The sequence below is a fragment of the Nicotiana sylvestris genome, chromosome 8 (genome assembly GCF_000393655.2).
Source record: "Nicotiana sylvestris chromosome 8, ASM39365v2, whole genome shotgun sequence".
NCBI lineage: Eukaryota > Viridiplantae > Streptophyta > Magnoliopsida > Solanales > Solanaceae > Nicotiana > Nicotiana sylvestris.
In genome coordinates, this window is record NC_091064.1 from 131,430,610 (window position 1) to 131,574,788 (window position 144,179).

General features: G+C 41.3%; 1 protein-coding gene across 1 annotated transcript; it reads right to left on the reverse strand.

Annotated features, from left to right (window-relative positions):
- Positions 1–75,139: 75,139 nt before the first annotated feature.
- On the reverse strand, positions 75,140–75,610 carry LOC138875684 (uncharacterized). Its single transcript, XM_070154542.1, has one exon. It carries the CDS (start codon positions 75,608–75,610, stop codon positions 75,140–75,142), a length of 471 nt encoding a protein of 156 aa, XP_070010643.1.
- Positions 75,611–144,179: the final 68,569 nt, after the last annotated feature.

Sequence of the window (144,179 nt, forward strand, 5' to 3'; positions counted from 1 at the left end):
TCATACGATCGATGTTGGGCAGTGGGAAAGAATCTTTTGGACATGCTTTGTTCAAGTCATTATAATCTACGCACTTTCTAAGTTTGTTTCTTTTTTTTAGGAACTACAACTACGTAGGCTAGCCACTCGAGGTACTTTACCTCCTGAATAGAACCTATTTTAAGGAGTTTGGTTACCTCGTCCTTTATGAAAGCATGTTTTACCTCGGACTAAGGCCTCCTTTTTTGGTTCACCGGTTTGAACCTGGGATCGGTGCTTAGCAGATGCGTAGTGATCTCCGGTGGAATCCCTGTCTTATCTAAATGGGACCAAGCAAAGCAATTCATATTATCAATAAGAAATAAAATGAGGTTTTTCCTGAGTTCGGGAGTCAATCCCGTTCCCAGGTATACCTTTTTTTCGGGCATGTATTCGATCAAAATGACCTGCTCCAGCTCCTCGATAGTTGATTTGGTAGAATCAGATTCTTTGAGAACGACAAAGGTGCGAGGATTATGGAAATCCACATCTTTGTCTTCGATTACCTGTTGCTCCGATTCCATTGAGGTTGTAGGCGGTGATTGTTATTTGGCTGGATGTTTACCTCCGATGCTCGATTTCTTCGAGGTTAATGGCTCTGGTATCTATACCACCTCCTCGATCGCAAACACCTTCTTTGCAGCATGTTTCTCTCCGTAGACTATTTTCACTCCTTCCTCTGTTGGGAACTTCATCATCTGATGAAGAGTTGAAGGCACTGCCATCTTGTTGTGTATCCATGGTCTCCCAAGGAGAGCGTTATACCTCATATCACCATCGATGACATGGAACTTCATATCTTGTATGGTCCCGTCTATGTTTACTAGCAAGATAATTTCTCCCTTTGTTGTTTTGCTTGCCATGTTGAAACCATTCAGGACCCAGATGTAGGTGCAATCTGATCTTGTAAGCTGAGTTGTTTCACGACCCTCGATCTAATTATGCTTGCTAAGCTACCTGGATCCACTAAAACACGTTTAACTTGAATTTTATTCAAAAGGATAGAGATTACCAGGGCATCGTTGTGAGGCTGAGATATGCCTTCTGCATCCTTATCACAGAATGATAAGACATCCTCGGGCACATAACTCCGAGTCTGTTTTTCTCTAGTGATTGATAATTTGGTGCGCTTGAACACAGGTCATTGTGGGACATCGACTCCGCCAAAGATCATGTGGATTACATGTGTGGTTCTTCTTGTTCATTTTTCCTTGCATCTCTCTCTGAGGTGATTCTTAGCCCGATCACTTAGGAATTCTCGAAGGTGACCCTCGTTGAAGAAACGAGCCACTTCTTCCCTTAGTTGTCTGCAATCTTCTAATCGATGACCATGTGTGCCATGATACTTGCACATCAAATACGGGTTCCTTTGACAAGTATTGGTCAGTCTTGGCCTTGGCCACTTGGTGTCTTTGGTTCTCCCGATAGCTGAGACAATCCCTGATGCATCGATGCTTAAGTTGTACTCTAATAATCGAGGGGCCTCGGCAGGGTCGGTGTGCTTATCGAACCCGCTTTTACTCATGAGTCCCCGAGAACTTTGACTTCGATCGTTTCTCTGATCGCTCTGATGAGTGTTGCAACTCGGGCCGCCGTTCCTTCGATTGGCATATGGCTGTTACTGTTCTTTGCTGAATCTCGATTCCCGGTCTGTGTCCCTTGGGGGCTTTGCTGCAAATCTGTTAGGATGAACTGAACCCGAAGGGCTCCCAACTGGTCGTCCTCGACCCCAAGTTTTGACTGATAACGATTGTGCACATCCGACCATGTCACATCAGGATATTCGATCAAGTTCTGTTTCAACTGTCAAGACGCGATCGAGCTCCTTTCATTCAGACCCTACATAAAGGCATGTACCGCCCAGTCATCGGAGACTGGTGGTAATTCCATTCTTTCCATTTAAAACCGGGACACGAACTCCCTTAGTATCTCGTCATTCCTTTCGAACAGATGTAGTAGTTTTGGCTCATGACTTAGTGACACCCGAGGTCGAGCTTGTATTTCTTTCCACTGGATTTTGATTTCTACTTTTATCTTATTGGATTTTCTGTTAAAAATATTATTTTTCTTAAGTTTTAAATTGAAAAATGGAGTTTTTGGAAGCAAGTGACTCGCCTAGTTTCACGATAGGCGCCATCACAATCGGGTCGGTTTTTGGATCGTGACAAGAACTTTCTAATCTCAAGTTCAAATAGTCTTTTCCTTTTGTTTTCAATATGGATTTGTATTTTGAAATTTTAATTATTTTTCTTACTTTTTCTATAACGTTATCTATTATATAATATTATCACATTTTCATGTGATTTTCTATTAACTTTCCACTTTATTTGATATTAAAATAATTATTTATTTTATTTTTAAACTATTGCTTGAAAATTTTAAATTATTTAAATTTATTAATAATATTTTTATGTTTGTGTACTTACTTTAATTTATTTTTAAGGTAATTCTTAGCATAAATATCCTCACATGATCTCTCATTTACTTTTAATGTTTAATATTGTTAATTTTTTATCTATCAGACTTTAGTTATGTGGCCTTATCCACATGTATGCCATTTCTTATTATATTTAAACAAAAAAATTCTCATCTCAAATATAATATATTATTATATAATATGACATTTTTTGGATAGTGTAACTTGTAAACATTTAATATTTTATTCATAAAAATGTAATATGACAACGTCTTGGTAATATTATTGAACAGAATAGTGAAGAACTTTGTTATGGTATAGTACTAATCTTTTAGATGTTATAAACTTTTATTTTTCAATTAAAAGTTTCATATATTAATTCAAAATTCATTACAAATAGTTAAGAATTTTGTTCTAAAATTGTCAAGTAGCTATTTAATAACTTATCACTTGCCGTATCTACGTTGCAAATTACTTTCCTTATAATAATATACAGATAAGGATATAGAATATAAATATAGATTATAAATTAGATTTTCTCTCAAAATCTATTTAAATTTTGTCTTAATTGTCAAAAGTTCTTGTACTTAAAAATTCCTGCGGGTTCTTTAAAATTCTAACGAGTGTATTTTATGTAACTACCCGACCGATGATTTTGGGCTTTCGCATTTTATACAGCAGTTTGAGACCAAAGTTAAATATGGTGCATTATAACTCGCGTATATGGATGATTTTGATTTTCGAAATGTCTGGAGTTGATTTGGAAGAGTAATTTTAAATTCTGAAGCTTTAAGCTAGAAGAATTGACCAAGATTTGACTTTTGACTGAACGGTCTCGAAATCGGGATTTGGTGGTTTTAATAAGTTTGTAGGGGTAATTTTGGACTTGGGCATATGTTCGAGTTTGAATTTAGATATTCATAGAAGGTTTTAGGCTTTATTTGTCGAAAGTTGACAATTTTAAGAATTGGAGAGTTCACAAGCTTGATCGGGAGTTGACTCTAACGGTATTTGACGAGCGCAAAACAAACACATAAATATGCTCGCTATTCGAATATAGTAATTTATAATATCGTATCCTCAGGGATTGGAGTTAAACAACATTTTCATTCTTTATACTTCGATTGCTATCCAAGATGATCAACAATTGAGAATTATGTGATTTAAACTAAAATTTATTAAGAGTCTAAGCTATTGACTAATGACAAACAACGCAAGTAGAAGGCAAAGGAAGATATCAATTTTGGGAAAATAGGGTTGATAGGAGAGGCGCAAGACAAATGTTTGGGATTTGACTCTAGATAATTTACTTTTAATGTTCAAGTGAGTCTCTCGAATTCACCGAGTTATTAATTCAATTATATAGTAGAAACTCCTCTCCCGATTAAGTCTCAACTTCACAAGGTGAACTAATTTAAGATCGGTGAAGATATGCAAGAATTCGTAGTGGATTGGCCTGTATGAGAACCTCTCTCTTGATTATCCTTCTAACTAGGTTTAATCAAATATTCAACCAGCCTCTTTCGATTACTAAGACGAATTAACGAATTCAACCAAAAAAATATAATACAAATATATCACAAGTTATGCCTCTCGATCTCGATTACATGAACAAGTGAATATATATACAACGATTAAAACATCCAAAATGATTCAATACATAATACTAGAGTTATTTATCCACAAACAAGTATCAAGGCAGAAAATCCATCAAACCTAAAAGATAATTACTCCATGGATATGGAGTATTTATCATAACAATGTTTAAATAAAAGGAAAACAAAAAACGATCCAAACTCTTGTCTTGAGTGAGGATTGAATGATGAAATCCTTGTGTTTTTCCTTCTCCATCTCTTCCTTAGCATCATCAGGTCTAAGATGTGCCAAAAGTCCCCAAAATACCATTTTACATATATTTATACTAAGTAGGGTCGGGCCTAGACGAAAATACTTTTTCCTGCACGAATTAGGATTTTGGCTCTGTAAAAATTGCACTGGCATGTCGCATGGGGCGACGCGCCATGCGGGGCATTAGTGCAGAAATCCAGAGACTTGACAAAATTGACAGCAACAGAAAATGGGCAGCCTCGGCGTGCCATGCGGCGCCCCATGCGCCGCGGCTGTGGAGGCTTCTCAGACTGAATTGTTTTAGCTTGCTTTTTGAAATCAAGGCTTGATCCTTGACCCGTGAACACGATCCCGGTTTAATTCATTGGTCTTTTACTCAAACTTCAAATATCCAAATATCTCGAATTCATTCCATAACATCTACATAGCTCGGAATCACTTCTCAAGGCATAAAATACGAAATTAGTGCAATGCACTAGTGGTTAAAGCTCAAAGTCAATTAAAGTGCTGCAATTTAGAGTGCAATAAGCGACTAAAATATGATATTATAGTCGACCATCAACACTTCGCACTTAAACTATTGCTCGTCCCCTAGCAATCAAACCACACTTTATATTGACACAACCTTATTAATCAACTCCCCAAACTTATTAGAGGTCAGTCTTAGATTTGACTCAAAATTGACTCAACCTTATTATATTGACACAACCTTATTATATGTTCACCTCAAGATTTGACTCAAAATTACCATACATTATTTACAACTCACTCACTTACTCAAACATAGAGGTCAATGACATTACCTTTCCTTCATGAATCAAGTTCCCTCACAGAATAATAGAGAGTAATTCCATACACAATAAAAGTTAAGAAAAATTAGGAACTCAAGATAGAAAGAAATCACTCACTCTAAGAAACAACATTCATATTCCAGAAAAGATGAACCATAGTCTTTCCCGTAGTGTACTACTCTACTAATTGAGCACATTCAGTCAAGGATCAAGTAGGACTTTAGCTGGTTGTAATGTAGGTTGCAGGATAGGTAGGATAAATTTAGATATTAGAGTGACTACACATCAATAAAAACTTTAATACATACACTGTAATATTCAAAACCCCAAACTTATGTCAAACCATAAATCCACCTTCACCTCAATATACATCAACTCCCAAATTATTTAAGCACGATAACATCAAGAGTTACCACTTATCAACGAATATTTTGTACAACAATACAACTATTTTTTTTTATTCAATTCAAGGGCTCTTATTTTTTAATATAGTGCACCTTTATCCTTATTTCATTAGTTCCACTCAAAAGCCACAACAACCACCCCGCACTTCTTCTTTTACAAAGTTCATAATAATTAAAGTATTCAAGAGAGATGAAAAGGTTCAAATAGATGGTCAATTCATACAAATGGGCAAGTCTTGTAATGTTGTTGCCAAAGAAACATGATTACATGCTAAAAAATGGTTAACTAAGATATAAAACAATTTGGTTGTTAAACATCATATAACTGGCTCAACAACAAAATGCTTATATCACTTCCAAGATTGAACAAAACTATTATTTCGGTTTGCAAACACACAGATCACATATATTCTAGACATCAAATGCAATGCACAAAATAACACAAACTTCATAGATACATGACGCATAACTCTCAGGATTGGAATCATCAAGACACTCTAGTAAAAGCAGTTAAGCAAAGTTAAGATCATACAATTTAAGGTACTCATATAAGAGTGAGCCTAAGCGTCACAACTAAAGAACTCACTACTTTCAAGGCATAACAACTTTAAGAGTTATTGCTTCCATTTCAATTCACAACACTAGGTTTCCTACTCCTAACAAAAATAAAAACTAACTACACCCGGTTCAAACAAAACCCTTGGAAAAGAACTATGGCCCAAAGAAATACCAAGGGGGAATTAATACACTGCCTACAAAAGAAAATATTTTTGTATTTTTCTTTCGAATTTAATCCATCAAGAAACCTATCGAATGATATCCATCTTCGCGAAAATTCAAAAAAATTTAATTTTTTATAATTTTTCAAATTTCTTCTAGCTACTTAAAAGTAAAAATTAACACGTATACATACAACATACAATTATCCTCAACCCCACACTTTAAGTTGTGGCATGTTTCAGTGACATACAATTAAAAAGTATAAGTTAGAGGAAACTTCCCTGTATATCTAGTCGGGGTCTGAATCAAAGTCGGAATCCATTCCACACGCCCGAACTAGCACACACATCCATACAGACAACTTCTTCTCAGCCTTTTTGGGGTATACCTCACACTTATCTTTCTCAATCAATGCAACTTTTTCCTTCACACCCTTCACTTTCGACTCAGCACTTCCAGCTGGCTTCTCCTTTTTCACTCTAGTTACTACATTCATCTCAAAAGTCACAGTCTCCTCACCCACTCTAAGCATGAGTTTTCTATCATGTATATCTAGTATAGCTCTACCCATTGCTAAAAATGGTCTAACTAGGATGAGGAGTACCACCTTGTTTTCCTCCATATTCACCACTATGAAATCTATAGGAAATACGAACTCATCCACCCCCACCAAAACATCTTCTACTATCCCCTCGGGTATTATATTCGTTTGGTCTGCTAGCTGCAAAGATATTAGTGCAGACCTTATCTCTACAATCTCATTCTCCAGCTTCCTGTAAATACACAAAGGCATTAGATTAATTGAGGCACCAGATCACATAAGGATTTATCAAAGTTAAGAGTGCCTAAAGAGCAAGGTATGGTAAAATTTCCTAGATCTCCACACTTTTGTGGGAGTTTGTTTTGTTAGATTGCACTGCAATGCTCTGTATGCTTGACCACCCTGGTCTCTTCTATCTTTCTTTTCCTTATGATGATCTCTTTCAAGAACTTTGTGTAAGTTGGCATTTGTGAGAGAACTTCAGTAAATGCCATGTTTACATTAACCTGTCTTAGCATGTCTCTAAATCTCTCAAACTACTTGTCTAGCTTTTCTCTATAGAGCTTTTGGGGAAATGTTAGAGCAGACATGTGCTCACTCATATCATGTTCCTCCCTTCTTCAAGTCTCCTTCTTCTTCTTTTGATCAACTCCCTTCTTGCCCTTCATCTTCTCAGTCTTTTTGTCATCTTCAATTTTCAGTTGCTCCCAATGAATTACTTCCCGTTAACACATGTTATCATGGAAGGAATCCCGAATCGGCACATGATGTGGTCCTAGATAAAGCTGATGACTTTTTTTTCTCTTATCTTTTCAAAGGCCTGCTCTTCTACCCATTTTGAGAAATAGTCAGTCATAAATAAAACAAATCTAGCCTTACCTGGTGCCATTGGCAGGGGTCCGACAATATCCATCTGCCACATCATGAACGACCATGGCGATAAGACCGAGTGCATCTGTTCATCGGGTTGGAGAATCATCGGGGCAAATCTCTGGCATTTGTCGCACTTTCGGACAAATTCTTTGGTGTCCTTTTCCATGATGTCCCAATAGTAGCCTACTCTGACTACCTTTTGGATTAAGGCATCGGCTCCAGAATGATTTCCGTAGATGCCTTCGTGAATTTCTCAGAGTACATAATCTGTATCCCTTGGCCCTAGAGATACTGCCAGGGGGCCATCAAAAGTTCTTCTGTACAATGTCTTGTTTTTATGGAGCGAGAATCGGGCTGCTTTGGTTCGCAGGGCCCTCGATTCCTTTAGATCTTCGGGAAATTTTCCGTCTTTCAAATAATCAATATATTTATTTCTCTAGTCCCATGTTAGATTGGTTGAATTAATCTCCACATGACCTTCCTCGATTACTAATTTAGATAGCAGAACGACAACCCCGAGGAGTAGGTCATCTTCTTCAATAGATGATCCTAGTTTTGTGAGGGTATCGGCCTCGCTATTCTGCTCTCGAGGTATATGTACTAAAGTCCATTCTTTGAAGTGACGTAATGCGACTTGGAGTTTTTCCAAATATATCTGCATCCTGTCTTTTTGGACCTCGTAGGTCTCATTCACCTGGCTCACTACCAGGAGTGAATCGCATTTTGCTTCGATGATCTCGGCTCCCAAACTTTTGGCCAGTTCTAAACCTGCAATCATAGCCTCGTACTCGGCCTCGTTGTTAGACAATTTTGCAGTTTTTATGGATTGCCTGATTACGCCACCCGTAGGGGGTTTTAGGACTATACCTAGTCCGCAACCTCTCACGTTTGTGGCGCCGTCAGTGAACAGATCCATACCCCGAAAAACATGCCAAATTTTAGTAGAAGTTCCATTTCTACCTCGGGCATGAGGGAGGGCGAGAAATAATCCATGAAGTCTGCCAGAATCTAGGACTTAATGGCTGCTCGAGGTTGATACTCGATATCATACCTCTCGAGTTCGATGGCCCATTTGGCCAAACGACCTAATAATTCGGGTTTGTGCAATATGCTACAGAGGGGGTTTGTCGTTAGAACAAAAATATGATGGAATTGAAATAGGGTTTAAATTTTTGCGATGCACTTATTAACGCAAGAGCCAATTTTTCGAGGTGTGGATACCTAGTTTTAGCATCCCTTAGGGCCCGGCTTACGTAATAAACAAGGAATTGCGTACCATGCTCTTCTCGAACTAGCACACCACTTACTGCTATCTCAAATACGGCCAGGTATAGATATAGTGTTTCATCCACCTTTGGTGTGTGGAGCAGAGGTGTGCTAGTTAGATATTGCTTCAACTCATCTAAGGCGTGTTTGCACTCTGGAGTCCATTCGAATTGTTCTTTCTTTTGAGTACGGAGAAGAAATGATGGCTCTTGTCGGATGACATGGATATGAATCTTCCTAGAGCCGCTATCCGACCTGTTAGCCGTTGTATGGCCTCTACATTGTTTACCACCGTGATTTCTTCAATGGCCTTTATTTTATCGGGGTTAAAATCGATCCCCCTGTTTGATAACCTGAAGACTAAGAATTTGCTCGAACCTACTCTGAAGGCACATTTCTCGGGGTTAAGGTTCATGTTGTAACTTCTAAGGATATCGAATATTTCCTGCAAATGAGTTAAATGGCTCTACGTGTAGGGACTTAACTAGCATGTTGTCAATATAAACTTCCATGGATTTGCCTATTTGTCTCTCTAACATTTTGTTAACTAGACGTTGGTATGTTGCCCTTGCGTTTTTCAGTTCGAAAGGCATTACATTATAACAGTAGGTACCATACTTTGTGATGAACGAGGTCTTCTCCCTGTCTTCGGGGTTCATCTGAATTTGATTGTATCCCGAATAGGCATCGGAAAGGTGAGGGTCTCGTGGACGGCCGTAGCATCGATCAGACTATCGATGTTAGGCAATGGGAATGAATCCTTGGGACACTCCTTATTTATGTCTTTATAGTCTACGCACATTCTTAACTTATTTCCCTTTTTGGGTACCACTACAACGTTGGCTAGCCATTCAGGGTACTTTACCTCCCTAATGGACCCTATTTTAAGGAGTTTCGTTACCTCATCTTTGATAAATATGTGTTTAATCTCAAACTGGGGTCTTCTTTTTTGCTTCACCAGTTTAAACCTGGGGTCGACACTCAGTCAGTGGGAGGTTATTTCAGGCGGGATACCTGTCATGTCTAAGTGGCACCATGCGAAACAATCGATATTATCGATAAGAAATTGAATAAAATTTTTCCTGAGTTCGGGGGTTAATCCCGTTCCCCGATATACCTTATGATAGGGGAGGCACTCGATCAAAACTGCTTGGTCCAGATCTTCGATCATTGATTTTGTTTACTGTGAAAATGGTAATAACAATTAATTTTGTTGATGGGGCTCTAATAATACATGATCTATTTTTATTCTAGTTGTTAAACAATTGATGCTAGGTATGCGAAGTTCAAAGACGAAATGCAAACTAATGTAGAGTTATAATCAAACCGAGGGGTTAGCTAGTCGGGCCTCAGACTGATCGATGAGGGGCCTCGAGGTTGATGCCTTGGCTCGAGCTCGAGCTATTGGGGATAATTGGGGAAGGGCTAACAGTTAGGCTATAATTAAGGGAGACTCTTTATGTCCAATGACAAAAAATAAATGAAGAACAAGTATGAAAGTGATAAGTAAGAGCAATAATATCAAAGGAATATGTTAGAGAGGAAATAGAGAGAGAGAGAGTTGTTATTTATCTTGTGTAAAATAGTTCGAGAAACAACAGACCTTTTCAAAATGGTAAGGATCCCCTTTATATAGGAGGAGAATCCCAACATAGTACAAAATGCATTAATTATAAAGGTATGAAGATGGGACTACTAGACGTGACACCAGGCTCAGCTAGTGCTATCTACTCGCCTTGGGAACTCCCGATCCCCAGCATCATCGTTGGGTTAGGCATAAATTGATATCGAGGGAGAGAACTCGACCGCAATCTCGCAGCCTTGAGATCTCGAGATGACTTCCCGAAACACCTTAATGACGAGGAATTGGACCCTCCGATTTTACCGTATACAGATAGTCTCCGCATTTCCTGATATGAAGTAATAGGAAACGATTTTGAGCCATCGTTCTGAGGGCGTCATTGTCGTGAAGTCAACCTATAAAAGCATTAAATGTCATGCCCTAGAAAATCGTGCAAGGGTCGCCGTCAAATGTGATTATCGAGGAACCCACGAACTGCTATTGGCTCGTCCTTTCCGCTGCCCAAGAGGTTCATATAAATATATGGACTGTTTGATAATCCTTATCTTCATAGCGTCTTCAAATTCACAAGTCTATACACATATTCTTTTACACTCTTCTATCTCGCTTTCTAAGAGGAAATTTTACCATTGCTATGGCCAGGACTTCTGGAACAGTTCCTCGGTAAAATGAAGCTTCATCTTCATCTCAGTCGTCTAAGGACAATGCTAAAGCGATACCCACCTTGGAGCAGTGCAATCCCTCCAAGCTTGATATGTCAAAAGATTTACCGTCGATACCACTTCATCCATACCGGGCCGATGTGAACATGTTTCCCGATACATTAGTGTCGTGACCAACATAAAAGCGGTGAGGACAGCCTGCCGATGGAGCGAGGTAGTGGAGGTCAAAATTCCCGGCCTCGATGAAAATATAATGGACTATAAAGTCGTATTCCTTCATGTGTATACCTACCCGTTCACCTTGTCCTGCTGATTCCTCTGAATCCTTCCCCCCCCCACTCGGAAATAGATCCGGTTATCCTTGATTTTTGTGACAAATATCAAGTGACGCTCGGTCATATATATCCTTCTGTCTGGAGGATAGTATTGATGCTCCGTCATTTTACTAAACGTGTTGTGGGCGAGACTTTTACCTCAACCATTTGATTAGGTTGTACAATCCTCGTTTTATTGAGGTTTGATCAGGCTCTATAATCGATCTATAAAATCATTTTTCTCGAGCACCGACGAGGGGAATGATCGAGGGTGGATGAGTAGGTTCGTCCAGGTAAGGACCTCGGACATCATTTCGGCTTGGAGGATGCCTTTCCCATAAATGGAACATATAGTGTAAGCGGTTTTCCCTTAACCATATTTTATAACTTTCTTCCCTTTCCCCCGGAATAATGACCTCATTGTCGTTTCACGCAGCCGTCGCTTGGTACCCCGAGGCGGTTTCAGATTTGCCGGGGTGGATCAAATGGTTGGACATCGTGTTCCCGTACCATATCTGGTCTTGGACCGACCTTGCTAAGGAGCGATGGGTGGCCAAGAATTATGGAAGAGCTTCTTTGCCGTCTATATCTTAGACTTGTGTTTCTCCCCACGTGCCTTTCGCTAACAAATTATGGTTATCGCGCTTGTGTAGGCCTCGGCGCGAATATGGAGATGAGGCCGCCCTTTGGTGGTGAAACGTAGGCGTCGGAGCCCGGCAAGGGCAAGAAGAGGGAAGGTAAGGCAGCTGCTGATCCTCCAATGGCAAAGAAACCCAGGTCACTCGAGCATCATACCGCTACTAGGACCTCAGCTTCAACTTCAAGGGAAAATCCCAACGCTGAGGATGAGGATGACGATGAATACGAGTTAGCACGGAGGACGAGGTCGAGTGCGGGATCCTCGTCGGGGCCTGGAGCTTTTCAAGAGCAGGGGTTGCCTCTTTAGGAAATCGGCGACATGAATGATTTCATCTCATACTATCAGATCTCGTCGGGGGAACTGAGTGACGTTCAAGAAGCAAATGCCATTAAAGGGGGAGGCTCACTTGCCAACAACTTTGATGGTGTTAGCGATAGCGTCGGTCTTGACTTTCCTAGCACCGTCAATGTGGCGGAGATATTCATGCAGCATGTTATAGCTATCTTTTGTGTACTTCTTTTAGTCTTGGGCATCATTTTTCGTTTTTCTAACACTTCCGCTATGTCGCAGTGCAAAGATATGTATGATCATGCCCTTTTTCGGCTCTGCGAGGAGCTTTCTTACCGTGAAAAGGAGTGTAAGAAGCTTACCTCGATGTTGCGGTATTCAGAAGCTCACTCTACCTGAGGAGAGAAAGAATTAGGAGAGCTCCGAGCTGCTTTGGATAGAGCATTCCAGGAAAAGGCTGATCTCGCTGTGCAGGTATTTCGCCCATCCTGTACCCGACCTTTGCTCCAATATTCCAATATAAATTGGCTTACCTTTCTTTTGTAGGTCGGTGAAAATGGTTCGCAGATTAGTCAACTGAACGCGTAGATCCTCGGGATGAGGAAGCAAAGCGAGATAGCGACTGCTGAGTTGCCGTCATCCCATGATCTTCTCAAGAATGCTCGTAGGGAGATTGCAGCTTTGGCCGCGGCCAAGTCAGATATTGAAAGAAATGCTGCCACTTATTAGGATGATGTAGCCACGATGCATAAAATAGCTCATGACATATCGATAGCAGCTGAGCAGAAGCTGGCTCAAGCTATTAAACATGCTAAGGCGGAGGCGAGGAGAGAAACCATAGAGGATATCGGAGCCAAGGGCGTCGATCTGTCAGTTGATCTCGAAGAGGCCCGTGAATTGGAGAGAGAATTGGAGCTTTTAATTGCCCCATATGAGGGCAAAAATAGCGGTGATGAAGAGTAGTCCCCATGTCGTTTTGCATCCTTTCTTCTTTCCTTTTGTATGCAAACCCCGGGGGATAGATCTTTTAAAGATGTCTCTTGCGGATACGTTTTTGGCAATGTAAAAGAAGGGACTTTTCTTCTTCCAGTTTTTTTCGTTCCTTTGCTTTCGTGGATTTACACTTTCGACTTTTGACGTTAGCCTTTTGAAATCCGTTCTTGGAGAGATCATGACCCTCAAATTGGGCCATGCCCCGGGGTTAAATCGACAGCTTCTAATGGGCCGGTGTCGGCAATATCGAGGAGCCCCCGAGACCTCATAGTTTCTCAAATTTTGCATTTCTCAATCTGGTAAAGGGGCCCTAGAGTGATTCTGTCAATACGTTTCCCTATGAGAGGGTGATGTTAACGTGTCCAGAATTAATTATCCTTTTGGGTAGGCGGGCAATGCTGCTTTTACCCTATATATTCATTCACTTGCCTTTCCAATGGTGATCCTGCTGCTTTGAGGGACTACCTCTTCCATAGAGCCTGGCATTTTGTGCTAGTTCTTCCGTTGCTTCAACTCAAAATTTTTGCTCAAAAACACATTTCGCTCCTCCTATTCTATGATAGCCATGACTGCTACATCGATGTTCGAACACAAGGAGAGATGAGTTATTCCTACGCTCCGCATTCGGTTGGTGATAGTAACGCACCGCCGGTGCTCAGTGAGCGGGCCTTAAGGTGCCTTGCCTTGAGGGGAGACATTACACTAGGGAGGCCTCCCAATGTTCTGGGTCACGGGGTGCACGTGTCGAGGATCATCTTATTAGTGGGAGAGGAAAACCTCAAAATCATCAGAAAAGATTGTAGACGGGGAGAAGGTTCGGTATTACAAGTACCTTCGTCCGAGGAGAGCATCATGACATACGTTGAGGGGATTTTGAGCGTATACTCGCATATATTTGCATCGAGTCCCCCCGAGTGGGTCGTGCTTGATTTCTGTCGGAGATATCGAGTTACCTTGGCATAGGCTCACCCCTTCCTTTGGAAAATAGTGTAGTCTCGTGAGGTTATATCGACCACTGCATTATCGGGGTTTGATCACTCCACAACATTGACCCACCTGAGCTCCTGTCGTTGGTAGCAAAGAGGACGAGGACCGTGGATGGATGAATCGGTTCGTTCGGATTCGTAACGACCGATGTCATCCCTAGAGAATTTTTGCCATTTCCTGAGAAATGGAACTTCAAATGTAAGTGTCTCACCTGAACTATCATCGTTTTGACTGGAGGCGGGGCTCCGTAATGATATCTTTCCATTCCATATTTGTATAAACACATTGGTCGCCGAACGAGGTCCCGATTTAGCCGAGTGGTCTCGTAAGCTAGAAACTTGCTCGATTTATGATAAGAAACGGTGTCGATATCTGTACAAACGGGGATGAGAGGCGAAGCATCGTGGCAGGTGTCTGGTGTTTTGTTTCCTGAAAATGGCGCTTTTCTTTTTGGCTTATTAACTCAACTGCCGCAGGTATCAGAGATTTTTTCGAAATGAGGCCGTGTCCTTCGGGAGATAAGGGGAGATTGCTGGCCTCGAGATCGAGGTTTAATGACAAACGAAAAGGGGATCTAGGGTGTGAAGGTGCTTACAGTGGGGCGACTCCTTCTGGACGGTTAAGAAGAAGCGATTCGATCGGTCGGCTCTCTTCTGAAGGTAGTAAGCCATCGGATATTGGCTCGGCCTTTGGCGAGGCTTAGCGGCTTGGCCTCATGGTGAGTTGTTGATCTCTTTGAGATTATTCTGGTCTCGCACTCTTCTTTTTTCATTTAGTTTTCTTTCATATGCCTTCGACAGGCTCAACTTCGAGCTGCTTTGCTGTGAGTCCCCATTGCGGGAGGTTTTGGATATGGAAAAATCCCTTAAGCTTCTTTGTGCGGCAAAGGAAAGTGAGTTGGTTTCCCTGCGGCATGAGGTGGACCGAAGCCGGAGCCGTGAGAGTTGCCTAGAAAAATAGGTACCCTACATTCCATGCTGGCTTGCACTCCCCTTTTCATCTCGGCGGATTAATGTTTTGATATTTCAGTTGGAGAAAAAGGCGGAGGAACTGGGATAGCTCTAGGGCGAGGTTGGTCAAGCCAAACACGAATTCAACAAGCTGCAGGCGCATGTAAGTACCCATTTTGCGGCCAAAGAGAGTGCTTTAACAATGGTTTTTGCTCTTGAGGTGCAAATTCGGACCGTTCGTGCGAATGATTCTACACTGGCGAATATGATCACAAGGCTTTCGTCCGGGCTTTTGAAGGCGAAGATCGAAGTGGTGAATGTCCGGGTCGAGGTCGTGATGAGAAGAACCATAGCGGGATAGAAAGCGGTAGCCTATTCGAAGAGTGCTGCCATTGCTAAAGCTGAACTGAAGAGTGCCCTCGATCGTACAAGCAGTAGCAAGGAGTATGTGAAATGCAAATCTTGGAGGGAAATTCTCGAGGTGATTCACGCCAGGGGCTTTGATCTCTCGCAAGAGATCGAGCGATCCAATGGGAAGGAGTATGATGCGAAGTTCCTTCGGTCCGTTGCTGAAGATAGCAAGGAAGGGGCCACCGGGCCATAGTCACCGAGGGAGACGTTTATTTCCCGCCTTAATCTTGTTTATACAACTCTCACAGTGTGTTGTAAATGGAGCTTGTATTAATCACTTGTATATATAAGGGGGAAATCCCGCAATTTGTATCTTTTATGTTTCTGTTTGTCAAGATTTCAAATAGGTCGATTCGACCTTTAAGCTAGTAGAAATCTTTAGATTCACGTTACGACCCTGAGGGTCGTTTGGCTGGCGACAACGGCTCTTATGCTTTGCCCTTGGGCATATGCATTTTAACTATTTTGGGTTTAGTCTCCGAGTTAGGTTTTTACCCGAGCTCAATCGACCCTCAGGTTTTGTATTTGTGTGGGATGGTGACAATGGCTCTTACGCCTTGGGTCAAAGCAAACTTTTATGTGTGTGGCCTTGAGGCTCGTTAGACTGCCAGCAATTGGTCTTACGCTTTGCCCTTAGGCATATGTAGTTAACTATTTTGGGTTCTGTCTGTGAATCAGGTTACGACTCGAGTTCTTTGACCTTCAAGTTTTCATATAAGCTTGCGACAATGGCTCTTACGCATTGGGCCTATGCGGCCTTTTATGTAAGCTGACGACAATGGCTCTTACGCTTTGGGTCAAAGCAACCTTTTAATTTAGGCTTTATTTTCCTATCGTTAGGCTCTTACGCTTTGGGTCAAAGCAACCTTTTAATTTAGGCTTTATTTTCCTATCGTTAAGGACTTTTGCAATGATTTTTCCTGACCCGTCGTCAGTTCGGGAAAAACCTCAATTTCAAGTTGTTTGCGGCGATGTTCGAGCACCTTGGAAGGTTTGGGTTCATAGGCTGAGTAGCTTGAATCCTTGTGACTTGGAGCTGACATAGTCGAAGCTCTTTTGCCTTTCGAGGGTAGCCTGTTTAATTAGTGCTTTTCGAAGTAATAGCCTATGATTTTGTAATGACGGTTGGGCGTCCCCGAGTCGCGTTAATTCAGCTTGTACATCCATATGACCGTAGTCGTTTGTCTTTGGCAGAAGCCATTTTTAGTCCCAAGTGTAGTAGTTTAGGCATCTATATCGGCGTCTATGCCTTTTGGGGTCTTACAGTTTTGTTGATACTTGGTACAAGTATGATTTATGCCTTGCTTGAGGTCTTACATTTTTCATTGATACTTGGTACAAGTAAGATTCATGACTTGCTTGAGGTCTTACAGGACCGAGTCTTGCCGCTCGGGGTCTTACGACCTCGGGTTATTTAATGAATGTCGATTGGCAATAGTCTCTCAGTCATCGAGTTTGTTTAGGCTCGGGAGAGATTACTCGTAAGCTTAGAATTGCCTCGTTGAGGGCTTACAATTTTTGAGATTCTGACCCTCAGGCCATGACGCTAGTCTCCGAGTGTTCGAGTCATTTTTCTTTCTTGCAGATGTTTCATAATTTATATGCTGCCTCATTGAAGTCTTATGAGTTTGGAGTTCTGACCCTAAGGTTATGTGAGTACCGAGTTGTTGACGCCAGTCTTCGAGTATTTTGGGGCATTCTCAGTGGAAGGATCTTTATTGTGAAAATGCTGAGTTTCCTTTGGAGTACGATATGCTTTGACGAAAGATATTCTATGATTGCTTGGCATAAGTAAATGTTGTTTTTTTGCCATTTTTCCGGATTATGCGGACACGGTTTATTTGATTGTTTGGCCCGGTACATCATTTCCTATTGCAACCTTGTTTGGCGTTCCTTGGTTTTTCCGAGTTGATGTCCTTTCGAGGGAATGCCCTCTAGTGTTCGGGGTCAATTGCAAAAGAATCCTCGTACGCTTGTTGGATCTTTCTAAGGTAGCGCGTGGACATTGCCTCGTTAAAAACCTTGCCGATAAAAACCCATTTTGGGATAAAAAATCAGTTAAAGGAAAAGAGTGCAACGGACGCTTCGAAACATTGAGGTCCTCGAGCTGGATCAGCATCTCGATTACTTTGGTCAATTGCCTACACAAAATTTATCGGAAAGTAAAAAATAGAAAAGGGCGAGATGATTATACCTTAGTGGCGATGGCGCTCTTGGATTTCGACGTTTGTTTGGCGGACGCGATGTGGTCCTTTATTTGAATACAGTCGAGGGCACTTCTAAAAAGATCGCGTGGATGACATGTTGGGATTTGTGTGCTTTGTTTTTTTTGGTTGTTTATCTTTCTCGATATTGGTTCTTAGCTAGGTCGATGAGGAATTCCCAAAGGTGTCTATTATCGAGTAGCTGGGCCACTTCCTCCCGGAGTTGCCGGCAGTCCTCCGTTCTGTGTCCGTGCGAGTTGTGAAACACGCATATCAAGTTATAGTTCCTTTGTGAAGGATCCGACTATACAGGCTTGGGCCATTTGGCATCCCTGATTTTGGTGATGGCGAACACGATGTCCGATACATCAATGTTGAAGTTGTATATTGATAGGCGAGGTGCCCTTGTGTCCCCGTCAAATCTGCCTCTATTGATGAGTCCCCAAGGGTTCTCTCCTCGGTTCACCAATCGATTGTTGCGAGGCATATTGCGTGTCGGGGCATTCCTCCTATCTTCGGGGTACGGTTGATACCTCTCTCTATTCAGTTTTGACTCCTTCACCAGGAGTCTGCTCGGATATACTAAGCCCGAGGGGCTCCCAACTGGTCATCTTCGACCCTGATCTTTGACTGATACCTGTTGTGGACATCTGACCAGGTTACGACATGATACTCGATCAGATTCTCTTTCAGATGCCTTGAGACCACTGAGCTTTGTTCATTCAGGCCTTGAGTGAAGACCTACACCACCCAGTGGTCGGAGACCGGGGGTAGTTCTGTTGGTTCAGTTTGGAAGCGAGATATGAATTTTCGTAGCATTTCATTTTCCCTCTACTTAATCTTGAATACGTCGGACTTCCTTGTTGCTACTTTGATGGCATCGGCATGTGCCTTTACTAAGGAGTTTGCTAGCATGGTAAATGCGTCTATGGAGTTGGGAGCTAGGTTGTGATACCACATCATGGCCCCCTTTAAGAGTGTTTCTCCATACTTCTTTAGTAAGACGGACTCGATCTCGTTGTCTTTTATGTCGTTGCCTATTACTGTGCACGTATAGGCAGTGACGTGTTCGTTGGGATCTAAAGTCCAATTGTATTTTGGGAGTTCTGGCATTCTGAACTTCTTTGGAATGGGTTTCAGAGCCACTTCCTCTAGGAACGGCCATTGCACGAACTTCTTCGAATATACACCTTTCAGGATCGGGGGTGTGCCTGGGATTTGGTCGACCTTGAAGTTATAGGTTTCGACCTTCTTCTCATTGGCTGCTATCATTTTCTTGACCGACTCGATCCTTTTGATGAGGTCCTCGAGCATTTTAATGATGGCAGGATCGGCTACCGATCCGTTGTTGCTCGATCTCTCTGGTACCTGTTTGGCCAGGGGAGTAGCTTCCGGTGCTACTGTGCTAGAAGTCTTCAGGTTGCTTTGTAGCTGAGTGATAGCCAGCTGTTGTGCCTGCAACATTTCAAAAATAACATGAAGGCTAACTTCCCGTTCTTCCCGAGCTAGGATTTTTTGGGCTTTCTGTTGGTCACCATGTTGTATGTTCCTGTAGGTGTGTGAGGTTTTGTCGACCTACTATGCCTCTTCCGAACCTGCATCTGCAGGAATTAGTCCAGATGCGTTATCATAGTTTTGTGGTGTCGTACCAACAATTGGAACAAACACACCTTTTTCTCCGTGGTTTTCAAGGTTGTCGTTCTCAACTCTGTTCACTGAGCCAGGCATTTTGACCTGAAATCGAAGATCTTGGACAAGAAAAAATGTGAAAGATAACTTGAGTTATAGGACGAAACCAACAAAAAATAATCACTATTATTTTTAGCCCCACGGTGGGGGCCAAACTGTTTACCGTGAAAATAGTAATAACAATTAAATTTGTTAATGGGACTCTAAAATTACATGATCTATTTTTATGGTAGTTGTTAAGCAGTTGATGCTAGGTATGCGAAGTTCAAAGATAAAATGCGAACTAAAGTAGAGTTATAATCAAACCGAGGGGTTAGCTATTCGAGCCTCGGACTGACCGATGAGGGGCTTCAAGGTCGATGCCTGGGCTCGGTCTCGAGCTATCGGGGATAATCGAGAAAGGGATAACAGTTAGGATATAATTAAGGGAGGCTCTTTATAGCCAATTACAAGCAATAAATTAAGAATAAGTATGAAAGTGATAATTAAGAGCAATAATATCGAAGGAATATGTTAGAGAGGAAAGAGAGAGAGGGTTGTTATTTATCTTGTGTAGAATAGTTGGAGCAATAACAACCCTTTACAAAATGGCAAGGATCCCTTTTATATAGGAGGGGTATCCCAACATAGTACAAAATGCATTAATTATAAAGGTATGGAAATGGAACGGCTAGACGTGACACCAGGCTCTGCCAGTGCTATATGCTCTCCTTGGGAACTCCCTATCCCCGACATCATCATTGGGTCGGGCTTGAATGGACATCGAGGGAGAGAACTTGACCGCAACCTCGCAGCCTCGAGTTCTCGAGATGACTTCCCGAAACACCTTAATGATGAGGAATTGGACCCTTCGATTTCATCGTATACAAATTTCGTTGCATCCGACTCTTCAGGGGCAACAAAAGTTCGAGGAGCAAGGAAATCTTCTTCGTCATCCTCGGGGATCTGTATGTTCCCAAACACATCCGAGGTCAGAAGCACGGGGGTCGACTCATCCTGGTAAATCGCAAACATTTCTTTCACTACATGTTGTTCTCCGTATATGGTCGTTATGTCATCCTTTGTCGAAAATTTAATCATCTAGTGCAGGGTTGATGGTACTGCCCTCATGTTGTATATCCATGGCCTGCCAAGCAATGCATTATACCTTATGTTTCCATTGATGAGTTGAAACTTTGTGTTCTGAACCATGCCGGACGTGTCAACTGGGAGTGTGATTTCTCCTTTTGTTACTTCGTTGGTCATGTTGAAGCCGTGGAGGACCCTGGAGGCGGGTATGATCTGGTCGAGTAACCCAAGCTACTCTACTACCCCTAACATGATCACGTTGTCCGAGCTGCCTGGATCCACGAGCACACGTTTAACTCGAGCGCTGTTTAAAAGAAATGAGATTACCAGCTCATCGGTGTTTGGTTCTGTCAAGGTCTCGAGATCTTCTTCGCTGAATGTGAGGGTGTCTTCAGCCACACGGTCTCGGATTGGCATTTCTATTGTGGCGGATATTTTTGTCTGCATGACGATGGGCCCTTGGGGAATGTCGGTCCCTCCAATAATCATATGAACGACGTGCTGAGGTATCTCTTTTTGTGCCCAGGCTGGAACAGCCACAACACTTTCTCCCCGGCCTTCCAGGTAGTTGTTTTCACCTCTATATGATGAGTTAGGCATTTAAACCAGGAATTTGAAGATCTTGGACAAGAACATGTGTGAAAGATAACTTGCATTGTGTGATGAAACCAACAAGAAAATAATCACTATTATTTTTAGCCCCACGGTGGGCGCCAAACCGTTTACTGTGAAAATGGTAATAACAATTAAATTTGTTGATGGGGCTCTAAAAATACGTGATCTATTTTTATGCTAGTTTGTTAAGTAGTTGATGCTAATTATATGAGACTTAGAGATGAAATAAAGTTAAGGAGAGAAGTATAATCAAACCGATAGGTTGGTTACTCAGGGCCTGGAGCTTGTCGATTCTAGGCCTCGAGATCGATCAGAGAGCTCGATTATGAACTATCGAAGGCAGCAACTAGTGACTAACGGTTATAATAAAATCAATGGAGGCTCTTCATGGCCAATGATAAACAATAGATAAATAACAAGTATGAAGACAATAAATGGAAAAAATAATATTGAGAAAATGTGCTAGAGAGCAAAGAGAATGTTCTTGTATATTTCGTGTGGAGTAGTTGAAGCAACAAAGTGCCATAAAAACGATTGGGATTCCCTTTATATATGAGGGTAATCCCAACATAGTACAAAATACATTAATGATAAAGGAGTAGGGATGTGATAGCTCGACATGATGTCGTGACGCCCTAAGTTGGGTTTAGAATAGTCTGCTAGGCTCTGTCAGTCTTAGCCAAGTGCCTTGGGAACCCCCCTCATTTCTAATATAGTCGTTGGTCTGCACATCCCTTAGGTCGGGCCCTGACGGCCCTCGATAGTGAACCTCGACCTCAGTCTCGAACATCGAGAATCATGTTCACGGGGCATCATAATGATGGGGAAATTGGACCCCCTTCATTTAACCCTACACAAGGCTCTCACGGGGTCAGGACGTCGTTCCTCCCTAAAACTACTTCCTAATCCATTCGCCACCTATGATTCTGTTAATCCATCTTCTAGGCGTTGACACCTACTAGTCGTAATCTTAATAACCGGGTTCATGCTTTACTTTCAAGATAGCCTTGGTTTCCCTTAACCCTTCAGATGTAATGCCAACTCAATCTTATATAAATTATATTAATTGGACAATCTGCATTAATAAGATCGAACATTACCCATACTAACAGTACCTGACACATCATTCGGTGTAGCCCCTAGGTCCTGATGACCTGCCAAAGCATATATGCGGTTCTGAGTACTGCCGGAGTTAAATGTTCCACTCATGCCTCTACCTCTACCACCTGATGCTTGCGGGCCTCACTCTTGAGGGCGTACTAAAGAGGAGGATACTGTTATAGATCTGGTGGGCTGAACCATCCTGCTTCTATCATTTATAGAACAATTTCTCATGTAATGACTAGGGTCTACAAAGATATAGCATACATTAAATCCTTGACGACATTATCCAGAATGAGCTCAACCGTATTGACTGCACCATGGAGGGGGTGCCCTCATTTGTGCTGAATCCCTCCAATTTTGAAATCCCGAAATTCTCGAGCCCTGACCGGACTCAGAATAGACAGATCCATCATAATATGATTTCTGTAACTGCTAGACACTTTAAACAGGGTATGGTGACATAGGATCGCTCGAAAAATCCTCAGGTCGTCTAGCAGAGCTAGCCTTATTACAGTGACCCTCATCACGATTCTCGTATTGCTATCGTTTCCGATCCTCCAAATTATGAGCATGAGCCTAGATGCAGGAAATATCCATACCATCGAGCAGAGTGGCCGTAGAGCATTCATTAATCAGGTTCGGCTCAAGTCCTACCACAAACTGATGTACTAGGTCACTCATTTCAGCCACAATCGAGGGGGCATACCTTTCCAAGGAATCAAACTGGAGGCTATACTCTCGCACACTCATATCCCCTTGCTTAAGAGCCAAAAACTTGTCTACCCTTGTCGGAAGAATCTCTGCCGGCAAGTAATGACGCAAGAAAGCCCACGAGAACTCTTCCCATATCGCTGGAGATGCATTTGTACCTCTAAACAATTCCCAAGTTACATACCACTAAACCGCAATATCCCGAAATTGGTAAGAGGCCAAATCTACCGACTCAATGTCTGATACGTGCATCACCCTCAAAGCTCTCTACATCCTATCAATAAAGTTTTGCGGGTCCTCATCCTTGTTGGATCCGATAAACACTGGAGGGTCCAGGTTGATGATATCTCGAACTCTTACGCTAATAACCTTGTTAACGTGACCAACACCTGTACCTACCTGGCACTGAGCCTGAGCGGCTACCAATCTAGTCAACAACTGTACTGCAGTCCGCATATCCATATCTTTATCCTGAACAATAGGTGGAGGTATTGGGTTCCTCCCTATCTCCTCGGGTGATGGCGAAATTGGAGAACTATGCGAGGGTGTCGTATTTCCCCTCGGGACCTCACTAGACATTGGTACTCTACTCATGCCCTCATCTACCACTACTTTACCCTTCTTACTAGCCACAACTTTCCTAGTCATAGCCATTGCTGCATATATATAACAAGTCAAAGGTCAAGGCCCTATGACTTTGCTCTATTGCACGATCTAATATCAAGAAGGAAGGGTAACCGGTCCCTAAATGCCCTGTAGTTTCTTGTTTACACAACGTGGTGCACAATACATTTATAAACAAGACTCTACTAGACACGACTTGTAGACAACCCTAGGATAGAACTACACTGATACCATTTTGTCACGACCCAAATCAGAGGGCCACAACGGGCACCCAGTGCCTATTCAACCGAGCGCCATGTACCTTATCTTTTTATTTCTATAAGACTTGTCACACGCCATGATAGGCCACAACTATATATATAATTAAAAATATTAGAACATAACTCACATATTTAATCCAAAAAAATTTATATAGATATATAGGGGTCGACAAGGCCGTTGACATGTCATGCCTAAAGCTATACACAGGACACTGTCTGCAAAAACCTCTAAGAAAACATAACCATAACATATAAGATGGGACAGGGTCCCCAATATAATCCTAAAACAAAGTAACATATATAGAACGTGACTCGGCAATACTCCAGGAAGATTTGGAGCTCACCAACCAAAAGCTGATATCTGGAGGCAGCCTACAGTAGATGGTCCTCACCTCTCCTACCTACACCTACGTGGCATGAAACACAACGCCCCAGAAGAAAAAAGGGCGTCAGTACAAAGAATGTACCGAGTATGTAAGGCATCAATAAAACATAATAATAATAAAATACTATCTTGGGGAGAGATAAGAGTCAACCTATAACATCTGACTTGCCGCTGAGGGCCGTAACATATAGAATAAATCCCATCTCATATATATAAATAAAACTACAATACAATAGTTCGAGTTACCTCATTTTTATGACGTTAACTACCCAACTAATAAGTGGTAACTACTCGACCGGTCGTAACGTGGTGGTAAATACATGACAGTCCAACCGACTATAGCTCGGTGGTAAATAAATATACATGACTGCCCAATCAGTGGTAAATAATGATACATAACTGCCTAACCGATGGTAACTACTCGACTGGCCGTAGCTCGGTAGTAAATAGATAACTGTCCGACCGGCCATAGCACGGTGGTAAATGAAGATACATGATTGCCCAACTAGCTGTAGCTCGGTGGTAAATGCATGAAGATGCATGTACATGTATCACTATATTATAAAGATTAACATATTTATCAAATACATCAATAAAGAACTAGCTACGCACTTAGACATGCTTGAATATGACTTTATTGACGTCTAGGCTATACACCTGGGTGCTTTTACTAAGAAACATAGTTGAACTGACCGTAATAGTGATTTTTAAGACAACTCCTAATTTTCCAGTTTTACTTTCTCAAAAACTTGATTCACATAATCATTACTTGATAATTTTTTCCTTCTTAAAATATTAGCCAAAAGCAAGAAGAAAAATAGCCCCTTCATACGGAGCTGTCGGAAACTAATCAAGCAAAAGCATACTTACGGAATCCCCGGTAGCGTGAAGTATGCTTATCAGTTCAATTTTAATTCTCCCAAAAATAGGCAACCTCTTATTTTCAACTAACCATTCACCCTCTGTCCTATGACTTCTACAACATTCCTTATCACACAGAACCTAAGACCCATAATTATGAGGATATTTATCTATTAATTGCATTACGATAATTTATGAAGTGAACCTATTAGTACCTCTAATTAAGTAATGATGAAACTTGACGTTACTAGCACAGAAAAGATTGCAATTTGCAATAACGGCTAAAGTAGGAAGTTGAAGCACACCTGGACATGGGAGAATAAGAATATACACATCTCTAGCATTTTTACGGATAGAATATTTTATGAAAGTTGAGCATTTGCTTGTTTTGTTTTTGTCGTATAGATCATGCTAAAAAGAAATAAGGGATAGCCTTAACATACCTGAGTAGGAAAAAAATCTGAATGATATTCTTTGAAAAGATTGCACCATACTCCTTTAGAACCGCAAAATTTTACGTTGCTAAATATTGTTGGAATTGTTTAGTTGCAAGAATTTTGTTTGAAAACCTATAGGAAATTTTCTAATGTTTTTGGGTTGTAGGAACTTAGTAGGAATTGTTTAAGAATTTTTGAGACTAAGGTTCTAAATCTCTCATCTGATTGTAGAAATCCAAAATGCTAGAAATGAAATAGTGTAACGAATACATAAGCTTGCCACCTAATGAAGAATGACAAAGACTCATTGCTTTAGGGAGGGCTTGCTGCCACGTGGGGGTGGGGGAGGGATTTTCTAATCTTATCCAATAATTAATTAATTAACTAGGTAATATCCCACTACCCGGTAATTAACCAATTACCTACATAATTAAAAATTATCTCAAATTACTTAAAATTTTACTTGTTTTTAATACACTCTATATATCATACAATCGTGGTCATATGGTACCTTGCATGGTACTAGTCCATAAGTATCGGGTATTATCGCTTGACCTGTAGTTTATCGCAACTCAACAACCTTCAACGAAACTCATTTTTCTTATTTGGTGTACCTTTCTTTTATGGCACTTACTTATTGCTTGGTATAAATAGCATAAATATGCTAACATCAAGGCAATCTCATCCCCTGGTTTATGTTAATTTACTAAAGTCAAAACTTTAACGTATAAAAATACAAGTTGTATTATGAATCCCTCCTGTTTATCTTATGTTCTTGATGTTCAGTCTTTAGGAGAGTACTATATTTTGCTCAGACTTTGTATTTAGCATTCTTTAGAGCTCATGCACTTGGTGAAATAAGGTTTTGGGTGGATTTCAGTGTTAATGACATTTAAACCTCACTTGTTTATACTGTTCTGGTACTTGAGATAATTTCTTATTATTGTTGAAGTTTATTCCACATATTTGTTGTTGGCTTGCCTAGCAATCAGTGTTAGGCGTCATCACGGCTCCGATGAAATTTTGGGTCATGACATTTTAAAATTCTCACATAGGGTTATTTTTCAAAACTGTTAAATGGGGTAAAAATATAAATGGTAATTTTAAAAAGGTCTATCCAATGTAAGTTTTAGGTTATGTTTTTCACCCTTGAAAGAAAAAATAGAACTATAGAAATTAGCCACAAATAGATTACCAACAATTAAAGATTAAGTCATGCTATCAAAAATAGTCAAAGAAAATTATTAATGATATATAACATTCAAAAAATCTACAAAACAACAAAATTTGAGTAAGATTGAAGGTGAATTGAACTAGCTAGGAGTCATAATTCATAGTTAATATCGAGTTTAAAATTACATATATATAACTTTTATAAAGGATAAACAAGGGATTTGTATTTGATAAAAATGGGATACATAAATGATACACGGGGATACAAAGAAGAATACACATCTCATTTTCTTCCACGTTCATCTTATACTTCAAATTTTCAATTAAAACTACCTCATGTAACAACCTGACCTGTCATTTTACTTTTTAGTTCCTTGTTCCCCTAATAATACTCCCCATATGTGCTCTTACTATTTTATAACTTGCGGGAATGATTTATTTGGTTTTGGAAGGGTTTGCGTTGAGATCGGAACAGATAGTTCTTTAGTAGTGGCTTAAATTGTCAAGTGTGACTTGAGTCAGCATTTTGAGTAAATGACATCGGAACCAGGATTTTATTGTTCCAATATTTTTTATGATGATTTTGGGCTTGGGCATGTGTTTATATCAAGTTTCAGGTGATCCAGGAGCATTTCAGCGCTTAATGTTGAAAGTTTAGACTGTGATGTTATCAACTTCTATTTGGGATTCCGAGTCTGAAAATAGGTATGTATGGTGATTCATGACTTGTACAAATTTTTTTATGTCATTCTGAGTTTTCTAAGTATAATTCGACGTGTACGGAGCTAGTTGAACAAGATTGAAGTTCATGAGTTGATTAATTTTATTTTAGGGTGCGATTCTTAGTTCTGATGTTGTTTTATATGTTTCGAGGCTTCGAGTAGGTCTTTATTACATTTATGGACTTGTTGGTACATTTGGACGGGTCCCGGGTGGCTCGGGTGTGTTTCGGACCACCCGGAGCTAAGTCAAAAATTACAGAAATGCTAGTTCTAGTTTCCTTGTTCGCGATCACGAAGGTGAGGTCGCGTTTGTGAGGAAGGAATTGGTGGATGGTCAATTGTTTTATTTGCGTTCGCGATCACTTGGCCACGTTCGCGAAGTTTAGAGACATGTATCGTTCGTGTTTGTGACAGTACATTCGCGTTCGCGTAGAAGGGTAAGAGGGCCTGGGGTTAGTGGGTTGTTGTCCTTCGCGTTCGCGAAGGGCAGGTCACATACGTTAAGGTTGGGCTGGGCTAGCCTTTGAGATCACGAGGACCTAGTCGCATTCGTGAAGGGATTTTTATTAGCCTTGACATTTTTTTCACGATTGCGAGGCCCTTGTCGCTATCGCAAAGAAGGGACCACTGGGAAGAAACATGATTTAAATCAGGGTTGTTCTCTCATTTCACATTAGGCTAGCCGATTTTGGAGCTCTTGGAGATTTTGGTGGTCATGGGCTGGATGTTGCAGTTCATGGACTCTATTTAACTCATAATTGGTAGAAATCACTTACCACAAAGTGCTCGGTGAAAACCTCTATCAAAAAGCTCCAAAATCGCCCAAGGAGTGAGAGAAATGGGTTAGAAATTGCTTAAGCCCTGTATTAAATGAAGCCTTCTGACCAGCGACATTCACACCTGCGGTGCTTTGGCTGCATTTGCGGTACCGCACCTGCAATACATGGTCCGCTTCTGCGGAGGTTTTCAAGCCTAATGAGGGCCGCTTCTGTGGATGGGAGCTCGCTTCTGTGCCTGGGTCCGTACCTGTGCCCTTCCTCCTCGCACCTGCGCGTTCGCGGATGTGCATAAAATTGTGCGCCTGCGGTCTATGGCCAACCGCTGCAGAGCCACTTCTGTTGCCAAACCCTTGCACCTGCGGGATTGCAATTGCGTCCCGAACCTCGCAGTTGCGGTTACACCAGAACTTGTGCACCAGCAGCCCTCTTGAATTTCTAATTCAATTTGCGCACCGTCCGAACAGCATCTGGGGACCCCGAGGCCCCGTCGAAACATACGAACAAGTTTGGAATAATAACGCGGGCTTGCTCAAACTATCAGAACGCACAAAACAATATCAAAACTAAGAATCAAAACCCAAAGCAATTGAATCAAAAATACGAACTTCAAGTTCTTCAATTTACTCCCAATGCATCGAAACGTACTTAAACTGCTCGGAATGACACCAAATTTTGTGTGCATGTCTTAAATGACGCTACAAAACTATTCCCAATCTCAGAATTCCATTTGGTCCTCCATATCACCAAAACCTACTCCAAACCAAATTTAAAGAACTTCAAAAATGTTACACCCCATATTTTCGTACATGAAAATATGCCATAAATAAATTAAAGAGAGCCCGGAAGTGAGATGTCACGTCTCGCAGTACTATATTACGGTGATATTGCACCCTGTAATGTTGTACGTTGCATTTGTCGTAAGGTAATTGACTTTAGTCCAATGAAAAGATTATTTGGAGATTATAAGTATTATGCTATTTCAAACAAGTAATAAGTAAATTCGTGAAGGTGAGAGTGGAAGCAAGTCAAAGAAAACAAATTTTCGTCCAAGTTTGGTATGTTGGGATAAAATATGGCTTGAGCTGAAATACTCAGTATTTATGGACTAGTACCATACGAGGTACCACATCACCATAATAGTAAGGTGTATAAGGTATGTGAAGAGTGAGTAATATTTTATGTAAGTGGGAATAATTCTCAATTTTGCGAAGAATTGATTAATTACCGGGTAACGGAACATTACCTAATTAACTGTGATGACCGCCGGTCGTCATAAGAACTAACGCCACGATCCCCTATTAATTTCTTTCCCCGTGTTTATTTCTGCTATTTTGATTTGTCGGGATGTTCGGTTTCAAGTTTTGGACACTTAGTCCCTAAATGAGAGCTTAAGTGTTGGAAATTTGACCGTAGCAGAATAGTATGAAGATGTCCTCAGAATGGAAATCTAATATTTCCATTAGCTCCACTGGGTGATTTCGGTCTTAGGGGTGTGTTCGAATTTTGTTTGGAGGTCCGTAGCTAATTTAGGCTTTAAATGCCGAAAGGTCGAATTTTGAAATTTCCGGTTCGATAGTGAGATTTTGATCCGAGGGTCAGAATGGAATTTTGGGAGTTGGAGTAGCTCCGTAGTGTTGAATGTGACGTGTGTGCAAAATTTCAGGTCATTCAGACGTGGTCTGATAGACGTTTTCATCGAAAGTGTATTTTTAGAGTTTTTGGGATTCTTAGGCTTGAATCCGATGAAAAATAGGTGTTTTGATGTTGTTTTGAGCGTTATAAATGTTGGAACAAGTTTGAATGAAGTTATGAGATATGTTAGTAGGTTTAGTTGAGGTCCCGGGGGCCTCGGGATGATTTTGAATGGTTGACGGAAAGATTTTAGAGTTTTGAAGTTGCAGCTTCAACTGTTTTTCTATCATAACTGCACATGCGGTTTGGGTCCCGCAGGTGCGGCGCCGCAAAAGCGGATCAGTGGTCGCAGAGGCGGAAATGAGGAATGAGGGCCAGGAACCGCAGAAGCGGCATACGTACCGCACCTACTTGACCGCAGATGCGAAATGGAGTTATTAAGTGTGAATCGTAGAAGTGTTTCCCCGACCACAGAAGCGGTATCGCAGTTGCGATTATTGGACCGCAGATGCAGAATGTATGGGCAAACAATAGGAAATTTTGAGGGTTAGTTTCAAAAGTTGGAAATTCAATTTGGAGCTCTGGAGAGGGCGATTTTGAGAGGAAATTGAAGAGGAGATCTGTGGGTAACAATTCTTTAACCCTTTCTAGTTATATTCCACCAATCTATAGTTAGTTTCATCATTTAATTTCGGATTGAGATCAAAATTGGGAAAAGTTCGAAGAAAGTCCTTAGACCTAGAGTTCGACTTTTGATTGGGAATTTGACCTTAGATTTGGATAATTTTGGTTTGTATGAACTCGTGAGAGTGTGAGGATTCTGAAAATATAAATTTTATACTATTCCAAGATGTGGACCCGAGGGGCATTTTGGTCATTTTACCTTACTTCGTGTATTAGCTAATAATTTCATTGTAGAATCAGTTACTTGAAGTGTTATTTTCATTGTAGAATCAGTCTCGAGTTGATTATTGAGCCAGTTCGAGGTAAGAGGCTTGCCTAACCTTGTGTGGGGGACTTTTCCCTTAGGATTTGGCATTATTTATAATTGAAATGCCTTCTACGTGAGGTGACGAGTGCGTACTTGTGCTAATTGTTGGAAACCCGATTTTTCATCATGTAATTATTAGCATGTTTTCTTTCCTGTTTTATTTCTTGCACTATTTAGCTTGTTATTATCTTAGGAAAGCATGTCTAAGTAATTTAATTGCTTTATTTGTTCAAACTGCTTTACCTGAATTCTGTGCAGCATGCTAGGCTAGATTACTTGTTTGCCTTAATATGAAATTTGACATTTCTGAGTATTTTCCTGTTGCTGTTGTGTATTTACATTGGGGCCACGGATGTGGAATTCCGGTAGCTCACCCTTTGTCTGTTTACATTTGGGGCTACGGATGTGGGATTCCGGTAGATTCCCCTGTATAGTTATATAGAACTACGGGACTAAACACAGTAGATTCCCCCAGTACTGGTTATTTACATTTGGGACTATGGAACGGGACACCGGTAGATCCCCGCGAACTATGAGTTGGACTACTGGACGACATCCCGGGAGACTTATCAGATTTGTATATTTGGGACTACAGGACGGTATCCTGGGAGATCCCCGATTGTTATTATTGGTGCTGAGCTATATTTCCTTATGTGTTTACTTTGCCTTTGAATGGTTATTGTTGTCCTGTATATCTTTTGTTACTTTTACTGCTTTACTTATTTAAATTGCTCTGTTCTGTACTTCCAAACTTTATATTTTATTCAACCTCAGTCGTACCCTGACCTTCCTCGTCACTACCCGACCGAGGTCAGGCTTGGCACTTACTGAGTACCATTGTGGTGTACTCATGCCCTTTCTGCGCACATTTTTCATGTGCACATCCAGGTACGTCGACTTAGTCCTACCACCCTTGAGGCGAGGCGACTGCTCTAGAGACATCGAGGTACATCTGCCGCGTCCGTAGACCGAGGAGTCCCTTTCTATTCTCGCTTTTAAATATTAGCCTTTCTGTATTTCTTTTCTTTGTTAGATATTCTGGAGTTAGACACTGTTAGATATTCAAAAGCTTGTGGTTCCATGAGTTTTCGGGTTTTGGGAAAGTGTATTAGATTCTTAGATGTTGTGTTGTATATATCGAGCAACATTTTAAATACTTTTCATTTGGTTATTTTGGATTTTAACTATTTCTTCTGCAAGTTCTGTTTATTTTCTGCATTTGTTAGGCTTACCTAGTTGTAGAGACTAGATGCCGTCACGACAGTTCATGGAGGGCGAACTGGGGTCGTGACAAGTTGGTATCAGAGCTCTAGTTTCATAGGAGTCATGGATCACAAACCAGTTTATTAGAGTCTTGCTGATCGGTACAGAGATGTCTGTACTTATCTACGAGAGGCTATGTAACTGTTAGGAAAATTTCCGCTTCATTTGATTTCCTTGTCATGCGATATTTTGACAATACAATTCTAAACTTTTGTCTTCTATTTTCTCATAGACTGTAAGGACATGCGCTACCCGAGATGATCAGGCACTCACGCCCCCTACTACATCCATCAGAGGCTGGGGCCGGGGCTGGGGTAGAGGCCGAGGACGCGCACGTGGTATAACCAGGGCACATGCACGAGCTTGCGCTGAGGTACCACTAGCAGTTCTAGCCGGAGTCCAGGCACCTGATACGCCTCTTGCTACTACTACTCCAGCTTTTTAGGAGACTCTGGTATAGTTCATGAGCATGTACACAACTTTGGCTCAGGCAGGGTTGCTTCCCCTTGCTGCAGCTACGTCTCAGGCCGGCGGAGGAGCAATCCCGCACTCCTGAGCAGTGAGTACATGTTGAGATGGTCCCTAAGATTATTCCTGTACAACCTGTAGTCCAAGATCAGCCTTAGGATAGGGCAGCGGCTTCCGAGGATGAGCGGCTGAGGCTTGAGAGGTTGAAGAAGTACAAGCCTATTGTATTCAGTTGTCTAGCATCGGATGATGCTCTAGGATTTCTAGATGAGTCTTATTGCATTCTCTGTACCATGGGTATATCAGGATTGAGCGGCGTTTCCTTCACTACCTTCCAACTTCGAGGAGCTGCCTATGAGTGGTGGCTCACCTATGAGTTAGACAATCCAGACGAGGATGCTTCACTGACTTGGGCTCAGTTTTCAGATATGTTCCAGAGAGAGTATGTTCCTCAGAGACGCATGGCGTGCAAAGTTTAAGTATTTGCTCCAGGGTACTATGACCATCTTAGAGTTTGCTATTCGTTACACTAGTTTGTCTAGGCATGCACCAGCCTTGGTTTCTACTGTTTGCGAGAGGGTTCGCCAGTTTATTGAGGGGCTTATTCCCAGCATTAGGTCTAGCATGGCTCGTGAGTTGGAGATGGATATTTCTTATCAGCAGGTTGTGAGCATTACTAGGAAGATTGAGGGTATGCATGCTAGGGAGGGAGAGGAGAGGGAGGCCAAGAGGTCTCGAGAGTCGGGCCATTATTCTGGTGCCCGTGCCCCAGCTACAGGTCGTCATGGTAGGGGTTATATGAGTTGCCCTATTCATTTAGCTCTTCTAGCAGCCAGTGGTATTCTAGCTCCTCATAGGCCTTAGGATCCTTATTATGCAACTCTAGTTTCTAGAGCGCCTCCTACGCGGGTACTTTCAGAGGTCAGTCCGCAGACCTGGCCCGAGCTAGTCACAGCCTCCGCGCTCTCCCAAATCTTGTTTTGAGTGTGGTGACATACGTCATATGGTGAGGGATTGCCCCAGACTTGGGAGGGGTGCACCTCCACAGACTTCCCAGCCACAGCGTGCCCCGTAGAGTTCTCAGGCTATCATTACAGCTCCAGTTGCAAACCCACCTCCTCAGCCAGCTAGAGGTGGAGGTCGGGAAGGTAGAAGTCGCTCTAGAGGGGGAGGCTAGGCCAGATACTATGCCCTTCCTTCCCGTACCGAGGTTGTTGCCTTCGATTCTGTCATCACATGTATTATACTGGTTTATCATAAAGATGAATCGGTTCTATTCGATCCAGGCTCCACTTACTCTTAGGTGTCTTCTTATTTTGATCCGCATTTGGGTGTACCTTGGGATTCTTTGAGTTCCCTTGTTTATGTTTCAACTCCTGTGGGAGATTCTCTTATTGTGGACCGCATTTATCGGTCGTGTTTGGTTGCTCTCAACGGTTTTGAGACCAGAGCCGACTTATTGTTGCTCAGCATGGTAGATTTTGATATTATATTGGGCATGGACTGGTTGTCTCCCCATTATGCTATTCTTGATTGTCACGCCAAAATTGTGACGCTGGCTATGCAAGCTGTACCACATGTTGACTGGAGAGGTACTTTAGTTCACACTACCAGTAGAGTTATTTCTTTTCTTAAAGCTCAGCGTATGGTTGAGAAGGGGTGTGACACGTAATTAGCTTATGCGAGAGATGTCAGTATTGATACACCTTCAGTTGATTCATTCCCAGTAGTACGGGATTTTCCCGATGTGTTTCCAACTAATCTTCCAGGCATGCCTCCTTGATAGAGATATTGATTTTGGCATTGATTTGTTGCCGAGCACTCAACCCATATCTATTCCTCCGTATAGTATTGGTCTTTCTGAGTTGTTGAAGGATCAATTACGGGAATTGTTTGATAAGGGTTTATTCAGCCCAATGTTTCGCTTTGGGGTGCTCCTGTCTTGTTTGTTAAGAAAAAGGATGTTTATATGCATATGTGTATTGATTATAGCTAGTTGAACAAGGTTACAACGAAGAACCGCTATCCTCTGCCTCGTATTGATAATTTGTTTGACAAGCTTCAGGGCGCATGGGTGTTTTCTAAGATTGACTTGCGCTTAGGTTACCATCAGTTGAAGATTCGGGAGCCAGATATCCTGAAGACTGTTTTTAGGACTCGGTATGGTCATTACGAGTTCCTTGTTATGTGATTTGGGCTGACCAATGCCCCAGCAGCCTTTATGCACTTGATGCACAGTGTGTTCCGGCCGTATCTTGACTCGTTCATCATTGTCTTTATTGATGATATTCTTGTGTATTCCCGGAGTCGGGAAGATCATGAGCAGCACCTGAGGACTGTGCTTCAGACTCTAAGAGAGAAGAAGTTATATGCAAAGTTCTCGAAATGTGTGTTTTTGTTGGATTCAGTGGCATTCCTGGGCCACGTGGTATCGAGTGAGGGTATTCAGGTGGATCCGAAGAAGATAAAGGCCGTGTAGAGTTGCCCCAGACTATCCTCAGCTACAGATATCCGTTGTTTCCTTGGATTGGCGAGCTACTACCGTCATTTTGTGGAGGGGTTTTCATCGATTGCAGCCCCTATGACCAGGTTGACCCAGAAGGGTGCTCCGTTCCAGTGGACGGAGGAGTGTGAGGCGAGCTTTCAGAAGCTCAAGACAGCTTTGACCACAACCCCAATTTCGATACTGCCTATAGGTTCTGGGTCTTATACGGTTTATTGTGATGCCTCGAGGATATGCCTCGGAGCGGTGTTGATGCAGGACGGTAGGGTGATTGCCTACGCATCCAAACAGTTGATGGTACATGATAACAACTATTCGGTCCACGACCCTGAGTTACTTGCCATTCTTCATGCCCTAAAGATCTGGCTCCATTATTTATACGGTTTGCCTTGTGAGATTTATACTGACCATCGGAGCTTGCATCACTTGTTCAAGCAAAATGATCTAAACTTGTGCTAGAGGAGATGGTTAGAGTTGCTAAAGGACTATGATATCACTATTTTGTATCACCCAGGCAAGGCCAATGTGGTGGCCGATGCTTTGAGTCGTTGGGTAGAGAGTTTGGGGAGTTTGGCTTATTTACCAGCATAAAAGAGTCCTATGGCGATGGATGTTCAGGCCTTTGCTAGCCAGTTTGTGAGACTAGATCTTTCGGAGCCTAGTCGAGTTCTAGCTTGCGTGGTTTCTTGGTCTCCTTAATTGATCGCATTAGGGAACATTAGTATGATGACCCTCATTTGCTTGCCCTCAAGGACAAGGTTCTGCACGGTGATGCAAGAGATGTGACTATTTGTGATGATGGCTTAATGAGGATGCAAGGTCGGATTTGTGTACCAAATGTTGATGGGCTTCGGGAGTTGATTCTGGAGGAGGCCCACAGTTCGCGGTATTCCATTCATCCGGGTGCCGTGAAGATATATCAGGATTTGAGGCAGCACTATTGGTGGAGGCAGATGAAGAAAAATATAGTAATATTTGTGGTTCAGTGCCTCAATTGTCAGCAGGTGAAGTGTGAGCAACAGAGGCCAGGTGGATTGCTTCAGCAGATAGAGATTTCGGAGTGGAAGTGGGAGCGGATCACTAAGGACTTTGTGGTTGAGCTCCCACAAAATTTGAGAAAGTTCGATACTATTTGGGTGATTGTGGACCGGCAGACCAAGTCTGCTCACTTTATTCCTGTGTGTACTACTTATTCTTCGGAGCGGTTGGCGGAGATCTATATCCGGGAGATTTTTCGTCTGCATGGTATTCCGGTTTCCATCATTTTAGATAGAGGTACTCAGTTCACATCACGGTTCTGGAGGGCCGTTCAGCATGATTTGGGTACTCAGGTGGAGTTGAGTACAACATTTCACCCTCAGACGGATGGACAGTCCGAGTGCACTATTCAGATTCTTGAGGATATGCTTCGTGCGTGCGTGATTAATTTTGGAGGGTCTTGGAATCAATTCTTGCCATTGGCAGAGTTTGCCTACAACAACAGCTATCAGTCCAGCATTCAGATGGCACCGTATGAGGCTTTATATGGTAGGCGGTGTAGATACCCGATGGGTTGGTTTGAGTCGGGTAAGGCTAGACTAATGGTCACAAACTTGGTTTAGGATACTTTAGAGAAGGTTAAGGTGATTCAGGATAGACTCCATACAGTGCGGTCCAGACAGAAGAGTTACGCGGACCGGAAAATCCGTGATGTTTCCTATATGTTTGCAGAGTGGGTTCTACTTCGAGTTTCGTCTATGAAGGGTGTTATGAGATTTGGGAAGAAAGGGAAGCTGAGTCTGAGGTTTATTGGCCCTTTTGAGATATTGAGGCGTGTTGGGGAGGTTGCTTATGAGCTTACCTTACCTCTCAGCTTGGCAATATTTCATCCGGTATTTCATGTTTTGATTCTTCGGAGGTATCACGATGATCTGTCGCACGTGTTGGAATTTAGTTGAGTCCAGTTGGACAAGGATCTATCCTATGTTGAGGAGCCAGTGACAATATTAGACATGCAGGTTAGAAAGCTGAGGTCAAAGAACATTGCATCAGTAAAGGTTCAGTGACGAGGTTAGCCAGTCGAGGAGGCGACCTGGGAGACCAAGCAGGATATGCGCATCCATTACCCTCATCTTTTTGCTACTTCAGGTATGTCTTTATGCTTGTTCGAGGATGAACGGATGTTAAAGTATTGGAGGATGTGACGACCGAGCCGGTCATCTTATGAACTAATGCCCCAATCCCCTATTAACTACTTTCCCCGTGTTTATTTCTGCTATTTTGATTTACCGAGATGTTCGGTTTTGAGTTTCGAAGAGTTTTGGGACACTTAGTCCCTAAATGAGAGCTTAAGTGTTGGAAAGATGACCGTAGTTGGAATAGTGTGAAGAACGCCTCGGAATGGAAATCTAATGGTTCCGTTAGCTCCGTTGGGTGATTTCGGGCTTAGGGGCGTGTTCGGATTTTGTTTTTGAGGACTGTAGCTAATTTAGTCTTGAAATACCGAAATGTCGAATTTTGAAGTTTTCATTTCGATAGTGAGATTTTGATCAGAGGGTCGGAATGTAATTTCGAATGTTGGAGTAGCCTCGTAGTGTTAAATGTGGCGTGTGTGCGAAATTTCAGGTCTTTCGGACGAGGTTTGATAGACATTTTGATCGAAATCATATTTTTAGAGTTTTTGGGATTCTTAGGCTTGAATCTGATGAAAAATAGGTATTTTGATGTTGTTTTGAGCGTTCCGAAGGCTGGAACAAGTTTGAATGAAGTTATGGTATATGTTGGTAAGTTTGGTTGAGGTCACGGGGGCCTCGGGATGATTTCGGATGGTTGACAAAAGGATTTTGGAGTTTTGAGGTTGCAACTTCAGTTGTTTTTCGGTCATAACCGCGCCTTCATTTTGGGTCCTACAGGTGCGGCACTTCAAAAGCAGCTCAGTGGTCGCAGAGGTGAAAATGAGGAAGGAGGGCCAGGAACCGCAAAAGTGGCATAAGTACCGCACCTGCGTGACTGCATATACAGATTTTGGGTTGCAGGTGCGAGATGGAGTTTTTAAGTGAGAACCACAGAAGCAATTCCCCGACCGCAGATATGATTATGGGACTGCAGATACGGAATGTCTGGGCAGAAAATAGGAAATTTCGAAGGTTAGTTTCAAAAGTTTTTAATTCGATTTGGAGCTCGGGAGGGGGTGATTTTGAGAGGAAATTGAAGAGGAGATCAGTGGGTAACAATTCTTTAACCCTTTCTAGCTATATTCCATCAATTTATAGTTAGTTTCATCATTTAAATTCGGATTGGAGATAAAAATTGGGGAAAAGTTGGAAGAAAGTCCTTAGACCTAGAGTTCGACTTTTGATTGGGAATTTGACCTTAGATTTGGATAATTTTGGTATGCACGAACTCGTGAAAGTGTGAGGATTCTGAAAATATAAATTTTACTTCATTTCGAGATGTGGGCCTGAGGGGCGTTTTGGTCATTTTACCTAATTCGTGTATTAGCTTAGAATTTCTTTGTAGAATTAGTTACTTAAAAGTGTTATTACATTATAAATTGAATTGAATAGATTTGGTCAATTTGGAGTCCAGTACTCGTGGCAAGAACGTGGTCTCGGGTTGATTATTGAGCCAGTTCTAGGTAAGTGGCTTGCCTAACCTTGTGTGGGGGACTTTTCCCTTAGGATTTGGTACTATTGATAATTGAAATGCATTGTACATGAGGTGACGAGTGCGTACTTGTGCTAATTGTTGGAAATCCGGTTTTTCATTAAGTAATTATTAGCATGTTTTCTTTCCTATTTTATTTCTAGCACTATTAAGCCTGTTGTTAGCTTAGGAAAGTATGTCTAAACGATTTAATTGCTTTATTTGTTCAAACTGCTTTACTTGAATTCTGTACAGCATGCTAGGCTAGACTAGTTGTTTGCCTTAATATGACATTTGACATTTCTGAGTATTTTCCTGTTGCTATTGTGTATTTACATTGGGACTATGGATGTGGGATTCTGGTAGCTCCCCCCTTGTCTGTTTACATTTGGGACTACGGATGTGGGATTCCGATAGACCCCCCTGCACATTTATATAGAACTACGAGACTACACCTAGTAGATTCCCCCAGTACTGGGTATTTACATTTGGACTGTGGAACAAGATTCTGGTAGATCCCTCGCACAATGAGTTGGACTACGGGATGGTATCCCGGGAGACTTATCGGATATGTGTATTTGGGACTATAGGACGGTATCCTACGAGATCCCCGATTGTTATTATTGGTGCTGAGCTGTATTCCCTTCTATGTTTACTTTGCCTCTGTATAGTTGTTGATGTCATGTATATCCTGTGTTACATTTACTGTTGTACTTATTCATACTGCTTTGTTCCATATTGCCGAACTTTATATTTTCTTTAACCTCAGTAGGGCCCTAACCTTCCTCGTCACTACCCGACCGAGGTTGGGCTTGGCACTTACTGAGTACCGCTGTGGTGTACTCATGCCCTTTTTGCGCACGTTTTTCATGTGCAGATCCAGGTACGTCGACTCAGTCCTACCACCCTTGTGGTGAGGCGAATGCTCTAGAGACTTCGAGGTACATCTACCGCGTCCGCAGACCGATGAGTCCCTTTTTATTATCGCTTTTAAATATTAGCCCTTCTGTATTTCTTTTCTTCGTTAGATATTCTGGAGTTAGACACTGTTAGATATTCAAAGGCTTGTGGTTCCATGAGTTTCCGGGTTTTGGGAAAGTGTATTAGATTGTGAGAAGTTGTGTTGTATATGCCTAGCGGCATTTTAAATATTGTTCATTCGGTTATTTTGGCTTTTAATTATTTCTTCCACAAGTTTTGTTTATTTTCCGCATTTTTCAGGCTTACCTAGTCGTAGAGACTAGGTGCCGTCACGACAGTTCATGGAGGACAAACTTTGGTCGTGACATTAACTAATAAGTTGAATAAAGATTACAATTCCCACCCTACCCCCACCCCCACGTGGCAACAAGCCACAAATTATACAAATGAATCTTACACACTAGCTAAGGTGTCCATTTAAAGTGATAAGGATAAGACATTACGTGTAGGACTTAGAAGTTTGGCTTAACTAGACTCAAAATCATAAATACTCGAAGTTTCTTCAATATAAGTCATATAACCTTTCCTAAATTTAAACCTTTCAAGAGAACCTGGCGCCATACATAATCCAGCAATTTTCTAAATTCAAACCTTTCAACAATTCAAACCTGATGCTATACTTAATCCAGCAAAAGAACCTTTTCCTAATTTCAAACCTTTCAACAATTTTCTTATGAGAATTTGTAGCTCCTTAGAAATGAAGGTTTTTGCGGTTCTAAAGGAATACGATGTAATCCTTCTCAAGAATATCATACTAATTTTTCCCTACTCCAGGTATATTAAGGCTATCCCTTCTTTCTTTTTGGCATGATCCAAATAATACAAATGAAACGAGCAAAATACACAACTTTCATAAATGACTCTATTCATAGAAATACTTGGGGTGTCTATATTCTTGATTCCCCATGTAAATTATTATTATATCTGCTGTTCATGGGTCTCAGAAAAATACGTATTTGATAAAGTTTATCCGAAAGGCATATTGAGTTTTATGGGATTCCGAGAAAATCTTATTAACGTATTTCTTGTGCTTTTCATGCATTTACACATTTACATTGACCAATGACTTAAACGGCGTTACATACGCACCACCATGATCAGCTGCTATACGTTAACGATTTTGTCCATAGTGGCTGAGATGATATGATGGGATGCCCTTAGAGGCTGGATGATATTATGAACACATGTAACTTTTCACAACATGCCATTCATATGCACATGCATGACATTATAAGTAATTCATGATTTACAGAGTTATCCAGATTTGCAGGTTGAGTCATTTATGCTATATTTCTTTCATGTCTGTTATGTACTTATTTATGTGCCTTACATACTCGGTACATTATTCATACTAACGTCCCTTTTTTCTTGGGGACGCTGCATTTCATGCCCGCAGGTCCCGACAGACAGATCGAGAGCCCTCCAAGTAGGCTATCAGCTTAGCGGAAGATGTTGGTGCGCTGCATTTGCTTCAGAGTTGCTTGACTGGTTAGTATGATTTAGACATGCATTGTTTTGTGTGGCGGGACTCTGTCCCAAGCTTTATGATAAGTATGTACTCTTAGAGGATTGTAAACAGATGTCATGTATACGAATGCCTGTATGTCATTGTCGGCCTATGTTTTGAGTTTACAAATGATCATGTTGGCCTTATAGGCCCGTATGTCGAGTATATCCCCATGTTTTTTCTACTCATCTCATGATAGACTCTCTGGCTCATTTAACTATGACAGTATGATACAAAAGATACATTATGCAGGTACTCGGTTGATTAAGGTATCGGGTGCCTATTGCGGCCCATCAGTTTGGGTCGTGACAGAAGTGGTGTTAGAGCAGTTCTGTCCTTCGGAGTTTACAAGCCGTGTCTAGTAGAGTCTTGTTTATGGGTGTGTTGTGCACCACACTTATAAGCATGAGGCTACGTGACATGTAGGATTGTCACTCTTTCTTCTTAATCTGGATCATGTGGTAAAGCTCACTTATAAGAATTCAAATTCCGAAATTCTATTTTATTCGTAATAAGACAATACCTACATCTGGAAAGAAGGCATGAATCATACTTGTACCAAGTATTAACGAAAACTGTAAGACCTCAAGCAAGGCATTAATCGTACTTGTACCAAGTATCAACAAAACTGTAAGACCTCAAAAGCCATGAAAAGTTTGTAAGACCTTACTATAGGCATAAACTCAATCCCAAAGTTTAGGCTATATATCGCATTTGTAAGACTCCCGAAGGGCACACCCTCAATGGAGCCGCATAACTAATACGCTCGGGACTAAAAATGGCTCCCGCCAAACACAAATGACTACGGTCATACGGCTGTACCAGCCGAATTAACGCGACTTGGGGACGCCCGACCATCGTTACAAAATCATAGGCTATTACTTTGAAAAGAACCGGTTAAACATGCTACCCTCGACATGCAAAAGAGCTTCGACCATGTCAGCTCCAAATCACAAGGCTTTGAGCTACTCAGCCTAAGAGCCAAACCTTCTGAGGTGCTCGAACATCGCCGCAAACGACTTGAAATCGAGGTTCTTCCCTAACCGACAACGGGTCAGGCAAAATCATTGCAAAAGTCCTTAACAAGAGGAAACTAAAGTCAACATTAAAAGGTTGCTTCGACCCAAACTGTAAGAGCCATTGTCGCCATCTTACATAAAAGGTCGCATCGGCCCAATGCTTAAGAGCCATTGTCGCCAGATCATATAAAAATTTGAGGGATAATTGAGCTCAAGTCGTAACCTGATTCAGATACAAAACCCAAAATAGTTAACTATATATGCCTAAGGGCAAAGCATAAGAGCAGTTGCTGCCAGCCTAATGAGCCTCAGGGCAACACATATATGGTCGCTTCGACCCAAGGCGTAAGAGCCATTGTCACCATCCTGCACAAATACAAAACTTGACGGTCGACTGAGCTCGAGTTGAAACCCGACTTGGAGACTGAACCCAAAATAGTTAAAATGCATATGCCTAAGGGCAAAGCATAATAATCGTTCTCGCTAGCCGAACGAGCCTCAGGGACATAACGCGAATCTAAAGATTTCTATTAGCCCAAAGGTCGACTTGAACTGGTTGAAATCTTGACAAATAGAAACATAGAATATAAAAATTGCGAGGTTTCCCCCTTATACATACAAGTGATAAAATACAAGCTCTATTTACAACACACTGTGAGAGTTGTATAAACAAGAACAAGGCAGGAAATAAATGTCCCCCCTCGGTGACTATGGCCCGGTGGCCCCTTCCTCGCTATCTTCAGCATCAGACCGAAGGAACTTGGCATTATACTCCTCCCCCTTAGCTCGCTCGATCTCTTGCGAGAGGTCAAAGCCCCCGGCATGAATCTCCTAGAGAATTTCCCTCTGAGATTTACATTTCGCATACTCCTTGCTCATGCTTGTACGATCGAGGGCTCTCTTCAGTTCAGCTTTAACAACGATAACACTCTTCGAATAGGCTACCACTTTCTATCCCGCCCTGGTGCTTCTCATCACGACCTCATCCCAAACATTCACCACTTCGGCCTTCACCTTCAAAAGCTCGAACGAAAGCCTTGCGATCATATTCGCCCGTGCAGAATCATTCGCACGAACGGTCTAGATTTTCACCTCAAGAGCAGAAACCATGGCTAAAGCACTCTCTTTGGCTGCAAAATGGGTACTTACATACGCCTGTAGCTTGTTGAATTTGCATTTGGCTCGACCAACCTCGCCATAGAGCTATCCCAGCTACTCTGCCTTGTTCTCCAACTGAAATATCAAAACATTAATCCACCAAGATGAAAAAGGGAGTGCAAGCCAGCATGGAATGCAGGGTACCTATTTTTCTAGGCAGCTCTCACGGCTCCGGCTCCGGTCCACCTCACACCACAGGGGAAACTAGCTCGCTTTCCTTTGCTACACAAAGAAGCTTAAAGGATTTTTCCCTATCCAAAGCCTACCACAATGGGACTCACAGCGAAGCAGCTCAGATTTGAGCCTGTCGAAGGCCTATGAAAGAAAACTAAATGAAAAAAGAAGAGAGCGAGACCAAAATAATCTCACAGCAACCAAAAACTAACCATGAGGCTGAGCTGCTAAGCCTCACCAAAGGCCGAGCCAATATCCGATGGCTTACTACCTTCAGATGATAGCCGCTGAGAAGGATTCGCCCCACTACAAGCCCCTTCACACCCCGGAGCCCCTTTTTGTTTGTCATCAATCCTCGATCCCGAGGCTGGCAATCTCTCCTCATCTCCTGAAGGACACGGCCTCATTTCGAAAAAATCTCCGATACCTGTGGCAGTTGAGTTAATAAGCTGACAAGAAAAGCGCCATTTTCAGGAAACAAAACACCGGACACCTACCACGATGCTTCGCCTCCCATCTCCCTTTGTACAGATCTCGCCACCGACGCTTATCATAAACTGAGCAGGCTACCAGCTTATGATACCACTCGGCAAAATCGAGGACCTCGTTCGACAACCAATGAGTTTCTACAAATATGGAACACAAAGATATCATTACGAATACCGCCTCCAATCAAAACGATGATAGTTTAGGTGAGACACTTACGTGTGAAGTTCCATTTCTCAGGAAATGGCAAAAATTCTCTACGGATGACATCAGTCGTTGGAATCCAAACTAACCGATTCATCAATCCACGATCCTCGTCCTCTTCACTACTGATGATATGAGCTCGGGTGGGTTGACGTTGCAGAGCAATCAATCGCTAATAATGTAGTGGTCGATATAACCTCACGAGATAGCTGACAAAAAACTCTATCTCGGCCTTATCAGTAAAATATCTTATCGTTGGCACTATTTTCCAAAGGAAGGGGTGAGCCTATGCCAAGGTAACCCGATAACTCCGACAAAAATCAAGCACGACCCGGTCGGGGGGACATGACACAAAAATATGTGTGTATACGCTCAAAAACCCCTCAACGTATGTCATGATGCTCTCCTCGGACGAAGGTACTTGTAATACCGCACCTTCTCCCCATCAACAATTTTTTCTAATAATTTTGAGGTTTTCCTCTCCCACTGAAGAGATGATCTCTGACAAGTGCTCCCCGTGACCCGGAACATTGGGAGGCCACCCCGGTGTGATAGCTCCCCTCGAGGGAAGGCACCTCGAGGCCTACTCACCAGGCACCGGCGGTGCATCACTAGCACTAACTGAATGCGGAGCGTAGGAAGAACTCCTCTCTCCTTGGCGGTTGGAAATCGACGTAGCAGTCATGGCTATGATAGAATAGGAAGAGATATGTGGATTTGAGCAAAAAATTTGAGTTGAAGCAACGGAAGAACTAGCACAAAACGCCAGGCTTTGTGGAAGAGGTAGTCCCTCAAAGCAGCCGAATCACCATTGGAAAGGCAAGTGAATGCATATATAGGGGCAAAGCAGCAACTGCCTGCCTACCCAAAAGGCTAATTGATTCTGGACGCGTTAACATCACCCACTCATAGGGAAACGTACTGATAGAATCGCTCCGGGGCCCCTTTACCAAATTGAGAAAATGTTTTTACCCCGCAGAATTCGAGAAACTACGAGGTCTCGGGGGCTCCTCGATATCGGCGGCATTGGTCCGTTAGAAGCTATCGATTTAACCCCGGGGCATGGCCCAATTTGAGGCTCCCGATCGCTCCAAGAACTAATTTCGAAAGGCTACCATCAAAAGTCAAAAGTGTAAATCCGTGAAAGCAAAGGAATGAAAAAACTGAAAGAAGTAAAGTCCCTCTTTTTACATTGACAAAAACGTATCCACAAAGTCCATCCCCCGGGGATCGCATGCAAAAAGAAAAAACAAAGGATGCAAAATGACATGGGGACTACTCTTCATCACCGCTATTTTTGCCCTCATCTTGGGCAATTAAAAACGCCAATTCTCTCTCCAATTCACGGGCCTCCTTGAGGTCAAATGACAGATCGACGCCCGTGGCTCCGATCTCTTCCAGGGTTTCTCTCCTCGCCTCCGCCTTAGCATGTTTTATAGCCTGAGTCAACTTCTTCTCAGCTGCTATCGATACGTCACGAGCTATTTTATGCGCCGTGGATGTATCATCCTAATAAGTGGCATCATTTCTTTCAATATCTGACTTGGCCACGACCAAGGTAGCAATCTCCCTGTGAGCATTCTTGAGAAGATCATGGGATGACACCAACTCCGCAGTCGCTATCTCGCTTTTCCTCAACCCGAGGATCTCTGCGTTCATTCGATTAATTTGCGAACCATTTTGATCGACCTATAAAAGAAAGGTAAGCCAATTTGTGTCGGAATATTGGAGCAAAGTTCGGGTACAAGCAGGGCGAAATACCTGCACAATGAGATAAGCCTTTCCCCGGAATGCTCTCTCCAAAGCAGCTCAGAGCTATCCTAATTCTTTCTCTCCTCAGGCAGAGTGAGATTCCGAATACTGAAGCATCAATGTAAGCTTCTTACACTTCTTTTCACAGTAAGAAAGCTCCTCGCGGAGCCGAAATAGGGCATGATCATACATATCTTTGCACTGTGGCATAGCAAAAGAGTTAGAAAAGTGAAAAATGATGCCCAAGCCTAAGATAAATACACGAAAGATAGCTATCACCTACTGCATGAATCTCTTTGCCACTTTGTTGGCACCAGGAACGTCAAGATAGACGCTATCTCTAACACCGTCAAAGATGATGGCAAGTGAGCCTCCCCTTTGAGAGGCATCCCCTCTTTGATATCGTTCTCTTCTTGAGCTTCCCTCAGTTCCCCCAACGAGAAATGGTCCCCCCAATGGAAACTACTCCAAACCCGGTCATGCGATCCGAGGTCATGTTAACACCCTCCTCAACAGTCTTTAATCTATGGTACCAACCTGAGTCAGCCGTTCCAGACTCAGTAGCCTCCACTAGAGGCACCTACGAGGCTCCCGCACTCGACCTTGTCCTCTGTGCTAACAGGCACTCATTATCATCCTTATTCTCAACGCCGGGATTTTCCCCTGAAGTTGAAGCTGAGGTCCTAGTAGCGGTTTGATGCTCAAGTGGCCTGGGTTTCTTTGCCATAGGAGGATCAACAACCGCCTTACCTTCCCTCTTCGTGCCCTTGCCAGGCTCTGACACCTCCATTTCACCACCAAAGGGCAGTCTCATCTCCATATTCTTGCCGAGGCTTGCACAAGCGCGATAACCATAATTTGTCAGCGCAAGGGACCCGGCGAGAAACACAAATCAAAGATATAGACAACAAAGAAGCTCTATGATGATTCTTGTCCACCCATCGCTCCTTGTCCATGTCGGTCCAAGACCGGACATGGTACGGGAACACAATGTCCAACCGTTTGATCCACCCGGGCAAATCCGAAACCGCCTCTAGGTACTAAGCGACGGTTGCGTGAAACGGTAATGAGGTCATTATTCTGGGGGAAAGGGAAGAAAATTATAAAACATGGTTAAGGGAAAACCACTTACACTGTGTGTTCTATTTCTTCGGGAAAGGCATCCTCCAGGACAGAATGACGTCCGAGGTCCTTACCTAGATGAACCAGTTCATCCACCCTCGATTCTTCCCCTTGTCACTGCTCGAGGAAAATGATTTTCTGGATCGATTATAGAGCCTAATCAAACCTCGATAAAATTGAGGGCTGCACAACCTAATCAAATGGTTGAGGGTAAAAGTCTCGCCCACAACCCCTTTAGTAAAATGACAGAGAATCAATACTATCCTGTAGATAGAAGGATAGATCTGACCGAGCGTCACTTGATATTTGTCACAAATATCAAGGATAACTGGATCTATTTTCGGGGAGGAGGAGGATTCATAGGGCAGGACCCAAGGTGAACGGGTAGGTATACACATGAAGGAAGATGACCTTGTAGTCCGTTATATTTTCATCAGGGCCTGGAATTTCCACCTGCACTACCTCACTCCATCGACAGTCTGTCCTCACCGCTTTTATGTGGGTCATGAAACTAATGTATCGGGAAACATGTTCACATCGGCCAGATGATGATGAAGTGGTATCGACGGTAAATCTTTTGAAATATCAAGCTTGGAGGGAGTGCACTTTTCCAAGGTGGGTATCGCTTCAACATTCTCCTTACACGAACGAGATGAAGAAGCATCTTCATTCCGCCGAGGAATCGTTCTAGACATCCTGGTCATAGCAATGGTAATGTTTCCTCTTAGAAAGCGAGATAGAAGAGTGTAAAAGAATATGGGTATGGACTCGTGAATTTGAAGACGGTACAAAGATAAGTATTATCAAACAGTCAATATATTTAAAGGAACCTCTTGGGCAGCGGAAAGGACGAGCCAAATAGCAGTTCGTGGGTTCGTCGATAATCGCATTTGACGTTGACCCTTGCACGGTTTTCTGGGGCATGGTATTTAATGCTCTTATAGGTTGACATCATGAAAATGATTCCCTCGCAACGGCGGCTCAAAATCGTCTCCTATTACTTCGTTCCAGGAATCTTGGAGACTATCGGGATACGGTGAAATCCAAGGGTCCAATTCCTCATCATTAAGGTGTTTCGGAAAGTCATCTCAAGATCTCGAGGTTGCGGTCGAGTTCTCTCCCTCGATATCCATTTACACCTGACCCAACGACGATGTCGGGGATGGGGAGTTCCCAAGGCGAGAAGATAGCACTAGCTGAGCCTGGTGTCACATCTAGCAGTCCCATCTCCATACCTTTATAATTAATACATTTTGTACTATGTAGGGATTCCCCTCCTATATAAAAGGGAACCTTGCCATTTTGTAAAAAGGCTATTGTTGCTCAAACTATTCTACACAAGATAAATAACAACTCTCTCTCTCTCACTTTCCTCTCTAACATATTTTTTCGATATTATTGCTCTTACTTATCACTTTCATACTTGTTCTTCATTTATTGCTTGTCATTGGACATAAAGAGTATCCCTTAATTTTATCCTAACTGTTAGCCCTTTCCTGATAATCCCCGATAGCTGGAGCGCGAGCCCAGGCATCAACCTCGAGGCCCCTCATCGGTCAGTCCGAGTCCCGAATAGCTAACCCCTGGGTTCGATTATAACTCTACATTAGTTCGCATTTAATCTTTGAACTTTTCATACCTAGCATCAACTACTTAACAACTAGAATAAAAAAAGATCACGTATTATTAGAGTCCCATCAACAAAATTAATTGTTATTACCATTTTCACAATAAACAAAATTGACGATCGAAGATCTGGAGCAAGCTGTTTTGATCGAGTGCCTCCCAGATCGTAAGGTATATCTGGGAACGGGATTAACCCCCGAACTCAGGAAAAAATTTATTCAATTTCTTATCAATAATATCGATTGTTTCGCATTGTCACACTTAGACATGACCGGTATCCTGCCAGAAATAACCTTCCACCGATTGAGTGTCGACCCTAGGTTTAAACCGGTGAAGCAAAAAAGAAGAGCCCAGTCTGAGATAAAACACGCATTTATCAAAGATAAGGTACGAAAACTCCTTAAAATATGGTCCATTAGGGAGGTAAAAAACCCCGAGTGGCTGGCCAACGTAGTAGTGGTACCCAAAAAGGGAAATAAGTTAAGAATGTGCGTAGACTATAAAGACTTAAATAAGGCATGTCTCAAGTGTTCATTCCCATTCCCTAACATTGATCGTCTGATCGATGTTAAGGCCAGCCACGAGACCCTCACCTTTCTCGATGCCTATTCGATATACAATCAAATTCAGATGAACCCCGAAGACAGGGAGAAGACCTCATTCATCACAAAGTATGGCACCTACTGTTATAATGTAATGCCTTTCAGACTGAAAAACGCAAGGGCTACATACCAGTGTCTAGTTAACAAAATGTTTGAGAGCCAAATAGGCAAATCCATGTAAGTTTATATTGACGACATGCTAGTTAAGTCCTTGCGCGCAGAGGACCATTTAACTCATTTGCAGAAAACATTCGACATCCTTAAAAGTTACAACATGAAGCTCAACCCCGAGAAATGTGCCTTAAGAGTAGGTTCGGGAAAATTTTTTGGCTTCATGTTATCAAACACGGGGATCGAGATTAACCCCGATAAAATAAAGGCATTCAAAGCAATCACTGTGGTAAACAATGTAAAGGCCGTACAACGGCTAACCGATCGGATAGCGGCTCGGGGGAAATTCATATCCATGTCATCCCACATGAGCCATCATTTATTCTCCTTACTCAAAAGAAAGAACAACTTCGAATGGACTCCAGAGTTCAAATGCACCTTAAAATGGCTAAGATCCCCTTTATATAAGAGGGAAATCCCAACATAGTACAAAATGCATTAATTATTAATCTATGGAGATGGGAGGCTAGACGTGACACCAGGCTCTACCAGTGCTATCTGCTCGCCCTTGGGAACTACCCATCCCCAGCATCGTCGTTGGGTAGGGCGTGAATGGATATCGAGGGAGAGAACTAAACCGCAACCTCGCAGCCTCGAGATCTTCGGATGACTTCCCAAAACACCTTAATGACGTGGAATTGGACCCTCCGATTACATCGTATATAGATTTTGTTGCATCCGACTCTTCGGGGGGAAAGAAAGTTCGAGGAGCGAGGAAATCTTTTTCGTCATCCTCGGGGGTCTGTATGTTCCCAAACACGTCCGAGGTCGGAAGTACTAGGTTCGACTCCACCTGGTAAATCGCGAACATTTCTTTCGCTGCATGCTATTCTCCGTATATGGTCGTTATGACATCCTTTGTCGGAAATTTAATCATCTAGTGTAGGGTTGATGGTACTGCCCTCATGCTGTGTATCCACGGCCTGCCAAGCAATAAATTATACCTTATGTCTCTATTGACTACTTGAAACTTTTTGTTCTAAACCGTGCCAGACGTGTCGACTGGGAGGGTGATTTCTCCTTTTGTTACTTTCTCTATTAATGACTTGAAACTTTGTGTTCTGAACCGTGCCGGACGTGTCGACAGGGAGGGTGATTTCTCCTTTTGTTACTTCGCCAGTCATGTTGAAGCCGTGGAGGACCCTGGAGGCAGGTATGATCTGGTCGAGTAACCCAAGCTACTCTACTACCCCTGACATAATCACGTTGGGTGAGCTGCCTGGATCCACGCGCACACGTTTAACTCAGGCACTGTTTAAAAGAAATGAGATAAAAAGTGCATCGTTGTGTGGCTCTATCAAGGTCTCAAGATCTTCTTCACTGAACGCGAGGGTGTCTTCAGCCACGCCGTATTAGGTTGGCCTTTCTATTGTGGCAGATATTTTTGTCCGCTTGATCATGGGCCCTTGGGGAGTGACCGTCCCTCCAATAATCATATGAACGACGTGCTGAGGGATCTCTTTTTGTGCCCAGGCTGGAACAGCCATAAGACTTTCTCCCCGGTCTTCCAGGTTGTTGTTTTCACCTCTATATGATGAGTTAGGCATTTAAACATGAAATTTGAAGATCTTGGACAAGAACATGTGTGAAAGATAACTTGCATTGTGTGACGAAACCAACAAGAAAATAATCACTATTATTTTTAGCCCCCTTGTGGACGCCAAACTGTTTACCGTGAAAATGGTAATAACTATTAAATTTGTTGGCGGGACTTTAAAAATACGTGATCTAGTTTTATGCTAGTTTGTTAAGCAGCTGACGCTAATTATATGAGATTTAGAGACGAAATAACGTTAAGGAGAGAGTTATAATCAAACCGAAAGGTTTGTTACTCGGGGCCTCGAGCTTGTCGATTCTGGGCCTTGATATCGATCCTAGAGCTCGATTATGAACTATCAAAGGTAGAAGCTTTGTGACTAACAGTTATAACAAAATCAATGGAGGCTCTTTATGGCCAATGATAAACAATAAATTAATAACAAGTATGAAGACAATAAATGGAATCAATAATATTGAGATAATGTGCTAGAGATCAAACATAATGTTCTTGTATATTTCGTGTGGAGTAGCTAAAGCAACAGAGTGCCATAAAAATGATTGGTATCCCCTTAATAAAGGTAAGAAATGCCAACATAGTACAAAATACATTAATGATAAAAGAGTTGGGATGGGATAGCTCAACATGATGTCCTGACGCCTTGAGTTGGATTTAGAATAGTCTGCTAGGCTCTGTCAATATTAGCCAAGCACCTCGAGAACCCCCCTCATTTCTAATATAGTCATTGGTCTGCACTGCCCCAAGGTCGGGCCCTGATGTCCCTCGATAGCGAACCTAGACCTCGGTCTCAAACCTCGATAATCATATTCGCAGGGGATCACAATGATGGGGAAATTGGACCCCTCTAATTTTACCCTACACAAGGCTCTCTGGGGGTCAGGACGTCGTTCCTCCATAAAACTACTTCCTAATCCATTCACCACCTATGATTATGTTAATCTATCTCTTAGGCATATATGCGGTTCTGACTACCGCCGGAGTTAAATGTTCCACTCCTACCTCTACCCCTACCAGCCGATGCTTGCGGGCCTTGCTCTTGAGGGCGTACTGAAGAGGAGGAGATTGTTATAGATCCGGTGGGCTGAACCATCCCGCTTTAATCATTTATAGGACAATTTCTCATGTAATGACTAGGGTCTCCACAGATATAGCATACATTAGATCTTTGATGACATTGTCCAGAATGAGATCTACTGCATTAACTGCACCGCGGAGGGGGTGCCCTCATATGTGCTGAATCCCTCCGATTCTGAAATCCTAAAATTCTCGAGCCCTTACCTGACTCAGAATAGATAGATCTATCATAATACGACTTCTGCAAATGTTGAACACCTTCAATAGGGTATAGTGACATAAGATCACCCAGAAAATCCTCAGGTCGTCTAGCAGACCTAGCCTTATTACAGTGACCCTCATCACGGTTCTCGTATTGCCGTCGTTTCCGATCCTCCAAATTTTGAGCATGCGCCTGGATGAGGGAAATATCCATACCATCAAGATGAGCGGCCGTAGAGCATTAACTAATCAGGTGCGGCCCAAGTCCTACCACAAACCGATGTACTGGGTCACTCATTTCAGCCACAATCAAAGGGGCATACCTTGCCAAGGAATCAAACTAGAGGTTATACTCCCGCATAGTATATTCCCTTATTTTAGAGCCAAGAACATGTCTACCCTTGTCTGACGAATCTCTGCCGGCAAGTAATGATGCAAGAATGCCCTTGAGAACTTTTCCCATACCGTTGGAGATGCATTTCTCCCTCTACACAATTCCCATGTTTCATACCACTAAACTGCAACATCTCGTAATAGGTAAGAGGCCAACTCTACTGACTCAGTGTCTGATGCGTGCATCACCCTCAAAGTTCTGTGCATCCTATCAATAAAGTTTTGCGGGTCCTCATCTTTGTTAGATCCAGTAAACACTGGAGGGTCCAGGTTGATGAAGTCTCGAACTCTTACGCTAATAACCCTGTTAACGTGACAAACACCTCTACCTACTTGGCGCTGAGCCTGAGCGGCTACCAATCTAGTCAACAACTATACTGTAGTCCGCATATCCATATCATCATCCTGAACTATAGGTGGAGGTACTGGGTTCCTCCCCATCTCCTGGAGTGCTGGCAAAATTGGAGAACTATGCGAGGGTGTAGTATTTCACCTCGGGACCTCACTAGACATTGGTACTCTACTCATGCTCTCAACTTCCACTACTTTACCCTTCTGACTAGCCACAACATTCCTTTTCATAGCCATTGCTGCATATATAAAACAAGTCAAAGGTCAAGGGCTTTATTCCCTGTGACTCTACTTTATTGCACGATCTAATATCAAGAAGGAAGGGTAACTGGTCCCTAAATGCCCTGTATTTTCTTGTTTATACAACGTGGTGCACAACACATTTATAAACAAGACTCTACTAGAACTGCTTTGATACCATTTTGTCATGATCCAAATCAAAGGGCCACGATGTGCACCCGGTGCCTATTCAACTGAGCACCACGTACCTTATATTTTTTCTTATATAAGACTCATCACAGGCCATGATAGGCCACAACTATATATATAATTAACAATATTAGAACTTAACTCACATATTTAATCCAAAACGATTTATATAAATACATAGGGGTCGACAAGGCTGTTGACATGTCATACCTAAAGCTATACACAGGACAGTATCTGCAATATCCTCATAAAACAAAGTAACATATATAGAATGTGACTCGGCAATACTCCAGTAATATTTGGTGCTCACCAACCAAAAGCTGATATCTGGAGGCAGCCTACAATGGATGGTCCTCACCTCACCTACCTACACCTGCGTGGCATGAAACTCAGTGCCCCAGAAGAAAAAAAAGGGTGTCATTACAAAGAATGTACGGAGTATGTATGGTAGCAATAAAACATAATAATAATAATAATAAAATACTATCTTGGGGAGAGATAAGAGTCAACCTATAACTTTTGACTTGCCGCTGAGGGCCGTAACATATAGAATAAATCCCATCTCGTATATATATAAATAAAACTATAATATAATAGTTCTAGTTACCTAATTTTCGTGACGTTAACTGCCTAACTGATCAGTGGTAATTGCCTGACCGACCGTAACGCGGTAGTAAATACATGACTGTCCGACCGACTATAGCTCGGTGGTAAATAAATATACATGACTGCCCAGTTGGTGGTACATAATGATACATAACTGCCCAACCGATGGTAACTACCCGATCGGCCGTAGGTCGGTGGTAAATAGATAACTGCACGACCGGCCGCAGCACGGTGGTAAATGAAGATGCATGACTGCCCAACCGGTCGTAGCTTGGTGGTAAATGCATGAAGATGCATGTACATGTATCACTATATTATAAATATTAACATCTTTATCAACTACTTCAATAAAGAACTAGCTACGTACTTAGACATGCTTGAATATCACTTTATTGGCGTCTAGGCTACACACCCGGGTGCTTTAACTAAGTAACATAGTTGAACTGACCGTAACAGCGATTTTTTAGACAAATCCTAATTTTCCAGTTTTACTTTCTCAAAAACTTGATTCACATAATCATTACATGATAATTTTTTCCTTCTTAAAATATTAGCCAAAAGCAAGAAGAAAAATAGCCACTTCATACAGAGTGGTCGGAAACTAATCAAGCAAAAGCATACTTACGGAATCCCCGGTAGCATGAAGTATGCTTATCAGTTCATTTCTAATTCTCCCAGAAATAGGCAACCTCTTATTTTCAACTAACCACTCACTCTCTGTCCTCTGACTTCTACAACATTCCTTATCACATAGAACCTAAGACCCATAATTATGAGGATATTTATCTATTAATTCCATTACGATAATTTATGAAATTAACCTATTAGTACCTCTATTTAAGTAATGAATAAATTTGACGTTACTAGCACAAAAAAGACTACCGTTTGCAATAACACCTAAAGTAGGAATGTGAAGCACATCTGCACATGGGAGAATAAGAATATACACATCTCTAGCATTTCTACGAATAGCATAATTTATAGAAGTTGTGCATTTGCTCGTTTCGTTTTTGTCATATAGATCATGCTAAAAAGAAATAAGGGATAGCCTTAACATACCTGGAGTAGGAAAAAAATCCGTATTATATTCTTAAAAGAGGTTGCACCATACTCTTTAGAACCGCAAAATTTTACGTTGCTAAATCTTGTTGGAATTGTTTGGTTGTAAGAATTTTGTTTGAAAACCTATAGGAAATATTCTAACGTTTTTGGGTTGTAGGAACTTAGTAGGAATTTTGTATGAATTTTTGAGACTAAGGTTCTAAATCTCTAATCTGATTGTAGAATTCCAAAATGCTAGAAATGAAAGCGTAACTAATACATAAGCTTGCCACCTAATGAAAAACAACAAAGAGTCATTGCTTTAGGGAGGGCTTGCTGCCACACGGGGGTGGGGGAGAGGTTTTCTAATCTTATGCATTAATTAATTAATTAACTAGGTAATATCTCGCTACCTGGTAATTAACCAATTATCCGCATAATTAAGAATTATCTCAAATTACTTAAAATTTTACTTATTTTTAATACACTCTATACATCATACAATCGTGGTCATATGGTACCTTGCATGGTACTAGTCCATAAGTATCAGGTATTATCGTTTGACCTGTAGTTTATCCCAATTCGACAACCATTAATGAAACTCATTTTCTTTAATTCGTGTACCTTTCCTTCATGGCACTTACTTATTGCTTGGTATAAATAGTGTAAATATGCTAACATTAAGGCAATCCCATCCCCGAGTTTATGTTAATTTACTGAAGACAAAACTTTAACGTATAAAAATACAAGATGTAACATGAATCCCTCCTGTTTATCTTATGTTCTTGTCGTTCAGTCTTCAGAACAGTACTATATTTTTCTCAGACATTGTATTTAGCATTCTGTAGAGCTCATGCACTCGGTGACACAAGGTTTTGGGTGGATTTCAGTTGTAATGACATTTAAACCTCATTTGTTTATACTGTTCCGGTACTTGAGATAATATCTTGTTATTGTTAATGTTTTTTCCGTATATTTGTTGTTGGCTTGCCTATCAATCAGTGTTAGACATAAACACGGCTCCGATGAAATTTTGGGTCATGACATTTTAAAATTCTGACATAGGGTTATTTTCTTAAAACTGTTTAATAGGGTCAAAATATAAATGGTAATTTTAAAAAGGTCTATCCAATGTAAGTTTTAGGTTAAGTTTTCACCCTTAAAAGAAAAAATAAAACTATAGAAATTAGCACAAATAGATTACCAACAATTACAGATTAAGTCATGCTATCAAAAATAGTCAAAGAAAATTATTAATGATATATAACATTCAAAAAATCTACAAAATAACAAAATTTGAGTAAGATTGAAGGTGAATTGAACTAGCTAGGAATCATAATTCATAGTTAATATCGAGTTTAAAATTTTCTATATATATATATATATAACATATATAAAGGATACACAGGGGATTTGTATTTGATAAAAATGGGATACACAAATGATACACGGGGATACAAAGAAGAATACACATCTCATTTTCTTCCATGTTCATCTTATACTTTAAATTTTCAATTAAAACTACAGCATGTAACGACCTGACCGGTCGTTTTACTTTCTAGATCCCCGCTACCCTAATAAGACTCCCCATATGTGCTCTTACTATTTTATAACTTTCGAGAATGGTTTATTTGGCTTTGGAAGGGTTCGGGTTGAGATCGGAACACTTAGTTCTTTAATAGTGGCTTAAATTGTGAAGTTTGACTTGAGTCAGCATCTTGAGTAAAGGACCCCAGAACTAGGATTTTATTGTTCCAATATTATTTAAGATGATTTTGGACTTGGTCATGTGTTCGTATCAAGTTTCAGGTGATTCAGGAGCATTTTGGCGCTTAATGTTGAAAGTTGGCGTAATGAAGGTTTTCAAGTTCATTAAATCTGGTTTGAAGTAGACTTTGATGTTATCGATTTTTATTTGGGATTCTGAGTCTGGGAATAGGTCTGTATGGTGATTCATGACTTGTACAAAACATTTTACGTCATTTTGAGTTGTCTAAGTATAATTCGACGTGTTCGGAGCTAGTTGAACAAGTGTACAGTTCATGAGTTGATTAATTGTATTTTAGGGTGTGATTCTTTGTTCTGATGTTGTTTTATATGTTTCAAGGCTTCGAGTAGGTCTGTATTATATTTATGGACTTGTTGGTACATTTGGACGGGTCCCAAGTGGCTCGGGTATGTTTCGAACCACCCGGGGCTAAGTCAAAACTTAAAGAAATGCTAGGTCTAATTTCCTTCTTCGCGATCGCGGAGGTGGGGTCGCGTTCGTAAGGAAGGAATTGGTGGATGGGCAATTGTTTTATTTGTGTTCGCGATCACTTGGCCACGTTCGCGAAGGTTAAAACATGTATCGTTCGTGTTCGCGACAGTACATTTGCATTCGCGTAGAAGGGTAAGAGGGCCTGGGGTTAGTGGGTTGTTGTCCTTCGAGTTCGCAAAGTGCAGGTCACATACGTGAAGGTTGGGCTGGGCTAGCCTTTGAGATCGCGAGGACCTTGTCGCATTTGCGAAGGGATTTTTATTAGCCTTGACAATTTTTTTCGCGATCGCGAAGAAGGGACCACTGGGCAGAAACATGATTTAAATCAGGGTTGGTCTCTCATTTCACATTAGGCTAGCCGATTTTGGAGCTTTTGGTGGTCATGGGCCGGATGTGGCAGTTCATGGACTCTATTTAACTCACAATTGGTAGAAATCACATACCACAAAATGCTCGGTGAAAACCCCTATCAAGATGCTCCAAAATCTCCCAAGGAGTGAGAGAAATGTGTTAGAAATGGTTTAATCTATGTATTAAAGGAACCCTTTTGACCAGCGATTTTCGCACCTGCGGTATTCCCTTCTGTGTATTTGGGACTATAGGATGGTATCCTAGGAGATCCCCGAATGTTATTATTGCTGCTGAGTTGTATTCCCTTCTGTGTGTACTTTGCCTCTGTATAGTTGTTGCTGTCTTGTATATCCTGTGTTACATTTACTGTTGTACTTATTCATATTGCTCTGTTCCATATTGCCGAACTTTATATTTTCTTTAACCTCAGTAGGGCCCTAACCTTCCTCGTCACTACCCGACCAAGGTTAGGCTTGGCACTTACTGAGTACCGTTGTGGTGTACTAATGCCCTTTTTGCGCAAGTTTTTCATGTGCAGATCCAGGTACGTCAACTCAGTCCTACCACCCTTGTGGCGAGGCGAATGCTCTAGAGACTTTGAAGTACATCTGCCGCGTCGCAGACCAATGAGTCCCTTTCTATTCTCGCTTTTAAATATTAGCCCTTCCTTGACAAGTGCTCCCCGTGACCCGGAACATTGGGAAGCCTCCCCAGTGTGATGGCTCCCCTCGAGGGAAGGCACCTCGAGGCCTACTCACGGGGCACCGGCGGTGTATCACTATCACCAACCGAATGCGGAGCGTAGGAAAAACTCCTCTCTCCTTGGCGGTTGGACATCAATGTAGCAATCATGGCTATGATTGAATAGGAGGAGAAAGATGTGGATTTGAGCAAAAATTTTGAGTTGAAGCAACAGAAGAACTAGCACAAAATGCTAGGCTCTGTGGAAGAGGTAGTCCCCAAAGCAGCAGGATCACCATTGGAAAGGCAAGTGAATGAATATATAGGAGCAAAACAGCAACTGCCCGCCTACCCAAAAGGCTAATTAATTCTGGATGCATTAACATCACCCACTCATAGGGAAACGTACTGATAGAATCGGGGCCCCTTTACAAATTGAGAAAATGTATCTACCCCGTAGAATTCGATAAACTACGAGGTCTCGAGGACTCATTGATATCGACGGCACTGGCCCGTTAGAAGATGTCGATTTAACCCCGGGGCATGGCCCGATTTGAGGGTCCCAATCGCTCCAAGAACGGATTTTGAAAGGCTAACGTCAAAAGTCAAAAGTGTAAATCCGCGAAAGCAAAAGAACGAAAAAATGAAAGAAGCAAAGTCCCTCTTTTTACATTGACAAAAACGTATCCACAAAATCCATCCCCCGGGGATCGCATGCAAAAGGAAAAAAGATAGGATGCAAAATGATATGGGGACTACTCTTCATCACCTCTATTTTCGCCCTCAACTTGGGCAACTAAAAGCGCCAATTCTCTCTCCAATTCACGGTCCTCCTTGAGGTCGAATGACAGATCGACGCCCGTGGCTCCGATCACTTCCAGGGTTTCTCTCCTCGCCTCCGCCTTAGCATATTTTATAGCATGAACCAACTTCTTCTCATCTGCTATCGATACGTCACGAGCTATTTTATGCGTCGTGGCTGCATCATCCTAATAAGTGGCATCATTTCTTTCAATCTCTGACTTGCCCACGGCCAAGGTAGAAATCTCCCTGTGAGCATTCTTGAGAAGATCATGGGATCACGCCAACTCTGCAGTTGCTATCTCGCTTTGCTTCCTCAACCCGAGGATCTCTGCGTTTAGTCGACTAAATTGTGAACCATTTTAATCGACCTACAAAAGAAATGTAAGCCAATTTGTGTCGGAATATTGGAAAAAAGGTCGGGTACAAGCAGGGCGAAATACCTGCACAGCGAGATCAGCCTTTCCCTAGAACGCTCTCTCCAAAGCAGCTCAGAGCTCTCCTAATTCTTTCTCTCCTCAGGCAGAGTGAGCCTCCGAATACAGCAGCATCAAGGTAAGCTTCTTACACTCCTTTTCATGGTAAGAAAGCTCCTCCCGGAGCCGAAAGAGGGCATAGTCATACATATTTTTGCACTGTGGCATAGCAAAAGAGTTAGAAAAATGAAGAATGATGCCCAAGACTAAGAGAAATACACGAAAGATAGCTATCACCTAATACATGAATCTCTCTGCCACCTTGACGGCACCAGGAACGTCAAGATCGACGCTATCGCTAACACCGTCAAAGATGATGGCAAGTGAGCCACCCCTTTGAGAGGAATCCGCGCTTTGACAGCGTTCTCTTTTTTAGCGTCCCTCAGTTCCCCCAACTAGACCTGAAAGCATGAGATGAAACCATTCATGTCGCCGATTTCCCCAAGAGGCAACCCCTGCTCCTGAAAAGATCCAATCCTCGACCCTTCAGGATCGATAGAAATGGTCCCCCCAATGGAAACTATGCCAAACCCGGTCATGCAATCCGAGGTCATGTTAACAGCCTCCTCAACAGTCTTCGATCTACGGTACCAACCTGAGTCGGCCGTTCCAGACTCAGCAGCCTCCACTCGAGGCACCTACAAGGCTCCCGCACTCGACCTCGTCCTCCGTGCCAACTGGCATTCATCATCATCCTCATCTTCATCGCCGGGATTTTCCCTTGAAGTTGAAGCTGAGGTCGAAGTAGCGGTTTGATGCTCGAGTGACCTGGGTTTCTTTGTCGTAGGAGGATCAACAACCGCCTTACCATCCCTCTTCGTGCCCTTGCCGGGCTCCGACACCTCCGTTTCACCACCAGGGGGCGGCCTCATCTCCATATTCTCACCGAGGCTTGCACAAGCGCGATAAACATAATTTGTCAGCGCAAGGGACCCGGCGAGAAACACAAATCTAAGATATAGAGGGCAAAGAAGCTCTACCATGATTCTTGGCCACCCATCGCTCTTTGTCTATGTCGGTCCAAGACTGGACATGGTACGGGAACACGATGTCCAACCATTTGATCGACCCCGGCAAATCCGAAACTACCTTTAGGTACCAAGCAACGGCTGCGTGAAACGGTAAAGAGGTCACTATTCCGGGGAAAAGGGAAGAAAATTATAAAACATGGTTAAGGGAAAACCACTTACACTGTGTGTTTTATTTCTCTGAGAAAGGCATCCTCCAGGCCGGAATGACGTCTGAGGTCCTTACCCAGACGAACCAGCTCATCCACCCTCGATCCTTCCCTTCGTCGGTGCTCGAGGAAAAGTATTTTCTTGATCGATTATAGAGCCTAATCAAACCTCGATAAAATCGAGGGTTGTACAACCTAATTAAATGGTTGAGGGTAAAAGTCTCGCCCACAACCCCTTTAGTAAAATGACAGAGCATCAATACTATCCTCCAGATAGAAGGATAGATCTAACCGAGCGTCACTTGATATTTGTCACAAAAATCAAGGATAACTGAATCTATTTCCGGGGAGGAGGAGGATTCAGAGGAATCGGCAGGACCCAAGGTGAACGGGTAGGTATACACATGAAGGAAGACGACCTTGTAGTCCATTATATTTTCATCAAGGCGTGGAATTTCCACCTCCACTACCTTTCTCCTTCGATAGTCTGTCCTCACCACTTTTATGTGGGTCACGACACTAACGTATCGGAAAACATGTTCACATCGGCCCGATGTGGATGAAGTGGTATCGACGGTAAATCATTTGACATATCAAGCTTGGAGGGAGCGCACTTTTCCAAGGTGGGTATCGCTTTATCATTCTCCTTAGACGACCGAGATGAAGAAGCAGCTTCATTCCGCCGAGGAACCGTTCTAGACATCCTGGCCATAGCAATGGTAATATTTCCTCTCAGAAAGCGAGATAGAAGAATATAAACGAATATGGGTATGGACTCGTGAATTTGAAGATGGTACAAAGATAAGTATTATCAAACAGTCGATATATTTAAAGGAACCTTTTGGGCAACGGAAAGGACAAGCCAAATAGTAGTTCGTGGGTTCGTCTATAATCGCATTTGACGGCGACCCTTGCACGGTTTTCTGGGGCATGGCATTTAATGATCTAATAGGTTGACATCATGACAATGATGCCCTCACAACGGCGGCTCAAAATTGTTTCCTATTACTTCATTCCAGGAATCTCGGAGACTATCTGTATACGGTGAAATCGGAGGGTCCAATTCCTCGTCATTAAGGTGTTTCGAAAAATCATCTCGAGATCTCGAGGCTGCGAGGTTGCGTTCGAGTTCTCTCCCTCGATATCCATTTACACCTGACCCAACGATAATGCCGGGGATGGGGAGTTCCCAAGGCGAGAAGATAGCACTAGCTGAGCCTGGTGTCACGTGTAGTCGTCTCATCTCCATACCTTTATAATTAATGCATTTTGTACTATGTTGGGATTCCCCTCCTATATAAAGGGGATACTTGCCATTTTGTAAAAGGCTGTTGTTGCTCAAACTATTCTACACAAGATAAATAACAACTCTCTCTCTCTATTTCCTCTCTAACATATTCTTTCGATATTATTGCTCTTACGTATAACTTTCATACTTGTTCATCATTTATTGTTTGTCATTGGACATAAAGAGTATCCCTTAATTATATCCTAACTGATAGCCCTTTCCTGATTATCCCCGATTACTGGAGCGCGAGCCCAGTCAGTAACCTCGAGGCCCCTCATCGGTCAGTCCGAGTCCCGAATAGCTAACCCCTCAGTTCGATTATAACTCTACATTAGTTCGCATTTCGTCTTTGAACTTTGCATACCTAGCATTAACTACTTAACAACTAGAATAAAAATAGATCACGTATTATTAGAGTCCCATCAACAAAATTAATTGTTATTACCCTTTTCACAATAAACAAAATTGACGATTGAAGATCTGGACCAAGCTGTTTTGATCGAGCTCCTCCCCAATCGTAAGGTATATCTAGGAACAGGATTAACCCCTAAACTCAGGAAAAAATTTATTCAATTTCTTATCGATAATATCGACTGTTTCGCATGGTCCCACTTAGACATGACTGGTATTCCGCCGGAAATAACCTTCCACCGACTGAGTGTCGACCCTAGGTTTAAACCGGTGAAGCAAAAAAGAAGAGCCCATTCCGAGATAAAACACGCATTTATCAAAGATGAGGTAAGGAAACTCCTTAAAATAGGGTCCATTAGGGAGTTAAAGTGCCCCGAGTGGCTGGCCAACGTAGTAGTGGTACCCAAAAAGGGAAATAAGTTAAGAATGTGCGTAGACTATAAAGACTTAAATAAAACATGTCTCAAGGATTCATTCCCATTGCCTAACATCGATCATCTAATAGATGTTAAGGCCAGCCACGAGACCCTCACCTTTCTCGATGCCTATTCAGGATACAATCAAATTCAGATGAACCCCGAAGACAGGGAGAAGTCCTCGTTCATCACAAAGTATGGTACCTATTGTTATAATGTAATGCCTTTCGGACTAAAAAATGCAGGGGCTACATACCAGTGTCTAGTTAACAAAATGTTCGAGAGCCAACTATTAAAATCCATGTAAGTTTATATTGACGACATGCTAGTTAAGTCCTTGCGCGCAGAGGACCATTTAACTCATTTGCAGGAAACATTCGACATCCTCAGAAGTTACATCATGAAGCTCAACCCCGAGAAATGTGCCTTCATAGTAGGTTCGGGCAAATTATTTGGCTTCATGTTAACAAACAGGGGGATCGAGATTAAACCCGATAAAATAAAAGCCATCAAAGCAATCACTGTGGTAAACAATGTAAATGTCGTACAACGGCTAACCGGTCGGATAGCGGCTCTGGGCAGATTCATATCCATGTCATCCCACATGAGCCATCATTTCTTCTCCTTACTCAAAAGAAAGAACAACTTCGAATGGACTCCAGAGTGCAAATGCGCCTTAAAATGGAAAGGATCCCCTTTATATAAGAGGGGAATCCCAACATAGTACAAAATGCATTAATTATAAAGGTATGGAGATTGTATGTCTAGACGTGACACCAGGCTCTGCCAGTGCTATCTGCTCGCCTTTGGGAACTCCCCATCCCCAACATCGTCATTGGATCGGGCATGATTGGAAATCGAGGGAGAGAACTCGACCGCAACCTCGCAGCCTCGAGATCTCGAGATGGCTTCCCGAAACACCTTAATGATGAGGAATTTGACCCTCCGATTTCATCGTATATTGATTTTGTTGCATCCGACTCTTTGGGGTAACAAAAGTTCGAGAAGCGAGGAAACCTTCTTCGTCGTCCTCGGGGGTCTATATGTTCCCAAAAACATCCGAAGTCAGAAGTACTGGGGTCGACTCCTCCTGGTAAATCACGAATATTTCTTTCGCTCCATGCTATTATCTGTATATGGTCGTTATGCCGTCCTTTGTTTGAAATTTAATCATCTAGTGCAGGGTTGATGGTACTGCCCTCATGCTGTGTATCCACGTCCTGCCAAGCAATAAATTATACCTTATGTCTCTATTGATGACTTGAAACTTTTTGTTCTGAACCGTGCTGGACGTGTCGACTGGAAGGGTGATTTCTCCTTTTGTTACTTTCTCTATTGATGACTTGAAACTTTGTGTTTTGAACCGTGCCGGACGTGTCAACTGGGAGGGTGATTTCTCCTTTTGTTACTTTGCCGGTCATGTTGAAGTCGTGGAGGACGCTGGAGGCGGGTATGATCTGGTCGAGTAACCCAAGCTACTCTACTACCCCTGACATGATCACGTTGGCTAAGCTGCCAGGATCCACACGCACGCGTTTAACTCAGGCGTTGTTTAAAAGAAATGAGATAAACAGTGCATCATTGTATGGTTCTGTCAAGGTCTCAAGAACATCTCCACTGAACGCAACGGTGTCTTCGGCCACGCCATATCATATTGGCCTTTCTATTGCGACAGATATTTTTGTCCGCTTGATCATGGGCCCTTGGGGAGTGACGGTCCCTCCAATAATCATATGAACGACGTGCTGAGGGATGTCCTTTTGTGCCCAGGATGGAACAGCCATAAAACTTTCTCCCCGGTCTTCTAGGTTGTTGTTTTCACCTTTATCTGTTGATTTAGGCATTTAAACCTGAAATTTGAAGATCTTGGACAAGAACATGTGTGTAAGATAACTTGCATTGTATGACAAAACCAACAAGAAAATAATCACTATTATTTTAGCCACACGGTGGACGCCAAACTGTTTACCGTAAAAATGGTAATAACTATTAAATTTGTTGACGAGACTCTAAAAATACGTGATCTAGTTCTATGCTAGTTTGTTAAGCAGTTGATGCTAATTATATGAGATTTAGAGATGAAATAACGTTAAGGAGAGAGTTATAATCAAACCAAAAGGTTTGTTACTCGGGGCCTCGAGCTTGTCTATTCTGGGCCTCGAGATCGATCCTAGAACTCGATTATAAACTATCAAAGGTAGCATCTCTGTGACTAACAGTTATGACAAAATCAATGGAGGTTGGAGGCTCTTTATGGCCAATGATAAACAATAAATTAAGAACAAGTATGAAGACAATAAATGGAAACAATAATATTGAGAGAATGTGCTAGAGATCAAACAGAATGTTCTTATATATTTCATGTGGAGTAGCTAAAGCAACAGAGTGCCATAAAAACGATTGGTATCCCTTTTATGTAGGAGAGAAATCCCAACATAGTACAAAATACATTAATGATAAAAGAGTAGGGATGGGATAGCTTGACATGATCTCCTGATGCCCTGAGTTGGATTTAGAATAGTCTGCTAGGCTCTGCCAGTCTTAGCCAAGCGCCTCGAGAACCCACCTTGTGTCTAATATAGTCGTTGGTCTGCACTGCCTCAAGGTCGGGCCCTGACGGCCTTTGATAGCGAACCTAGACCTCGGTCTCGAACCTTGAGAATCATGTTCGCAGGGCATCACAATGATGGGGAAATTGGACCCCCCTAATTTTACCCTACACAAGGCTCTCACGGGGTCAAGACATCATTCCTCCATAAAACTACTTCCTACTACATTCGCCACCTACGATTGTGTTAATCTATCTCTTAGGCGCTGACACCTACTAGTCGTAATCTTAATAACCGGGTTCATGATTTGCTTTCAACCTAGCCTTGGTTTCCCTTAACCCTTCAGACGTAATGCCAACTCAATCTTATATTAATCATATTAACTGGACTATCTGCGCTAATAAGATCGAACATTACCCATAGTAATAGTATCTGACACATCATTCGGTGTAGCCCCTGGGTCTTGATGACCTGCCAAAGCATATATGCGGTTCTGACTACCCCCGGAGTTAAATGTTCCACTCCTACCTCTACCCCTACCAGCTGATGCTTGCGGGCCTCGCTCTTGAGGGCGTACTGAAGAGGAGAAGATTGTTATAGATCCGGTGGGCTGAACCATCCCTCTTTAATCATTTATAGGACAATTTCTCATGTAATGACTAGGGTCTCCACAGATATAGCATACATTAGGTCTTTGATGACATTGTCCAGAATGAGATCTACCGCATTAACTGCACCACGGAGGGGGTGCCCTCATATGAACTGAATCCCTCCCATTCTGAAATCCTAAAATTCTCGAGCCCTGACCTGACTCAGAATAGACAGATCCATCATAGTACGACTTTTCTAAATAACGAACACTTTGCATAGGGTATAGTGACATAAGATCGCCCAAAAAATCCTTAGGTCATCTAGCAGACCTATTATTATAGTGACCCTCATCACGGTTCTTGTATTGCTGTCTGTTGCGACCAAAAACACTCACGCAAGTGCACGTGATCGTCAAGTAATAGAGTAGTGAGTAGAGTGTCGTTCCCACGAAGACTTATGATTAACTGTTGACAGATTCAAACCCAATTTCTTTATCTACCCAAGAGATTGTTCACAAAAGAGAGATGTAATTGTTTTACTACTTAAACTATAAAGAATTAATCTAACTAAAGCAAGTAACCAAACGAATAGCATTTTCGAGTAACAAACAGTAGGAGAGAATATTCTAGAGTCACGGGCATAGTTAACAATCGTGTTGTGATCTTGGCTTAAAATGACTAATCAATTTTATCTGGGTTATTGATTGATAGGGTTGATATTACTCATAAGAATCTAGCGAGTTCTTACTCACCTATTCAAGTCAACTCAATGCCTATATGTCTATGGAATTAAGATTAACAAGAACGCATTTACAATTGCTGTATTTCAACAAAGCAAGCCAATTGGATATATGTCTATCCCAATTGCGAATCCGTTCCCCGAGGCTCGGGTTCAAGAACTTGCTCTATTTAATTCTATATGCAATCTAAAGTTCCCACTTTCAAGTTCAACTAAAGATTCGTAGATAGTATTTCACTGTTAGCTACTCAGCAAAATAATTAAGAACAGAATTAAATAAACAACCCAATATGATAAATCAACTTTGTCGAATTAAACTTCAAACAACAACATTCATGTTTTACCCATGACCCTAAAACAATTGGTCTTATCCACTCATACTAGTGTTCATCACAAATAAGTTCAATTTCATCACAAAATAGCAAAAACAAGAGAAGAAAAGAAGAACTTGATGGTCAAAACTCCTCCTTGCCTCTTGCCTCTCTATTTCTTGCACTAAACTATGAAAACCTTTTTCGTTTAACCTTGGCCGAGCTTGACTTTATATAGGTTAAGTGGGTTTCTCTCCAGATTTCCAATTTTACCCTTAAATAACGTTTTTCCGGACTGGACACGCGCTAGCTCGCGCATAACTTCGCGCGTTTCTTCGTGCATGATTCTACCTCGCCCTTTCTTACACGCGGCTTTACGCGTTTCTTCGCGCACCTGGAGCTTTATTTCATCCATTTTTTTGTCTCGTCCTTGCGCTCACTCAACTCCGAGGGGTTGTTCTTGCTCATAAATCATTCCAATATCCTCTTGAGAGCATCATATAGGCTCCTCATCCTGCAATGTATACATATCACAATTAGAGCCTATTTTTTATCAATTAACCATAATATGTAATTGGAATATAATCAATCGGAAGCATAAACAATAGCTAAATCACCTAGATTTCGCCTATTATCAACACCCCACACTTAATTCATTGCTAGTCCTCGAGCAATCAACTATACTCTCTAGAGAATCCTTCACTCAACCATTTCCCTTAACGCATTAAACCTAGAACAATGTACATGTATTATGCCTAGCAGTGAACAATCCTAGCCTCAAAGTCGACTCTCAAGTGCCATGCAATATTCACACTTCCTCAAAGTACTCTACACAAAAGTCAAGACTTGCTTTTCCTTCACGAACCATATGCCCTCAGAATTACATCAACAAAAACTGAGTTAAACCCACCACATTCAATTCATATACTCACATATATCAAGGAAATCACTCACTCTCACAAAAGAGGGCACATGCATGCAATTGGTACCATAAGCTTGCCCTTAATATAAATCTCTACTAATGTAAGCTAGCTCGATCCAAAATCAATTAGGACTTTTTCATGGTTGTAATGTGGGATAAGGGACGGGTAGGATGTATTTAGGAATAGTGACTCAACCCCTAAGCACTTTAACACATCACATGAGAAATTTTTAGCGCACATTCTTCAACTCACTTCTCATTCACACACAATATCATCCCACAAATACTCCTTCTTCTTTAAGCACTCTATTAATTCATTCCCACTAGCTGGAACAAGAGACAATGTAATCATCTCTTTTTTTTCTTTTTTTTTGATAAAGTTTATTCTTCTTGTCACTTAATTTCTGCTAGTGGTGCATTCGTTTACCACATAAGTGCACCTTTCATCCTTTTATTGGTTCCACTCAAAAGCCACCCCACACTTATTTCCTTCTTACTTCTTTTAGCGCTCCTGTCACAATTAAAGTGGTTTAAGGGGTAAAAGGATCAAAACAATGTCAATTAAGAACAAAAGGGTATAGGCTTGTAATGCGGGTGCCAAACAAAAGTCTAAAGGCTGAAAAGAGTTAACTAGGGACAAATTTTATTTGTGATAAGCAATTAAGCTCAAAAAGGTCAAAGAAAGCCTAACATCATTTTTTCAAACCGAGCATCACCTAAAATTTCGCTTCACCTCACATACCGGGCAAGTTCTAGACACAAGTACAATACATGGAATACACAAATACTCACCACATATGGCATATGACTCATTCAGATCAGCTCATCAAGACGCTCCATTGCGAGCATTCAATTCAGTAACAAACATACAAATTAAGGCACTTTCAGTCAGATTCAACAATTAGGACTAAGCATTACACTCTAAGGTCTATTGTGTTCAGGTGTGTCAACGCTACGGGTTCTCTTTCAATTTTATAGCTCGTAGCCCATTACCCTACTCTACAAATCAAAAAGAAAACAACAATAAAAACTACCTATGCCCGGTTCAAGCTAACCCTTGGAAAAGAACCGCGGCTTAAAGAAAAATCAAGGGGGAATTGCTACACTACCTAAGAAAAAAAAATCTTTTTGTTGTTTTCTCTAGACTCACTTCCCTCAAGAAAATCGTCTAAAAGATCCGTCATCAGGAAGAGCCTACAATCTTTTCATTTATTGTTTTTCGACTCAGTCCCTCAAGAACCCCTTCGAAAGGGATCCGTCGTCGGACCGACCCATTTATCTAAATTAACAAAAAAACTACTCCTGCTTAATAAAAACTATCAAGTCAACATGAAACAAACAAAAAAAACCCGACAATTTTTACAACAACATACAACAGACAATGAAGGAATCCCCCACCCCACACTTAAAAAAGAAGATATGTCCCCATGGCTTAAAATTTAATAGAGCAGTGAGGTAAAGAGACTTCCCCGAAGCTTCACTCTTGATCGGAAATAGTTTCGGGGTTCACGTTGCATGCACACCCCAAAGCTCGCAGCCAACCCATGAACTTTTTTTCCGACTTGACTTGTCGGTAAGCTATCGCGTCCACACGAGTGCCCAAATCAGTCATAGAGGTGTGTAGATCAGCCACCTCCTTCTCCAATGTGTTGTGCCGGGACACTCTGGCAGTTCTTGAAGAGGACGCTGCTCGTGACAGTGCTGCAGCTGTTGCGCTGGGCGCATGGGCTTGCGTTTCCCCCTCCACATACATTTGCTCATCCTCTTCCTCCTCCGGTGCATCAGAACCACTCTCATCCTCTACACCTGCCGCTGCTGCTAGGGCTTCCCCCGTGGTGTTCTTGCCAGGTCGGATCTTGTTGCTTTTCCTTACCAGCCCGTCCATACGATTATTTTCAAGCACCTGTACTTTCCTGCAAAGCTTAGTCACCAAAGATGGGAAAAAGAACCTATACAGGCGTTGGGGTCACCGGATAAACATCTCGTCGTGGATCACTTTAGCCATGTCGAATGGAAGACCCTTGATGAAACACCAAATCAATGCAGCCTGGGGTCCATTCACCTCCGTAGTATTTTTGGAGGGAATAAGGCGACTGTTAATCACATACAGCCAGCTCTTCGCCTCTGGAGTTAAGACGGAGGAATGGAACTTCTCTCTATGTTCCAGCCACTCTACCATTTTTCCTGGTACGCAAATTTCATCAAAGAAGTGCTCCCACTTGGCATCGGTTGGATTTCGCCCATATTCATAAAAGTCAGTATTCCCATGCAGAGGGTCGGGCAATTGATATGTTATGCGTATCGCCTCAATGGAGGCATCCACCACCTTGCAGTGTACCGTGACCACATGGTTGTCATGCTCTGGTAGATTAGCATAGAATTTGCGTACAACCATTACATTAGCCTCCCCTAGCTCGTCAATGAAGGTTTGCAAACCCCGCTCCATGAATTCATTGTACATGTGGGGGCATCGTTCCTTGACCTTTTTGATGTCAATGCCCCTCTCCGGAATTGGCTTCTTGGCAGCCTTCTTTGTAAAATGGGTTTGAGCCTCAGGGGAGACAAATTTGTTGCTATCATAGGGACATGCAGGGGCTGCCTTTTGGCGTCTTAAGGATGGACCCGTGGTTTGGCACTTTCTCGATGGTGCCATAATACCTGCAAAACGTGGACACATTAGCTTAGCCCAACAAAAAATAGTGTGACTTAATGCGGTTACTCAGACTTCACACGCAAAATTGGTCACAACTACATAATCATGCTCATTGAGGCCTTTCGACAAACACCTTGTGGGCATTAGGCTCTCACAACTCTTTTCTAAGTGTCTTGCAACAAGGGCCTCCCACAAATCTCATCCATAACCTAAATCAAGTACTACCCACCCCACACTTGCAACAAACTAACCCCACAACATATTTCACCAAGTTTGAACACCAATTCACCAAACACATCTACACTAATGGTATAAGATACAACATACAAAAAGAAAAAAAAATCTGAAAATAGAAAGAGAAAAAGAAAGAAAACTACAACTAGGGCTCATACCTTGTGAAAGAGAATGGGGAGGATGCTAGTGAGTTTGGGGAAGAAAATCGTGAGAGGGTGATGGGGACAGGGGTGCTGGAATTTGGTGAAGGAGTTGGGCGTTTTTGGGTGAGAATGGGGGAGAGGAATGGGTATTGTTTATTAGAAGGGGGGGTAATTGTGTCTAAAAAATAACCAATAAAACTAAAAAAGAAAAAGAAAAACTAAAACTAAAAAAAACACAAAAAGCCGGAAGAGTTCCGTTAGGTGCGTGAACTAATGCGCGAGCTCGCGCGGTGCTGTTTTGTTCCAGGCAGAATGGTTCGCTCAGGCGCGTGAACTTGTGCACGAAGTGGGCGTGAAGTCGCGCTCCTAGGCATTTATTGTTGCATTTTTTTCCACCTATTTTTCTCCTGGTTGATGGTCCTTTCACCCGCCCTTCGTCGCCTGCATTTGTTAGTAAATTAAATCTCAAAATCAAACACTACTATTATCGTTGGGTTGCCTCCCAACCAGCGCCTTATTTAACATCGTGGCACGATGGTTACAACATTTCAATGGGTTGCTTTCCATCCAGCGCCTGATTTAACGTCGCGACATGACTCAACATGTTGTCAAGCATCCTTCAAGTCCACTGATGTCTTGTGAAATGCAAAGTCACCACCCCAGTAATGTTTTATCCGTTGACCGTTCACCAAGAAAGTGCCAGTTGAACTCATATCTCTCAACTCCACGGCTCCATGAGGCTTCACACTTACCACAACAAAAGGGCCCGACCAACGAGATTTAAGCTTTCTGGGAAAAAGCTTCAACCATGAATTGAACAACAAAACTTCTTGCCCTGGCTCAAACTGTCGAATGTTTCTTGTCATGCCACCTCTTAGTCTTCTCTTTATACAATTTGGCATTCTCATATGCATGTAATCGAAACTCCTCGAGCTCATCGAGTTGCAACAACCTCTTCTCTCCAACTAAGTCCCCATCCATGTTCAGCTTTTTTATCGCCCAATAGGCCTTGTGCTCAAGTTCGACGGGCAAGAGACATGCCTTCCCATACACCAATCTATAAGGAAAAGCACCTATGGGAGTTTTGTATGCTGTTCAATATGCCCACAATGCGTCGTCTAACTTCCCGTCCCAATCTTTTCTATTTGCACTTACTGTTTTCTCAAGAATTTGCTTGACCTCTCTGTTTGAAACCTCCACTTGACCACTCGTCTGTGGGTGATAGGCAGTGGAGACCTTATGCTTGATCCGTACTTTGCAAGGACATTGTTTAACAGTTTGTTGCAGAAATGCGTACCTCCATCGCTGATCAACACTCTGGGAGTTCCAAAACTTGTGAAGATATGCTTCTTGACAAAGCTTACCACCACCTTTGCATCATTAGAGGGAAGAGCAATGGCCTCCACCCACTTAGACACATAATAAACTTCCACCAAGATGTATCTATGACCGTTCGAGTATGGAAAAGGTCCCATGAAGTCAATTCCCCAAACATAAAAAAACTCCACTACCAAGATGTTTTGCAGTAGCATCTCGTGCTTCTTAGTGATCGTCCCGGTTCTTTGGCACCTGTCACACATTTTAACAAAGGCGTGTGCATCCCTAAGAAATTTTGGCCAGTAAAAACCTTATTGTAGCACTTTCTGAGCTGTCCGGTCTCCACCGTTATGACCTCCGTATGGTGAGGCGTGACAACTATGAAGTATGGCGCTCATCTCCTCCTTAGGAACACATCTCCGTACCAACTGATCTTCACAGAGCCTGTATAAGAATGGATCATCCCACATGTAGAGCCTCAAATCATGCATGAACCTTCTTCTATTGTCTAGTGTCAATTCTGGTGGTGTCACCCCACTTGCAATGAAGTTCACATAATCCGCATACCACGGGGCTGTGCTTGAGGTGATTGCCAACAACTGCTCATCAGGGAATGTTTCTTTGATTGCACCTCCTTCAACCACATGGTTCCGATTTTCTAATCTGGACAAGTGATCAGCCACTTGATTCTCTGTTCCTTTGCGGTCTCCGATCTCTAAATCAAACTCTTGCAGTAGTAGGACCCACCGAATCAGTCTCGGCTTGGCGTCCTTTTTCTCACACAAGTACCTGGTGGTTGAATGATCTGTGTAGACGATGACTTTGGTCCCCACAAGTTATGACATGAACTTGTCAAACACCCACACTACTGCAAGCAACTCTTTTCAGTGAAGGTGTAGTTCATCTGAGCTGGATTCAGAGTTGCTCGCATAGTAGATGGAGTGAAAGATCTTGTTTCTCCTCTGTCCCAAGACAGCCCCAACAGCCAAGTCGTTAGCATCACACATCAACTCAAATGGTTGCTCAAAGGTCTGGAGCAATTATGATAGGTGCAGTCACCAACCTTCCTTTCAGCTCTTCGAATGCCTTCAGACAGGCATCATCGAATTTGAAGACTACATCCTTCTCAAGCAACCTGCACAAAGGAGAGGAAATTTTCGAGAAATCATTAATAAAACGATGATAAAAACCTGCATGGCCCAAGAAACTGTGGATGCCTTTGACAGATATCGGTGGAGGCAATTTTTCAATCGCTTCCACCTTTGCCTTGTCCACCTACAAACCGTCTTTGGACACCTTGTGCCCTAAAACTATTCCTTCACGTACCATGAAATGGCACTTTTCACAGTTTAGCACCAAGTTAGTCTTTCACACCTAACAAGTACTTTATCGAGGTTCATTAAGCAGTTATCAAAAGAACATCCAAAAACAAAAAATTCGTCCATGAATACTTCCATAAACCTCTAAACCATGTCAGTAAATATGGCCATCATACACCTTTAAAAAGTCACAGGTGCATTACAAATACCAAGGGCATTCTCTTGAATGCATACGTGCCATAAGGACACGTAAAAATGGTCTTTTCTTGGTCCTCTGGTGCTATAGCAATCTGATTATACTCGGAGTAACCATCCAGGAAGCAATAGTACTCCTGACCAGCTAATCTATCGAGCATTTGGTCAATAAAGGGGAGGGGAAAGTGGTCCTTCCGGGTGGCATTGTTCAATTTTCTATAGTCAATGCAAATTCTCCACCCGGTGATAGTTCTTGTTGGGATTAGATCATTATTTTCATTAACTACCACAGTCATCCCCCCTTTCTTGGGTACACATTGGACTGGGCTTACCCATTTGTTGTCTGAGATAGGAAATATAATACCTACATCAAGCCACTTAATCACTTCTTTTCTTACCACCTCTTTCATGATAGGATTGAGGCGGCGTTGTTTCTCAACACTGGGCTTATGTCCTTCCTCCATGAGGATTTTGTGCATGCAAAAGGCTGGACTAATGCCCTTAATGTCAGACATCGTCCACCCCAGTGCGCGCTTGTGCTCCCGTAGCACTCTCATCAGCTTTTCTTCCTGCAATTTAGACAAGTCAGAAGAAACAATAACAGGTAGGGTGTCAGAGTCACCCAAATAAGCATATTGCAGGTGAGATGGGAGAGGTTTAAGCTCCAATTTTGGGGCTTTCTCAATTGACGGCTTTAAAGGAGGTCCCTCTGGCCTGTTCAAGGGTTCAAAGGGGTGTATCCCCTGCATGTATGCATAAGATGTGTTAAGGATGTGCATCATCTCCTCGACCTCCTCATCATTGCCCAGACTATCAAACAACATAAGTGCTTTCTCTAGAGAATCGTCTAGAAAAATACTTGGATCATAAATTTGCTCATCAGCCTCTACAACCGATATCATGGAGAGCTCCTCATAGTGACGGGGAAATTGGATTGCTTTGTAGACATTGAAAATCGCTTCCTCATCTTCTACACTCAAAATCATATTTCCCTCTCTCACCTTGATAATTGTGTCACCAGTAGCCAAGAGAGGTCACCCCAATATGATTGGGACCAGTTCATCAGCCTCATAATCGAGGATAATGAAGTCAGCAGGGAAGATAAATTTCTCAATCTGCAGCAACACATCTTCAATCACCCCCTCAGGGTGTGCTATTGACCTGTCAGCCAGCTGCAACATCACAGTAGTTGGCCTTGGAGCTCCCAGACCCAATTCTTTGAACAAAGACAGGGGCATCAGATTTATGCTTGCCCCCAAATCGCAAAGAGCACGACCCACATCAACATTACCAATACGCACAGGAATCGTAAAGCTGCCAGGATCCTTAAGCTTTTGAGGAAGCTTATTTTGGACCCTAGAAGTGCACTCCTCAGTAAGTGCAACTATCTCAAACTCAGTCAATCTCCTCTTATGAGCCACTATGTCTTTTATGTACTTAGCATATTTTGGAATTTCGCGAAGCACATCAACCAGTGGAATATTCAATTGAACCTGGCTCAACATGGAGAGGAATTTGCTGAACATGCGATCATCATTCCTCTTTTGCAATATCTGGGTGAAAGGTGGTGGTGGCCTTGGGGCCTCTACTGGCTTTGGAATTACAGCAGTCTTCTTTGGCTCGTTTTTCACTTTAGGGATCAACTCTCCCTCAGGTACAGGCTTATCTTTCCTTTTCTATGGCACTTCCTCAAGCTCTCTCCTGTTTCTAAGTGTAACGGCATTTACTTGTGGATTCTTCTCTGTGTCACTAGGGAGAGCGCCTGTAGGTCTAGTATTTTGATTAGTAGCTAACTGCCCTAGCTACCTCTCAAGATTTATGAAGTCAGTCCTGATTGTCAATAAACAACTTTTTTAACAATTCGTTGGTGCTCTCTTCCATTTGGTGGGGTGGCTTTTGAGGCTGATTGAAACCCCCTTGGGGTCTATGCTGATTCTGATTCTGCTGATTTCCACCCCATGAGAAGTTGGGATGATTCCTCCAATTCGAATTGTGAGAATTTCTATATTGTGCATGCTGATTCGGTGGACCTCTGTTTTGTTGCCCCACATAATAGATGGATCCTGGATTTGTGGGGCACATGTCACTCATTTGATTGTCACCACATAATTCGCAGCAAATAGCCATTTGGTGTCATGTTTCATCGGTTGTGGTTGCTGCATCGTCATTCTAGCCATCTGATTGGCCAGCTTTGCAATATCGGCTCACATGGCTGAAACCTCATAAAGTTCAAGTAACCCAGTTGATTTTTGCTTAATGTCCTTCCATGAATCACCCTCACCTTGCCAGTTATTATCATTAGCAGTGCAATTATTCAGCAAGATTTGGATTTCACTATATAGTCTGGCCATGGAACTACCCCCACAAGCTGAGTCTAGATTCATCTTTGAAGCATCATCTAACCTATCTACAAAAGTGTGACCCAATACCTCGTCTGTCTGACAATGACGAGGACAGTCTCTGAGCATCTTCTTATACCTTTCCCATGCTTGACGAAGTGTCTCTCCAGCTCGTTGTTCGAACCCAAGAATTTGACTCCTCAACACCTTTGTTTTCTTGGTGGGGAAAAACTTGATTAAGAATTTCCTCGCCAGACATCCCAAGTGCGGATTGAATTTGCTGTCTCTTTATTCAACCACTCCTTAGCTTCCCCAATCAGTGAAAAGGGGAAAAGTGTCAGCCTGACATAGTCCTTGGAAACATTCGGATAGTTGTAGGTATCTGTAATTTCCAAGAAATTCTGAATGTGCCTCTGCGGGTCTTCATTAGGTAAACCCACAAACAACCCTGTGGATTAGATCAGCTGCACCATGTATTGTTTCAGCTCAAAGTGCTCAGTGATGTCAGGTGTCACAATAGCCTGAGTCATATTAGCCAGACTGGGCCTTGCGGCTTCAATGACCATGCGTTCCTCATTACCTGCCATCTCAATTGGATGTGGTTGAACTACGATGTCCGACTCTCTTTCAATTCTGGTTCTAACGTCCACCTCCCTCCTCAATCTATGAAGTGTTCGTTCAATTTCGGTATCAAGAGGAAGGAGATTGTTTGCGCTTCTACTTCTTCGCATTCAATAGAAACTCATGTATTAGCACAAACAAAGTGAACTGAAAGTTAAAACTCGAATAAATAAATAATAAAAGATCAATTCAGTCAAGTAGCTAATTTCTTAGTCCCCGGCAACGGCGCCAAAAACTTGTTGAGACCAAAAACACTCACGCAAGTGCACGTGATCGTCAAGTAATAGAGTAGTGAGTAGAGCATCGTTCCCACGAAGACTTATGATTAACTGTTGACTGATTCAAACCCAATTTCTTTATCTACCCAAGAGATTGTTCACAAAAGAGAGATGTAATTGTTTTACTACTTAAACTATAAAGAATTAATCTAACTAAAGCAAATAACCAAACAAATAGCAATTTCGAGTAACAAACAGTAGGAGAGGATATTCCAGAGTCACGGGCATAGTTAACAATCGTGTTGTGTCCATGTCTTAAAATGACTAATCAATTTATCTGGGTTATTGATTGACAGTGTTGATATTACTCATAAGAATCTGTCGAGTTCTTACTCACCTATTCAAGTCAACTCAATGCCTATATGTCTATGGAATTAAGATTAACAAGAACGCATTTACAATTTCTGTATTTCAACCAAACAAGGCAATTGGGTATATGTCTATCCCAATTGCGAATCTGTTCCCCGAGGCCCGGGTTTAAGAACTTGATCTATTTAATTCTATATGCAATCTAAAGTTCCCACTTTCGAGTTCAACTAAAGATTCATAGATAGTATTTTACTGTTAGCTACTCAGTAAAATAATTAAGAACAGAATTAAATAAACAACCCAATATGATAAATCAACTTTCTCGAATTAAACTTCAAACAACAACATTCATGTTTTACCCATGACCCTAGAACAATGGGTCTTAACCACTCATACTAGTGTTCGTCACAAATAAGTTCAATTTCATCACAAAATAGCAAAAACAAGAGAAGAAAAGAAGAACTTGATGGTCAAAACTCCTCCTTGCCTATTGCCTCTCTATTTCTTGCACTAAACTATGAAAACCTTTTTCGTTTAACCTTGGGCGAGCTTGACTTTATATAGATTAAGTGGGTTTCTCTGCAAATTTCCAATTTTACCCCTAAATAACTTTTTTCCGGACCGGACACGCGCGAGCTCGCGCATAACTTCGCGCGTTTCTTCGCGCATGATTCTGCCTCAGCCTTTCTTACGTGCGAACTCCTGTGCGGCTTCGCGCATTTCTTCGCGCACCTGGAGCTTGATTTCGTCCATTTTTTCGTCTCGTCCTTGTGCGCACTCAACTCCGAGGGATTGTTCTTGCTCATAAATTATTCCAACATCCTCTTTAGAGCATCATATAGGCTCCTCATCCTGCAATGTATACATATCACAATTAGAGACTATTTTTCATCAATTAACCATAATATGTCATTGGAATATAATCAAGCGGAAGCATAAGCAATAGTTAAATCACCTAGATTTCGCCTATTATCTACCCCTACTAGTTGATGCTTGCAGGCCTCGCTCTTGAGGGAGTACTGAAGAGGAGGAGATTGTTATAGATCCAGTGGGCTGAACCATCCCGCTTTAATCATTTATAGGACAATTTCTCATGTAATGACTAGGGTCTCCACAGATATAGTATACATTAGATCTTTGATGACATTGTCCAGAATGAGATCTGCCGCATTAACTGCACTGCGGAGGGGGTGCCCTCATATGTGCTGAATCCCTCCGATTCTGAAATCCCGAAATTCTCGAGCCCTGACCTGACTCAGAATAGACAGATCAATCATAATACGACTTCTGTAAATGCCGAACACTTTTAATAGGGTATAGTGACATAGGATCGCCCAGAAAATCCTTAGGTCGTCTAGCAGACCAATTATTACAGTGACCCTCATCACGGTTCTCGTATTGCTATCTGTTGCGACCAAAAATACTCACGCAAGTGCACGTGATCGTCAAGTAATAGAGTAGTGAGTAGAGTGTCGTTCCCACGAAGTCTTATGATTAACTGTTGACTGATTCAAACCCAATTTCTTTATCTACCCAAGAGATTGTTCACAAAAGAGAGATGTAATTCTTTACTAATTAAACTATAAAGAATTAATCTAACTAAAGAAAGTAACCAAACGAATAGCAATTTTGAGTAACAAACAGTAGGAGAGGATATTCAAGAGTCACGGGCATAGTTAACAATCGTGTTGTGTTCTTGGCTTAAAATGACTAATCAATTTATCTGGGTTATTGATTGATAGGGTTCATATTACTCATAAGAATCTGTCGAGTTCTTACTCACCTATTCAAGTCAACTCAATGCCTATATGTCTATGGAATTAAGATTAACAAGAACGCATTTACAATTCCTGTATTTCAACAAAGCAAGGCAATTGGGTGTATGTCAATCCCAATTGCGAATCCGTACCCCGAGGCCCGGGTTCAAGAACATGCTCTATTTAATTATATATGCAATCTAAAGTTCCCACTTTCGAGTTCAATTAAAGATTCGTAGATAGTATTTCACTGTTAGCTACTCAGCAAAATAATTAAGAACATAATTAAATAAACAATATGATAAATCAATTTTGTCGAATTAAACTTCAAACAACAACATTCATATTTTACCCATGACCCTAGAACAATGGGTCTTATCCACTCATACTAGTGTTCATCACAAATAAGTTTAATTTCATCACAAAATAGCAAAAACAAGAGAAGAAAAGAAGAACTTGATGGTCAAAACTCCTCCTTACCTCTTGCCTCTCTATTTGTTGCACTAAACTATGAAAACCTTTTTCGTTTAACCTTGGGCGAGCTTGACTTTTGATAGGTTAAGTGGGTTTCTCTCCAAATTTCCAATTTTACCCCTAAATAACATTTTTCCGGACCTGACATGCGTGAGCTCGCGTATAACTTCGCGCGTTTCTTCGCGCATGATTATGCCTTGTCCTTTCTTACGCGTGAACTCCTGCGCGGCTTCGTGCATTTCTTCGTGCACCTGGATCTTGATTTCGTCCATTTTTTTGTCTCGTCCTTGCGCGCACTCAACTCCGAGGGGTTGTTCTTGCTCATAAATCATTCCAATATCCTCTCGAGAGCATCATATAGGCTCCTCATCCTGCAATGTATACATATCACAATTAGAGCCTATTTTTCATCAATTAACCATAATATGTCATTGGAATATAATCAAGCGGAAGCATAAACAATAACTAAATCACCTAGATTTCGCCTATTATCACTATAGTTTCCGATCCTCCAAATTTTGAGCATGAGCCTGGATGAGGGAAATATCCATACCATCGAGATGAGCGGCCGTAGAGCATTCACTAATCAGGTGCAGCCCAAGTCCTACCACAAACCGATGTACTGGATCACTCATTTCAGCCACAATCAAAGGGGCATACCTTGCCAAGGAATCAAACTGGAGGTTATACTCCCGCATACTATATTCCCTTATTTTAGAGCCAAGAACATGTCTACCCTTGTTTGACGAATCTCTGCCGGCTAGTAATGACGCAAGAAAGCCCTTGAGAACTCTTCCCATACCGCTGGAGATGCATTTGTCCCTCTAGACAATTCCCATGTTTCATACCACTAAACTGCAACATCCCGTAATCGGTAAGAGGCCAACTCTACTGACTCAGTGTCTAATGCGTGCATCACCCTCAAAGTTCTATGCATCCTATCAATAAAGTTTTGCGGGTCCTCATCCTTGTTGGATCCAGTAAACACTGGAGGGTCCAGGTTGATGAAGTCTCGAACTCTTACGCTAATAACCCTGTTAACGTGACCAACACCTCTACCTACTTGGCGCTGAGGCTCAGCGGCTACCAATCTAGTCAACAACTATACTGCAGTTCGCATATCAATATCCTCATCCTGAACAATAGGTGGAGGTACTGGGTTCCTCCCTATCTCGTGGAGTGCTGGCAAAATTGGAGAACTATGCGAGGGTGTCGTATTTCGCCTCGGGACCGCACTAGACATTGGTACTCTACTCATGCCCTCATCTGCCACTACTTTACCCTTCTGACTAGCCACAACATTCCTTGTCATAGCCATTGCTGCATATATAAAACAAGTCAAAGGTCAAGGGCTTTATTCCCTACGACTCTACTTTATTGCACGATCTAATATCAAGAAGGAAGGGTAACCGGTCCCTAAATGCCCTGTATTTTCTTGTTTATACAACGTGGTGCACAACACATTTATAAACAAGACTCTACTAGACACGGCTTGGAGACAACCCTAGGACAGAACTGCTCTGATACCACTTTGTCACGACCCAAACAGAGGGCCACGATGTGCACCCGGTGCCTATTCAACTGAGCACCACGTACCTTATATTTTTTCTTCTATAAGACTCATCACGGGCCATGATAGGCCACAACTATATATATAATTTACAATATTAGAACTTAACTCACATATTTAATCCAAAAAGATTTATATAAATACATAGGGGACGACAAGGCCGTTGACATGTCATACCTAAAGCTATACACAGGACACTGTCTGCAATTTCCTTATAAAACAAAGTAACATATATATAATGTGACTCGGCAATACTCCAGGAAGATTTGGAGCTCACCAACCAAAAGCTGATATCTGGAGGCAGCCTACAGTGGATGGTCCTCACCTCACCTACCTACACCTGTGTGGCATGAAACTCAGTGCCCCAGAAGAAAAAAAAGGGCGTCAGTACAAAGAATGTACGCAGTATGTATGGTAGCAATAAAACATAATAATAATAATAAAATACTATCTTGGGGTGAGATAAGAGTCAACCTATAACTTCTGACTTGTCGCTGAGGGCCGTAACATATAGAATAAATCCCATATCGTATATACATAAATAATACTATAATATAATAGTTCTAGTTACCTAATTTTCGTGACGTTAACTGCCTAACTGATCAGTGGTAATTGCTTGATCGGCCGTAACACGGTAGTAAATACATGACTGTCCGACCGACTATAGCTCGATGGTAAATAAATATACATGACTGCCCAATCGGTGGTAAATAATAATACATAACTGCCCAACCGATGGTAATACCCGATCGGCCGTAGCTCGGTGGTAAATTGATAACTGCCCGACCGGCCGTAGCACGGTGGTAAATGAAGATGCATGATTGCCTCTAATGAAGAATGACAAAGACTCATTGCTTTAGGGAGGGCTTGCTGCCACGCGGGGGTGGGGGAGGGGTTTTCTAATCTTATCCATTAATTAATTAATTAACTAGGTAATATTCCACTAAGTGGTAATTAACCAATTACCCGCATAATTAAGAATTATCTCAAATTACTTAAAATTTTACTTATTTTTAATACACTCTATACATCATACAATCGTGGTCATATGGTACCTTGCATGGTACCAGTGCATAAGTATCAGGTATTATCGCTTGACCTGTAGTTTATCCCAATTCGACAACATTTAATGAAACTCATTTTCTTTAATTTGTGTAGCTTTCCTTCATGGCACTTACTTATTGCTTGGTATAAATAGTGTAAATATGCTAACATTAAGGCAATCTCATCCCCGAGTTTATGTTAATTTACTGAAGACAAAACTTTAACATATAAAAATACAAAAGGTAACATAAATCCCTCATGTTTATCTTATGTTCTTGTTGTTCAGTCTTCAGGACAGTACTATATTTTGCTCAGACATTGTATTTAGCATTCTGTAGAGCTCATTCACTCGGTGACACAAGGTTTTGGGTGGATTTAAGTTGTAATGACATTTAAACCTCATTTGTTTATACTATTCTGGTACTTGAGATAATTTCTTATTATTGTTAATGTTTTTTCCGTATATTTGTTGTTGGCTTGCCTATCAATCAGTGTTAGACATCAACACGGGTCCGATAAAATTTTGGGTCATGACATTTTAAAATTCTGACATAGGGTTATTTTTTCAAAACTATTTAATGGGGTCAAAATATAAATGGTAATTCTAAAAAGGTCTATCTAATGTAAGTTTTAGGTTAAGTTTTTTACCCTTAAAAGAAAAATAAAACTACAGAAATTAGCACAAATAGATTACCAACAATTAGAGATTAAGTCATGCTATCAAAAATAGTCAAAGAAAACTATTAATGATATATAACATTCAAAAAATCTACAAAATAACAAAATTTGAGTAAGATTGAAGGTGAATTGAACTAGCTAGGAATCATAATTCATAGTTAATATCGAGTTTAAAATTTTCTATATATATATATAACTTATACAAATGATACACAAGGGATTTGTATTTCATAAAAATGGGATACACAAATGATACACGGGGATACAAAGAAGAATACACATCTCATTTTCTTCCATGTTCATCTTATACTTCAAATTTTCAATTAAAACTACCGCATGTAACGACCTGACCGGTCGTTTTACTTTCTAGATCCCCGCTACCCTAATAAGACTCCCTGTATGTGCTCTTACTATTTTATAACTTTTGGGAATGGTTTATTTGGCTTTGCAAGGGTTCGGGTTGAGGTCGGAATACTTAGTTCTTTAATAGTGGCTTAAATTGTGAAGTTTGACTTGAGTCAGCATTTTGAGTAAACGACCCCGGAACTAGGATTTTATTGTTCCAATATTATTTAAGATGATTTTGGACTTGGTCATGTGTTCGTATCAAGTTTCAGGTGATCCAGGAGCATTTCAGCGCTTAATGTTGAAAGTTAGCGCATGAAGGTTTTCAAGTTCATTAAATCTGGTTTGAAGTAGACTTTGTTGTTATCGATTTTTATTTGGGATTCTGAGTCTGGGAATAGGTATGTATGGTGATTCATGACATGTAAAAAACATTTTAAGTCATTTTGAGTTGTCTAAATATAATTCGATGTGTTCGGAGCTAGTTTAACAAGTGTGCAGTTCATGAGTTGATTAATTGTATTTTAGGGTGTGATTCTTAGTTCTGATGTTGTTTTATATTTTTCATGGCTTTGAGTAGGTCTGTATTATATTTATGGACTTGTTGGTACATTTCGACAGGTACCGAGTGGCTCGGATATGTTTCAGACCACCCGGGGCTAAAGAAATGCTAGTTTTAGTTTCCTTCTTTGCGATCGCGGAGGTGGGGTCGCGTTCGTAAGGAAGGAATTGGTGGATGGGCAATTGTTTTATTTGTGTTTGCGATCACTTGGCCACGTTCGCAAAGGTTAAAGACATGTATCGTTCGTGTTCGCGATAGTACATTCGCATTCGCATAGAAGGGTAAGAGGGCCTGGGGTTAGTGGGTTGTTGTCCTTCGAGTTCGCGAAGAGCAGGTCACATACGTGAAGGTTGGGCTGGGCTAGCCTTTGAGATCGCGAGGACCTAGTCGCGTTCGCGAAGGGATTTTTATTAGCCTTGACAATTTTTTTTTTGCAATCGCGAAGAAGGGACCTCTATGAAGAAACATGATTTAAATCAGGGTTATTCTCTCATTTCACATTAGGCTAGCCAATTTTGGTGGTCAAGGGCCGGATGTGGTGGTTCATGGACTCTATTTAACTCACAATTGGTAGAAATCACATACCACAAAGTGCTCGGTGAAAACACTATCAAGATGCTCCAAAATCGCCCAAGGAGTGAGAGAAATGGGTTAGAAATGGTTTAATCCATGTATTAAATGAACCCTTCTAACCATCGATTTTCGCACCTGCGGTGCTTTGGCTGCATTTGTGGTACCGCACCTGCGGTGCATGTTCCACTTCTGCGGAGGTCTTCAAGCCTAACGAGGGCCGCTTCTGTGGACGGGAGCTCGCTTCTGCGCCTGGGTTAGCACCTACGCCTTCCTCCTCGCACCTGCGCGTTTGCGGATGCGCATACAATTGTGCGCTTGAGGTCTCTAGCCAACCGCTGCAGAACCACTTCTGTTGCCAAACCCTCACACCTGCGGGATCGCACTTGCAGCCCAAAGCTTGTAGTTGCGGTTACACTAGAACTTGTGCACCAGCAGCCCTCTTGAATTTCTAATTCAATTCGCGCACCGTCCGAACAGCATTTGGGGCCCCCGAGGCCCCGTCCAAACATACCAACAAGTTTAGAATAATAACGCAGACTTGCTCGAACTCTCAGAAAGCACAAAATAATATTAAAACTAAGAATCACACCCCAAAGCAATTGAATCAAAAATACGAACTTCAAGTTCATCAATTTACTCCCAATGCGTCGAAACGTACTTAAACTACTCGGAATGACACCAAATTTTGGGTGCAAGTCTTAAATGACACTACAGAACTATTCTCGATCTCAGAATTCCATTTGGACATCCATATCACCAAAACCTACTCCAAACCAAATTTAAAGAACTTCAAAAATGTTACACCCATATTTTTGTACATGAAAATACGCTATAAATAAATTAAAGAGAGCCCGGAAGTGAGATGTCACGTCCCGCAGTATTACATTACGATGATATTGCACTCTGTAGTGTTGTACGTTGAATTTGTCGTAAGGTAATTGGCATCAGTCCAAGGAAAAGATTATTTGGAGATTATAATAATTATGCTATTTCAAACAAGTAATAAGTAAATTCGTGAAGGTGAGTGGGGAAGCAAGTCAAAGAACACAAATTTTCGTCCAAGTTTGGTATGTTGGGATAAAATATGGTTTGATTTAAAATGAACTAACATTGTAGGATGCACTATCTTTCCTCGTCTAAATAAATGAATGAAAGTATGATCTCCTTATTCGTATCGTAAGGTGTATAAGGTATGTGAAAAGTGAGTAACATTTTAAGTAAGTAGGAATAATTCTCAATTTTGCGGGTAATTGATTAATTACCGGGTAACGGAACATTACCTAATTAACAATGATGACCTGGCCAGTCGTCTTAAGAACTAACACCCTGATCGCCTATTAACTGCTTTCCCCGTATTTATTTCTGCTATATTGATTTGCTGGAATGTTCGGTTTAGAGTTTCAGAGAGTTTTAGGACACTTGGTCCCTAAATGAGAGCTTAAGTGTTGGAAAGTTGACCTTAGTCGGAATAGTGTGAATACGGCCTCGGAATGGAAATCTGATGGTTCTGTTAGCTCCATTGGGTGATTTCGGTTTTAGGAGCGTGTTCGGATTTTGTTTTGGAGGTCCGTAGCTAATTTAGGCTTGAAATGCCAGAAGGTTGAATTTTGAAGTTTCCGGTTCGATAGTGAGATTTTGATCCAAGAGTCGGAATGGAATTTCGAAAGTTGGCGTAGCTCTGTAGTGTTTAATGTAACGTGTGTGAAAAATTTCAGGTCATTCGAACGAGGTTTGATAGACGTTTTGATCGAAAGCGTATTTAAGAGTTTTTGGGATTCTTAGGCTTGAATCCGATGAAAAATAGGTGTTTTGATGTTGTTTTGAGCGTTCCGATGGTTGGAACAAGTTTGAATGTAGTTATGGGATATGTTGGTAGGTTTGGTTGAGGTCCCGGGGGCCTCGAGATGATTTCGGTTGGTTGACGGAAGGATTTTGGAGTTTTGAAGTTGCAGCTTCAACTGTTTTTCTGTCATAACTGCACCTGTGGTTTGGATCTCGCAGGTGCGGCGCCACAGAAGCGGCTCAGTGGTGGTAGAGGCTGAAATGAGGAAGGAGGGACAAGAACCATAGAAGCGGCATGTGTATCGCACCTGCTTGACCGCATATGCAGATTTTGGGTCGTAGGTGCGAGATGGAGTTTTAAGTGAGAACCGCAGATGTGATTATTGGACCGCAGATGCGGAATGGCTTGGCAAAAAATAGGAAATTTTGAGGGTTAGTTTCAAAAGTTGGAAATTCAATTTGTAACTCGGGAGAGGGCGATTTTGAGAGAAAATTGAAGAGGAGATCAGTGGGTAACAATTTTTTAACCCTTTCTAGTTATATTCCATCAATCTATAGTTAGTTTCATCATTTAATTTCGGATTGAAGATGAAAATTGGGGAAAAAGCTGGAAGAAAGTCCTCAGACCTAGAGTTCGACTTTTGATTGGGAATTTGACCTTAGATTTGGATAATTTTGGTAGGCATGAACTTGCGAGAGTGTTAGGATTCTGAAAATATAAATTTTACCCGATTCTGAGACGTGGGCCCGAGGGCCGTTTTGGTCATTTAACCTAATTTCATTGTAGAATCAGTTACTTGAAGTGTTATTTATATTATGCAATTGAATTAAATAGATTTGGGCCATTTGGAGTCCAGTACTCATGGCAAGAACATGGTCTCGGGTTGATTATTGAGCCGGTTCGAGGTAAGTGGCTTGCCTAACCTTGTGTGGGGGACATTTCCCATAGGATTTGGTATTATTGATAATTGAACTGCCTTGTACGTGAGGTGACGAGTGCATACTTGTGCTAATTTATGGAAATTCGGTTTTTCATCAAGTAATTATTAGCATGTTTTCTTTCCTGTTTTATCTCTTGCACTATTAAGAATGTTATTAGCTTAGGAAAGTATGTCTAAGGGATTTAATTGCTTTACTTGTTCAAACTGCTTTACCTGAATTTTGTGTAGCATGATAGGCTAGACTACTTGTTTGCCTTAATATAAAATTTGACATTTCTGAGTATTTTTCTATTATTGTTGTGTATTTACATTGGGACTACGAATGTGGGATTCCGGTAGCTCCCCCTTGTCTGTTTACATTTGGGACAATGGATGTGGGATGCCGGTAGATTCTCCTGCATAATTATATGGGACTACGGGACTGCACCTGGTTGATTCCCCCAGTACTAGGTAAATACATTTGGGACTACGAAACGGCGCTCCGATAGATCCCCGCGCACTATGAGTTGGACTACGGGACGGTATCCCGGGAGACTTATCGGATATATGTATTTGGGACTACATGACGGTATCTTGGGAGATCCCCGATTGTTATTATTTGTGTGAGCAGTATTCCCTTCTGTGTTTACTTTGCCTCAGTATAGTTGTTGTTGTCCTGTATATCCCGTGTTACTTTTACTGCTGTACTTATTTATACTGCTCTGTTCCATGCTGCCGAACTTTATAATTTATTTGACCTTAGTAGGGCCCTGACCTTCCTCGTCACTACCCGACCGAGGTTAGGCTTGGCACTTACTGAGTACCACTGTGGTGTACTTATGCCCTTTCTTCACATGTTTTTCATGTGCAGATCCAGGTACGTCGACTGAGTCCTACCACCCTTGAGGCGAGGCGACTACTCTAGAGACTTCGATATACATCTGCCGCGTCCGTAGACCGGGGAGTCCCTTTGTATTCTCGCTTTTAAATATCAACCCTCTGTATTTGTTTTCTTTGTTAGATATTCTGGAGTTAGACACTATTAGATATTCAAATGCTTGTGGTTCCATGAGTTTTTGGGATTTGGGAAAGTGTATTAGATTCTGAGAAGATGTGTTGTATATGCCGAGAGACATTTTAAATACTGTTCCTTTTGTTATTTTGGCTTTTAATTATTTCTTCTGCAAGTTTCGTTTATTTTCCGCATTTGTTAGGCTTACCTAGTCTTAGACACTAGGTGCCGTCATGACAGTTAACGAAGGGCGAACTGGGATCGTGACATTAACAAATAAGTTGGATAAAGATTACAATTCCCACCCCCACCCCCACCCCCATGTAGCAACAAGCCACATATTATACAAATGACTCTTAATCATGCTAGGTAAGGTGTCCATTTAAAGTGATAAGAATAAGACATTACATGTAGGACTTGGAAGTTTGGCTTAACTAGACTCAAAATCATATATACTTGAAGTTTCATCATTTTAAGTCATATAACCTTTCCTAAGTTCAAACCTTCCAAGAGAACCTGACGCCATACTTAATCCAGCAATTTTCTAAATTCAAACCTTTCAACAATTAAAACCTGACCCTATACTTAATCCAGCAAAAGAACCTTTTCCTAAATTCAAACCTTTCAACAATTTTCTTATGAAAATTTGTAGCTCCTTAGCAACGAAGGTTTTTGCTGTTCTAAAGGAATACAATGTAATCATTCTCAAGAATATCATACTAATTTTTCCCTATTCCGTGTATGTTAAGGCTATCCCTTCTTTCTTTTTGGCATGATCCAAATAATACAAATGAAATGAGCAAAATATGCAACTTTCATAAATGACTCTATTCAAAGAAATACTAGGGGTGTCTATTCTTGATTCCCCACTTGAATTATTATATCTACTGTTCATGAGTCTTAGAAAAATATGCATTTGATAAAGTTTATCCGAAAGGCATATTGAGTTTTATGGCATTCCGAGAAAATCATATTAACGTATTTCTTTTGCATTTCATGCATTTATACATGTAGATTGACCCATGACTTAGACGGCATTATATACACTTATATATATATATATATATATATATATATATATATGTGTGGGGGGGGGGGGAAACGTTTATGGTGTTATATACGCACTACCACCTGATCAGCTGCTATACGTTGATGATTTTGCCCATAGTGGCCGAGATTATATGATGGGATGCCCTCAGAGGCTGGTGTCACACCCCAACCTCGGGAGGCGCGACCGGCGCTCAATCGAGAAAACCCAACTGAGCAAGCCTTATCAACCAATTCCTACCCAATTCGATACGAATAAGGAGATCATACTTTCATTCATTTATTTAGACGAGGAAAGATAGTGCATCCTACAATGTTATTTCATTTTAAATCACAACATTTATCCGTAGTTAAGTTTCCAAGATCACATACAATTACACCTTAGAGAAGCAAGAGTTAGGATTACAACGTAGTTCCTAGACCCATCCAACACCCATACATAACCCACACATATGTCTACAGAGCCTCTAAGGGTACTCAAGACAGTGATAACAACGCCGGCGACAAGGCCCCGACTATACATCAAAATAGACATCTATAACAAAAGGCATATCATAAAACCCCTTGAAAGAGGAAGGGGCTCACCAAGATTTTGAGAAGTGGATGGTCCGCTACACACAATCAGTACTATCCTCTATGGAGCCACCTACATTCATTTAAAAATGTAGCGGCCCCGGCAAAAGGGATGTTAGTACCATGGAATAGTACTAGTATGTATAACTAAACACCATCTAGTTAGAAAGAACTACACAAGAATAGGAATTCACAAATATAACTCAAAACTTCAAACGATCACCACATTATCAATCACAAGAATTGTACAACTTCCACATCGTTTTTCCATAGCTTTTTAGTTTGGGGCATTCCGTACTTTCATCATATGTTTCCAATACCACCGCTATCTTCAGCGGAGTCCGATCTCGACCCGATCGGCTAGGTTGCCTCATTCGAGACATATACTCCAATAACAATCTCATTTCCCTCTTTCTCCGGAGTTCATTCACAATACCACCGTTTTCTTGAGCGGAGTACGATCTCGGCCCGATCGGCTAGGCCGCCTTGCCAAGGCGTTGTTTCCTTCTCATCAATCATTTCGTTTAACATATAACATTTCATAGGCACTTGGGGCCACAACTTATCACATCATTTTTGGCACTAGGCCGCATTTTACATTATTCCCAATTTCAATATTAGCTTTGCCATTTAGGACAGTAGGTGCATACAAAAGCAACTTAGATTGTAAGAATGGATGAGACCTCACGTAGATGGACCCTTTAAAGTTGTAAAAATAGCACGTTGATCATGTTGGGACGCATTTTTCACACATATAAGGTTACAACACCAACTCATGTAAAATAACAAGCAATGCAACAATTCAACTTTAATCTTACCATGTTCACACAATCACCGATAAAGCTCAATTTCTAAGAGACAGGGTTTTAGCCATACATGCCTCAATATAGCTTTCCTTAATCCTTACAAAACTCCAGTACTCTTAGCACTTTGATCTATTGTGTAAGATTTACAAATTAAACCGAGAATTAGAGACGAGATTGAGATTCTAGTTTGTTTGAGCATATTATCAAACACTAAGGGTGCATTGTGATCTTAGGTCCTTTTTGAGAGAAATTTCTATCATTTTATACCCAAATTGCTTTCTTTTTTGTTCACTGCCTCCCAATACTCTATGGTCTGATATGCATGCAAGAAATCCATTCTTATACCCATGGAACCCCAAGCTAAGTACTCCTTCTAATGTGAATTTGAAACCGGAGATTAGGGGTCAAGTTTCTTACCTCTCGGGGTGAAGATTTAGGTGCTTTCACTTGATTATCTTCAATGCTTTAACAAGGATTTGTGGATCAATATTGATAAAAGGCACTTCACCTCTCTATAACCCTCTCTCTCTCTCTCTCTAAAAGCATCAGGAAAACACGCTCAAAATGAGCTATTATACCGAATATAACGATAGGGGGTCAGGTTTAAAATTTAGAAAATTGGAGCCCCGAGTCAGATCTGCGATCGCATTTGCGATCACAAAGTTGACATGCGGCCCGTATAATGGACCGCAAAAATTCTCCCCAAAACCTGAACACACTGACTGGCATGCGGCAGAAATGCGGTCCGCATACCCGTTCTGCGGTCGCATAATGCACTGCAAAATTACCCTTTTCAAACTTCCAAGGGAATTATGCGACGACTATGCGGTTCGCATATTGGTTATGCGATCGCATACTTGACCGCATAGTTGACCTCAAATTTTACCAACACACTTACTCACTTTGCGGCGACTATGCGGTCCGCATACCTGATATGCGACCACATTCTCGACCGCATAATTGTACTTTTCTGTAAAATATTATTTATTGACTTTTTACAGAATAGATCAGTCCAACCGCGAAGAATTTTACGTGTATCTAACACATGATCCTAATTTCCACTACGAGATTTCGGGTTTATAGTGGAAATTTTTACGGGGCCTCACATCCTCCCCCATTTAAGATCATTCGTCCTCGAATGAGGATCAAGGTTTTCTTATTATCAATCTGTATGCAACCTTTTGCTTTTTACAATCTAAATATACTATTAGTCTCCAAATTATGCTAACTCCCTGAATTGTCGAAAATTTTGCCAGAGTTTCCTTTGTATCTGGGCCTTATCCACCTGTCAGATGGCCCCAGAAATACATCCTAACATCAGGTACACATTCCAAAGGCATAACATAACTCATACAATATGTTGCCGCATAGGCAACATATATATATATATATATATAACCAAAACAAGACAGAACCATTTTACATAGATTAATTCAAAAGATAATAGTTCATAGGAGCTAAATGCATAAGAGCTATTTCATGACTATTAAAACAAATGTGGGTAATTCTTTTTCATTTCATCCTCGGCTTCCCAAGTGGCTTCCTCAACTTGCTGGTTCCGCCATAACACTTTCACGGAGCAATTTCCTTATTTCTCAATTTCTGAACTTGCCTATCAAGAATGTCAACTGGAACTTCTTCATACGACGACTCTTCATTAACCTCAATGGTTTCAACTGGCACAATAGTGGACGGATCTCCTACTACCTTTCTCAACATAGACACATGGAAGACCGGGTGTACAAAGGACAACACGGGTGGTAGCTCGAGCTTGTATGCCACCTGACCAATCCTCTAAATGATTTTGTATGGTCTGACATACCTCAGACTTAATTTTTCCCTTCTTCCCAAACCGCATGATGCCCTTCATAGGGGAAACCTTAAAAAATACCTAATCATCTTCCTTGAACTCTAAATCTCTGTGACGAACATCCGAGTAAGACTTTAGGCGACTCTGAGCAGTTTTCAACCTCTCCTTGATAATATTGACTTTCTCCATGGCCTGATGCATGAGGTCCAGCCCTATCAATTCTGCTTCTCCAACCTCGAACCACACAATGGGAAACCTACATCTCCTTATATACAGTGCCTCAAATGGTGCCATCTAGATACTAGCATGGAAGCTGTTGTTATAAGCAAATTCTATGAGTGGAAAATGGTCATCCCAACTACCCTTGAAATCAAGGGTACAAGCACGCAATATGTCCTCAAGCGACTGAATAGTCCGCTTTGCTTGCCCGTCAGTCAGGGGATGAAAAGTTGTGCTAAGATTTATCTACGTGCCAAAACCTTGTTGAAATTTCTTCCAAAAATTGTTTGTGAACTGAGCCCCTCTATCTGAAATAATCGAGACTGGAGTGCCATGCAACCTGACTATTTCTTTGATATACATCTGAGCATACTATTCCGCTATGTCGGTAGCTTTAACTGGCAAGAAGTGCGCTGATTTCATGAGTCGATCCACAATTACCCAAATTGAGTCAAACTTGCGTGGATTGCACGACAACCCTACCACAAAATCCATGTTAATTATCTCCCATTTCCACATTGGAATTTCTATGCTTTGAGCCAATCCACCAAGCCTTTGATGTTCGGCCTTCACTTGCTGACAATTCGGACATTTTGTCACAAAGTCCGCCACATCCTTCTTCATGTTGTTCCACCAATAAATTTCCTTGAGATCGTGATACATTTTTGTAGAACCTAGGTGCACAGAATACCTGGAAGTGTGAGCTTCTGACATGATCCTTTCCCTAAGATCGTCAATATCAGAAACACATAGATGGTCTTTGTACCGTAGGGTACCATCATCCATGCCAAGGGAAAAAGCTATGGTCTTGTATTTGTGAATCCCCTCTTTCGGTTGTGCTAATAGTGGATCATTTAATTGCTTTTCTTTCATCTCTGCCACAAGCGATGATTCAGACCTGTTCTGCACAATTACCCCTCATTCACTAGAGTCCGCAAGGCGAACTCCCAAACAAGCCAACTGGTAAACCTCCCTGGCTAACGGCCTCTGACATGCTTCCAAATGAGCCAAACTTCCCATAGATTTTCGACTAAGAGCGTCTTCCACAACATTAGCCTTTCCCGGGTGATAGAGAATATCAATGTCATAGTCCTTGAGTAACACTAGCCATCTTGTTTGCCTCAGATTCAACTCCTTCTGCTTGAAAATATATTGAAGGCACTTATGATCCATAAACACATCCACATGGACCCCATATAAATAATGTCTCCAAATCTTTAGCGCAAACACTACTGCCGCCAGCTCTAAGTCATGAGTTGGATAATTCTTTTCATGATTCTTGAGTTGCCTAGAAGCGTAGGCCATTACCTTACCGTGTTGCATTAACACACACCTGAGCCCAATCTTGGAAGCATCACAATATACCACAAATCCCTATGTACCCTCCGACAGGGTTAGTACCGGTGTTGTAGTCAATCTTGATTTCAATTCATGAAAGCTCTTCTCACAAACGTCTGACCACTGGAACTTAACTGCTTTCTTGGTCAATTTAGTCAATGGAGAGGCAGGAGTAGAACAACCCTCCACAAATCTCCTATAGTACCCAGCCAAACCCAAGAAACTGCGAATCTCTGTTGGAGTGGTAGGTCTAGGCCAATTCTTCAGTGCTGCAATCTTTTGAGGATCAACCATAATTCCTTCCCCGGAAACAACATGACCCAATAACGTGACAGATTCAAGCCAAAATTCACATTTTGAAAATTTTGCATACAATTAATGTTGCTAAAGAGTCTGCAAAACTGCCTTGAGATGGTCAGCATGGTCCTCCCGACTTCGGGAATACACAAGAATATCGTCAATGAATACTATCACAAAGGAGTCTAGAAAAGGCTTGAAAACTAGATTCATAAGATCCATGAAAGCTGCCGGGGCATTTGTTAGCCCAATGGACATCACCATAAATTCAAAGTGCCCATACTGAGTTCTGAAAGCCGTCTTTGGAATATCCTGCTCCCTTATCTTCAATTGATGATACCCAGACCGCAAGTCAATCTTTGAGAAACACGTAGCACCTTGTAGTTGATCAAACAAGTCATCTATTCTTGGTATAGGGTATTTATTTTAGATTGTGACTATGTTGAGCTGTCGATAGTCAATACATATCCGCAACGACCCATCTCCCTTCCTTACAAATAAGACCGGTGCGCCCCATGGTGATACGCTCAGTCGGATAAAACCTTTTTCTAGCAAATCCTTCAATTGTTCCTTTAGCTCTTTCAGTTTTGCCGGTGCCATTTTGTCGGGTGGAATTGATATAGGCTGCGTTCCTTGCATCACATCAATCCCAAAATCAATCTCCCTGTCCGGTGGAATCCCAGGGAGCTCATCTAGAAAGACAACTAGAAAATCATTGACAACTGGTACAAACTCAAGGCTAAGCGCCTCGGCATTGGCATCTGTAACCCAAACTAAATGATAGATACACCCCTTCTTGATCATCATCGCGGCCTTAAGGTAGGAAATAAACCGACTTCTACGCACTACATTATCTCCTTCCTATTCAATGGCAGGTTCATTAGGAAATTCAAGCCTCATAGTTCTAGTCCGACAATTAAGCTTGGAAAAACATGAATAAAGCCAATCCATTCCCATTATTACATCAAAATCTACCATTCCCAATTCAATAAGATCGGTCCTGGTATCCCTACTACACACCATGACAACACAACTTCTATAAACATGAGTAGCCAAAATTCACTCACCAACTGGAGTAGACACCGAGAATGGCTCATGAAGTTGTTTTGGTTCTTTCCCGAATTCCATAGCAACAAAAGGGGTAACATAGGACAAGGTGGAACCGGGGTCAATAAGTGCATACACATCATGAGATTGAACAGTCAGAATACCTATAACAACATCTGGGGAAGCCTCTATAGTCTGGCATCCACTCATAGCATAAAGTCGACTAGGTGCTCCTGAACTCTGTGCACCAACTCTAGCTGCACCACGCCCTGCGGGTGCTGGGGTACCTCGAGATGGAGAGGGGGCTGAAGATGTAGCAACTGCTGGACTGGCTGACTTAGCTGTGCCCCTACCGGCCCCCTGGCGGGACACACGACAATACCTCTGAATATGACCCCTCATCCCATATCCATAACATACGGGCAACTCCATGTAGCAAATCCCCGAGTGCATCTTCCCGCACTTATGGCACAGGGACCGCTGATGCTGCTGGAACCTTTCTCCTAATCGACCCAATGATGGGATCCCTTGTTGCCCTGACCGGGCCTGAAATGACTTCACTGCTACTGGCTGGCCCTGATGGCGGTGCACTAGGTGAAGACTGTGCAATAGATTGGGAAGGCCCTGATAATCCTCCCCTGAAAACTAATCTTTCCCCACTTAGTGACTCTCCCACGTTGCTCGTAAACTGGGCCTTGCTGTTACCCTCTCTCTCCATTTTGCTCTTCAATTTACGGTCTTCTGTGGCCTGAGCAAATGCTACCATCTTCCCATAATTCATGTCAGAATTCAAGGCAATTGTAGAAGCCTCATTAATAGTCAAAGGATTAAGGCCGTAAACAAACCGACGCACCCTTGCCTCCATTGTGGGCAACATGTGAATTGCATATTTGGACAGGCGGGCAAACTCCATGTGGTACTCCCACACACTTCGGCTACCTTGCTTAATATTCTGAAACTCAGCTGCACGGGTTGCCCTTGTCTCGGCAGGCAGGAAATGGTCTATAAATGCATCGGCAAACTCGCTCCACCTCACCGGAGAGCTCCCCTCCCCATGGGAATCTTCCTACAACTCAAACCATGAATAGGACACCCCTTTCAGATGGTAGGCAGCTAACTCTACTCCTTCTGCCTTATTTGCACGCATAACCCTAAGGGTCTTGTGCATCTCATCAATGAAATCCTGAGGGTCTTCATCTGGATTGGCACCTGAAAACACTGGAGGGTCTAACTGAAGAAATTTGTTCACCCAAGAATTAGTAGAATCCCTTTGCTAGCTGGATGAACTGGGCTCAACATTTGACCTCTGGGCCTGAGAGGCCACTAGCTGGGTCAACATCTGAATAGCTCTCCTAGGATCCTCATTAGAAATACCAGAACTAGAAACTGGGGCTGGAGGCGGGACAGAGGTATCAATGGGAGGGATAGTGGTACCCTCCACAGGTGTAAGGACTGGCGTAGTCTACTCTGGAATAGAAGAATCAGGCAGAGTGATAGCAGGGTAGCTACCCTCACCCACAGTATCAAGCGGTGAATCGTCAGCAACTCCTAAAGTGGCATTAGCATTGGCTTCCAGGACAATTCTAGCTTTCTTCTTAGGTGCTATTTACTAAAAAATAGGACGATGCACTAATTAGAGAGGGAACAGTTTCACCGCACGATCCAGAATATCAAAGAAGGGTGTTATTCCTAAATGCCCAAATAGCCCCCAACTTATAGATGTGGTCGACTTCACACCGATAAGAAGGACTCTACTAGACACGGGTCGGAGATATCCTAGGACACTTTAAAACCTTAGGCTCTGATACCAAGTTTGTCATGCCCCAACCTCGAGAGGCGCGATTGGCGCTCAATCGAGCAAACCCAATTAAGCAAGCCTTATCAACTACTTCTTACCCAACTCGATACGAATAAGGAGATCATGCTTTCATTCATTTATTTAGACGAGGAAAGATAGTACATCCTACAATGTTAGTTCATTTTAAATCACAACTTTTATCCGTAGTTAAGTTTCCAATATCACATACAATTACACCTTAGAGAAGCAAGAGTTAGGATTACAACGTAGTTACTAGACCCATCCAACACCCATACATAACCCACACATATGTCTATGGAGCCTCTAAGGATACTCAAGACAGTGATAATAATGTCGGCGACAAGGCCTCGACTATACCTCAAAATAGACATCTACAACAAAGGCATATCACAAAACCCCTTGAAGAAGGAAGGGGCTCACCAAGATTTTGAGAAGAGGATGCTCCTGTCACGACCCAAACTGGAGGGCCATGACTCGCACCCGACCATACTTGCCGAGCACCAACGTACATTTTATCTAACATTTTTTTTATTATCTTTTAGGGTTGACGAGATCAATATAAATGGTAGACCTGGACCATGGACAACCAGCAATAAAATATGATGGCATGAACATACATAGCAGGGGATGACCAGACAATCAAGAAAATACATATAAGGTATGAGCTACCACGCTACCATGAAAGACTATACAATAAAAACCAGCCGACAAGGCATACCAAACTATACATGAGTCGACACTTGTCTATGAGCTTTTAAATGAACATAAGTGCTGCAACATAGCTGGAACAGGGCCCCGACATACCCATAATGTCTATAATAGAAATGCATACCAAGACCACGACAAGTCCGGAGAAGGGATCTCGCCAATCATTGCTGAACTGGACAACCTACTGTGGTGGGGGAGCTGCACATGCCTGTCTATTAGGGCCTGCAGCACGACATGCAGTGTCCATAAACTAAAGGACGTCAGTACGAATAAAGTAGTGAGTATGTAAGGTAGGGAACCATAAATACGAACAATAATGTAAGCAGGGATAGAGAATATACAACCTGGAACATCTGAGTACCTCTGAGGGCTACTGACATGAAATGCATGATACATATGTATGTATACATAAACTTTTAAAACATATGCCTCTGTGGGCATCATCATCATCATATCGTACCCAGCCATAATAGGTTTGGTAAAAACATACCCGACCGTCAAAAGGCTCGGTAGAATCGTACCCGGCCACGTGGAGCTCGGTAAAACCTAACTGATCAGTGGTTGCACAATATGTGCCGTACCCGGCCAACTATAGCGCGGCTCAGTAGAGTAAAATAGATACATATACATAATGCATGTTCGACTCATGGAATCACATTCTAAACCTTTCGGAGTGACGTAAGGTCGGTATCCTCTGTACACGTTATTAGGACCAACTCTTCATTACGAACGTTATAAGAATCAGGAAGTACCAACAACATGGATAACATAAGTATAAGAGAAGCAACATTAAAATCAATCGTTCCATAAGAGGGAAAGAAATGTAAGTACTGCTAGCTTCTAAGAGTAGAGTATCTTTGGAAGCTCGTTCATTACATTATGTACAATCGGAGTCGTGCAAAAGAAAAAAATGGATAGCCTCACATACCTTGTATATACTGCCCCAATCACAAGCTATGCAATTGTCTCAACTCCTTAGTCTACAATAAGAGAAACGATACTATCGTTATCATTTAAGCGTCATAACTATTATGTATCGACCACAACCTATTTTACGTTGAAACGGACAGCACCTCCCCTATATATATGACTTCACACCATTCAAAACAATCACCAAACAGCCCAAACAACATCAATAATAAACATATTGAGCCTCCCAAAACAGTCCACGCACAACCTAATTACATCATACATACGACGACCACCGTAGTCGTGTCAAACGACCCGGAAATATTACGAATCACTATCAGCCCACAACCCTACATATATATGGTGTTACTCCACACCCTTCCACCTACAAAACTCCCCAAAATAGTATTAAAACACGCAGCCCAATAGCAACACAAAAAAGTCCACAAAATAGTCCGCTACAAGTGAATAACTCGAACTCACGGCTTTCGATCACCGTCCCGTGAGTTCTTACATGTATATAACGAATTACCATGAATTCACAGCAGAGAAAAATGTATGAAAGATGGAAGTAACTTACCTTACTTGTTGGATAACTCAGCCCTTCCCTTGGTTCTTCAAACTCTAGGTTTTACCTTCAAATTGAACTTGAAAGAGAGGGAAAATCGATTAGGGTTTGTGTGGGATTTTTGGGGAGGAGTTGCAGGGGATAACTTTGGTTTTGAGGGTCCGAAATATGGATGAAATAACTGAGTTAATAACCCCTTAAAATTCCTCTCTTGGCCAACTTAGGTCTTTTAATTTTGTCCTATCATTTTGGCAAGTAGGTGATGCACCTACTTGTCATCTACCAATCTGCGCAGGCTTGCGAAAATATGAATATCTCTATACTCCAAGATCGTATTGACAAATGGTTTAATGAGTTGGAAACTAGACTCGTAGATATTTCATTTGGTGGGTATATTACCCCGTATTTCCTTGTAAATTAGGAGAAAAGCTTAGAAACATTTAACCTAATGTTTAAGTAAAATTATGAACCTAAGTTGCGACAACGTTTGTCGACTTTTGTTTCATAACTCGTTTGACTTCAAGACTTATGATACGGATATTATATGATTCAAACACCTTAATACATGACCTTGAGTGTATTAAGAACCTCTAGGTTTACCTGAAAATACGAGTTACCACATCCTTGATTCGTTTAACTTCTAATACTTGTTAATCACCCTTATACACCCTTGTATCACTTAAGACCAATAGGATTAACTTCTTATCATCTCAAAGGTAATTCCTTCTTGAATTTATGTTAACTAATATATGGCATGAACTAACGCGTGTGGATATGGGTTGTAACAGCTCCGCTACACACGATCGGCACTATCCGCTATCGAGCCACCTACATTCATTTAAAAATGTAGCGGCCCCGGCAAAAGGGACGTTAGTACCATGGAATAGTACTAGTATGTATAACTAAAGACCATCTAGTTAGAAAGAACTACACAAGAATAGGAATTCACAAATATACCTCAAAACTTCAAACGATCACCCAATTATCCATCAAAATAATCGTACAACTTCCACATCGTTTTTCCATAGCTTTTTAGTTTGGGGCATTCCATACTATTCATCATATGTTTCCAATACCACCGCTATCTTGAGCGGAGTCTGATCTCGACCCGATCGGCTAGGTTGCCTCATTCGAGACATACACTCAGATCACTATCTCATTTTTTTTTTCTCCGGAGTTCATTCACAATACCACCGCTTTCTTGAGCAGAGTCCGATCTCGGCCCGATCGTCTAGGCCGCCATACCAAGGTATTTTTCCCTTCTTATCAATCATTTCGTTTCACATATAACATTTCATAGGAACTTGGGGCCACAATTTATCACATCATTCTTGGCACTAGGCCACATTTTACATTATTCCTAATTTCAATATTAGCTTTTCCATTTAGGACAGTAGGTGCATACAATAGCAACTTAGATTGTAAGAATGGATGAGACCTCACGTAGATGCCCCCTTTAAAGTTGTAAAAATAGCACGTTGATCATGTTGGGACGCATTTTTCACACATATAAGGTTACAACACCAACTCATGTAAAATAACAAGCAGTGCAACAATTCAACTTTAATCTTACCATTTTCACACAATCATCGATGAAGCTCAATTTCTAAGAGACGGGGTTTTAGCCATACATACCTCAATATAGCTTTCCTTAATCATTACAAAATTCCAGAACTCTTAGAACTTCGATCTATTGTGTAAGAATTACAAATTAAACCGAGAATTAGAGACGAGATTGAGATTCTAGCTTGTTTGAGCATATTATTAAACACTAAGGGTGCATTGTGATCTTAGGTCCTTTTTGAGAGAAATTTCTACCATTTTATACCCCAATTGCTTTCTTTTTAGTTCACTACCTCCCAATACTCTATGGTTTTATATGCATGCAAGAAATCCATTATTATACCCATGAACCCCCAAGTTAAGTACTCCTTCTAGTGTGAATTTGAAACCAGAGATTAGGGGTCAAGTTTCTTACATCTCGGGGTAAAGATTTAGGTGCCTTCACTTGATTAACTTCAATGCTTCAACCAGGATTTGTTGATCAATGTTGATAAAAGGCATTTCCCCTCTCTAAGACCCTCTCTATCTCTCTAAAAGCATCAGGAAAACAAGCTCAAAATAAGCTATTACACCGAATATAACGATAGGAGGTCGGGTTTAAAATTTAGAAAATTGGAGCCCCGAGTCAGATCAGCGATCGCAAAGTTTACATGCGGCCCTCATAATGGACCGCAAAAATGCTCCCCAAAACTTGAACACACTGAGTGGGTATACGGCAGAAATGCGGTCCGCATATCCATTCTACGGTCGCAGAATGCACCGCAAAACTGCCCCTTTCAAACTCCCAAGGGAATTATGCGACGACTATGCAGTCCGCTTATCGGTTATGCGATCGCATACTTGACTACATACTTGACCTCAAATTTGACCAACACATTGACTCACTTTGCGTCGACTATGCGGTCCGCATACCTGATATGCGACCGCATTCTCGACCGCAGAATCGTACTTTTCTGGAAAACATTATTTCTTGACTTTGTTTAGCATAGATCAGTCCAAAAAGGAAGACTTTTATGTATCTCTAACACATGATCCTAATTTCCACTACGAGCTTTCGGATTTAGAGTGGAAATTTTCACGGGGCCTCACAGTTTGATGATATTATGAACACATGTACCTATGCACGACATGACATTCATACGCACATGCATGACATTATAAGTATTTCATGATTTACAGAGTTATCAAGACTTACAGGTTGAGTCATTTACACTATATTTCTTTCATGTCTATTATGTACTTATTTATGTGCCTTACATACTCGGCACATTATTTGTACTGACGTCCATTTTTTCTTGGGGACGCTGTGTTTCATGCTCGCAGGTCCCGATAGACAGGTCGAGCACCCTCTAAGTAGGCTATCATCTCAGTGGAAGATGTTGGTGTGCTCCATTTGCTTTAGAGTTGCTTGATTGGTTAGTATGATTTAGACATGCATTGTTTGTATGGCAGGACTCTGTCCCGAGCTTTATGATAAGTATGTACTCTTAGAGGCTTGTAAACAGATGTCATATATACGAATGCTTGTATGGCCTTGCCGGCCTAAGTTTTGAGTTTACAAATGATCATGTTGGCCTTATAGGCCCGTATGTCGAGTATATCCCCATGTTTTATTCTACTCATCTCATGATAGACTCTTTGGCTCATTTACCTATAAGAGTATGATATGAAAGATAGTTATATAGGTACTCGATTGATTAAGGTATTGGGTGCCCGTTGCGGCCCATCAGTTTGGGTCGTGACAAAAGTGGTATCAGAGTAGTTCTGTCCTAGGGAGTCTACAAGTCGTGTCTAGTAGAGTCTTGTTTATGAATGTGTTGTGCACCACACTTATAAGCATGATGCTACAGGGCATTTAGGATTGTCACTCTTTCTTTTCACTCTAGATCGTTTGGTAAAGCTCACTTGATTCATAATAAGACAATACCTACATCCGGAAACAAGGTTGGAAAGAGAGATAGTTGTGGAAGAGCTGAGTTAGAGGAATTGGATTTTTGAATGATGCCTACGATAAGTAAATGTGAGGTATTTAGAAGATCATGGATATACTGAAAGGTGTAAGTTTCCAGATAAGATGCCTTAAGGAAAGAACAACAATCCACATTTTTGGTAAAAGACAACGAGAGATTAAGAAGATAAATACAAGTTTCTGCAAGTAAAAGAAGCAAGGCGGAAAAGGGTATGAGGTACCCAGGTAATAAAGATTATCATTATTTACCATTCAAGAAGGGAGATATATGCATTTTGAATTACCTTTAACAGTAACAGATGTATGTACAATCGGCCACAACGATCTCAGTTATGCCCTATGTGAGCTAACGAATATAGTTTAAGAGAAGACAAGTTATGAGGATCCGTTAGAGTAACCCAAAATTGTGGATGGATTGGAAGAGTTAGTTGACATTTCCGAAGGATATTACGAAGGTGCTAATAGATCTCCTTGTGAGACACCTAGGTGGTGCACTCTAGAATATTATGATTAGATGAGGATACTAGCGTGATGAAAAAAATTCCGAATACCGGCACTGAAGGCTTGGAAAGGATAAATATTACCTTAGTGTGACTCTCGTCCATAGTAGATCGAGGGGTTTGAGCAACTCAAAGAGCCGATAAATGAAGCAAGGATAGCTAAAAAGCGAAAGAATATCTTGTTGAAAGTTTCAGAATAAAGTGATAGACAGAAATGTTAGCAGGAAATAAGAAGAGAGGTAATGAAGCATTAAGAGTGAGATGTGATCCATGGATGACAACGGTAGGTCTAAAAGATGATAGTATTACAGAATCTATAGTCAAATGAAGAAAGAGGTGATGGGTGATGGGCCTAAAGGCGACAAAAGAATATAGGCCATACAGTCACGTCCTCATTTCTAGAAATAAGTTTGCGACTCTAACGTGATTAATAGAAGGAAAAACTAGACCATAGAGTAATGGAAATCAATATGGACTGGTGAACATGATAAACTAAACATGAATTAGGAACTGAGTGATTTTATAATAGTCAGCATCATGAGAATTTCATATTGTGTTTAGGCAACAATAGAATGGACAACAGAAAAAGATCCATGACGAATTCAAAGGATGGTCATTCAGGAAAATGCTTCCCTAAAGAAAGCAATGTGAGCAAAGTTACTCTTAAGGGACTATATGTGCCACTTACACTAAGTTCTATGAGGAATTTTTTTATCCTTGGTACATAAGGATTACCGCAAGGTGAGTAATGGTCATTGATGACGCGAAAGGATGCCAAAGATGGAGAGGAAAAACATCTATAGGCAGGTCGTCGTAGCTCCAAGTCTTAGTACTCCTGATAAAGGGTGAAATATAGAATGATAAAGGAAGAATGAGATAAAAATGAGAAGTGATGATATTGAACTTATCTAAATCCTACATATATGCTATGATTCCAGAACATTATGTAAGCACAACGTGCAGAAAAAAGAAGTAAGGGTTCATGCCCGGAAGGTTATTGATAAATAAGGAGCCAGTGCAAGAGGTAAGTTAGACAAAGGAAATAACCCATGACAGATTATGCGGAATATGGATATGAGAATGGGTCGACGAGTAGTTAGTTGTTGATTTAGGAAGAGCCTAGTCATGGCTAGACAAGAAGTTACAGACAAATTAGCAAATCATGCAAGATAAACATAGTAAACCCCAATATAGTGAATTCAACCTCGCAGTAATATCATTGTAATACTTTAGAAATATTCATATAGTAATTGGGGTAGTTAAAGGTATCATATGATCGCTACGTAGATAAAAGAGAGTGCCACTAGGAAGATCATCAAAATAGCAAGTTCAGAAGTAACCCTACAAGCACAAGGAGATGGAAGTAAGTAACTACGGATAATTATAGACAAGGAGGGACATCAAAAGGTCCGCCAAGTATACAATTTAATAAGCTCACAACTTTACAAGAATCAGAATGTCCTCCCTAAATACAAAAATGAAAGACTAACTGAGGAAGTAAGGAAGAAGGCTTCAACCAAAGATCAATGATCTAATAAGGAAATGGTCTTATAACATCAGTCTCACAACAACATTGTATGCACTCCATAAGAAAATGGCACTTACTATGGCTAAGGAACGGGAAGTAAAATCAGAAGTGATATTCAATATCGTATGAGTTGTATGGAATTCCAATGTGTGTGGGAACTAAGGTAAGCTAAGTATGCATGCAACAATGGGGTAAAAAGACCAGGAAAAGTAATTGCTTACATTTGAAGAAAATTGAGATGGAACGAAAGGAATTATTCTATTAATGGTCAGTCGGAGAAGAATTTGGTATAAGTTAAAGAAAAGAGTTGGGCCCAGGGCATAGACAAAGCATTGAATTATTAGAAGATTGTATAATGAATATTCCATAGTGTCCATGAAGGTCTAGAGTAATAACTAATACCATAAGCCGCAGATCGAGAGATAACTTAAGCCTACACAAAGGCTGATCAGAAAAAGGAGGAAACTAAAGAAATACATAAACGAAGTAAATCAGGAATCTGATTATTGGACCCTGAAAATTATAGAAATCATGATTGAGAACATTGCAGAATCACTCTTACTATCAAATGTACAATAGAGATAATGCATTAGCCATATTCTATAATGGCTCTACGATAAATCCAGTTAGAAGTGTCCCAACCGCATAAGAAGTTAGTATAAAGTTCTCACGGGATCGTGTAAAGAGGTACATGTATTATAATAGAAGCTCAAGACGTGGATGTAAATTACAAATATATGGAGGAAAGGTTATGAAAGAGATAGAAGATGTGATGTGAGGCTTTAAGCAAAGTAAGGTAAGGTGAACAATATACAAGATACTCAAAAGCAGAAGGTTGAGAACATTCCATACTTGGGATACAAGGCTAGAACCGTGGGGATTTAATATCCAGGAATGATAGCTGCGGTGTCATTAGCATATTTTTCAGCTTATGGTCTAGGTATCAAAAAGCCTGATTATGAGAGTAAAGAATAGTTAGAGACGATATGATGTCTCACTTGATGTTCCAAAACAACACTAGGAAATCTATGGTGCAAGCAAGTTGAAGGAACGCCGCAAATAGTATTAATAGATATGTATAGGTCCCAAGCTAAAGTATAGTAAAGCGACAAAGTTTTATGACAGGATGTAAGAACGAGAAAGGGCGAGTGAGAAGGTGACAAGAACGGATAAGTCCCTAGGATTAAACACATGAAAACAAGAAAGCTAATGTTTTCTCTAAGTTATAGAAAGTTCAGTATATCCTGAATGAACTCAAAGGAGTCTAAGACTAATAACATTTAGAAGTGATGGAATGTTGCCCTGTTAATAGAATGAGGGGTAATTCTTATATATAGAAAAATAACATTTGGGCCTTCGATTAAGTAATGATCTGATGAATAAAGAAAGGGATCTCATGAATTGGACAGGATTAAAATACCCACGTAACGTGAATCACATTGGGATGCCATGAGAATGGTTATGAAAGTAGGGTATCAACCTAGGTGGATCAATATAATCATTTCAGATATTCTCCGATAAAATGTGAATCCTAGCAGCAATATTACATAAAAGTTTAAGTTATCAAGGGTGGATTATGTATCGAAATTGAGGTGAATCAACAATGGATGGATAAAAGTTATAAAGTGTGAGAGGAGATTAGGCTGTCATTCCTAAAGATGAATAGTAATGTCGAGGCATTAGAGGACATAGATTTATACGTTTGAGATAAGCAATGAAAGTAACCTGAGATTTGGTAGCAAACCTCAGTAACGAGAAATCGAGGTAATAGTTATAATATAGTATGACCTATGTAGATGCTGTAAAGTCATACAAATGAATAACTAGGTCTATAAAATAAGATATAGTAATATTCATAAGTTTGACAAAATACCAAATGAAGAACTTCAGAATTGGCTAAAAGAAGGAGGAAAAGGAGAAGAGAGTCGCATATGCACACTTACAAGGTCAGTATCATAGAATTTGCATAATGGAAAATAGCAATAGTTACGAGATTGGAATGAATTCGATCACAAGTCATGACATGGGAAAGATGCCTATAGGGAGGAATACCCTGGGCTTTGGACTTATTCACCGAACAGTTGCCTAGATGGCAAAAGGACTGCTAAAGTATTCACAAGAGCTATGGGATATGAGAACGATTAGTGCTTCAGTCAAAATTCGAGGATGAATGTTCCAAAAGGAGGAATGATGTTACACCCCATATTTTCGTACATGAAAATATTCCATAAATAAATTAATGAGAGCCCGGAAGTGACATGTCACGTCCCGCAGTACCACATTACGACGATATTGCACATTGTAGTGTTGTATGTTGAATTTGTCGTAAAGTATTTGACAGCAATCCAAGAAAAAGATTATTTGGAGATTATAAGGAGTATGCTATTTCAAACAAGTAATAAGTAAATTCGTGAAGGTGAGAGGGGAAGCAAGTGAAAGAAAATGAATTTTCGTCCAAGTTTGCCATGTTTGGATAAAATACGGCTCGAGTTAAATATTCGGTATTTATGGACTAGTAGCATACGAGGTACCACATGACCATAATAGTAAGGTGTATAAGGTATGTGAAAAGTGAGTAATATTTTAGGTAAGTGGGAATAATTCTCAATTTTGGAGGTGATTGATTAATTATCGGGTAACGGAACATTACCTAATTAACTAATAAGTTGGATAAAGATTACAATTCCCACCCCACCCCCACGTGGCAGCAAGCCACATATTACACAAATGACTCTTAGTCATACTAGCTTAGGTGTCCATTTAACGTTATAAGAATAAGACATTACGTGTAGGACTTGGAAGTTTGGCTTAACTAGACTCAAAATCATAAATACTTTAAGTTTCTTCATTTTAAGTCATATAACCTTTCCTAAATTCAAACCTTTCAAGAGAACCTGATGCCATACTTAATCCAGCAATTTTCTGAATTCTAACCTTTCAACAATTCAAACTTGACGCTATACTTAATCCAGCAAAAGAACCTTTTTCCTAAATTCAAATCTTTCAACAATTTTCTTACGAAATTCGAGATCCTTAGCAACGAATGTTTTTGCGGTTCTATAGGAGTACGGTATAATCCTTCTTATGAATATCACACGAGTTTTTTCCTACTCCATGTATGTTATGATTATTCCTTCTTTCTTTTTGGCATGATCCAAATAATACAAATAAAACGAGCAAAATACGCAACTTTCATAAATGACTCTATTCATAGAAATACTAGGAGTGTCTATATTCTTGATTTCCCATGTGAATTATTATTATATATGATGTTCATGGATCTCAAAAAAATACGTATTTGATGAAGTTTATCTGAAAGGCATATTGAGTTTTATGGCATACCGAGAAAATTATATTAACGTATTTCTTATGCATTTCATGCATTTATACATGCGCATTGACCCATGACTTAGACGGCGTTATATATGCGTATTTATGTATATATATGTATAAGAAATACGGGAAAAGGTTATAGCATTATATACGGACCACCACCTGATTAGCTGGTATACGTTGACGATTTTGCCCATAGTGGCTGAGATGAAATGATGGGATGCCCTCAGAGGCTAGATGATATTATAAACACATGTACCTATGCACGACATGACATTCATACGCACATGCATGACATTATAAGTATTTCATTATTTACAGAGTTATCCAGACTTATAGGTTGAGTCATTTACTCTATATTTCATTCATGTTTGTTATGTACTTATTTATGTGCCTTACATACTCGGTACATTATTCATATTGACGTATCTTTTTTCCTAGGGACGCTGCGTTTCATGCCCGCAGGTCCCGATAGACAGGTCGAGAGCCCTCCAAGTAGGCTATCAGCTCAGCGGAAGATGTTGTAGCACTCCATTTGCTTTGGAGTTGCTTGATTGGTTAGTATGATTTAGACGTGCATTGTATTGTATGGCGGGACTCTGTCCCGAGCTTTATGATAAGTATGTACTCTTAGAGGCTTGTAAACAGATGTCATATATACGAATGCTAGTATGGCCTTGCCGGCCTATGTATTGAGGTTACAAATGATCATGTTGTCCTTATTGGCTCGTATGTCGAGTATATCCCCATGTTTTATTCTACTCTTCTCACGATAGACTATCTAGATCATTTATCTATGAGAGTATGATACGAAATATACATTACGTAGGTACTCGGTTGAGTAAGGTATCGGGTTCCCGTTGCGGCGCATCACTTTGGGTCATGACAAAAAATCTTGAAAGAACCAACTTTCACTATTAGGCGCCAAAATGCTCCTGGATCATCCAAAAACCGATCCGAACGTACGCCAAGTCCAAAATCAGCATACGAACTAATTGGAACCGTCAAACCCTTATTCCAAAGTCATTTGCTCAAAATGTTGACTCAAGTCAAACTTAGCCTTTTAGCCAACCTTAATGAACCAAGTGTCCCGATTTAAATCTGAACCCTTCCTAATCCCGAACTGACCATCCCCACAAGTCATACAATAGTAGAAGAACCTACGGAAAATCTAACTTAGGGGAATAGGGTTCTAGAAAGTAAAACGACTGGTCAGGTCATTACATTCTCCAACTCTTAAAAAAATTTTCGTCCTCGAGCGGGTTTTGAATCATACCTAGAGTGCTGAATAAGTGTGGATATCTACTCTGCATGTCCTCCTCGAACTCCCAGGTCACCTTCTCGACTGGTTGGCCCCTCCACTAAACCTTTACCACAGAAATCCTCTTGGATCTCAAGTATCGAATCTGGCTATCAACAATGGCAACTGGCTACTCCTCATAACCAAGGCTCTCATATAACCAAATCGTTATGAAGTCCAACACATGTGACAGGTCGGCATGATACCTCCAGAGCCTAGACACGTGGAAAATCGGATTAACTCCCGATAGATTGGGAGGTAAATCAAGCTCATAAGTAACCTCCCAAACTCATCTCAACACTTCAAATGGGCCTATAACCCTTGGTCTCAACTTGCCCTTCTTCCCGAATCTCATAATCCCCTTTATCGGTGAGACTTTCAAGAGAACCTTCTCGCCTACCATAAATGATGAATCACGCGCCTTCTCATCTTTGTAACTCTTATGTCTGGACTGTGCTGTGCTAACTTTACCTTTTCCAAGGCATCCTTCACCAAATCAGTACCATAGAACTTAGCTTTGCAGGGCTCAAACCACCCAATGGGAGAATGGCATCGCACACTATATAAAACCTCAAATTGAGCCATCTCGATGCTGGACTGATAACTATTGTTGTAAGCGAACTCGGCCAAAGGTAAGAATGAATCCCACTGTCCTCCAAAGTCAATCACAGATTCTCTAAGCATGTCCTACAAGATCTGAACTGTCTGCTCTGACTGCCCATCTATCTGTGGATGAAATGTTGTGTTGAGCACTACACGGGTCCCCAACTCACTCTGTTCTACTCTCAAGAAATGTGAAGTAAACTGAGGGACTCTATCTGATATGATTGAAACAGGCACACCATGCAACCGAACTATCTCCTAAATATAATATGAGACAACCTCTCAGATGTATACGTAGTCACAGCTGGAATGAAGTGTGCTGACTTGGTCAACTTGTCGATAATGACCCAACTGCATCAAACTTCCGCAAGGTCCGAGGCAACCCAACTACGAAGTCCATAGTAATGTGCTCCCATTTCCACTCTGGTATAGTCATATGCTGGAGTAGGCGATGTGTCATCTGGTACTCATACTTAACCTGCTGGCAATTTAGGGATCTAGCTACATACTCAACTATGTCTTTCATCATCCGCCGCTACCAATAATGCTGCCTCAGGTCGCGATTCATCTTTGTAGCACCTAGATGAATGGAATACTGAGAGTTGTGTGCCTCCTCTAGTATACTCTCCCTCAAGCTACTGACATTAGGAACATATTGATGACCCTGAAGTCGCAGAACACCTTCGTCGCCGATAGAAACCTAATTGGCACCACCCTGTAGTCTCGTCTCTATGAGAACCAACAAATGCGGATCATCAAACTGTCGAGCCTTGATTTGCTCCAGCATTGAAGACTGCGCAACGATGCATGTAAGAAATCGACTAGGCCCTGAAATATGAAACCTCACAAGTCTATTAGCCAAGGACTGAGTGTCCAAAGCTAGTGGCCTCTCCTCTACTAAAATGAATACAAAGCTACTCATACTCTCTGCCTTTATGCTCAAGGCATCCGCAACAACATTTGCCTTGCCCGGATGATAAAGAATGGTGATTGTTCACCATAAAAATGGTAATAACAATTAAATTTACAAATGGGACTCTAAAAAATATGTGATCTATTTTTATGTTAGTTGTTATAGTAGTGGATGCTAGATATCTGAAGTTTATACAAGCTAATATGGGATATTAATCAAACCAGGGTGCTTGCTACCCGGGCCTCAGACTAATCGATGAAGGCTTCGAGGTAGATGCCTGGGCTCGAGCTCGAGCTATCGGGGATAACCATGAAGGGAATAATAGTTAGGATATGATTAAAAAAGGCTCTTTATGGCCAATATCAAGTAATAAACGAAGAGCAAGTATGAAAGCAATAAATGGAAAGAGTAGCCTCGGGCGAGTAAGTTAGAAAGAAAAGTGAGAGAGAATTATTATTGATCTTGTGAAGAATGGTTCGAGTAACAGCCAGACATGGAGATGGGGATCCCCTTTATATAGGAGGGGATTCATATTATAGTACAAAATGCATTAACTGTAAAGGCATGGAGGTGGGATGGCTGGACGTGACACCTTGAGACAGACCCCGGATAGGTCAGCTCTGACTGATTTAGCTGGGTGCCTTTGGAATTCCCCTCTTGCATACTATAGCCGTTAGCACACAATGGCTTCTGGGGCCAGTGTTTGACGACCCTTGAGGGTGGATGTCGACCATGGCTTCGAGCCACAAGGAGCTTGACTGCGAAACGACCTAATGACAGGGAAATTGGGCCCCCGAATTCACCGCGTACAGATAATCTCCGCATTTCTTCGAGTGAAGGCGGTAAGAAACTTTAAGAAACGATCCGACACTTCTACTTCCTTCGATGTTCTTTCAATTGGCGATGGCTACGAGGTGCCAAGATGCAACATACATGCTGTTCCCGCAGGTTTCCGCATTGGCTGCGGCGGTTCACTGCCTTTTGGCTTCCTTCAATGTACACAAGGTATTTTTATAAATACTCTCCTCTTTCTTTATATACCCCTATTTTGTGACAAAAACCCCTCATAATGTTTTTTCTTCCTTCACCCTTGTTCTGTTTTAGGAACACAACTCTCCATCTTCAGAATCTCCCAAAGATGGCGAAAATTTGCACTTCTGCTTCCCAGGAGGTCGCGGGTTCATCCTCTTTGATTTTCTCTCAAGGCAAAGTTTCTACTCCTCCTTGTGCTGAGGAGTGCGTCCCAAGATCCTTTGCAATGAACTCCAATTTCAAGGTCGAGAGACCTTCCTCGAAACCAGGGCGTCGCGAGCCTGTAACTCGATATATTAGCTCGATAACGGATGTCTGGAGAGTGAGGGTTGACTGTCACTGGGGGGGATACCGTGCTTGTGGAGATTTCGTCTTGGGAGGAAGATATTATGGCTCATAAAGCCGGCTTTATGAATATATACACCTACCCATTTACATTGGGGTTAGTGGGGCCATCCTCGCCACCGATTGACGCCATGATTCTTGACTTCTACCGGAGTTATCAAGTAACTCTTGGCCAAATTCATCCTACGTTCTGGTGCGTGGTTTATATGATCAGTCATTACTCGAACATGATAAACGAGATGACCTTCACTCTCAACCATCTGATCTGGATGTATTGTCCACGACTTCTCCGTGGGGGCTTAATCAATCTTCGCTGCCGAGCCCCGAGATCCCTTTTTACTTACACCGAGGAGCTCAGGGATAAGAGATGGGTAATCTGATTCGTCCGATTGAGGACGTATGACCTGATTCCTGTGGAAAAGATGTCGTTCCCTGAGAAATGGAATGTTGGGCGTAAGTAAACGTGTTGTCTTTGCTTCTTTTTGGCCATATTTCTTCAAGAATCTAACTCTGCTTTGCTTGCCTTTTCAGCCATAACGATCTACCCTGGTGCGGTGTCGGATCTCCAGGGTTGGGTCTGCCGCATATACTCGATTTGCCCATATACCAAACGAGTGTGGAGAGATTTATCCCGCGCTAAGTGGGAAGACAAAGACCATGGTGAGCCCCGAGCCTTGTTGCGTCCGCATACTTTGACGTAGATCGCTATTAGTAGCATTCTTCATCCTTTGAATTTAACCTCTGCATTCATGTAGGTCTGGGGAAAATCCCATTGACGAATGAGGCACCGCCCATTAGAGGGGACGCTCTGGTGCTCGGCGAGAAGAAGGGAAGGTAGGGGAGTCTGCCGGTTGGACCTCTGGACCTCAAGAAGGTTAAGGCGGATGATTCCAAGGTTGACCCAATAGTTCTAACCTCCGAGATGACAGGAAACCCTCGAGCTGAAGGTGAGGGAGAAAGCAGCTTCTTAACGGCCCTCGAAGAGCATATAGACCCGGCCGACCCTCGGGCCTTGGTGATGGATGCTCCTGAATTGGAGTTGATGCTGCTATGGCCCAGCTTTGTTGAGGCGAGGAAATGGATGGAGTATCGAGCACTACCCTGAGTTGGCAGGTGGCTGGAATTCTTCCCGAGCTGGGACGCCCTTGGTCGGCAGTTCGGATGGGCATGGATATGGGGTCCAGGGTGGTCGGTTCAGGAAGAACCTCGATTTCAAGTCGTTAGCATCAACGTTGGAGCACCTCTAAAGGTTTAGCTCATAGGCTGAGTAGCTCGAAGCCTTTGTGATTTGGAGATGATATGGTCGAAGCTCGTTTGCCTATTGAGGGTAGCCTGTTTTAACCGGTTATTTTTTAGGTAGATTTTACGTAATGGCCTGTGATTTTGTTAGCGACGATCAGGCATCCCCGAGTCACGTTAATTTGGCTAGTGCAGCCATTTTGACCGTAGTCATATGTGTTTGGCCGAAGCCATTTTTGATCCTGAGTGATAGTTTAGGCATCTACATCGAGGGTATGCCCTTTCGGGAGTCTTACAAATGTGACACAAAGCCTAAACTTCGGGATTGAGTAATATGCCTATAGTAAGGTTTTACAAAATTTTCATGCCTGCTGAGGTCTTATAGTTTTTTCATGCCTATTGAGGTCTTACAGTTTTTTCCTGCCTGTTGAGGTCTTACAGTTTTTGTATTTTATGTAAAATAGACCTGGCTAGATCGAGTTTGAATGCTCGGGGTCTTGCGGTCTCGGGTTTTTCAGTGAATGGCGATTGACGACAGTCTCCGAGTCATCGAGTATGCTTAGGCTCGAAGGCTGTTACTCGCGAGCTCGGAATTGCCTCATTGGGGCCTAATGAACATGGAGTTCCGACCCTGAGGCCGTGTGGGTGACAAATTATTGATGCTATGTCTTTGAGTATTTTGGGACGTACTCAATTGAGGGATCCTTTCCGTGAACATGCTGAATTTTCTTTGGAGTACGAGATGCTTTTGGCGAAAGGTATTCTTTGATTGCTTGGCGTAAATACATGTCGTTGTGTTTCCATAAGCCCGGCCTATGCGGACACGGTTCATTCGACCATTTGTCCTGGTACATTATTTACTATTGGAACCCTGTTTGTCATTTCCTAGTATAGGGTTGATTGCAAAGAAAACCAGGTAGGTTTGTTGAGTCCTTCTTAGGTAGCGCGTGGAAGTTGCCTCGTTAAAAACTTTGCCGGAAAAAACCCATTTCGGGATAAAAAAACTCGGTCGAAGGAAAAGAGTGCAACGTTTGCTCGAGGATCTTTGCGGGATTTTACGACTAGGTGACCTAGTAGTAATACCATTGAAGCATCCATACATTCCAGTTGCTTGAAAGTTGTTTGCCTTCCATGGTGCCAAGCTTATAGGACCCCTTGCCAACTATCCCGAGGACACGGTACGGTCCTTCCCAATTCTGGCCCAGCTTTCCTTCATTAGGGTTTCGGGTGTTGAGAGTAATCTTCCTTTGGACTAAGTCCCCGATCCTGAAATATCAGAGATTTGTTCTATTGTTATAGTATCTTTTGATTTTCTGCTTCTGGGAAGCCATTCAATCAGCGAGGCTTCCTGCCTTTCATCGAGTAGCTCGAGGGCCATTGTCATCGCCTCATTGTTTGAGGCCTCATTGGTGTGCTGGAATCTGGTGCTTGGTTCCCCAACTTCTATTAGTATCAACGCCTCGGTGCCGTACACTAGAGAGAAGGGTGTTTCCTCAGTTCTTGATTTGAAGTTGTTCGATATGCCCATAGCACCTCGGGCAGCGTTTCTCTCTATTTTCCCTTGGCGCTCTCCAGTTTCTTTTTTAAGTTCTGAATGATGATTTTATTCATGGGTTCTGCCTGACCGTTTGCACCAGGATGGTAAGGCGTTGACAGGATTCTCTTGATTTTGTTATATTCAAGGAACTGTGTTACCTTGCTACCGATGAACTACCTCCCGTTATCGCATGTTATTTCGGATGGGATTCCTAACCGGCATATGATGTGATCCCATATGAAATTGATGACTTCCTTCTCTCTTATTTTCTTGAAGGCCTATGCTTCCATCCATTTTGAAAAGTAGTCAGTCATAAATTGAATGAATCTAGCCTTACTTGATGCCGTCAGCAAAGGGCCGATGATGTCCATTCCCTATTTCATGAATGGCCATGGTGATAAAATGGAATGTAGTTGCTCTTCGGGTTGGTGGATCATGGGAGCAAATCTCTGGCACTTGTTGCATTTTCGGACAAATTCTCTGGTGTCTTTTTCCATGTTGTCCCAATAGTATCCCACTCATGGATCTCTCGGAGTACATAATCTGTGTCGCCTGGTCCCAAACATACCGCCAGGGAGCCATCGAAAGTCCTCCTATACAGAGTCCCATTTTTGTCGAGCGAGAACCGGGCTACTTTGGTTCGTAGGGCCCTCGATTCTTTTGGATTTGCGGGCAGCTTCCCATTTTTTAGATAAACAATATATTTATTTCTCCAATCCCATGTCAGACTGGTGAAGTTAATCTCCACGTGACCTTCCTCGACCACTGATTTAAACAATTGGATAACAACTCCTGGGAGTAAGTCTTCTTTTTTAGTAGAAGAACCTAGATTCGCAAGGGCATCGGCCTTGCTGTTCTGCTCTCGGGGTACATGGACTAAGGTCCATTATTTGATGTGACGTAACGTGACTTGGTTTTTGTCCAAGTACCTCTGCATCTTGTCCTCTCGAGCTTCGTAGCTCCCGTTCACTTGGCTCACTACGAGGAGCGAATCACATTTTGCCTCAACAGTCTCGGCCCCAAAACTTTTGGTCAATTCTAATCCTGCAATTATAGCCTCATACTCGGCTTCATTGTTAGTCAATTTTGTGATTTTTACGGATTGTCGGATTATGCCGCCAACAAGTGGCTTTAGAACTATACCGAGCCCAGATCCTCTTATGTTTGTGGCACCGTCCGTGAATAGGGTCCATACCCCGGAGGACGTGCCTGATTTCAACAAAAGTTCCTTCTCTACCTCTAGTACAAGGGATGGCAAGAAACCGGCCACGAAGTACGCCAGAATTTGGGACTTGATGGCCGTTCGAGGTTGATACTCTTATATGATACCCTCCGAGTTCAATGGCCCATTTGTCCAATCGACCCGATAACTCGGTTTTATGTAGTTTGCTCTGGAGTGGGTACATTGACAAAACGCAGATATAGTGACACTGAAAATAAAGCTTCAGCTTACGCGAGGCGCTTATCAGCGCGAGAGCCAATTTTTCTAGATGGGCATACTAGGTTTCGGCGTCCCCCAAGGTTCGGCTTACGTAATAAACAGGAAATTGTGTACCTTGACCCTCTCGAACCAGTAAGCCACTTAATGCTATTTCAGACACGACCAGGTACAGGTATAATGATTCATCCTCCTTGGGCGTGTGCAACAAATGTGGGCTAGTCAGGTATCGTTTCAGTTCTTCTAGTGCGTGTTGGCATTCTGGAGTCCATTCGAAGTTGCTCTTTATTTTTAGTAGAGAGAAGAATTGGTGACTTTTGTCTAATGACCTTGATATGAATCTGCCTAGGGATACTATCCGCCTTGTTAGCCGTTGGACGGCTTTTACATTGTTCACCATCATGATTTCTTCGATGGCCTTTATCTTTTCGGGATTGATCTCAAACCCCCTTTTTTAAATCATGAAGCACAAGAATTTGCCCGAACCCACTCCAAAGGCATACTTCTCGGGGTTGAGCTTCATGTTGTAGCTTCTAAGGATGTCAAACGTTTCCTGCAAATAGGTAAAATGGTCCTCTGCGCGCAGAGACTTGACTAGCATATCATCAATATATACCTCCATTGATTTACCTACTTGATGCTCGAACATTTTATTAACGAGGAATTGGTACGTTGCCTCTGCATTGTTTAGCCCGAAGGGCATTATGTTATAGCAATATGTACCATACTTTGTGATGAACGAGGTATTTTCCCTATCCTCAAGGTTTATCTGGATTCGATGATACCCCGAGTAGGCATCGAGAATGGTGAGGGTCTCGTGGCCGGCTGTAGCATCGATCAGACAATCGATATTAGGCAATGTGAAGGAATCTTTGGGGCACACTCTATTTATGTCTTTATAATATATGTACATTCTTAGGTTGTTTCTCTTTTTGGGCCCACTACTACGTTGGCCAGCCATTCGAGGTACTTTACCTCTCTAATGGATCCAATTTTAAGAAGTTTCACTACCTCTTCTTTCTTGAAGGCATGTTTTACCTCGGAGTGCGGTCTTCTCTTTTGCTTCACGGATTTGAATTTGGGATCAATTCTTAACCTGTGAGAATTTATTTCTAGCGGGATTCTTGTCATATCTAGGTGGGACCGGGCGAAATAGTCGATATTGTTACTAAGAAATAGAATAATCCCTATCCTGAGTTCGGGGTCAACCCCGTTCCCAGGTATACCTTACGATCCGATAGGTGCTCAATTAAAATGGTCTGCTCCAGCTCTTCGACTGTCGATTTAGTCGCATCCAAATCTTAGGGGCGAAGAAGGTTCGGGGGACGAAGAAGACTTCCTCATCATCCTCGGGGGCCTGTGTGTTTCTATCCTCGTCGGGGATCACGCATATGGGGATCAGTGCCTCGTGGTGGACCGCGAACATTTCTTTCGCTGCCCGCTATTCTCCATGTATGGTCATGATGCCATCACCCATGGGAAACCTTATCACCTGATGCAAGGGTTAGGGTACTGCCCTCATACAGTGTATCCAAGGCCTGCCGAGTAATGAATTGTACCTCATGTCGCCATCGATGACCTGGAACTCGGTGTTCTGAATCGCACCGGATGTGTCAATCAGGAGGGTGATCTCTCCTTTCGTTACTTCGCCGGTCATGTTGAAGCCGTGGAGGATTCAAGGGACGAGAATGATTCAATTGAGAAGCCCCAGCTGTTCTACTACCTCTGATCTAATTATGTTGGCCGAGGTACCTGGATCCACGAGAACATGCTTTATCCTGGTATTGTTTAAAAGAAACAAGATCACCAGTGCGTCGTTGCGCACTTCTATCATGGCCTCGAGGTCCTCCTCGCTGAATATGAGGGTGTCTTCGGGCACGTGGTTTTGGGTCGGTCCTTTTTCTGTAGTGGACGTTCTCGTTCGTTTGAACATGGGTCCTTGGGGAACGTCGATCCTTCTAATAATCACATGGACGTCATGTCGGAGAACCTTCCCTTCTGCCCGGGTTGAGTTCGGTGGTGTACCGATATCTGGAGTAGTCGTTTCCTTCTCCCTGTTGTTTTCAAGGTTCTGGTTCCCCATTTTGTTCACCGAGCTAGACACTCTGTCCTGAAATCAAAGATCTTGGGCAAGAAAAAGCATGAAAGATAACTTGCATTGTGTAACGAAACCAGCAAGAAATTAATCACTATTATTTTTAGCCCCACGGTGGGCGCCAAACTGTTTACCGTGAAAATGGTAATAAAAATTAAATTAGTAAATGGGACTCTAAAATATATGTGATCTATTTTTATGCTAGTTGTTAGAGCAGTGGATGCTAGATATGTGAAGTTTATACAAGCTAAGACGGGATGATAATCGAACTGGGGGGCTTGCTACCCGGGCCTCAGACTGATCGATAAAGGCTTCGAGGTCGATGCCTGGGCTCGAGCTCGAGCTATCGAGGGTAACCAGGAAGGGGATAAGAGTTAGGATATGATTAAAAAAGTCTCTTTATGGACAATATCAAGCAATAAACGAAGAGCAAGTATGAAAGCAATATATGGAAAAAGTAGCCTCGGGCGAGTAAGTTAGAGAGAAAAGAGAGAGAGAATTATTATTGATCGTTTGTAGAATGGTTGGAGCAACAGCCAGATGTTACAAAGTGATGGGGATCCCCTTTTTATAGGAGGTGAATCCGATTATAGTACAAAACGCATTAACTGTAAAGGCATGGAGATGGAACGGCTAGACGTGACACCTTGAGACAGGCCCCGGATGGGTCAGCTCTGTCAGATTTAGCCATGTGCCTTGGGAATTCCCCTCTTGCATACTATAGCCGTTAGTATGCAATACCCTCCGGGGCCACTGCCTGACGAACCTTGAGGGTGGGTCTCGACTTTGGTTTCGAGCCTTGAGGAGCTTGACCGCGAGACGACCTAATGATGGGGAAATCGGGCCCCTAGATTCACCGCTTATAGTGATATCATAATCCTTCAGTAACTCAAGACATTTGTGTTGCCTCAAATTAGATTCCTTTGATTGAACAAATGTTGCAAGCTGTGATGATCAGTGTAAACCTGACAGGACACCCCATGAAGATAATGCCTCCAAATCTTAAGAGCATGAATAATTGCGGCTAACTCTAAATCGTGCACAGGGTAATTTTTCTCATGGATCTTCACCTGAAGGGAAGCATATGCAATAACTCACCCCTCCTGCACTAATACACAACCCAAGCTAACGCGTGAAGCATCACAATACACCGTATACATTCCCAAACCGGAAGGCCACACTAGAACTTTTGTTGTAGTCAAAGCTATCTCGAGCTTCTGACAGTTCGACTCACAATCATCAGAGCATCCTTGTGGCTCAATCTACTCAAAGGTGTTGCAACAGTTGAGAAGCCCTCTACAAACCGGCGATAATAACCTGCTAACCCCAAGAAGCTCATGATCTCAGCAGCCGAAGTGGGACGAGGCCAACTCTGAACTACCTAAATCATCCTGGGATCCACCTTAATACCCTCGCCTGATACAACATGCCCCAAGAATGCTACAAAATCTAGCCAAAACTCACACTTGGAGAACTTAGCATATAGTTCATGTTCCCTCAAAGTCTGAATCACCAGTTTCAAATGTTGTCTGTGCTCCTCCATGTTATGCGAGTAGCTCAAAATGTCATCAATGAAGACTATGACAAATGAATCAATGTATTGCCTGAACACCCTGTCCATCAAATCCATAAACGCTACCGAGGCGTTAGTGATAAGTGGGGATTTTAATACTTATTAGCGCCTTTTAGCTTTTTAGTCCAAAAATGCTTAATTGTATTCCCTAAAACTGATGAAATATACTTAATTGCATGAGTATTGGAAAATGAGCCACAAAGATGAAATCCAACTCAAAAAAGAGTGATATGAACTCATGGACAAAAATTAGGCTTTAAGGCCCAAGTGGGGACCGCAAATTCCCATCTGTGGCCGCAAAATGCAGACGGAATCAATTAGTGTGCTAGTGCGAAATGCGGACCGCACAATTATTGTGCGGCCGCAGAAGCTACATCAGAGCTAAAGTTCAGAGATACACTATTTCAAGCCTAAACGAAATATGGACCGCAAAATTATTGTGCGTCCGTACAACTCAGCCACACAGCCGCACTCAGAATTGTGCGGTCCGAAGAAGGGCCCTATGCGGTCGTACTAGGATTTGTACGCAACCGCAGTGCATAAGAGATGCGGCCGCATTCCATAATTGTGCGGCCGCAGATTCCACTCCTGTCGAGTCTAAAGAAAAGTGTGGACCGCACATGGAATTGTGCAGCCGCAGAACCACCGAAAGGGCATTTTTGTTCGAAATTTCCAACTTTGTATAAACAGACTAGTTTCATGAAATTAGGTCAAGTTTTGAATATTGGAACTCCTGTAGCCATTTTTCATTGCTTATTTAGGAAACATTAGCTTACTTTTGTGATTTAACATTGCATTTTTATATTTTAATATTTCAATATGAGCTTTATTATCTTTTCTTCTCTATTTTCTACTATACTCATTATGAGTAGCTACATTTTTAACAAGGGTTGTGACCCAACCCTCGTGTGTAAACCTAATGGGTATTTTATTTATGCCTTGTTTATGGTTGGGTGTTTAATATTTAGCCTTGTTCATGCTTTTAGTTGTAGAATTAATGGTTGCAAACATTAGCTCATGCCTATTTGACTTGGTCTCTACTTGAGAAGGAGAGACTTAGTCTAGGAATACTTGGCTAACAAGAATTGTGGATGAAATCAAGAGATTGATTGTCCCAATTAAAGGGTTGAACCTATAGATAGTAAACCCGACTTGAGCATTTTATCAACTGTTTCGTTCATGTCACGACCCAAACTGGAGGGCCATGACTAGCACCCGGCCATACTTGCCGAGTACAAATGTACATTTTATATAACCTTCTTTATTATATTTTAGGGCTGACGAGATCAATATAAATGGTAGTCATGGATCATGGACAACCAATAATAAAATATGATAGCATGAACATACATAACATGGGATGACCAGACAACCAAGAAACTATATATAAGGTACGAGCTACCACGCTGCCATGAAAGACTATACAACAAAAATTCAACTGACAAGGCATACCAAACTATACATGAATCGACACCTGTCTATGAGCCTCTAAAGGAACATTAGTGTGGCAACATAGCCAGAACAGGGACCTGACATACCCATAATGTTTATAACAAAAATGCATACCAAGACCATGGCAAGTCCGGATAAGGGATCTCACCAATCACCACTGAACTGGACAGCCTACTGTGGTGAGGGAGCTACACCTGCCTATCTATCAGGACCTACAGCACGACATGCAGCGTCCACAAATAAAAGGACGTTAGTACGAATAAAGTACTAAGTATGTAAGGCAGGGAACCATAAGTACGAACAGTAATGTAAGCAGGGATAGAGAATATACAACTTGTAACATATGCGTACCTTTGAGGGCTACTGACATGAAATACATGATACATATGTATATATACATAAGCTATTAAAACATACACCTCTGTGGGCATCATCATCGTCATATCATACCCGGCCGTAATAGGCTCGGTAAAAAATGTACCCGGCCATCACAAGGCTCGGTAGTATCGTACTTGGCCATGTGGAGCTCGGTAAAACCCAACTGATCAGTGGTTGCACAATAGGTGTCATACCCGGCCGACTATAGTGCAGATCGGTAGAGTAAAATAGATACATAAATATAATGCATACTCGACTCATGGAATCACGTTCTAAACCTTTTAGAGTGACGTAAGGTACACGTTATTAAGACTAACTCTTCACTATGAACCTTATAAGAATAAGGAAGTACCAACAACATTGATAACATAAGAATAAGAGAAGCAACATTAACATTAATCGTTCTATAAGAGGGAAAACAATGTAAGTAGTACTAGCTTCTAAGAGTAGAGTATCTTTGGAAGCTCGTTCATTACATTATGTAAAATCGGAGTCGTGCAAAAGAAGGAAAAGGATAGCCTCACATAACTTGCATATACTGCCCCAAACTCAAGCTATGCAATTGTCATGACTCCTTAGTCTACAGCAAGAGAAACGATACTATCATTATCATTTAAGCGTCATAACTATTATGTATCAACCACAACCTATTTTACGATGAAACGGATAGAACCTCCTCTATATATATGACTTCAAACAATTCAAAACAATCACGAAACAGCCCAAACAACATCAATAATAATCATATTGAGCTCCCAAAATAGTCCACGCACAACCTAATCACTTCATACATACGACGGCCACCGTAGTCATGACAAACGACCCGGAAATGTTACGAAGAACTACCAGCCCACAACCCTACATCTATATGGTGTTTCTCTACAACCTTCGTCTTCCAAAACTCTAAAAAATAGTAGTAAAACACGCATCCCAACAGTAACACAAAACAGTCCACAAAACAGTCTGCTACAAGTGAATAACTCGAGCTCACGACTTCCGATCACCGTCCCGTGAGTTCTTACATGTATAGAACGAATTACCATGAATTCAAAACAGAAAATATGTATGAAAGAGAGAATTAAACGTATCCTACTTGTTGGATAACTCCACCCTTCCCTTGGTTCTTCAAACTCTAGGTTTTATCCCCAATTAGAACTTGAAAGAAAGGGAAAATCGATTACAGTTTGTGGATAATTTTTGGGAGGAAGTTTGCCGGGGTTAGGTCTGGTTATTTTTTACATATAATGAGGGTTATATTTCAGGAGACAACCGTTTAAATGGGCACTTTGGACGACCCGAAATTTCCTATTTTTGGGCTATCATTTAACCAAGTAGGTGACACACCTACTTGTCACCTAGCAGCTTGTGCAGTCTCGCAAAAATTGCCAATATCTCTCTACTCCGATATCGTATTGATGAACGGTTTAATGTGTTGTAATCTAGACTCATATATCTTTAATTTGTTAGGTATATCACCCCATAATTCCTTGTAAATTGGGATCATTTGACCCAATATTTAAGTAAAATTATGAACCTAAGTTGCGACAACTTTTGTCGACCTTTGATTCATAACTCGTTTGACTTCAAGACTTATGATATGGATATTATATGATTCAAATACCTTAAAACATGACCTCTTGAGTGTATTAAGCACCTCTAGGTTTACCTGAAAATACAGCTGGCAACATCCTTTGTTCGTTTAACTTCTAATAGTTGTTAACCACCCTTATACATCTTTGTATAACTTAAGACCAATAGGATCAACTTCTTATTCTCTTAAAGATAATCTCTTCAAGGATTTACATCGACTTCCTTATGGCATGAACTATCGTATGTGAATATGGGTTGTAACACCCTCCCCCCCTTAGGAACATTTGTCCTCGAATGTAAGGGTTTATGGGGAGTACAAATCATCCTGGATTCCAACGGAAATTTCCTGTCAATTTTCCCCTATAAAATGGCCACTAGCAAAGCTTGCAAGTAGTTAAGCCCAACGTATGGCCTCACATGGCTACACAAAGCATTATGGATATGTACATTATCTGCATATCACCATTTTGTATTAATGAAGAGTATTTTCAAGTTATTGCTTACCTCATAGAGCCATTTCACCTTCTAATGTATCCTGCGTTCCACCAGCATCCTTGTTATCTTCATTCTGAAATAGGTAAGGGTATTTAGACTTCATCTCCTATTCTGCTTCCCATGTCATTTCTTTCATATTCTTGTTCGTCCGCAATACTTTAACGGAAGCTACATCTTTTGTTCTCAGCTTGCGGACTTGTCGATCTACTATAGCCACTAGCACTTCTTCATATAATAGATCCTCTGTAAATTGTACTACCGGGTGGACAAATTCCAATTTGGAGGGCAATTATAACTCATGAACAACATCTCCAATTCGTCGAAGAATTTTATATGGCCCGATATACCTTGGACTTACCTTACCTTTCTTCCCAAAATGCATAACACCCTTCATTGGTGAGACCCTCAGGAAAATCCAATCACCAACCTCAAACTTTAAATCACGATGTCGGACATCGGAATAAGACTTTTGCATGCCTTATGTCATCCTCAATCGCTCATGTATCACTTTCGCCTTCTCAATGGCTTGGTGAATAAAATCTGGCTCATATAATTATGTTTCACCGACTTCGAACCATCCAACAGGTGGTCTACATATCCTATTTTATAGTGCCTTTCATGAGGCCATTTTAATACTTGAATGGTAGCTATTATTGTAGGCGAATTCTATGAGTTGAAGATTGTCATCCCAATTCCCCTTAAAATCTAGAGCACATGCTCGTAGCATATCTTCTAGTGTCTGAATGGTACGTTCAACTTGTTCGTCAATCTGTGGATGAAATGTAGTGTTGAGATTCACTTGTGTGCCTAAACCCTTCTGGAAAGACCTCCAAAAGTTAGCCGTAAATTGAGCTCCTCGGTCTGATATAATAGATACCGGCACGCCATGAAGCCTAACAATCTCCTTGACATACAACTTTGCATAATCTTCAGCCGTGTGAGTTGTCTTAACTAGCAGTAATAGGCACATTTTGTAATTCGATCAATTATCACACAGTTGGAGTCAAACTTATGATAAGAGCGAGGTAATCCAATAATGAAGTCCATATTAATCACCTCCCATTGTCTGGTCGGAATCTCTATATTCTGAAGCAATCCACTAGGTTTCTGATATTCTATCTTTACTTGTTGACAATTGGGACACTGGGCTACAAATTCTGCAATGGACTTCTTCATGTTATCACACCAATACTTCTACTTGACATCATGATACATCCTTGTCAAGCCGGGATGGATGGAATATCGAGATTGATAAATCTCATTCATAATCTTCTCTTGCAACCCTGCCACATTAGGCACACATAATCGGCCATGGTATCTCAGTGCCCCATCTCCTCCGATCTCAAAAGCCGTAATTTTACACCGCTGAATGCTCTCTCTCAGCCATACTAAGATATGATCTTCATATTGTCGTGATTTTACCTCGGCTACCAAAGATGATTCTGATGTATTCCGTGTCGTAACACCTCTGTCATTAGAGTCTAACAATCCGATTCTCATATTGGCTAGCCGATGAAGCTCTTTAGTCAACCACAATCTACCTACCTCAATATGTACTAAGCTTCCCATTGACTTACGGCTGAGAGCATCTGCCACAACATTGGCTTTACCGGGATGATACAATATCTCGACATTGTAGCCTTTCAGTAATTCAAGCCACCTACGCTGCCTCAAATTCAACTCCTTCTGATTGATGATGTATTGTAAACTCTTGTGATTTGTGTCGATGTCAACATGGATGTCGTATAAGTAGTGCCGCCATATCTTCAAAGCATATATTACTGCAGCCAATTCCAAATCATGGGTTGGATAATTTCATGCTTCTTCAATTGTCTTGATGCATAAGTAATAACATTCCCACCTGCATCAATACGCACCCCAAACCTATACCTGGGCATCACATTATACCATATAACCTTCTATTCCTTCAGGAAGAGTGAGCACTAGTGCGGATGTCATCGATTCATCAACTCCTGAAAACTACTTTCACAAGCGTCAGACCATTGGAACTTGGTAGCTTTCTGTGTTAACTTAGTCAATGGTGCTAATATAGAGGGAAAACCTTCTACAAACCGCCTATAATATCCTGCTAGCCCCAAGAAGATGCGTACATCTGATGGTATTGTAGGTCTCGTCCAATTCTTTACTGCATCGATCTTCTAAGTTTTGACACTAATACTCTCGTCAGATATCACATGGCTAAGGAATGCTACTAAGTTCAGCCAGAATTCATATTTGGAGAGCTTAGCATATAACTTACGATCCTGAAGCATATGTAATACTATCCGCAAGTGGCCCGCATGTTCCGCTTTCGAATGAGAATACACCAAAATGTCATCAATGAATACGATCACAAACACATCAAGATAAGGCCTGAATACAGTATTCATGAGATCCATAAAAGCTGCTGGGGTAATTGTTAGCCCGAACGATATCACCAAAACTCACACTTGGAGAATTTTGCATAAAGCTTCTCCTCCCTCAATCTCTGCAATACAACTCTCAAATGCTTCACATGCTCCTCCTGACTACGCGAATACACCAGAATATCATCAATGAAGACTATGCAAATGAATCGAGATACAGTCGGAACACACTGTTTATCAAATGCATGAACGTTGTTGGGGCATTGATCAACCCAAAAGACATCCCCAACAACTCATAATGACCATATCGGGTCCTGAAAGCCATCTTAAGAATATCTGAATCCCTGATCTTCAACTGGTGATAATACGAACAAATATCAATCTTGGAGAACACCCTCGCTCTCTGAAGCTGGTCAAATAAATCATTAATGCGAGGCAAATGATACTTGTTCTTAATTGTTACCTTATTCAGTTGCCTATAATTGATGCACATTCTCATTGTGCCATCCTTCTTCTTTACAAACAGAACCGGCGCACCCCAATGTGACACACTAGGCCGAATGAACCCCTTATCCAGGAGTTCCTGAAGCTGCTTCTTTAATTCTTTCGACTGTGCTGGTGTCATACGATACAACATAATAGAAATGGGCTGAGTTCCCGGCACCAGGTCAATACCAAAATCAATATCCCTGTCCGGTGGCATACCCGACAGGTCTGCAGGAAATACATCGGGAAAATCCCTCACAACTGGTACAAAATCAATACTAGGAGTCTCAGCTCCAACATCCCTCACAAACGTTAGATATGAAAGACAACCCTTCCCAACCATATGCTGGGCCTTCAAGAAAGATATCACTCTACTAGGAACATGATCAGTCACACCACGCCACTCGATTCGCGGTACACCCGGCATAGCCAAAGTGACTGTCTTAGCATGATAGTCTAGAATAACACGACACAGAGATAACCAATCCATGCCCAAAATGACATCAAAATCCACCATGCTCAATAGCAATAGATCCACTCGGGTCTCCAGACCCCCAATAGTCACCATACATGACTGGTACACACGGTCTACAATAATAGTATCGCCCACCAGGGTGGATACATGAATAGGTAAGGCAAGAATCTCTCGCGATGTATCCAAATAATGAGCAAAATACAAGGACACATAAGAATAGGTGGAGCTAGGATCAAATAATACAGAGGCATCTCTGTGCCAGACTGAAACAATACCTGTAATGACAGCATCTGAAGCAATGGCATCTGTCATAGCTAGAATAGCATAGAAACGAGCCTGGCCACCGCCTGATCGACCTCTCTCTTTGGGGTAACCCTTGGTTGCCTGACCCCTACCCCTAGCTGGCTGAGCGGGTGGTGAAGTAACTGGAGCAGAAGTAGAGGCTGACCCCTTTGCTGAGACGAGTTGACAACACGGCGAGGACACTGCCTCTACATATGCCCAAACTCTCCGCACTCAAAATAACTCCCAGGTGCTGGAGAAGGGGACTGATGGGAACCCCTCACACCGAAGTGACTAGCAAATGCACTCAGCGCAGAAGAACCCTGAGCTGACGGGGCATGAGATGAACTCTGAGCTGGGAGGGCGCTGAGTGAAGGCTAGCCCTGCTGAGACCCATGATGACCACGACCTGAAGATGCCCCGCGATACTCTTGACAGGCTGACTGAGCAGGCCTGAAAGACCGACCTCTATGCACCAACACCTTCGCTAAGCTGATAGCCTACTAGGACGACTGTCAACCTATCAATTGGGACCTGCGGGCATGACACACAGCATCCCCAGGCAAAAGGGATGTTAGTACGAATAAAGTACCGAGTATGTAAGGTAGGAAAGCATAAACAAGAACAGTAATGTAAAGAGAGATAGAGGAGATACAACCTGTAACATCTAAGTGCCTCTGGGGGCTACTGACATGAAATGCATAATACATATATATACATGAACTTTTTAAAAACATTCGCCTCTGTGGGCATCATCATCATCATATCGTACCCGGCCTCAAAGAGGACTCGGTAAAAACGTACCCGGCCATCATAAGGCTCGGTAGAATCGTACCCGGCCACGTGGAGCTCGGTAAACCCAACTGATCAGTGGTTGAACAATAGATGCCATACCCAGCCGACTATAGTGCGGCTCGGTAGAGTAAAATAGATACATATATATAATGCATGCTCGACTCATGGAATCACGTTCTAACCCTTTCGGAGTGATGTAAGGTCATTGCACCTTCGATTAACATTATGGACATCCCTACCATCAATATGAACCTTAGTGGGATTTAAGGATCATACACACTTGTTTAGAATAACTTTATAAGGAATGAACAACATGGACAACCTTAGTTTCTAGGAGTAGATCCATTATGAATTAGCATACCGTTTATGTTCATGTCACTTTAGATCATGACAAAAGAAAGAAGTAAGTGCCTTAACATACCTTTTATATTCTTCCCAACCTCAAGCTATTCAATTTCACGGCTCCTTAGTCTACAATAAGAGAAATGACACTCTCGTTATCGTTTAAGTGTCGTAACTATTATGTATCGACCACAACCTATTATACAATGAAACGGACAGAACCTCCCCTATATATATGACTTCACACTAGTCAAAACAATCACAAACATCCCAACTTACCCTTATCACTCCATACACAACACGACAACCATAATAGTGTCAACCAACCCGAAAATGTTACGACGAACGACCAACAAACAACCTTGCCATTATGTGGTGTTTCTCCACAACCTTCCTCCTCTCAATTCCATAAAAATAGTAGTAAAAGAGACAACCCAATACCAACTCGAAACAGCCCAAAAATATTCCCACAAGTTCATCAACTCAAAAATAATTTTTCAGTTTACTTAAACACGTTTCGACTTGTCTTTTCTTTCAAATTGGGAAATACAACCAAAAGTACATCATTATACCTCTTATCCAATAAACCAGCCATGAATTCAACTTAAAAATAAGTTTACAGCCAGCCAACCATTACACAAGAACAAACAACATACCATTCATTCGAAACTAGCTAGGTCTATTCTTTACGATCGAGTTACAACTCGCAAACGCATAGTTAATGGAAGAAGAATCATAAACTACCTTGTGTTGAGTATAACCCACGAAACCTGGTCCTTTTTCATCAAAAATAAGTTCCTCAACATGGCTACAAGAAGGAGAAAGAGAAACTAGCAAGTTGTCTGGACTTTTCAGCACTAGAATCGCGTCGTAACACCCGGAATACCCCAGGGTTTGTGTGGGATTTTTGGGGAGGATTTGCAGGGGTTCAATTAGGTTTTCTTGGTCTGCAAAATAGGTGAAATAACTGAGTTTATAATCCCTTAAAAGTCCGCTCTTGACCGACTTAGTTGAGGCCTCTCTTTTTGGCAAGTAGGTGATGCACCTACTTGTCACCTACTAGCTGCGCGGTCTCGTAAAAATGTGAATATCTCTATACTCCAAGATCGTATTGATAAACGGTTTAATGAGTTGAAAACTAGACTCATAGATATTCAATTTCATATATAGATCATCCCTTGATTCAAAGTATGTTGGGAGAGAAGCTCAGCTACATTTAACCTAAGTTTCAACTCATTTTTGAATGTAACTTGTGATGACCTTTTCCAACTTTTGTTCCACAACTTGCTTGGCTTAAAAACATAACACACGACTATCATACGACTAAACTAACTCATAAAATAACCTCATCATCATGTTAATCACCCTTGTCTCACCCCAAAAGTATAGGTTATAACATTCCAAACTTGTCGACATTCGACGAAACTTATTTTCTTTAATTCATTTAGCGCCTAAGCTTTCCAACCCTTTTGGTACTCGTTATTCATGATCATAAAGATTTGTAACCTCCATTATAAAAGTATTAACTTACTTTACGTACTTTCAAAGTTGATCTCATTTCTGAGCTTACATCAATTGACTTACAGATACTCTAACATACGAAAACATAGGGTGTAACAATGATTCACCCAGGTAGTATAACCCATTAATCAAGTATCTCTGCAATATCTTCCATAGTTCATCTTTTCGCTGAATCTCAGAGTTTTGTAGAAGAAATATTATTTCCTTCTTTGGTAATTTTTCGTAGGACTTGATATCATCGTTGTCCTCTTCTTTAGAAATTGAAGCAAATGTATCACTTTGCTTTTTGGAGGCCAAATATGCCTATATGTGACCATATAACGGACTGTCTTCTGGAATATCATCCTGATGTATAGACTGATCTGATGAAGATTCTCCTTTATAAAGTATCTTGGTATTTATCAAACTCCTTTTCCCCAATTGTATTACTAGAGAATTTGATGAGGATCCGTATGACGATCCTTGAGAATATGATCTACCTGGGGAGGATCTTCTCCTTTTTCCTCTACCTCTACCTCTGGTGGCCCACGAAGGGTCCATTCTCCATAGATAACAAGCCAGTTTATTCAGAGAAGTAGCAATATTGCATATCATCCCTGATATCATCAGAATAATCATGAATAGAAAATTCATCTTTAACTATGCTATCAAAGATTTTTTCAAGAATGAAATCTTGTACGTCTCTATTTAATTTAACCACTTTAAGAATAGTGATTAACAATTCTTCATCTAGAAAAGTTGTGTAAAAATTCATAATTACTCTTAATATTCCCGGGATAAGAAATCCGGAAGGAAATTATCAATTCCTTTTTTATACTGAATTTCAAAATCAAAAGGCGCTAGTTGAGCTTGCCATCTAGCAAAAATTAATTTTGAAGCATCGTGCTTGAAATCTTTGTCAAACATATATTTAATGGATTGAGCGTCAGTTTTTATTAAAAACTTTTGGTTATAAAGGTCGTCTTGGAATTTTAAAACACATTTAACAATAGTTAAAATTTCATGGGCCACAGTAGCATATTTCTTCCAGGCTTCAGTCCATTTTCCAGAGTGAAATCTTATCAGATATTCACCCTTATTGCTGGGATTTACTTGTTTCAAAATCCCACCGTAGCCAGTATTGGACGCATCTATTTCAATAATTTTCTGCCATGCGAGATTAGCAAGAGTTAAGCAAGGTAAAGACTTAACACGTTGTTTAATACTTTTGACTAATGTAGTATGCTGGTCAGTCCACGGTTGTTTATAATTCTTTTTCAGTCTGTCATATAATGGTGCTAAATCATGAGATAAACTTTTATAAAAAGGAGATATGTAATTTAAACTTCCAAAACTAATCTCTGTAATTGAGTCCGGTCAGTAATTATATTAGGAAATTTTGAGGCAAAATCAATCGATCTTTGTATGGAGTAATCTTTCCTTGCCAAATATTATGACCCAAAAATCGAACATTAGTTTGAAATAAACTCATTTTTTGTTTAGAAATCACTAAACCATTTTGTATAACAATTTTATTAAAAATATCAAGATGCTTTATATGCATTTCTAAAGTTTTGGAAAATACTAATATATCATCAATATAAACGATGATAAAATCTAGATAAGGGTTGAAAATATCATTCATTAATTTCTGAAATTCAGAAGGAGCGTTTTTCAAACCAAAGGGCATGACATTCCATTCATATTGACTGAATGGAATTTTGAAAGCAGTCCTGTAAGTGTGCTCTTTACAAATTTGAATTTGCCAATATCCATATTTTAAATCGAATTTTGAAAATATATTGGCGTCATATAACCTAAAAAGTAGGTCCCTTTAATTTGGGATAGGGTATCTAATCCATTTTAAATACTTATTCAATGGTTTATAATTAATAACTAATCTAGGAACTCCATGTTCCTTTTCTCCAACATTATTCACATAAAATGTTGAACAAGACCAAGGAGATTTCGAGGGTTTTATCAACCCCTTTTGTAACAGACTATCAATCTCTTTTTTGCAGAATTCGACCAATTCAGCGTTCATCTGGCAAGGTCGAGATTTAGTAGGAATATCATCTTCAGAGAATTTTTCTTCGTAAGGAAGAGTGACGATGTGCCTTTTTCGTTTCCAGAAGGCACTAGGATGATCGGCACAAATATTAACGGCCATTTGTTCAGCAATTAATTTAATCTTTTGCTAGACTTAGCAGTTTATAGAGTATCGAATATATTCATACTTAATATTTCTAATTGTAAAGAATCAACATGTCTATGTTTCATATCAATCAAAGAATTAATATCTCTAGTTACGGGATCTGTAACAAAAGAATAACTTATCTCTTTATCTTGATACGTAGCAGAGAAACCCTTTGCGTCTATATTATTAAAAGGGTAAATTGCATTAATAAAAGGAGTTACAAGTATAATCGGAGGGTATAAATGATTTTTTACCAAAAAGAAGAAGTGAGGACTATAGACCCTATTTTGGCAAATACGAGTATTCGGCAGTTTATACCCTATATCTAAAGCATGACCAGAAGCCGATTTTACCAAATGAGTGGTTTTCTGGAAATATTTGGTAGGAACAAGTCCTTCTTGGATACAGCTTACATCTGCTCCACTATCAATCATAGCTATATCAGTTATAGAAAATTATTATCAATCAAAATAGTACATTTAATGTACCATTTATGGGCAGTTACAATTTGCATCATTCCTAAAAACATATCAAATTTTTCATTAATCAGATTATTTTTATTAGAAATTTCTTTTCCCTTTTCATTTGAAAATTCAGAAATTCATTTAGCCGAAAAATCAGTCGAAAAATCAGTTAGAGAATTATTTTTCTCAATTAGGGTAATCCGGTAATCACAAATCATTTGATTTTGTTTAAGAGACTTGATATCCCTTTTCAAATTTTCGATTTCGACTTTTAAATCGTCAAAAGAAGCATCTCTACCTTGTGTAATGGTCTTATGAAGACATTTATTAATTTCAGATAAAGAATAAGGCGTAAAATATTCAAATTCGTTCTTTTGTTTTTCAAAAGGTTTTGAACTACTAGAACTAGAACTTGTAGTCAGATTAATAATTTTTTCACGTAGTTTTTCATCAGTAACTTCTTTTAAAAGTTCTATTACATTGTCAGATGTAATAGTTTTCATATTTAAATCTTGAAATTATGATTGAAATTTGTAAAATTCATCATCATCACAAGTACAATTAGTGCAAGTATTATCAATATCTTTACCTCTATCAGATAAATCAATTAAATCAATTTCAGCTTCAGACTCAGTTTCAGAACAATAATCAGATTCTGATCCAAAAGTGTATAACAAGCTATAAACCTTATCATGTAACTCATCATCTAGTTCTAAGGTTTTCAGCTTTTGAAGCTTGCAATTTGGAGCGATATGACCAAATTTTCCACACTTATAACACTTAATATCAGCAAGATCTCGCTTAGATCTATTATTCGCTAATCGAGTAGATTTACGATGAGCTTTTCTAGCATTATGCTCTTCCTTAGATCTATATCTAGACCTCTTTTTCTTATACGGGCTATCAAAGTTTGGATACTTATGATATCTATTTTTCTTTTTCCTATTATGGGTGGAAGTTCCTGGTAAACCGAACTGAGCACAGAAATCTCCTAATTGGGATCTCTCTTTAAGCTTATCTATTTTAGGATGTCTAGAAAGCTTCAGCTCATTACACAAGTTTAATCCTTCTTGTGTACATACTCCTATAAGTTTACCATAACTATAATTCTTATTCGGAATTTCACTGTAACTACCCCTCAATACTTTTCTTACTCTTTCAGCAAATAAGGAGGGGAGGCTGTCTATAAACTTAGCTTTCCAATGCTCATATTTATTCTCGGATAGTTTCATAACCCTACTCATAAAGGTATCTTTGTACCATTTAAATTCACTAAGGGTCTTACATCTAAGCCCATTTAGTAAAGTACGGACGATCTCATGGTGACTGGTAAATCTACCATTGAAATGTTCTAGAATTGTAAGGACAAGGGTATAAACAACATCTTCTCTACCTTTAACTAGAGTCATGCCTATATTATCAATTCCCTCGTTAACGGATGTAGCATTAATAACTACGAATTTTTCTTCAACGGTAAATAATTATCCCACCAGCCACGAAGTTGGCCAGTAAAGCCCGCAATAATCATTTTGCAAATAGTTCTATTAGTATTGTTAACACTTTTACAGATAGTCGAGTACATAAGCATTCTATGTACGAGAATAGTTAATTGTCTATCAGTTAAACCATCTAGATTCCATTCATAAATTTCGGAACCGCTATAAGACGTATTGGTCTTATTCCAATCGCATTCCTCGATCAACACATCTTGAGGAGTAGGGCGGGAATAATAGTAAGTTCGCATTCTAGTCTTGTCAGCATACCTACTATTGGGTTTAACTAAACCCTTGAGTTTATTAAACTCAGACCACGTCTCATTTTTATAATCAGATCAGTCTCAATTTTATCAGCAAAATTCTGTGACAAATCAATTGGTCTAACATTTAAACCAGAAAGCTTTTTATCAAGGATTTGTGCTAAGTCATCAAGAGATTTAAATTTAAAATCCTGAATCTCAGGAGGTCTTTGAACATGAGTAAGAATAGCTTGATCAATTGATTTGCTTCTTGAAGTGGATGCAAATCAGTTGGTCCTTTATTAGTACTCATTTCTTTTATTAAAACAATCAAATCATCAAGTTTTTTATCAAGAGAACCGATATGTTCTCCTAAAATTTTAACATATAAACCCAAATAATTATTTTGAGAAATTAATTTATTAATTTCTGCGATACTAACAGCTGCAACATTATTATCAACAAATTTTTGAAAAGCAGTGAAGGTAATACCAGTATTATTAGGTAAAATAAAGGGGGCTTGAGGAGGGTAAATGGATTTAGTAATATTACCACTCCCATCTTTATAAGATCTTTCTAACACCTTTATACAAAGAGGCAAATAAGTTGTTATAAACCAAGGAACAAAATACATAATTTGATTATGCAAAGCACAAGTTTCGTAAAATTCTTGAGAAATACTATTTAAATCATCTTTGCTATAAGCATCACAAAACCAAGTTTAAAACTGGCTCCATTTATCACTAAATTCTTTTTGAATATATTTTTGTGCCCGAGAACCTGGGCTAAAATCAATTTGGTGTGGAATCATTAAGTACTTTTGGGGTCAAAAGCCATCTCAGAAACCGAAGGAATATCCTTATCAGAAATATTATCATTGTCCTGAACAATATTGGTTTGCGGGTTAACTTTAACCCTTTTGACAGACTTATTACTCACCTTTGTAGTGATAGTGATTAACGAGGCTGCAGATTATGAGCTAGACTGTAGACTAGCTCAACAGGAGAAATATGTTGAATAGCAGGTAAAAGTCTATGATTAGAAAATGAATGTCTATTATAAACAGTAGACTTATCATCAAATTGAATACAAATCCTACCATCCAGATTTTGAGTAACATGCGAACAATCAGTATTTGACAAGTCATTAGTAATCTGACTTGGGGATATAACCGAATTTAATGTCCAAGTTGTTGGAAAATTAATTTCTTCCCACCTAATAGGTCTCCTAGTGGTGACCTTAGACATTGCAAAACTGGTTTCCACCAATATGGTCTGATCCGATGTATCGTATAACTTACATCGAGGATTCAAAGTGGACAATAATTTGAAATATATCCTATAAGATAAACATATAAGTTCAGAACCAGGCGCATAATTATAACCATGCGTTTTCACATTTAAAGTCAAGGCATCAAGTATATTAACATCAGAAAGAGATAGTTGCAAATTGGGTTGAGTATTAAAATATACTGGACCATAGGCCACAGTAGATTCAATTGAACCCATTAGAGACTGTCTGAAATTCAGATTTCTAGCATCTCTAAGAGCTGCTAAAAAGGTCTCTGATAACCCTTTAAGGGTTAAATGTTTAAATGCAATTTGAACCATACCAATATGCAAGTAATGATAATGATGTTTATATAAATCTATATCGTGTTTGTTTAACAGACGAATAGTCTGTTCAGAAGAATTTAATGCCAAAGACTGTTCAGTCGTTTTTATCAACTATTTTGAAGAAATTTTATCAAACCAACCATAATCATAAATGATTTTTATAGAAACTTTAGGAATCGTCCATTTATTTAACAAATCAAGGTTTTGAGGTATAGCTTATATATATATATATAGAGAGAGAGAGAGAGAGAGAGTTTATATGTATTAGATATATAATATATATATATATATATATACTATATCAAATTTAAACACAAAATAAATTGCAAAGAAATTTTCAAGGGAATGTCTTATAATTTTTATTATTACGACATTAACAAAAAATGGCAATATCTTTCTTAGTCTTCTCCCCCCAATGGAATGAGCACAACAAGGTACTAATACCACCATTGAAAGGAAAAGAAACTAAGGAATATGTGCCAAAATACAAGTTACATATTAGTCTATGTATTATCTCTAACAAATCTCATAAATCCTTCAAGGTCCGGAGGAATTTCCATTGGTGGTGGTGGGAAAAAGCTTGTTCATCGCTGCTTCCGGGCGAAGCAGCATCCTGCTCAAGTTCCGCTAGCATTTCTTCATAAGCTTCGTCTATCTCCGGTTGTTATTCTGCAAGTCCAAAATTTCTTCTTTCCGAATGGATCCAATCTCTAAAGAGAATTGATTTTTCCAAGCTCTCCCTCATAGATGCTCTATGATCACCGATTTGAAGTCTCGCTTGACTGAAAGCGCTCTTTGATGCCACTGTTGAAGCTTGAACACTTAAAATATCTCGAGCCATCATTGAAATAATCGGATAGTATTTTTGTTTGTCCTTCCACCATTCCAAAACATGCGAAGGAGCCGCCGGGATTTTTTGATTCAAGTCCCTGTGACTAATAAACTTGAAGCTCATTTAGTTGTGAACTATCACCAATATTATCACCTTGAGAACCCCTAAACTCCGTCCAAGAACTAAGGGCTTTTAGGCCCGCATTTCTTTTAGATGATTGCGAACTAGATGTGATAACCCGACCAGTTGTCTCATGAGTTACCGCTCCGTTTTTCCCATTTCTGCTTCATTATGCTTCGTTATCCGTGTTTTATGTGATCAAATTGAGTTGTTTGCGTTCGGAGTGAATTTGGTAAAAAATGAGACACTTAGTCTCTTTTAAGAAGGTTTAAGTTGGAAAAGTCAACCGATGTTGACTTATGTGTTAGAGGGCTCAGATATGAGTTCCTATGGTTCGGTTAGCTTCGGGAGGTGATTTATGACTTAGGAGTGTGATCGGAATTGGTTTTGGAGGTCCGGAGTAAAATTAGGCTTGAACTGGCGAAGTTAGTATTTTGACGATTTTCGGTTGGTTGGCGAGATTTTGATCTGAGGGTCGGAATGGAATTTCGAGAGTTGTTGTAGCTTCGTTATGTCATTTGGGATGTGTGTGCAAACTTTCAGGTCATTCAGACGTGGTTTAGTTGGTTTTTTGATCGAAAACGTATTTCGGAAGTTTTTAGAAAACTTAGGCTTGAATTCGATGTGAATTGATGGATTTGGCGTTGTTTGAGGTGTTTTGAGATGGAACAAGTTTGAATGAGGTATTGGGTTGGGTTGTTGCTTTGGGTTGAGGTCCCGGGGGCCTCGGGGTGATTTCGAATGGCCAACAGGAAGTTTGGAACTTGAGGGATTGTAGATTTTTCTGCTGCTTCTGGTGTTTTCGCACCTACGGTTTGGGGACCGCAGGTGCGGTATCGCAGATGCGTTGACTGGATCGCAGAAGCGGAAAGGCTGAGGAAGGCCTAGAACCGCAGATGCGGAAGGGGGACCGCACCTGCAGACACGCAGAAGCGTTGAGTGGACCGCAGATGCGGAGATATGACCGCAGAAGCGGCTATTTGACCGCAGATGTGGTTATGTCTGGACAGAAGGTATATATGTTTCTTCTTCGTGATTTTTGAATGGTTTAACCATTTTTAACTTCAGATTTAGAGTTTTTTGGGCGATTTTGGAAAGAGATTTCAAGGGAACTTCGATAAGGTAAGGATTTTGGACTTAAAACACACTTCTATGGTGGTATTTCATGAATTAGGACTGAAATTTAAGGAATTAATGGACTAAAAATGGAGGTTTAGGGCTTGAGTTTAAGAGGGCTTAAATTAAGGATTTGAGGGGTCAATTGAACTCCAATTATGGTGTTTTTGATATGTATGAACTTGTGGGGAGATAAGGAATCTAATAATGTGAAAATTTCTGAGTTTCGAGAAGTGGGCCCGGGGCTCGGGTTTTGCTAATTTAGGGGTTTTTGATATTTTTCGATTGTTTTCACTTGGGCTTTGTTCCCTTAGCATATTGTGACGTATTCGTTCTGGTTTTAGTCAGATTCGACATGCGAGGAGGCCGATTTGAAAGGCAAAGGAATCGCGAGCTAGAGATTTAGCCGGTTTGAGGTGAGAAATGAATGTAAATGATGTCCTGAGGGTTTGAAACCCCGGATTTGCACATCGTAGTGCTATATTGGGATGAGACACGCGCTTGATGATGAGCGTGGGGTCGTTTACTATTGGGGATTGTGACTTGGTCCGTCCTGATTGATGATTTTACCGCGTATTTGATTCAAACTTATTTGTCAACATCATTATTTGGACTGATTGTCATATTTGGGCTTCGTGCCAACTACTTGAACCCTCCGGGGATTTTTATCACTATTTCTTCACTGTGTTGGCTTACTACTTGAACTCAGACGTACTGTTTTCCACTGTTTTACAACTCAGCCACTTTTTACTCGGTTTTGGAACTAAAATGATATTTTAAATGATGTTTTGGGCTAAGACTATTGTTTTACTAATACCCGAGGGGCTTATGTGATGTCTGGACTGAGTATGGCCAAGGGCCAGATGTGAGGATACAATGATACTGATATGAGGCCAAGGGCCTGAGATACTTACATACGCCACGAGGTGGCTGTTATTGATATGAGGCCGAGGGCCTAGATTTGATGCCACGAGATGGCTTGATATTGCGCTTGGTCCATAAGGGGCCCCTCCCGGAGTCTGCATACCCCCAGTGAGTGCGGGTACCCAGTTGTGATATGAGAGTGAGAGAGCCCGAGGGGATGGTACTATTCTACGCGTTCATTTTTTCTTTAACTGTCTGTCACTTAACTACTTATCTATTGTAGAATTATCTTATTGCTCTTTTCATTGGTTTATTGCTTTTATACTACTTGTTTAACTGCTACATTATAGATTACCTTGTGTATACATGATTTCTTACTCTCAGCCATTATTTATACTTATTACTCACTGGGTCGGAGTACTCACATTACTCCCTGCACCTTGCGTGTAGATCTAGGTATTCTAGAGGCTGAGTGAGAGCTTTCTAGTCGAACAACATTATCCAGGAGTATCGAGGTAGTTGCATGGCATCCGCAGCCCTGATTTCTCCCTTCCTTTCTATTGTATTCCGCATTCCTAGACTATTTGTGTAGTAGGCTGTTGAACTTGTATTAGAAGCTCGAGACTTGTGACACCGGATCGGTGTAGGCTATGTAGTAGTATTATCTTTTGACTTCTGCATATTTAACTTGTTGTTTCAGAACCTCATTATGTTAATTTGACAATTAAATTGTGTTAGCTGATATTGGACTTTATAAGAAAATGGGTTGTGGTTGATAGTTGGTCTGGCTTGCCTAGCAATGTGTTGGGCGCCATCACGACCGGGGTTGGGGTTGTGACAAGTTGGTATTAGAGCCTAGGTTACATAGGTCTCGCAAGTTAAAAGCCAGTTTAGTAGAGTCTCGCGGTTCGGTATGGAGACGTCTATATTTATCCTCGAGAGGATGCAGAACCTTTAGGAAAAAAACATCATATTCTTGAAATTCTTATCGTGCAAACTTGTTGGTCCGAGTACTAAACTTCTGTTATTCTATTCTCTCACAGATGGTGAGGACACAAGCTACCGGACGAGGTGGACGACCACCAGTGCCACCCACTGAGACCACCAGAGGCCAAGGACGCGGTCGTGGTCGGGACAGAGGCAGAGCAGCGAGGGAAGCACCTGTTGATCCACCAGCTGCCCCAGCTCAGGATTAGTCTCCAGCTATGGATGCTCCAGCAGCACCAGTTTAGGCACCAGCTATGCTCATTGTGATCCCGAGTCTTCAGGAGGCCTTAGCACAAATCTTATCAGTTTGCACTAGCTTGGCTCAGGCAATTTCAGCCACTACAGCAGCAGCTACTTCACAGGTCGGGGGAGGCAATCAGACCCCCGCTACTCGTATGCCTGAGCAGGTAGTGCAGGGACTTCAGATGTCGGGGGAACCTCCAGCCCAGCCGGTTGCACCAGCTCAGGAGTTTGTGGTGCCAGTTATGCTGGATGATGAGCAGCGTCGTCTTGAGAGGTTTGGTAGACTCCAACCTTCTTCATTCAGTGGTGCTGAGGGTAATGATGCTCAGGGTTTTCTAGATAAGTGTCAGTGGATGCTCCGTACAGCAAGGATTCTTGAGTCTAGTGGTGTGCCATTTACCACCTTTCAGTTCTCAGGAGGATTTTGAGAGGCGTAGGCATGTCGGTGCAGCACCCCTTTCTTGGCAGCAGTTCTCCGCTCTCTTCTTGGAGAAATGTGTACCGCAGTCCCACAGAGAGGAGCTGCGTAGGCAGTTTGAGTGGTTGACGCAGGGGGATATGATTGTGTCCCAATATGAGATGAGGTTTTCTGAGTTGGCTCGTCATGCCATCTGGATGATTCCGTCGGATCATGAGAGGATCAGGAGATTTGTGGATGGCCTTAACTACTATCTCTGTATTCTTATGACTAGAGAGAGAGTATTGGGTTCTACATTCCAGGAGGTGGTTGATATCGTGAGTGAGATTGAGATGGTTCGCCATCGGGAGCGAGAGGAGAGGGAGGCCAAGAGGCCTCGGGGATCGGGCAGTTATAGTGGTGCTCCTTGCTCCGGAGTTGCCTAGTTGGTCAGTATGCTTTGGATATGTATTAATTGGTATGACGGGGCCCTGTCCCGATCTTTATGATTTTATGTACTCTTAGAGGCTTGTAGATAGATTTTAGGTGTAGGGACACTTGTATGGCCTTGTCGGCCTATGTTTTGTGTTTACAAATGGTCATGTCGGCCTTATAGGCCCGTATGTCACATATATAAGTTTGTATGTCATTTTGGGTCTTCATATGTTGAGTATTCCTTTATGTTTTATTCTTGTTATCTCATGACCGGTTTTTTGGCTCATTTACTCATGATAGTATGATAAGAAAGATATATTACGTTGGTACTCGGTTGAGTAAAGCACCGGGTGCCCGTCGCGGCCCTCTAATTCGGGTCGTGACAAAAGTGGTATCAGAGCAGTTCTGTCCTAGGGATTCTACAAGCCGTGTCTAGTAGAGTCTTGTTTATGGGTGTGTAGTGCACCACACTTATAAGCAGGAGGCTACAGGGGATTTAGGACTGTCACTCTATCTTCTTATTCTAGATTGTGTGGTAGAGCTCTGTTGTAAGAATTCAAATGCCTAAATTCGACTTTAGTCATAATACCACGATACCTATATTTAAAAAGATGGTTGGTACAAGATTGTATGTGGCTGTGAAAGAGTTGAGTTAGAGGAGCTTGATTTTGCATGATGCATATGATGGTAAATATAAGGTCTTTAGTAGATCATGTGTGTACTAAGAAGTGTAAGCTTCTCGATAAGGAGCCTTAAGGCAAAGAATATCTATCCACCCCTAAAGGCAATGAAAGATTCAAAAGATAGATACAAGCTTCAACAAGTAAAAGGAGCAAGATGGGAAGGGTACAAGGCACCTAGTTAATAAAGATTATCGGTATTTTCATCTCCGACAGAAAAATATAAGCATTGTAAGTTACCCTCAACAGCAACAGAGGTATGTATAATTGACCATACCCATCTTAGTTATACCCTATTGGGGGCTAACATGTGTAGATTAAGAAAAGGACGAGATATCAGGATCCGGTTGGGGTTAGGATAACCCATAATGGTGAATTGATTGTTTGTGTTAGTTGACAATTTCTGAAGCATAATGCAAATGTGCTAATAAATCTCCTTGTGAGATACCCAGATGGCGGACTCTAAAATAGTACAGCTAAATATGAGTACTATAAAGATAGCCACTGGAAGCCTTGAAGGGATAAATATTACCTTAGCATGGCTCGTGTCCCTAGGAGAGAGAATTTTAGGCATCCCGAAGAGCCAGTAAGATGAAGCAAGGGGAGCTAAAAGCAAAAGAATGTTTTGTTGATGTTTTCAGAATAAAGTGATAGACATAAATGTTAGTAGGAAAATAAGAATAGAGTTAATGAAGAATTATGAGTAAGATGTCCACATGGATGACAACGGTGGAAAAAAAATGATGATGAAAATGACAGAATTATAGAGTCTATAGTTAAGTGAAGGAAAAAGATGAGAGGTGACAGGCCTTGAAACAACAAAGGAGTATAGGCCATAAAGTCATATCTTCTTTTCGAGAAATAAGTTCGCAACTCTAACGCGATTACCAGCAGGAAAAGATATACCCCAGAGTAGTAGAAATCAGTATGGGCTGGTAAACAATATAAACTAAACGTGAACTAGGAACTAAATGATATGATAATAGTCGGCATCATGAGAATTTCAGAGGTTGCATTCCGGCGATAATAGAATGGATGACAAAAGAATGCCCTTTAATGGTCATTCAGGACGTCGCTTCCTTAAAGCAAGCAATATGAGCAAAGTTAAGCTTAAGGGACTATGTGCGCCAGTTACACTAAGTGTCATCCTCGCGAGCAAGGAATTTTATTATCCTTGGTAAAAAAAGAATTACCACAAGGCGAGTAAGGGTAATCGATGATGTGAAAAGACGTAAAATATATAAAGGTAAAATATCTATAGGTAGATCGTCGTAGCTCCAGCTCTTAGTACTCCTCTAAAGGGGGGAATATGGAGTGATGTGGCATGAAGTCAGAATTTAGTGGTTCTACTAATCATGGAGTGGTAGAAGAATAATGTGGTAATGTGAAAAAGGGATGAGATTGTACTTATTCAAAGCCTACAGATATGCTACGATATCAGTGCATTATACAAACATGACGTCAAGGAAAGGAAGTAAGGGTTCCTGCCCGAAATGTCATTGATAGATCAGAGGCCAGTGCATGAGGTAAGTTAAAACAAAGGAAATAACCCAAGAAAGATTACGCGGAAAATTGATGTGAGGATAGGCCAACGAGTATTTGGGATTTGATTAAGGAAGAACCCAGTTATGGCTAAATAGGAGGTTATAGACGAGTCAACAGATCATGCAAGATAAACGTAGTGAATCCTAATATAGTGAATTCAGTCTCACAAATATGACATCATAAACCTTGAGAAATGCTCAGATAGGAGTTGGGGTATTTAAAGGTATTGTATAAGTATTACGGGAATAATGGAGGGTGCCACTAAGGAGATAATCAAAATCTGATTTTACAAGTAATCCTACGAGCACA

What these genes read in the sequence shown, in the direction of transcription:
- LOC138875684 (XM_070154542.1), bottom strand. Translation starts at nt 75,610, where the DNA reads ATGTTGAGCCAGGTTCAATTGAATATTCCACTGGTTGATGTGCTTCGC.